Raw genomic sequence first — 144,179 nt, 5'->3', positions numbered from 1 at the left:
TAAAGGCGTATATAAAAGATGCTTTCCTCCATAAGCAGTACTGTATGACAGTATTCTTTGATCTAGAAAAAGCGTACGATACCGCGTGGCGGTATGGCATCCTAAGCGACCTCAAGTCCTTCGGCATGGCAGGTAACATGATGAACATACTTGCCAGCTACTTGTGTCAAGGAACCTTTCGTGTGCGAGTTGGAACTGCACTCTCTAGGGTTCATGTGAAGGAAAATGGAGTGCCGCAAGGTGGAGTTTTAAGTTCCACCCTTTTTATTGTGAAAATGAATTCCCTTAGGAAGGCGCTGCCACCGTCGATTTCCACTTCAATCTATGTAGACGACGTTCAGCTCTCCTTTAAATCCTGTAACTTGTCTGTCTGTGAGCGCCAGGTCCAGCTTGGTGTTAACAAGCTAGCTGGTTGGGCAGATAGCAATGTTTTTAAATTTATTCCAGGGAAGTGCACTTGTACTGTATCTTGTTTTTCAAGAGGCGTGGCATCCGACCGGATCCAGACATTCAATTTCACGGTGTCTCGATTCCTGCAAAAAAGGAACACAAGTTTTTAGGTACAATCTTTGACGAAAAGCTCACATTCATTCCACACATAAAACAACTAAAACATAAATGCTTAAAAACAACGAATATCCTGAAGGTTCTCTCGCACATCTCTTTTGGTGCTGACAAACAACTTCTGTTGCGTGTTTTTACCAGCTTGATGGGTTCACGATTCGACTATGGCAGCGTTGTCTATGGGTCAGCCACTAAAACATCCCTCAGAATGCTGGACCCTGTGCTTCATCTAGGGCTCCGCTTGACGTGTGGCGCCTTTCGGAGTAGTCCAGTCGAAAGCCTGTATGTAGAGTGCAACAAATGAAACCTACAACGTCAGCGAGCATACGCAGACCTCCTTTATGCTTTTAAAATTTCATCGATGCTTCACCATCATTTTAATTCAGTTTTTCATGATACCTTCATGACTGAACTCCTTTTAAATCGACCATGGTTATCTGCGCCCTTCTCTTACAGAGTTAGAGAGCTTGCTGTCTCCTTTTTAGACACCATCCAAAGTTCTGTAACAGATTTCATAGCACCATGGCATCTCCGCCCTGTCTCATGCGACACATCATTCACACATGTAGATAAAAAGCGAGCTCCCACATGTGCAATTCTGCAGCACTTCTTGTATTTGCAGCAGAAGTACCAATGTTCTGAATTTTATACGGACGCCTCTAAAACTTCCACCTCGGTGTCCTGCGCGGCACATGGGCCCGGTCTCAGTGTCACTAGAACTCTTTAACAGTAATACAAGTATCTTTTCGGCAGAGGCTTATAGTCTACTTCTGGTTGTTAATCATATCCTTCAAAGCCACACCCCACAATCCATTATATATACAGATTCTCTCAGTGTTGTGTGGGCGTTGTCGTCAACAAAGTATTCAAAAAATCACGTTATAAATTTAATAGTCAAGGGTATTATGTCTGTGTATGTCCACAAATTGGAACTAGTCCTTTGCTGGGTCCCTGGCCACTGAGGTATAGCTGGGAACGAAGCAGCGGATCGAATGGCTGCTGCTGCTACACTCTCGAATGCAGTAGACATAACCACATTACCCTACACCAACGTGAAACCACACATCAGACAACAACTTCGCAAAACGTGGCAAACACACTGGAGTAAACAGACAGACAACAAGTTACACGTAATAAGACCACACTTGGGACCATACACCACCGACACACGCAATACATACACTGAAGTCGCCTTGGCCAGATTACGGATAGGGCACACTCATGCAACGCACTCGCACCTTCTTACTGCATCTCCAAGACCTCTGTGCAGCAGGTGCGGAGACGCCCTATCCGTAGTGCACATACTAATCACATGCAAGGCAGTTCACACCACAGGACAGAAACACTTCAGAGAACTCTACAGACAACATATCCCACTACATTCATCACTGTTTCTAGGTGACGAAGCCATTGTTTCTGTGAAACGTGTGTTTGAGTATTTGTCAGACGTTAAGTTTTTAAACCTCATTTCCTAACACGCATAATCAAATCTGGCCCTATACACCAGCCATCACCATTATCTGTAACTGATTTTACTATGTTCGGTTGACACGTTTTTTTTGTGGTAACCACTTTACTTCATTAAATAAACTTTCCTCTGGCGCTCTTTGCCCTTAGTCAGCCTTGCGCCATTAAAAACCCAACCATCATCATCATCACGAGAAAAGAGATACAGCGACAAGAACAACACTGGCTTTCAGTGACAGAAGAATGGCTTTGCAGCGTGATCTTTAATCTCAAAATCCACGGAGGGGAAAAGAAGAGGTGAACAAGGTGTGATTGATGCCGGCTCTATAATCTGTGGTGCCCACCCGGCGGACGTTTAAAAGAATCTCGGTTGTCGTTGGGACCATTCGTGGTTAGGTTCGTTGCTGTAGACGCAATTAAAGGGACTGCCTAAGTGCTTCTAAAGGTATTGGTAGTCACTAAAACTACTTTCATATTACAAGTCATATCCCAAGAGGCATCGCATGGCGGCATTTCTTAGTCAAACTACAAAAGAGTGGCCATCAATAGTACTCATTCATCGTGGCAGTGTCTGTACAAGTCGATGGCGCATTCTAAAGTCATATGCCGCTGACAAGAATGTTGGGTTCCTTTCGTGTACGCATTATACGCGCACTCCTAGTTACAATGACATGCCTTGGTCGATGTTTACTCTTCTGCGGCATTTCCTGAAGCACTACTGTTTTCTAGAGCGTTCACGTCTCATTGTCTAGCAGTTGCGTCTACAAATTGTCAATCACTTTGTGTGGCATTTTTTCCTTGAGGGAAGTATTATTGTCTTTATAAAATGACGCTTTTGAGCAGCAGTGCTCCATGTCAGTTTCGGTTTTTATAGTAGCTAGTCCCCTGAAACTCTTCCAACCGAAGCAAAAAATCAGCATTGGTCAGCAAAAAATAAGTGGTGTAAGGTGGTGTTCTTACAGGGTTGCTCGTTTTGGCTTTGTAGGAGTACAAAAGTGTCTATTAGGCTGCTCATCTTCGCATACGCGTGGCAGCCTATTTTTATAAACAGGTAGTCCCAACCCTCCGCACGTGTATTAACTAAATTCACCTATGAGCAGCACAAATTGCACTCAAGTTCGCTAAATCCATGAGTTTAACGGTTGCAATATTCCTTAATGAGAGTTAGGGTTGATTGAAAAGACAAAAAGTAAAGTAACTTTGCAATATACTGTTTTCACTGCTTCATGAATGTTTTCAATTGCGCAGATTTTTAAAGTGGACCGGATAAGAAGAAAAAGGCCCAACCATTGCTGAGCCAAACTGCGTGACATAAGATGTAGTTTGGTGGAGCACTCTCTATTACAGATATCTATCATTCTTGCAGAGAACGCTAGCCTACTGGAATGGCCGGCCACGGTGCTGCAATTGCCTCAGATACAGTTCATCAGGTGTAGTTGTTTCTGCTGCGAAAGGTTTTATTTCAAACCGATTGTTATCTGCGGTTTTTTTCGAGAAGGACCGTTTAGGTTGACAAAATTAGGTCCGGCGTCAACCCAAAACCTCGTGTACACGTGAGCACCCGCCTCGCGGACAAGGCCTGACGTCCCCGGCGCGAGGCGCAGCAGACGTCCTTGTCGCAGTGGCGGTAGCATAAAAATAGCAAGCGCATATGTGCGCGTGCTTAAATGCGAACGTCGGACATCGTGCAAGCTTGGGCGGGGACTTACGCCACACGGGGAGCTTCTGCCATCGTTGTCGTCTCGTGTAGCGACCGATGCCCCAAGAGTGGGCAGCGGCAAACACGAACCAAAGAGAACCTTGTAAACCTTCTGTTGTAAATGTAAAAAATAAACCTTCTGTTTTAAGTACAATATTCACCGTTACAATTCTTTATATTTTTCTTGAAAGCTTTTTGAGCCCTTCATATAATTCTTCATGCTTATTTCCTTACCCTAAATTTTATTTCCAGACCCAGAAATAAAACTATAAAAAAACCTAATTTATTACAAAATAATCTTTTCCACTCAACGTGAAAACTGTCGGTAGTGCATACAGTGATTCGCCATAAAGTCCTGTAACGCCGTCATCCGATCACTGCTACCACCCAGACTAATTTGCCCGCTACCTGCCTGAAACTGCACCAGCGCGAGTTCTGCCTTTTTATGTTTCCTTCCCTACCGCACTTGCCGGCTTTGCACTGCCAGTTTTTTGCAGTTTTAAGCTAAATACATTAACGCGGGCACTGCCGGTTAATTACGTAAATTTTGCCTGAAATGCACCTCCAATTTTCTTTGCGGTATGAGTCTCGAAAACACAAACATACCCTTAAGAAAGATTAACTTCCGCCTACTCTGCCACACGAAGGGTATAGGCCTCTCTGCAAATCCTCTAATTCTTCTTAAACCTGGAGACATAGTGTTTACACAATTTGTATTTTACTTTTGATCTGATTTTACAAAGTTGTGTAGGTGACTTTGTATAGTTGCAGCAACAATTCTGAACATACTCGTAAGTATTATCTAACTTTGTGGTCCTATTCTTATGTTTATTTCATGCAATTATGTGCTGATTTCCTGCATAGCGCTTGGCATGTTTTATCAATTTGTACTATTCTCAAACCAGCGAGACTCAGACCTGAAAACGTCTACTGCAATATTCTTCAGAAAATTTGAGAGTCGCGAAGCAGGGTGTAGCAAATTTGTGTTTCTTAAACCATCTAAAAAACCACGTTTTGCAGAGAATTAAGGAAATCGCAACAATGTAGGTGTGCCGCCTAGGAAGCGTAGAATTTTGCGACGCATTTTGAAAGCCGTTGCTCATGGCGTCCTTAAAGAAGCAAGAAAGGCTGTGGGTGATCGGTTCTTCAAAAACAAATGACAAAATAAAAATATTCAGTGACTTTATACGAAGATGAATTATTGCACCGGATCAAAAATATTTGCCCGCAAGCTATTGCAAGCGTTTTTCTCGGGCCATTGAATTCTTCAACTCTGCACAAAGAGAGCACCCATAAATGCACGAAACAGGCATGTGAATTCTAGCACACCGTTATGTTTTGGATTCTGTATTGTGTGTAGCCTACGTTATCCCACGGAAAGCCGGGAAATGTAGGTGCCCAGTGTTGCTCAGGAGCAACAACTCAAAAAATATTTTTTCTTTCCCCCTTTGTGGTTTTTTTTTAAATTTAACACCACCTTGTGACAGACAGAGGTTTCTGGACCTTCAAAAATTAAAAAAAGAAGAGGGCAGCACGTATTTACGTGTGCTAAAAAAGTAGTGTTTACGCGTGTCAACTCAAATCGAGCCCCGGGGCTCAATAGGCTCGCGACAGTTAACCGAAATTGTGCTATTTTGTTGTTTTAACGAATGATAGCAAAACAAACTTTATGTAATAGATTTCACTTGAACCGTAAATTATGCTGATCAACATAGCTTTCTTTTTCAAGTGATTTATAGGCAGCCAGTCCTAGTGTTTCCCAGTGCCCAGTGTGTCCTGGTGTCCGTCCTAATGAACCTAGTTTTTTTCCGACTTCATATTTGTGATGTCAGAAGTCCTTTTCGATCATAAAAAGTTTTCACATGATTAAGCAACATATTAAACTTTTGGGCATCACAGGGTGAATGCTACGACTGTACAAAACGCCATAACAGGCCATTTGGCCATTGACTGCCGAGACTGTAAAGGCAGTCGCTTGTTCATTAAATGCTACATCTTAGCGAAGAACAGGTACCAGAAAACCAGATACATTATAGGGCTGAGGAAATCGCAAGTGCTGGCAATTGTTGCATGAGCAAACCTTCGTCTCACATAATTATAAGGGATGATATTTTGTAGAGGAATCTGGCGCTCTCTTAGAATAATGTAAACGTCATTACACGTGCCCGAAAGGTGTTGTAGCGCAAGATTGTCTGTATCTGGAATTGTGTATGTGTGTGTGGGCAGTACAAATGTGTTTTTTCTTTCAACAACGTCTATGTTGCGCTGTTTTATGTCGTCAATCTTCAGCCTTCGTCGTTGTCCCGCAAGCGAAGTATAGTATAAAATAGCAACTCGTCCAAACATTCAGGTGGCGGTCTACTTGCGTTGTCTTTCATTTCTTCCAGCTCTTGTTTCCGAAAAGAATGATCAACTCTTCCAAGAAACTACACTCCTATAAGCTGTAGTTAAATATAATGAAAGGGATCGTTCGCCAATGTTCTAAAGTCTGCTACGAAGGTTTTTTCTTTCTTATGCCGAATCATAGATGCTCGAAAGGAAAAATACTCGAGGGCCCGGAGGAGATGGAGACCGAGGAAACCGCAGCAGTTCCCACCTCTAACGCACCGCCTCTGCCAGCCGGGGCGCTCCTCACTCCCTTGGCGGTCGCGGCTAAACGGGGGGCACCGCAAAGGGTGCCAAGTTCGGGGGGTCCGGTACTCCGGGTACCCCTTCCAAATCTGGTGATGAGGTGGATGTGGTACCTTTCCTGTCTGCTTTGCAGCGGAAGGAGCGGGTCCCTCCATCTAAACCTCCAGAGAAGGTTAAAAAACCCCTTCCAAGTTACCAAGCCCCGAAAGACCCTACATAAATAGTCACACTCCAATAGCTCCAACACATCGTAATGAGAAGAGAAAATGTCGTTTAATGGGACAGTAGAGGTCTTTTTAAAACTTTTAACGATGTATACGAAATACTGCATGCTAATCAGGCAAGTGTAATGTGAGTTCAGGAAACACATTTGAATTCCAAGCACACAAATTTCTTCAATAGTTACATGGTCTTCTGAAAGGACAGGGATGGCTGCACACACTCTTCTGGTGTTCAGAAAAGGGGAAACCAGCGAGCAGAACGCAGGACAAAAGGAGGAGGCACACACACAACACCGCTGGTGCCTCCTGGTGCCTCCCGCTGGTGCCTCCTCCTCTTGTCCTGCGTGCTGCTCGCTGGTTTCCCCTTTTCTGAACATTATGAACCAACTAGCCCAGCAATTCACTCTCTTGAACTCTTCTTTTGGTGTGGCCATAATTGCCCGGAAATCCTTGGCCTGCCACCCTGTCACTCTGAACACTGTCGTTGAGGCTGCAGCAATGCGCACAATAATATTTAATAGGTTGATAACGGTATGCCCCATATTTATTCCTCCAGATGTTGCACTTTCGAGCTCTGACTTCAAGGCGCTGGTTGACCTGCTGCCCGAACCACACATCTTAACAGGCGACCTAAATGCTCACAATCCTCTATGGGGCTCTTCTCTTACGGATGCCCGGGTGGCCTGATAGAGCGGTTTCTTACATTCCTGGAGTATGCCTTCTCAACAATAAACAGCCTACATACCATCACATAGGACACAACACATACTCATATCTTGACTTGGCTATTGGCTCTGCAGTTCTCTTTCCTCTTCTCGAGTGGGGTGTGGGCACTGACCCATATGGCAGTGACCACTTCACCACCTCACTAACATACATAGGTAAAAGCCCATGCAGTCCATCTTCCCATAATAGGTTCAATGAAACACGAGCTAACTGGAACACATTTACAGAGACATCGAAACTACACAACACATTCATTGGACACCTACACGTTGAAAAAGCCACCCAACTCCTCACGGCGCACATCCGCGACGCCGCCGAAAATTCCATTCCTCACGCCTCTGGTGCCCCGCGAAACCAGCAGAGGCCGTGGTGGAATGATGACTGTAGGCGAGCGTGAGAGACCCAGAACAAGGTGTGGGGTATCCTCCGTTTGTACCCCACGTCGGGAACCCTCCTCGTGTTCGAACAGGCCAAGGCATTCGGTAAACGTGTGCGCCGTGAGGCAAAAAGAGATAGTTGGCGCTCGTTCATAACATCTATAAACTCATACACAAACACACGCAAGGTATTGACACGCATACGCAAACTCAAAGGACAACAGGCATACAGCGTGCCCCTGTTCTGTACAACAGGGTACACACTGGAAGACCAGGCTAACACACTGGCACATTTCCAACACGTGTCCAGCTCAGCACACGACACAAACACTTTCATGAAACACAAAACATATGTAGGAAAGAAGTCCCTGCGTGATAAAAAGTTGCACACTTCTTACCATTCTCCTCTTTCAATTCATGAGCTGAAGGCAGCCCTGACCACATGTAATCCTTCAGCGCCAGGTGCAGACAAAATCACATACACCATGATACAACACCTACACCCAGACAGTCGTCAGACACTCCTACACCTATACAACAAAATATGGCTTTCGGTGCACATTCCACACTCTTGGAGGGAGGCCATAGTAGTTGCTTTCCTGAAATAAGGAAAGGACCCTACGTCTCATGCAGTTACCGGCCCTTTGCTTTGAAAAGCTGCCTGTGCTAGCTCACCGAGAAGATGATGAACCGTAGGCTCGTGTACTTTCTTGAGTACAAGGGTCTTCTCGAGAGCTGCCAGCTAGCTTCCGGGCAGGGCGATCCGCAAACGATCAATTAGTTGCACTGGAATCTTTCTTTAGGATGCCTTTATACAGAAAGAGTACTGCATGACCGTATTTTTTGATATCGAGAAAGCTTATGATACGGCATGGCGTTATGGCATTCTTGCAGACTTAAATCCTATGGTGCAACAGGTAACATACTGAATACTCTTTCCAGTTACCTGTCTCAACAAACATTTTGTGTCAGAGCTGGATCGGCCCTTTCAAATGTTCACGTGCAGGAGGATGGCGTGCCTCAAGTGGGCGTATTGGGCTGCACCTTGTTTTTAGTTAAGATACACTCTCTTCGAAAGGCACTGGAGCCAACCATATCCTGCTTGATGTATGTAGATGACGTTCAAATATCTTTCAAATCATGAAACATATTCATTTGTGAGCGTCAGGTCCAGCTTGGGGTAAACAAACTTTCCCGCTGAGCAGATGAAAATAGATTTAAACTTAATCCCTCTAAAAGTACCCACGTTGTATTCTCAAAAAGACGGGGCATCCTGCCTGATCCCGATGTAAACTCTATGGTGAATCAGTCCAGTATAAAAGAACACACGTTTTTGGGTTTGGTGTTTGACGAGAATGTGAGTTTCTCGTCAAACACCACACCCAAAAACTTGTGTTGGTGTGGTGTTTGACGAGAAACTCACATTCACCCCTCAATTAAAATGACTCAAACGAAAATGCCTTAAAACAATGAATATTTTGAAAGTCTTATCTCACCAATCTTACGGTGCAAATAAACAACTTTTGCTCCGACTTTATGCCGCGTTGGTAGAGTCACGGTTGGACTACGGAAGTGTTTTGTATGGGTCAGCCACAAAAACAGCACTTAAAATGCACGACCCAGTGCTTCACTTGCGGCTTCGCCTCTCTTGTGGGGCATTCCGTACCAGTTCTGCGAACAGTCTTGATGCAGAGGGCGACAAATGGTGCTTGGCGTACCAGCAAATTTATGTTGATCTTCTAAATGACTCCAAAATCACATCAATGAAGAAACATCCCTTCAAACCGGTTTTTAATGTTACGTCCAATACTAAACTCTTTTTAAACCGCCCATCAGTTTCTGTTCCATTCTCGCAGAGAGCGAGGGACGAGGTGACTATTCACGAGGTCTCCTTCCTAGATACATTCCAATAATCTCACACTGTTCATGCAGCACCATGGCATCTCCGTCCTGTGTCATGTGATCTGTCTTTCATACGGTACAATAAGAAGAAGACACCAAGAACTGGGATTTTGCAGCATTTCATGTATCTGCAGGATAAATATAGGGCTTCAGAGTTTTTCAGTGATACACCTAAAACGTCCACTGTGGTGTCTTGTGCTGCGCATAGACCCAATTTTGAGGCATGTAGGACCACGAATGTTAACACAAGTATTTTTGCGGCAGAAGCATATGGCATTTTTCTGGTTGTAAGTCAGATCATTGAACATCATATTCCTAAATCTGTCATCTATACAGATTCGCTGACCATCGTCCGCGCATTGTCATCCGGAAAGTCATCGAAAAACCTTGTCCTAAAATCATTTATGCTGGCGTATTCTTCAAACTTTGACGTGACTGTGTGTTGGGTGCCAGGCCACTCTGGCATCGGCGTAAATGAACGGCTCATGAAATGGCCGCCAATGCTGCACTCCGAAACACAGTAAACATAGCAACACTACCTCACTCAGACCTCAAACCACGCATAAGACAGCAACAGCGTAAAACTTTGCAAGCAGACTGGCACGAACAGACCTACAACAAACTACCCGTAATAAAACCACACTTGGGACAATACGCTACTAACTCACACAACAGGCACATTGACGTTACCTTAGCTAGATTACGGATAGGCCATACACAAGTAACGCACTCGCACCTGGTCACGGGATCTCCAAGACCCCAGTGTAGCAGGTACGGGGAGGGCCTATCTGTGGTCCACATACTGAAACTATGCAAAGCACTTGATACAACACGACACAAACACTTCAGAGAACTCTACAGACAACATATTCCCCTACACCCATCGTTGTTTCTTGGTGACGATGCCAAGTTTTTCTTGAAACGTGTGTTTGAATATTTGTCGAACGTTAAGTTTTTAAACCTAATTTCCTATCACGCATAATAAAATATGGCCCTATATACCAGCCTTAACCATTTCTTTTATTTGATTTTAATATGTTCGGGTTACACGTTGTTATACCTACCTTTTTGTGGTAACCACTTCTCTTCATTAAATAACTTCTTATCTGGCGCTCTTTGACCTCTTTGGCCTTGCGCCAATAAATGCCAACCATCATCAAAACTACAGTAAAATTAGATGCGTTACACGTTCGGTGACGACAGTATTGCTCTTCCTACAACAAGGGATGCTGCTGCAGATAAGAGGGCCTTATGGACACACCGCTAATCTTTGTGCGCAGTTGGGTGTCAACATCTGCACCCCCTTTCGGGCACTTTGTCTATAGAGCCGCGTTTTTTGTGGCTATGACATCAAGGATGGTACGAGATGAAGCCAACAGGAAGGTCTCGTAACGGGAGCGTTTACATAAAATCGTTTTCAGGCACAAAGCACACTGAAAACTATCAACAAATGTGTGCATGAAATTCAAGAAATTTCTAAGAATTTTCCTATGAGAGTGATTTTGGAGGTGTTGCAAAGCAAGATGGTTTAAACTACTTTACGTCCCTTGACCACGGGCTCATAAAGTCTTTGGCAGCTGCAGCGTTGAACCTGGGTAGGCAAATTCACACCACGGCCTTAAAGCTCTCGCAATTATGCTGCTCTATTCTAGGGTATACTCATGTAAAGGAAAGCCTAAATATTTTTGCCATAGTGGTGGGTGAGTGCATGTCTCAGGCGCCAAAGTTTCAGACAGGATATCATGACACGAATGAGGGTATATAGTGGTTTACATGTGCAACTAATTTCTACCGCCTGCTAGGACTGACCCTGTGCAGAATACTGCAGAAGCATTTCGATTCTTTGAAAAGAAAAAGCATGCATGGCTGGAAAATTCTCTCATTGTAGTGTCCTATGAAACACGCTTCATTATTGCTTTACTTTGTTGCAACCTCCAGGTGCAGTGTGGAATGATGAGGCACATTTTAAAACACTGTAAGCCCTAAAATTATTATATTTTCAGGAAAAAAGTCACGAATTGATGAATTCTCGCGAGTGTATCTTGTTTGTTTCCGGAGGTGCAGAAACAAGGTGAGTGTGGAATTCAAGTTTAGCAGAAAACCTTTAGTTGTAACATTCCCTAATAATTCACGAAAATTTGCACGAGACTAAGGCAGCAGCGGAATCGCAATCACAACGGTATTTTTTTTACGTTTTACGTATTTGTTTTATGTATAGTATTTCATGGCTGACATAGTTACTGGCAGATAGTGGCGAAGTGTTAATATGTCGTTTCTGTCATATTAGTCTACATAAACAATGGTTGCCAGGGCAACCACAACAAAAACACAAAAAAATTCTCACAAGAAAAACAATGCCCCTTACCGTCCAGAAGTTAGACTTTTAAAACTTTGAAAAAAAACCAACACTTTCATTTCTTCCAACTTTTACCTTTTTACCTTAAAAATGCTACCGAGAAGACTTACTCAAATCGCCAAGCAGCTTTTACCGGCTAGGCTTCTAGCCTCCACTCGTGGCGATTTATCAGAGACGCGTTCTTCGCTGTAAGGAGGAGTTCAAGAACATGCCATTACTTCAGTGTTAATACCGAAAAAAAAACTCCCACCTCCCCTCGCGGGAACCCCTGTGTAGATGCGACGCATCGGCGGAGCGGCGAAGGGACCGCGTTTTATAGCGCGCATAACGTTGAGGCGACTGCGTAAGCCGGTCCCAGTCGATGACGACGTTGGCGTACTTGTAAAGCGGCGCGGACTCTAGGTGTTTGATCCAAGCGTGGATGTTGCTTCGCCGGAGAACGGCACACCTGTTATATGCGCAGCGCGCCGGAAGGAGAGGAAACCGCGAAAGAGAGAGTACTGCACATGCGCCGGCCCCAGCGCGTCTGGCGCGGCTATGACGCAACGTGCCGCGGCTATGACGCAATACAATCCAACACAATCCACTTTAATCCAATCCAATCCAATCCAAGCCAAGCCAATCCAATCCAATCCAATCCAATTCAATCAAATTCAATCCAATCCAATCCAATCGAATCCAATCCAATGCCCCTCGCTAAGGTGGCTCGCGAGAGACTGTTCGCTATCGGAGAGGAGAGGGGGTGAGCGGCGGAGAGCGCAGCTGGCGCGGCGAGGAGAATGGGGGAGGGGTGGACAACGCCGACAACGACGACGACGCCGGTGGGACAAGGCGAGTGAATCAGATGCTCTGCATCTCATACCACGTGCATCGGACCGTTGCAGCAGAACTGCAACTGTCATGTAAGATCTCTAAGAGTCTCGGTTCGTAATAATAGGCTATTTCTCAATATTCGCGAAGTGCTTGTGAAACCTGCCGATGCGTGATCTTTTCAAAGATCAGGCGTCGGCAGGTTGCTGGCAACGCAGCAACTTGCTGCCAACGCAAAAAAACGAAACATGTTCTCTAACTTATTTTCAGGGAACGATATGGTTCTATCTTCCGCGAAATTGTGCGGCATAAAAGACCCGTTTACGCATGTGACGAAAGCGAGCGAAATCAAAATGATTTCTTTTGGTGGTGGTTAATGTAGTTTGGTCAGGAACAATTTTTTCCACAGCAACAGAAATCGCGTGGCTTTGTCACAAGTGTTAACGGGCCTTAACGAGAGCAAAACACCGACGCCTTGTCGCTCTTCCCGCTGGAGCCAGATAGGCAGCCATCAAGGCTGCTGGTTTAGGGCATAAAAATTCCCATAAAAATCGGGCATTAAAAGGGACGCTGCAGTGATTTGTAAACAATGCGGGATTACGAGCGCAAATTGTAGTCCGGAGTCCCTAGGCCCTGTTTCGACCACTCTGAGCGCGTTTACGCGAATTTATTTAGTAGAAAAATCAATTCAAAAATGCTGTCCTCCTCTCTGCACTCTCGACCATTTTCTTTGGCGTTTTCGTGTGACGTCAGCAGGAGAGGAGCTGGCAATTGGCTGCGCTACTGCACGGCTCGCCGACCTTCCGCGACCGAGTCAGTCGGCCCAACGTTTAGTCCGCCGGCCGCTGACGGGTCACGGCAATTCGCTCGATCAGTTGAGACTAAGCCACAACACGTTTGCGAATGGAAGAATGTGCCTTTCTTTACTTCGTTAGTTTGTACTCTGTATCTAGCTCCAAATCAAGGTCGCTTCACACAAGCGTTGCACAAGCGCACATGTGACGCTTCGCTGACTGGTACGCCAGTAGGAAAATATAAGGCGTTTAAAGGAGTAGAGGAGTCAGCGAAGTCAGTATAGGTACTAAGGAAATACAATCAACTGATATTTTTACCTTACAGCGTAAACTATGGTGTGGGAAGCACTTTTTTGCGCTGGGCGAACAAGCACAGCGGTCAGCAGCACGACTACGCATCTGCGAACGCTTTTCCGTCTAAGAAATGCAATTGCTAGACGTGAGCTATTGTGGAAACTCGGGGGACGCTTACTGCACAAGCGCAATACAACAAATGGTCACCTAAGTTGCTTGAAATACTAAAGCTAAATAAAAGTGTAAACTGGTTATACATTATATACCTTATATTTCCATTGTCGGCAGCGCTCTCGCCCGTGGCAGTGTGGTCTGAAGCGCTAGGTATGTATATCAACGGAAGTGTTTTGCCCGTCACAGGTTCGAATCCCCATGGGTACAAGCTTTTTTTTTAAAGATAACTGTTTTGTTTTTCGCCGATGTTTTCTATACTGAGTTCACCTTTTTTGGGGCCGCAACATTTACTGTTCCACAAACTAGTCCGCAGAACTCGCGCAGCCTGGCACTGGCGGGCTAGCGAGTTCTCGTTGGCGTGCTGTTGCCATAAGCACCGACTGCTTGCGGGCAGTAGGCACAGCCCAGAATCAATAGACCCTTTGCCTGGCGCGAACACGCTTTTTATGATACAGGCATGAGTGAGGCAAGCTCCAAATATGGGGGAAAAGCGCATTCATTTGTGCGTCTGCGGGGACGCGGAGGGCGTTCATGCACTGCGTAGGCCTCGGCTAGTGAATGCTACGATTCCAAGCCGTCCTGGGAGGCTTATCTTATCAAAGAGAAGTTTATTTTTCGCCATATATACAACGAAAAAAAAGGTGGTCGGAGAAAAAAGCCGCACTTTCGCAGCTTGACGAAGCTCCATCCACCCGTACACAGCAGTGTTAGGTGCGAGAAAAATGTTATGCATTTTACAGCCGACAACATGGCAGAAGCGCAGTACTACGATTACTGGGATATCGAGAATCCCATCCAACGACGCCATCGAATGTCAAACATGTTGTTTTACAGAATCGAAACCGAAACTTGTTTGATTGCTAACCTTGGGCATCGTCCAATCACGGTGCCCTCTCCTCCCACGTCACAGCTTAGTTGGTGCTGCCGCCGCAAACTGCGCATGGTAGTTTTTCTTCTTTCACGCTTTGTAAAATAATTACCGATTTGTCAACCGGATAAACGATGAAAAGTGTGCTAACTTGAGCCAGTCTACGCAGTGCAAGCAAAAACGGGAGCTTGACAAATTCACTTAGGTGTATCTTTAATAAATGCTATGCCGATTTGTGCAACTCATGATACGGTAAGCCAATGCTACTTCTAGTTCCAGAGAGAGACCCTGTTTCATGCCCTGCAGGGGCACCGTGTACGTTCAAGCTGAAGGTAGTGGCGACGCCGCGAACCCCGAGCCCATGTGGGTTGGACACACCCACGCTTCGGGCTGAGCGTCACTTAGTCGTGTCCAGGGAAAAGAGGACACTGGTGGCTGAGCCGACACCGAGGTTGTTGTGGACCTTAGGGCCCATTGGAGGAGGCAACACGCCACTTTGGCCCTCGCTTCTTGTAGACGGCACCCCAGACTGACCCGGCCGAATGGGAATCAGCCACTCGCCCTTTCCTGTTCCTCTCTCCACTCTTTTGATTTCCTGTCTTCTTTCGCCATCTTTCCTGTCCTCTATTTTTTTTGCTTTCTGATTTCCTCTTCCAGGTGGTGAAGGTTAACCCTGTGTGAATGGCCACCCTAGGTTTCTTTATGCAGGGTTATAGTGACAACGTATGGCTAACGCAAGTATGCTTTCCCGTGTAGGGCTCCGAGGTGGGCGGCCAGCATGGCTGCTGAACGTTTATTTGTTAGTCTATGGCTACAAAACCTTGTAATGGTCGGGCTCTGAAACTAGTTCGCACAGCATTAAGCTACCCTGTATCAGGGGTAGCATTCCAACTAAAAGAACAAAGCTTTCCAAGATTTTTTGTTGTCGAATCCACCGACAGCCAGTGCCCCCTTCTGTTCCCAGTGCCCCATTCATAGCCAGTGCCCCATTCATAGTCGCTAAAGAACTCGAAGCTGTCCTCGGCGGTAAATGCAAACTACAAAGATGCCCTCTGGAGGTATCCTCAATGAATGCGAAAACAAAACCCAGCCTGATGCAGTGTTGGCAGTGCAAACGTTTGCAAACCTAACTATACATCTATCGGCTCACCGAAGCCTAAACTTATGCCATGGAGTGATTTCAGATCCTGACCTCCCAGAACTCACGAAGGATGAATTCCTAGAGGGCCTGCAAGAGGAAAATGTTGCTGCTGTCAGGCGTATCAAGATCCGACGTAACGGCATTGATATCCCCACTAATCATTTTGTCTTGACATTCAACTCCACCGAGCTTCCTGAATGCCTGAAACTTGGCTATGTAGTCCATCGAGTCCACCCATACATCCCAAACCCACGCGGGTGCTTTAAGTGCCACAGGTACGGTTACACACTGCAGAGCTATCGGGGCAAAGAGACGTGCGCCAAGTGCGCGAGTAGTCATGATCCCACGAACTCCTGCGCAGCACAGGAAGCAAAGTGTGTCAATTGTGAAGGGCCACCCCCGTGCGTACTCACAGAAATGCCAGAAATTCGAATATAAGAAAGAAACAATGCTATCAAGGTTAATGAAGGTCTGCCAATTAAAGAAGCGCGACGACGCTTCTCGTTTGTGCTAAAAGGCACCTTCGCCGAGGTGGCGCGCCGGGGGGCCGGGCCGCCTCGGGCACCGGTAGGGACGCAGGTTGGCTGTGCTGACCTTGCCCTTGCCCAGTCTCCCCCCGTGCAGCAGCCAGAACAGTCACAGCCTACTGCACGCGCTCGGGCCCCGGAGGCGGTGCAACCAACGGCCCTCTCAGCTCCGGCTGAGGAGGCCATAGAGGTTGTTGCCTCCACCTCGTCCCTTCCAGGTCCCCAAATGGGCACTGAAAGACACTCAACATCTCTCCTACCCGTGCCTTCTAAAGGCACTGGGAAGAACGCATCCAAAACCCCTTCAAGGATTGAACCTCCTGCAAGGAAAACACCTGACAAAAAGTTAAAAAAACGTTTAATTGTACCTCCTCCAAAAAACTAAAATGCCAGTTCCCTTCATGCACTGGAACTGTAGAAGTCTAATCCACAACATTGACGATACACATGCTAATACATGAATATTAAGCCCAAGTAGTGACGTTGCGGGAAACAAACTAAACAAAAAGGCATAATAAAATTCTATGCAGTTACCACCTCCTCAGAAAGTACACAGAAGAGATCACCCGCGCTTTAGGGGGTGTGGCTTTGGTTGTGGCACAGGGCGCAATTCTAAAGTCAATACAATTTCACACTACACTGGAGGCCGTTGCAGCGCAAGTTTATGTGAACAAGCTGGTCACTCTTGTCTCACTAAGTCTGCCACCATGTGATAATGTGTCATTACAGGAACTTAATGACCTTGTTGAGAAACTGCCTGCACCATTTGTCCTTTGGTTGATTTTAATGCCCGTCACTGCCTGTGGGGAGGTGACAAAATTGACAGCCGGGGAAAATAAATCGAACAGTGGTTGACGAATAAGTCTTTTTGTGTTCAATCCTAGAGACAACACATTTTTCTGCAGGTACGGGAAACTTTTCTGCACTAGACCTTTGTGTTGGATCGCCATAGCTAGAGGTGGACTTTGAGTGGAGTATGGTGAACAATCCACATGGAAGTGACTACTTTCCCGCCTTGTTGCGAGACGTGCATCCACTTCCAGCCCTGAAAAACTGCCCACCGCGATGGATGCTCGAAAGAGGAGATTGTGTAACATTTAAGGATCTGGTCAGTTTTGAGGGAGTTGACATGAGCAGTATGCTCATAGACGAAGCAAATGCCTATATTTTCGAAGAACTTGTCAAAGCTGCTAAAGTGGCCGTCCCACTAACATCTGGCCGAATCCCTGTCTGGCCGAATCTGGCCGAATCCCTGATGCCTGTCGCGAAGCCCGGAAAAAGCAAAACACGGGCTGGGGTGTGTTCAGACGGTACCCTACCATGGACAACTGCCTGAGCTTTAGGGCTGCCCGAGCTGCTGCCAGAAAAATCAGAAAAGAAGCAAAAAGGAACTCGTGGCAAAACTTTATAAGCACAATAAACACTGCCACTCCGGCAAAAAAAGTCTGGGACCATGTGCGCAAAGTCAAAGGCAGCTGCAGACCGTTTACGGTACCACTTTTTTCTACCGACGGTGGGAACGAATTGTTGCAAACGCAAGCGGATGTTTTAGGTGCCCACTTTTCAGATGTTTCTAGCGATACAAATTACACACAAAGGTTCATGGAACATAGGGCTAGTGCCGAAAAGCTCAGGATTAAAAATACTAGCAACCACACTTAAGACCATAACCAAGAATTTACATTGTACGAACTTAGGAGAGCACTAGCTGAGTGCAAGGCTTCTTCTGTTAGCCCTGTCCTTACTTACTACGCTTTTCTACAACACCGAAATGATAGCTGCTTAGAAATGCTTCTGAAGTTCTTCAATAAAATCTGGAAAACGGGTAGGCTGCCCCGAGTCAGTCGGGGCACGCCACCGCGAGGAACGCAGACCGGAGAGTGCCTTTCTTGACGCAGGTAGTCATGCTTGTGAACATCAGGTCGGGTCTGCAGATTTTCACCACCGCCCGCCTGGACCTACAGGGATGCCATGAGCAAACCCACCATACTCTGACTTGCGACATACCACCGCGCCGTCGAAACAACCGCCGGTCCCCATCGCAGCCTGTTCTTCCCTCCTGCCCCCGAGAAGAATCACCAACCCCGGCCTTCCTCCATGCCTACTTAGGAGCTCCCAGTCGGGGCAGGCCACCGTGAGGAACGCAGATATGAGACCGCCTTTCTTGACGCAGGTTAGTGACCCACACCACACTGCTTATTGCGTTTGTTCTCACCACTCTTTCTTTCTCGCGGTATCGTGCCCCCCCCCCCACCGACATGCTCTAGGCCTGGCGAAACGTTTTGTACCAGTTGTGCTCTGCCACTACAAAAGTTTACCTTGAATATTTTATGCCAGTACGCTCGGGTTACGTTGAATTGAACCCCGGACCCTCTCTAGTAACGCTTGAATCTATCGCGGAGGCCATCGCACGCTTAGAGAAATCCCAGAACATTAAAGAAATCCTAGAGACGCTTAGAGAAATCCTAGAGAGACGCTTAGAGAAATCCCAGAGAAATCCTTTCTTAACTTGCTTTCTGAACTTGCAGGCATCCAATCTGGGTACTTAACTTTGAACAATCCGTCTCCCACCATTCCGTCCGAGTGGTCCCACTTGAAAAAAATGCTAGCACTGACCTGCTGTGTGGGTGACTACCTATTTCTCCGAGTAACGGTGCTGTTGCTGCAGGAAATACTTTCACCGCACAATCAGCACAAACAGCAGCGCTGAAAGCATGCTCAGACTATGCAGAGAAGAGGCAGCGTAGAAATAATCTACTTTTTTGGTTTGCCTGATAGTACATGTGAGACATGGAGGGAGTCTGAGGAAGCCGTTGTCTCGTTCTGCAGTGATGAAGTTGGGGTCGCCCTTGATCCAGTTAACATCGACCGTGCCTGCAGACTCGGTTCTTTCAACGAAGAAAAAATTCGGCCTATCATAGTACGGTTTCTCAGGTGTTGACTTCAGGCGTCAAACTTAAAGATACCGAGTTTTCTGTGCGCGACGATTTTTCACGGACACTCCGTGCAGCGCGTGAAATGCTTCTTGAGTTTGGTAGAGCGCAGTCTTTGAAGTACTTCGACATGTATTACAAGTTACTTATTGATGGGCGTTGTTATTTTTATGATTTTGTCTCGGGGACTTTTCTGCAGTCAAAAAAGTAGTTCACACATCACGCCGGGGCCATCATCTTGCTACTGGGCATTCTGTGTCTTCAGTCAGTGTCCATGCCTCAAATACTGATGTTCTGCTTGTTAACGGCCGCACTGTTAAAAATAAGGCTGATGAGCTAGCGAGCTTGTTATCTTCTTTAAACACGAATATTTTATTGGGCTGTGAGTCGTGGCTTGATGAATCAATCTCCAACTCTGACGTATTCCCCCTTGAATATGAAGCATACCGTAAAGACCAAAATTCGCGTGGCGGAGGAGTCTTTATATTAGTATTAAACCATCCCGAGTTTCCCGATTGAATTTAGTAACGTAAGCTGTGAATCAGTATTGTTCAGGGTCGTGCTTCAGAATGACGAACACCTTAAGATGGCAGCATTTTATCGCCCGCACAGTGCCGGTAGTAATCAGCCTTTTCTTTCATTATCCTACCAGCTGCAAAAAGTGAAGACCGAATATATTTTAACCAGGGGAGATTTTAACATGCCTGAAGTTATCTAGGTAAATAAGATGCCTGTATTTTGCTCCAAAGCATCATTGACTACTGCGTTTGGAGACCTCATTGCCAGCCATGGCCTTTTTTCAATTGGTTGATATCCCTCGTCGGTGCTCTAGCGTTAATGCCAACACGCTTGATATACTCTTTTCGAACTGCCAATCCCTGATTCAATCCGTCTGCAATCCCTGGTATTAGTGATCACGTGGGAATAATCGCAGAGGTCTTATGTGACCACCCTCGTATACCCGCCGCCCAGCCTCGCAAGGTTTATCTCTATGATAGGGGCGATTATGAGAAAATTGCCTGAGAGGTAGATAATTATTGGCCTTCATTTGAATCTTACTGCGCTCCACTAGACATCACATATTTATGGTTGAATGTGAAGCAAAAATGTTCACCCTTATAGACCTATGCCTACCATTTAAGATACTTTCGAGAAAGCAAAGGTCAAACAAGCCATAGTTTACTAGAGAAAAAAAACACTCATAAATACGAGAAAACGAATGTTCAACAAGCATAGAGCACATCCCGAGCCGGATGTATTAGCCAGCCTCGAGCAGCTGGGGACCTAATAAAGTGGAAAATAAATCTGCAAAAAATACGTTCTTTCATTCTTTAGGGTCAAAAGTTTAAAATAACCCTAAAGAATTCTGGAAATTGATGAAGACCAACCGTTAAGATGATACAGGTATTCCGCCACTCACGTTTATTAGCAACTCAGTCCTTAATGATGTTGATAAAGCAAAATGCTTTAACAAGTATTCTGAATCTGTCTGTCCAAAATCTCAACCTAGCCCATTTCCAACTTGCGCATACCCACTACTTTAGCCTATGCCTCAAATTTTCGTTGATCATTACGGAGTACCCAAGCTTCTTCAAAACATAAATCAAAACTCAGCCCCAGGCCCTGATGGAATTCCGATTCTTGTCCCTACATCCTGCGCTTCTGTCACATCTATGTATTTAACGCTATTCTATAACATATCCGTTTAAAGTTCCAAACTACCGCAGGATTGGAAAATCGAAAATGTGGTGCCCATTTAGAAGACCGCAAATCGAGGGATGGTTCCAGTAATATTGACCTATCTCGTTGACTAGTGTTTGTTGCAAGACGCTTGAACTTTTAATATATACGGTCATCTTTAACCATCTCCAAAACAACAATTTTTTTGTCGATTACCAACATGTGTTTAGGTCAGACCGATCATGTACCACTCAACTAACGGAATTTTCGCACGATTTATTTAAATCTTTGGATAAAAGTGTACAAACAGACTGTGTACTGCTTGATTTTCAGAAAGCTTTCTACGAAGTTTCTCACAGCCTCCTCTTACACAAACTATATTTTCTTGGCGTACCAAACAATATTCTCTGCTGGCTTCAAAACTATCTTACTGGTCCACCCAAAAAGGTTGTAATTATGGTGTAGAATCAACAAACGTTCCTGTGTCATCTGGTGTACCGCAAGAGTCCCTACTTGGACCACTTTTATTTCTGATTCATATCAATAACATTGGTGCGAGCATAGCTTCAAGTATAAGGCTATACGCAGACGATTGCGTTCTGCACAGAGAAATCCTAGGTGATGATGTTCGGCTTGCGTTGAAAAACTGACTTAGAGAAAATCTGTTTTTGGTGCAGCCAGTGGCTGATGTCCCTAAACGTATCTAAATGCAAACGTATTCAATTTTCCCGGTGGCAAACCATTCCAAACACAATATAATAAGTGTGCCGAAGCTATCCCTAAGGTAACCCACGCTAAATATTATGCAGTCACACTTTCTTGCGACCTAACATGGAATCTACACGTAAAAATCAATAACCACACTGGCATCCCGCACGCTTAACTTCATTAGAAGAAATTTTGAGCAGGCTCCGCAGGCTGTAAGGGAACTTGCATATAGCACAAATATCCGTCCTATTCTCAAACACGGTTTTACGGTTTGGCACCCCTTCACGCAAAATCTGATAGATAGCCTCGTGGCCACACAGAACCGCGCTGCTCGTTTTGTTACGCAGAGTTATGCATTTTCAAGCAGCATTACTCGGATAAAAGATTCTCTTGACTGGCCTGCGCTTGCGTCGCGTCGGGCCTTTTTTCGTGCTGCCCCCATACGTCTCCCATTGGCTTGACCACACGCTGAAGATAGGAGAAATACCCGCTCGTACATCTGCTTTTATTAATTCCTTCTCACCCGCACTATAAAATCCTGGAACCGGCTTCCCCGGGACATCATCCTAGTTGCAAGCGACAATGAATCCCTGGAGGCTTTATGCAGTCATCTTGAATGCTAAAATTGGAACACTATTCTTCCCAGCATGGTTTTCTGTTTTTGCATACTTGTTTTCTTTTAATGCATACGTCCTGCATATTTGTGTTACTTTGATTGCTAGGCAGTGTTAATGTATATGCTACTTTTCATGCGGTCATTAGTTAATTTTTGTCTCCCTGTTGATTGTTATTTTTGGTATCTTTCATTTTGTTGGCGGATTTGGTGTCTGAAAATAGATTTTACCCCCCTCCTGTCTGCTACTTGTTTCCCTGTTCCTTGTTATTTTTTATAGCTTTCACATTGTTGGCGCATTTCGTGTGTGAAAACATGAGTTTTTACCCCTACTATCTTGTAATTGCGTCCCTGTTTCTCGGTTTTCTTTATACCTTTCACTTTGTTGGCGCATTTCTTGTGTGAAAATGCGTTCTTACCCCCCTACTCTAATGCCCTCAAGGCAAAATGTAGGTATGTAAATAAAATAAATAAAGTATGAAAAAAGGCTGTCGTAATTCCACCCGACAGTCCATCAAGCTACCGACCCATAACGTTGACCAGTTGTCTGTGCAAGACATTTAGCGGAAAGTGAATTTTAGATTGGTCTTTCTTCTCGAACGTTCAGGTTACCTGAATAGGTTTCAATGTGGTTTTCGGCAGTTTCAGTCTACAACCGACCGCCTTGTTCGGCTTGAAACAATGATACGAGATGAAATCGTTACCAATCAGTTTTGCCTTGCTTCCTATTTTGATATGGCTAAGGCTTATGATACCACTTGGCGGTATGGAATTCAGCAGGTTATGGCAGCAATGGGAATCAGAGGGTCAATGTTGTCATGTGTACAAGATTTGATTCAAGAACGAACCTGTATTGTGAGGCTGGGCAATGCAGCCTCCCGTTCTTTCAGCCAGGAAAATGAAGTACCTCAGGGCCGTGTGCTAAGTGTGACACTCTTCGCCATTAAAATAAATTCCTTGGCAAAGGCTATTCCTCGACCGGTTATGTACTGTCTTTACGAAGATGACCTGTAGATTGCCTTTTCGTCATGTACCCAATCAGTCTGTGAAAGACAATTCCAGACTACTGTCAATCGGTTGGGACAATGTGCAGATGAAAACAGTTTTCGATTTTCTCCTGGGAAGTGTGCATGCGTGTGTTTCACGCGGAAACAAGGTATTCATGCCAAACCTTAAACAAAAATCAGGGATATGCTCGTTCCAGTACACAGTGAGCACCAATTTTTGGGCATCAATTATGATTCCAAATCAACGTTCGGGGCTCACATTAAGACACTCAAAATGACCTGCATGAGGACACTTAAAATATTGAAAGTTTTCTCGCACAAGTCATGCGGGGCCGACCGTGCCTGTTTCCTCACAATTTGGCTCACCTGTACGGTCTCGTCTTGATTATGGCTGTATTTGTTTATGGGTCAGCTCGCCAATATGTTATCACCTCACGCGATCCAGTGCACGACTTGGGCCTCAGACTTGCCTCAGGCGCATATCGTACCTCCCCTGTTGATAGTCTTTACGTTGGGTGCAATGAGTGGCCTGTGCAGTACCGTGGAGCGTACCTAAGTGGACTATATGCAGCGAAAATAGCATGCATAAATGACCATCCTTGTGCCGGAGAATTGTTTGAAAATAAGTACAAGAAGCTCTATGAGAACAAACCAAGACTGGTCGGCCCTGGACTGGAGGAGCAGATGACTCTGTACTTGTTCGAGATATGCCCGCCAACTCTTCTGAGTTTCTCGGACGCTTTAGCAACTTGGGAGTCTAGTGCTGTCAAATGTCAACTGTCACTCTTAAAAACGACAAGAAAGCTTTTCCACCCCAGTGTTTGCGCCAAGAATTTCTTGCATTGAAGGATACATACAGTAGCTATAGCCACTACTTTACTGACTGTTCAAAAACTGCTGGTCACACTGGTTATGCTTTTGTAAACTCGTCGGCAGTTACTGCAGCTGAGTGGATAGCTGATGAGGGCAGTGTGTTCACTGCAGAGGGTTTTGGTATAACCTCATCTATTGAAGACGTAATAGCAAATGGACTACAAAAAGTGGCAATTTTTACAGATTCCTTTGGCGATATACGTGCTTTGACCTCCCTTGTCCCTTCAAAGAATGCGGCTGTAGGTATGCTAAAAAAACGACTGTGCAGGGCTTAGTGTCGTCTTTTGTTGGATATCAAGCCACATTGGCATTCCAGAAAATGAAACTGTCGATAGAGCAGCATACGATACTACGCACTGTGCAATAACGAAGTCCAAGGCTCTTTATCAGAACCTTCGGAACACCATAAGGAGGTCAATTACAAGAAACTGGCAAACTGAATGGGACAGATATACCGGAAATAGGTTACACCTTGTGGAACCATACCTATCTGAATGGAAAATTTGCAGACACAAAAATCACTTTTATCAGGGTATGTTATGCCTACTGCGAATGGGTCACATTGTGCACACACACGGCTTCCTGGTCCAGAAAGAACCGAAACCCGTGTGTGACCACTGTGGAGATCCTCCTACTGTACTTTATGTTTTAATAAGCTGCCCACACCTTGAAGCAGCACTCATCAGACATTTCAAAGCCTTATACACCTTTTGCATCCCTTTGCACCCTGCGCTTTTACTTAGTGATGAACCGTTCGTGGATTTTAGTAACGTTTTCAAATTTTTTGAGGACACCGGCCTTTTACACCGGTTTTAGCTACGTGCATCTTTGAGTCCTTTTAAAATGTTTTAAATTTTCCCAACACCTTGAATACATTGTTTAACCGTTCCGTAAGTATTTCTGCGTTTGGTGCATTATAACCGAAAGGTTGCTGTGCTAAAAAACCGCAACTTCTCTCGGTCTCTCTCTGTTCCGTGCCTAATGCACCTCCAACTACTTCCCGACTGCCCTGCACTTCTTTGTGAGGCGTATAGAAAAGGAAATAATGCAATTTACACCACGACAGCAGCATTTGACGATCGCAAAGCCATTGAATGACTCTTGTATCTCTAAGCTCATGAAAGGGTGCAGTGTGTATAAATAAATCATGCTGCATTTAGAGCTTCTTTTATAGGTTTTTTACTATTGCATCAAAGGAATCTTTTCGCGACAGCAACATTTGTTTCTCAGCCGTCAGCATCAATGTGCTTCTGTACAAGGAAACCCCCTTCCCCTCCTTTCCAAGATGGTTGTTGTAAGACCCATAGGACCGTTCACAGTTGCGGCTAAGCGATAGAAATTGCGTGATTCCTGTCGTTTAATTCGCTATGCAATGGCTTTTCTTGTTTGGTTTGGACCCATTTTAGTCTCGACGCAAGTGAAATTGGGTCACTTTGGTCGCGTCGCTTTTGTCGCACTTTGCCTCCCGCAAAGCCACAAAGTTAAAGAAAAACAGTAGGTGTTTATAACGACACGTTATTCATGGCACTTGTGTTTTGTTGCAAAGTACCAGACTGTAGAAAAACAACCTCGGTTCATCAGGTAATAATTTGAGTGGCGGTAACTAATGAAATGCTACAAAAAATAAAAATGCGCAATGCCGCTTGCATGTTTAACCTGTTAAGAAATTGCCTTTTTTTCTTAAAGTGACTGCCTAACTGGTCTTGTAAATTTTTCGTGCTTTTGACTTTAATACGAGTTACTCTCCTGTCAAACTTCATTGTTCTATGCAGATAAGAAGAAATAAATCTCGTTTACTACAAAGGCAACCTTGTTTTTAAAGGGAGGGTACAAGAATTGACAATAGGGCACATTACATACGGATAAGTATTTTGTGATCCCATCAAATCCCGTCTTAGACGCTCGGAAAATATTTGGTACTGAAGAAAATTTCAGCTGTACAACTGTTCAGAATGGATATGTCGAATGTTTGGAAAAATAAACAAACCTTCTTTAGCCGCACTTGCTGCACCCACGGCAGAAGCACTTGATATCGCGTGGTGTCATCAATAGTTCCCACAGACGCTGACCAGTTTCTCGGTTACAAGATATTGAGGCTAAATATCTTTTGCGCTTTCACGCTACCACATACTCTGTGATCATCACCCCGCCCACAGGGAGTGTTGCCTTGAGCTTCTAAGGGCGGAAAAAAGCTATTGGTCAAGGTGATGCTGCGATGATCCGTAGTGTAATGTTTACAGCTGCAAAGCTTACTTGTATGCGTGGGCTCTTCTGAAAAGGGGGAGGGTCGGGCTTTCAATGCAACACAAATTCTTCGTAGCGATGTTTGTAGTTGTGCAGGTTTACCCTTCACTTTTTTTCTTTTGCAGTTGCATGTTCGTGTACTGCGGCTCCAAAAGTTTGTCAATATTTTCTTTATATTCAAAGTGCCTGGGTTTCTTAAAATGCTATGTAAGCTTAGTTGCCAATTTGTCGTTCAGTTGAACTAAGGTATACGGTGTTAGCTCTTTTATTATAGTTCTTTTCCACAGTGAGCATACGTGTCAATATGTACATGCAGTGCGTTTAAACCACAAAAAGTAATTTTTATGCCCGTTCACTAAGCATTGAGCCATCTTGTCGTTAAGCACATAATAAAAACGGTCGACAAAACAGAAAAAAACGTGCTTATGTACTTACCCGATTGCATCACCCAAATGGGTTTTTCTCCCATCGTAAAAACGGTGCATGTGCATCCCTATTTCCAGAAGTCATGTTTCGCTCCAGAAGCCAAACCAGGACACAACGTGCTCTATTGTGTGTTTCAGCCCCTTTAAAAATATCTTTTAGCCCACACCCAACTTCCTCGGTATTATCTGAAATTTGGCACACGGAAGAAGTTCCTTTTCGGGATTACATTTAAAATTCGTCCGCACTCGAAATAGAGGGCTGTGATAGAGGAAATATTAGCGACAAGAGAAAAATGCCCGGGAGGTCGACAGTATGCTTATGTGTATTGTAGAGCAGTATTGAACCTGTTGGCCCCATGGAAGCTGTTTATTTTCTCGTGCCCTCCCGCTTATACTGGCTTGTTGGCAGCACTTTTAAAATAAAGCGGCTTTAAAGTAGGAAAAAAATTCAGCAAAGCTACACAAACACCAAGACCTGTACAATATTGTGACAACGGGAATCTTGTGAAATCGTACGCCTTCATAGCTTCTTGCGTGCTTTTCTCTAACTTTTATGGTGTCCCCCCTACAAACCCACAGAACAGCTTGGATTCTATATGGATTTTCATTTATGGGATTTTAGGCGTAAAAGCCAAACAAGGGCGTGCACCTGCAAAGAGCGTGCATAAAAGAATTTCGCAACTAAGGTATCGAGAAAACCTTTCTGTCGAATCAGTACATGTCTGGTGGCGTGATGCATTTTCACGGGGGGTAGAGCTTCAAAAGGGTCGTGCAGCACAGCTCACTGTTTTCGGAATCACTACATGCGGACAATGACACAAATATTGATTCTCACCATATTTTTTCCCTTCTGCAACTGGTGTTGATGAAGGCTATACGACAGAGAATGCATAGCTTTGCAACAGGAGTTATATAGCCTGAGAGAGAGAGAAAGCTATTTATTTTATGTTAAAGATGGGTTTTTAAGGGTGGACGACTCGGACCGTCTTCCTCCCTCCGCCGTCAGCCGGAATTTCATAGAGTCTCACGGCAGCTTCGGTCATCCGGACAGCTGGGAGTTGCGGCTCTAGTGTGGAGATGACAAAAAACTCTCTCCAATTGTTGACAGTCTTACTTCTTTACCTTGTAACTGTATGCGCACCCTACTTGTTTTTTTAGGCGCTCGTATTTTTTAGAGCTCATGGCGCGACCATATCATACGGTGTAGGTCTAGTCTGCTGTTGTGGAAAGTACAGATGATTGAGTAAAGATCTGGATAGCAGTTCTAGTTGAGGGGAACAGTGCTTAGAAAAGTATCTCTGCAAATATGGGGCCGCTTCGATCGCCAAAGAGAAAGGACGAGCTCACATCGGCTCCTACGTTTATGCTAATTATAGCAACGCTAATCAACAGTTACCGAGGTATAATCGGTACCAATGTGTCCGTGAACATATGGTGCGTCTATCGGTATCAGATTCGACCGAGTGGTACGTTGTTTTTACGATTTACGAGGCCTTTATTCCCGCTACGCCGGCGTCCCGCAGCTAAGCCTAATCGCGCGGCCGAGAAGTACGAAAGCTAATGCTAGGACGACTCGACATAACACCCGTGTGGCGATGGAGCAATACGACGTAGCCACAGAGATGGAGATGAATACGTCACAACCGCCAGAGCTACCGAACCCGGTTCCAGCAACAACAGCAGTATGTGCATTGAGGTACAAGGAGGGGAGGTTCCCTAAGAAGAACTCAACGAAAGCCACGGTTGGACACATGTGGGTCAACGACTGAAAGAACGTACAGGCGGAGATGCCGCCCCAGTCGAAACGTGCCAACCGAGACCTAAAACGAGGGAACACGCGGCCAGAAAGGCAAGGTCAGCGGCAACGAAAGCAGCGAGGAAGCCCAAGATACTCAGCAAAAACTAAAATCAAGGTGATCTTGAGGCCAAGAGAAGACCTAAACATCGCAAAAACTAAGTGTTTGATCGGCGCCTCCACCGCCACCCATTCTCGCCGGAGGGGGTTATGGACGCCTTCTGCGCGAACGTGCGGCAAAAAATCCTGGGGGTGAGCACCCCTGACGAGGGACAAACCATGTCCTACGCCAAGATCCGGGGCATAAATACCGAAGGCAATTCGCACCAGGCAGGAGCCTACCAGACGACGGCGGACGGCCTGTCAAAGGAGTGACAAGGGGCCTGCTGATCGGGGACACGCTGGAGGAAATCGACCAGAACATCGTAAACGCCAGAATTCCGCAGGCAAGAGGAGCACAGAGAATGCACAGCTTGGAAAAAGTCATCGTGGTTTTAAAAGGCCACAAGGCCCGGTGGGCACGAAATGCACACTATATCGCAAGCACTTCGACGTGTGCGAGCAGTACGGCTAGGTAGGCCAGGGAAGAGACGTTTACCCGACGCCGAACGCGAGTATGTGTTTCGACTGCGGGGCCAACAACACGGCGGAGGGCCACGAGCGAGTGCGTAAACCCAAGTACAAACTCTTCCGAGGGCAGCACTAAGCCGGCTGTAGAAGCTGCAAAAACAGGTACAAGATCCCGTACAGGGAAACCAAAAGGCATCGGGAGCACAAGATGGCGCAGTAGTAGGAGCAGTACCAGCAAGCGCGCGGCGAGATTCCGCCACCACCGGCGCAGCCGGCCGCAGCCGTTTTTGCGAGGTACGCCCGCGAAGCCACAACAGGAACCGAAACCACATCTCAATCCACCTATGCCACGGCCGCTCGCCATCTAGAGACCGCGTCAGATGAACTGACGCGACACAGTCGGGAGCCGCCAAGAAAGTGAAGCCGCACTTGCTGCAGTTGCCCCAACAATGACCGCAACAGCACACAGTGACAACGCCAAAGCAAATCGGCGTGCAATCCCAGGAAGAAAGCGATTCGATGATGGCGCTAAGAGAGGTGGCCGAGCCACTCGGGCGGAGTAACACCGAACTGGAGGCAACGGTCGACAGAATCAGCACGGAAGTGGAAGAAATCAAGAAGATGATGGCGGCCATAATGCAGTGGCTACAGACGCAGCCACAGCAACAACAGCAGACAATGCAACCGGAAACAAACAAACTAGATGGCGGCGGTAGCGGGTTCGTTGCCCAAGGGAAGGGTAATGGAGAAGCAAATTGAGCATTAACTATGGGATTGGATGGACAACCTCGATGACAGGCCCGGCCAGATGGAGAAGAGCCTCGATAACGTCGAAGAGTACGTCCGAAAGACGTTCATCAAGTCGATAGACGATCGGCTTAATTATTCGAGAGAACATGCCACCAGCTGGCTATGACAGTACAGAATATAGTGACCCAACCTCCAGGAAGCATGGACGGGACCCTCTGAGCAAGCACTGCCGCAGCAGTAACGACGAGGGGCCTCCTGGCCCGGCACTGCAAGTGCAACCGCTTCTCCGCAAACAAGGTGGTACTAAAGAAACACCTACAAGTACCGACAAAGGCAGACGTAATGATATTTCAAGAGACCGCAGCGAAGAGGCCACACTACACTGATATAGGACCCACGCCAGCACGCCTAGTCAGAAAAATGTGGCCGGTAGGCAGAGCCACGGGGTATGAAGTCTGGTCCGGAAGGGCATCGCGTACGTTGAGGAAAAACTACTAAACAAGAACAAGATACACACCACGGTAGAGGTACTCACGGGGAAGAAAAAGAAGAGGGAGAGCACATTCCTGACGAAGGTCTACAACAGCCTGTTACACGGCAGACAGAAATTCAAGGCGCAACTACACACGGCGAGAAAAACGGCAGGGCCCTACTGTGGGTTGGTGATCTGCCGGGACTTCAACACGCAGAACCGGTCCTGGGGCTACCCCAGAACACCGGAAAATGGCAGATATATAATAGAAGGCTCCAGAGACCTGACACAGAGCTTTTCCCTGGAGAACTGGCAACTTGGTCGCCCAGGACACCACGCCAGATCTCACATTCGAAAGGGGCAAGAGCGGAGAAACGGTAGAGTTTTGGTGGTGGAATACCGGACGTTAGATTCGCAGCGACCATTATATCGTGGAGGTCACCGTGACACTCGGTGACAACTAAGAGATCGGCAGAGATCCGCGAAAACACCATTTCCTGGACTGAGACATCTTGCGTGGACTGCTTCCCGAAGATCGTAGGCGAAATCACAGACATCGGGGAGTGGGCCAACGAGATGGTGCAGAAGACGAGGAAGGCCACGAGGGATACGAAATGTACGCCCGCGCCGACAGAGGCGACATCCCCCAGGCCTGCCTAATTGAGGCTTAGTAGTCAATGACGGCGAGATGGAAGACACAACGAACGAACAGACGATTGCGGAACATAACCGCAAGACCATCGCGGAACTTGACCGCGTGATCGAATTGCACAGCAGCAATCTAACGAAGTCTGAAGCGCGGTGGATGGATAAATGCACTGTGGCAAGACGTGAAACTTGCTGACAACCTGGGCAAGAAAGTCCACAGTGTACTGGCCGAGCAGAGAGAGGCCGAGGTGAAGAAGCGCCTCCACAACAAGTACCTGGCGGCCACCCCCACCGACGCTACACAGGGACACAAAAGTGTGAGAGGTGAGAAGGGCCCTACACGACCTGAACACCAAGTCAACCACCGCACCCGACAGGGTGACGAACAGAGCACTGAAGAATCTGAACAAGAGAGCGATCGAGAACCTCACGGCGTACAAGAGGAGCTGGGTAGCCGGGAAGCTGCCGAAGCAGTGGAAGCTGGTCAAGCAATGCTGATCCCAAAGCCGGGCAAACCCCCAAACATCCAGAACCGCCGAGCCATCTCTCTCAATCTAGCGTGGGCAAGGCGCTGGAGCACCTGTTAAGGACTCGATGGAAAAGGTACCTGGAGGAAGCGGAGATCTACTCGAACACCGTGATCTGGTTTCGGAGCAAGCTCAAGACGCTGCACCGCATGGTATAGCTGAAAAACGAGATCTTGAATGACGCCACCAACACGCGACACAACCGGGCTATCCTGGGCTTGGACCTGCACAGCGCATTCGACAAAGTGAGGCCCTCGGCGATCCTGGCACAGGTGTGACGAAGGAACATGGGAGAGAGAACGTACAAGTACACCGGTGACTATCTGATGGCGTGGACCACAGAGATAACGCCCGTGACCTGAAGATCCCGGAGAAGAAGCTTGACAATGTCGGGCCCCCCACGGCAAGGTCATCACACCCTGCTCTCCAACCTAGTGATGATCGTCGTCGACGAACGATTCCCGCGCGTGGCAGGGTGTGACACACATCTACGCCGACAACAGAACGATGTGGGTACCGCGAGAAAACAGCGGACACATAGAAAGCACGTTGCAAGAAGCAGTAGATGCTATGGGGGAGCAACTGGAGGGGTCGGGACTCGTATTCTCACTTAAGAATTGCGACCTCTTTGAGAACCCACTGTAGATAACGGCCAGGAAAAGGTAAGCGGCGAAGAGTCACTCAAAGATTAGGAGAACACCAAAGTTAGAACGAGCAGCGGCCACACGATCCCAGAGGTCCAGAGTATCCGTGTGGTCGGCTTGTTGAGAGAGCGCAACCGCGTGAACGCTGAGAGGGTGATCCGCCTCGCCGCTTAAGTAACCGCAGCAACAAGGCTCATCAGGAGGTTGTCAAAAAGAAAGACACGCACGAAGAAAGAGACCCCCACCTGACTGGTGCAGTCTTTCGCAATAAGCCACATGACGTATGTCGTGGTGTTCCCCAACTGGAGGCGGTGTGACCGAATTAAGATCAACGCGCTCACACGGGAGGCGTACAGGGCGGCACACGGACTCCTGGACTGCACGAGCACCGAGAATATTCTCAGAGAGATCGCAGGAGATCGCAGAGGCGCAGAGGACCGCCCTGATCTCAACGCTATCGGAAACAAGAACAGGCCTACGAACTTCACGACCTGTGTCTTACACCGAGAGAGGAGGGAGACGAGAACGAACAGGTACCCGTGCCGGACGCCAGAGGCAGACGTTTACGGTTTTCCCCGCTACCGAAAATTACGTATCCTGAGTTCAACAAAACCGAAGTACGGCCAGGGCCAATGCGCTCGTGGATCTCCACACCAGATACGAAGGAGGCGTGTACGTTAATGCGGTGGAGTGCCATAAAACCGAGGAGGCCTACGCCGCGGTGGTCGTCAGGGTGTCGACTAGCGAAACGATAATGCCGGCGAGCGTAAGTACCCAGTAGGCTCACCGGGAAGAGGAGGTAGCCATGGCTCTGGCCATCGCCGACCCCGCGTGCACGACGGAGCTGCGCGACTCAAGATCGGCGGTGAGAAACTACGCCACAGCGAGAGTGTGCAGGGAGGCCGTGGAAGAACCTCGACAGCGATAGGAGCTGCGTGAATATCCGCTGGTTCCCGGAACATATGGGCAGCGATAGGTCGAATCCGGGCAACCCCAACCATAACGAGAAGGCAAACGCGGCGGTTCTAGGACTATTTACCCGTGCCACCGCGGCTGAAGCCGACCCGTCGCAGTGCTGGAGGGAGACCAAGGACCGTATTACCACCTACAATGAGATCGTGAAATTATGCAGAATGAGTAGACGAAAGGTACCGCCATTCCACCTGAGCCTGACCCGAGAGGTAGCTGTGGTACGCCGTCAACTGCAGACGGGGTCACCTCTCTCCCCCTGCTAATGAGGCACGTGTGTCCGAGCGTGTACAAAAGTGACTTGTGCCGAGTATGCCTAAAGGAAAGAGATACCGTGGCTCGCATCCTCTTGAACTGTGCCAAAAACCCGCGCGGAGCGTCGACAAAGACCATGATCCCTCCGCATATCGAAGCCGCAGCAGGAAGCTACGACCACGAAGAGCACACCTAAGCAATCCAGGTGATCAGGGTAGCCCTCGCAAGGCAACGACCGAGAGAAACCGACGAAACTTTACTGCCAACACAAAGGGGGCAGGCGAAGCGGGCCAAAGGGAGTAATGAGGCCGGAACCGAAGTGGAGTGACGAGAAGACGCGAAGACGTTAGGACTGTACTGTAGAAAAACCCACATGCAAGGGGGATCTAACCGAGCTGCTTCAAAGAAGTTGTTCTCTTCTCGCTCTCTCTCTCTGCAACCACCGCCACGTGACTGCCTTCTTCCAGAAAGGGTGTGGTGGTCGGAAGGAGATTTGCATTACATACCTGCGGTGATTTATTATAGCAATGTGGTTTAATAGCCTTTATTTGTCTTCTCTTATAATGTGTGCTGGTTCTTGGCCTTCATGTGCTGTCTGGAGGGGGATGACGGTGGTTTTGGTAGCGACGCAATTACCACTGCTCGGTTAGCAAGATCTCGAGCGGTTGCGTGGGCAAGTTCATTTTGCTGTAGACATCAGTTGGCCAGCGCTAAAACCAAACAAATTCTGTGGTTGGTAGTCTTCACTAACAGGCAGGCTGCTGTAGAGGACGTCCGGCCTTTCGCTACGTTGGTACGGTGGACATTGTGTCGCTTATGATTGTGGTGGCTCAGGTGAATTTAGAGCAAAGCCTATGGCAAATTGTTCACCTTCTATGGGAACGAACCACTTTATGAGTAAGTGACACGTGTGGCGATATAAATCTGTTTTTGCTTGCACTCATTTCAGGGATGGGTCTCGTGAAGAAGCATAATGATGCACACGCCAAAAGTTTCATCGGATGACTCAAACCATCGTGTCTTTCAGCAAGTGCAATAATTTTGCTTTCCGGAATTATTTGCTTTTTCTCTTATTACAGGACTGTTTTATGACACAAACAGCTTAATTATTTTTGGATTAGCTTCCAGAACACTTCAATTGGCCTGCAGTTATTTTGGGTATGTGTCAATAATTTCAAATCACATTTGTTATTTTGTACAACAGAGGCATAAGCTGCTCCTACATCGGACTGGACAAAATAGGATTTAAAACGTTGATGCAATTACTGACTGCATTATTGAGTTTACCACACAAAAAAGGTGTATCTATGTTGTTTCACTTCTAAGGCAGTAATGAATCACTTCGGTATACACATCTTTGGTAGTCGTACTTTTATTGCGCTCTCACTTACGATATGTATAACTGTCTTTTCCTGTAGATTTGAAAATGATTTATCTAAATTTTTAGTGCTATTTTGCTGCATTTAGAAGAAGTGTCATATTTTCGTATGTTAAGTTGCACTTTACATGTAAAATTTGAAAAAATTCTCCTATGGCTATGTCCCGCACGAGGCACCTTGAGCAATATGGGTGACGGTATTGGCGATACTGTCGACCCCCAGCCCCCAAGCATAAGCTAGAACCAACCGTGGCGATGTGTTGTATGGTCAAGAATAAAAATCTCAAACGGTGGCGGTGGGAGCCCAGGTCAAGCTCCCGCAGATGGGCTCCATGTCCTCTATACCAGGGAGGGAGCTTCGGGACCTCTTCAGCTATCACGGTAAGGCTGACAAAGAAAGTACCCCTGTTTCCCTTCTTTTATACCATTGTGTATGGTATTATCTAAACCCCCCAAACGGGTCCGGCCCCCGAAACGGGCCCGAACCAAAGTTTCCTACCCAACTCTTTCAACAACAGTCTTTTCAACAAGCGTGAACAACAGCTCTCCTTTTCTTGTGATTGATTCAGCTGACCCAGCAAGACCTGTTGCTTCGCTGTCCGTATTCTCGGTCTCGAAATTTCTGCAAAGAACAAAAGGTGGAAAGTATCAAGCTCAAAAGTTCAGGACGGAATAAATCCCTGATCGAAGAAACAACACGCCCGCAATCCTCTTCCGCAAACCCGCATCTATGATCTGGACATCAGGGTAACACCTACCGGAGCCTAAACAGCTCCCAGGGTGTGAATTCTGAGACAGGTCTCCTTGTGGACACAGATGCCGACATTTCGAAAGTTTAAGGATCAGGGCGTCACAGTTGGGCGACGCATCACGATGCGTAGAGACGATAAGATAATCCCCGCCAAACACAATATCCTTAACTTTGACCGCTTGGTGCTTCCACAATATATAAATGCAGGCGTCATCCGAGGTTCCATTCGCTTTTAGATACCGATCCCGCGCCGCTACTTCAAGGGCCAGCGTTTCGGGCACAGTACTACCTGTTGCCGCGGCGGAACAACCTGTGGTAAATGCGCCGCAAAGGATCATCCAAGCGACAATTCCAAGTCTGGCAACCTTACATGTGCAAACTGCTGGGGCCAACATGCGGCGTACTCCAGGAAATGAGAGAAGTTTCAGCAATAGAAACGAATAATCAACTTGAAGGTCACAGATAACATCACCTTCACATAGGCGCAGAAGAGGTTCGCCTCTTTCCCCCTGAGGAGCTACGGCGACGCAGCTCGCCGGGGCGCGGAGCGGCGTCTTGTTTTCACAGAGACGCAGTTCAGCGGGTCTGACTTGGACCATCCCGAAACGCTCACTGCGGTGCCTCTGCCAGCCCAATACGTCACCACACCGCTTTCTTAGACAGCAGGGTTGTGCTGCCAAGCGCTCCTGTCGGGACCGGTGCCGCTCCCACCTCTTCATTCCCCTCCTCCAGTGCGTTGGAGGGTGCTGAGGAGATGGGCACCAGGCGCCGGCATCGGCTCCTACCGCAACCGAACCGCCCGTTGCACCTCTGGTGCCTCCGATGCCCTCGGTGGTGGCGGCTCAAACGAAGGGTTCCCGAAGGGGAGCCCATCAGGGGGGCCCGGCCCGTCGGGCACCTCTTTGACAGCTGACGAGGAGATATATGTCGGGCCTTTCCTACCTGCAACGCAACGCAAGGAGCAGCCTCCAATTTCCAAGCCTACAGAAAGACCCAACGTGCCCAATCCCAGATTAACAGCCCCGAAATCAACACATGAACACACACACACTCCATTCATTCTAAATGTGTGCAATGGAAACCCAGAAACATAATTCAATAGAAGTGCAGAGGCCTCCTTAAAATTCCTGACAATCTGTATAAGATGCTGCTTGTCATTCACCCAAGTGTCATGTGTCTCCAAGAAACACACATAAATTACAAACACAGAAATTTCTTAAAAAGGTACATGACATTCAGAAATGAGAGTTGGTAGCACAGACTTTTGGGGTAGTGCGGCCAATATGGCGCGGAAATCATCAGCATGCCACCCTCTCTCTTGAAACACTGTCCTGGAGGCTAACACGATAATATTTAATAGGTTGATAACGGTGTGCTCCATTTAGAATACTCCTGATCTTGCAATTCGTGCTTTCACTTCGAGGCGCTGGCTGACCAGCTACCCGAAACATACATCCTCACACGCGAGCTTATTGCGCACAACTCACTTTGGGGCGCCGCCAGAACGGATGCCCGAGTTTGCCTGGTAAAAAAGGTTCCTACATCCTCGAGAGCATGCCGTTTCAACAAAAAACAGCCTACATACCATAACAATAGTACACAATGCCTACTCACTTCTTGACTTGGGTACTGGTTCTGCGATTCTCTTTTCACATCTCGGGTGGAGTGTGGGCAAGGACGCTTATGGTAGTGAGCACTTCCTCACTTCAGTAACGTGTGTAGGGAGAGGCCCAAGCAGCGCATATTCAAACAACAGGTTTAATGAATAAAAAGCGAACTGGAGTACATTCACAAAAACATCTAAACTACACCACAAATGCATAAAACACATTCACCTGGAGAAAGCCGCTCAACCCATAACGGCGCACATCCTCGACGCTGCAGGGAAGTTCATTCCCCAGATCTCTAGTGCATCCTGCAACCCAATGAGGCCCCGGTGGAACGAGGACTGTAGGCGGGCTCGAGAGGCCCAGAAGGCATGGGGTATCCTTCGCCGGTACCCCACGTCAGATCATCTAATTTTCCTTAAACGGGCGAAGGATTTTCCGCATCGTGTACGTCGTGATGCGAAAAGGGAGACATGGCGGGCTTTTCTCACTTTCATCAACTCATACACCGACACTCACAAAGTCTGGAAACCAATACGCAAACTAAAAGGACAACAGACCCACAGCCTGCCCCTCGTTAGCACAACAGGGACATACTCCAAGACAAGGCGAACACGCTTGCACAACACTTTGAACACGTGCCCAGTTCAGCACACTACATAAACACTTTCATAAAACACAAAACATCTGCCTAAAAGAAGTCCCTGCGTCGGTTATGCGTGATAAAGTCCCTGCGTGATAAAAAGTCGCACACTTCCTGCCATTATCGTTTTTGAATTCATGAGCTAAATGCCGCTCAGACCGCATGTAAGCCTTCAGCCCCAGGAGCAGACAAAATCAAATACACCACAATACAACACCTACACCCAGACACTCTTGAAACACTCCTACATCTATACAACACCATAAGGCTTTGGGGGACATTCCAAACTCTTGGAGGGAGGCCATAGTAGTTGCATTCCTGAGGGAAGAGAATGACCCTTCCTCCCCGCCAGATATCGTCTCTTCGCCCTCGAGATGATGAAGTTGAAGTTTTGAAGTTGAATTTCATTTTTTTTCTTTCCGAATATAGGGCGAAATGATGGAAAGACCGGGGGAAAAGCAAAAGGCTAGAAGCCTGACAGAGGCTTTTCCCCCGATGGCAGTTTTGCAAGACTATGCATTTGCAAGAAGAACATATTAGGAAAAGTTACACAGCACTCATCTTTGATGTACCCCAAAACACATTTTCAGAATTGCACACATGTACAAAAAAGCACAGTCCCTGAAAAGCACACATCTCGTAATGATTTAAAACGTACAATGTTAGCATGATACAAGAAGGCAAAACAAAAAATACAAATTTTTCCCGAAAGTGAAGCAGATGGAAAAGAAACACAAGATCGAGAATGCTGTTTACATACACAATCTGAAACATTACAACAATTATATGTCACTTTTTTATAAGTAGTGTTTTATATTTCTTCTCTCATCTTATATTACTAAGGTCGATGAGGTGGCCAACTTTATTTAGAACGGTAGGAACTTAGAAGTTTACGTGTTGCTTGCCATTGTTAGTTCTAGTGAGTGGTCTCTTTAAATGCGGTTCACGAAAAGTGTAATGAGGACTTAGTGCGCAAGTGTGCGCTAACGTGTAATTTGTTGCTACTGATGTAATGTAATAACTTGACATAGTAAACTTGGGCTGCTCGCAATAAATTGCCGCGAACCATGCAATGGGTTCGTTTATTTGTGTTTTGCTTTTACCGCGTGGCTGCGCCGGTCTGTGTTTTCTGTGTGCCAAGGGAGCGCGTATTCCATTCTTTCTTTCTGTGCCCCATGTGTTATCTGTTCTGATAGGGAGAGCATTCCGATCTAACGTGACCAGCCCGGAATAATCTTCTTGGATCTACAATGTTCTCGATGCGAGTCGACGGTTCGAGAACCAAGCGCACCGAAAGATAAAAAGCCTTCAGAGCTGACGCCGGGTTATTAGATTCTGCGACGCTCGCCGACGGAAGTCACTTTCTTGACCACTGCTTCACCGCCTCTGTATTCTCTTGAATGTAGGTAGGTAGAAAAAAAACCGCAACGGTGGCTCAGAGGTACAGCACTTGCTTCGTATGCGGAAGATACTGGGTTCGAATCCTGGTACCGCGGGGCACCCACCGGTTCTTTTAACGGGTACAGGCGTGCGTGGTCGAGTCCGGACCCTTGAAAGTGGAATCAACGCCTGGAAAGCTGCCTTTACCCTATCGAGGGGCTCCTGACCCTTGTGCATCTGGCGCGGCCCCCGGCCATCATGACGCGTTGCGCTATTGCCGTGGGTGAAATAATCTGGTGGGATGTCCTGCCACAGGCGGTTGCGTGTTGAGCATCCATCGTGGCTGTCGAAGGCACCATGTGAATTCGTGTTCCTTCGTGGCGCCGGGCACCTACCGGTAAAATAGGTACACGCGACTCCCCGGCCTGGCGCTCGGCCCTTGAGTGGTATAACAACGTTTGGGAAGTTCACCCGGCTTGCACGGGAAATCGCCTCTATGGTAAGGGGCGGCTGCAAAAACGCAGGAACTTTTAAACCACAGTGATGGCTCAGAGCTACAGCACTCGCCTTGTATGGGGAAGGTACTGGGTTCGAATCCTGGTACTTCCGGGCACCCACCGGTTTCTTTAATGTATACAGGCGTCCCTGGTCGACTGCGGACCCTTGAAAAGGGAATTCATACCTGGAAATCTGCCTTGACCCTATTCATTACCCTTTACCCTGACCCTTGTCCATCTGGCGTGGCCCCCGGCCATCATGCCGCATTGCGCTATTTCCGGGGCTGAAAGAGCATGGTGGCGTGTCGTGCCACAGGTGGTTGCGAGTTGAGCGTCCGTCGTGGCTGTGGAAGGCACCATGTGAATTCGTGTTCCCTGGTGGCGCCGGGCATCATCATGATCATCATCTTCAGCCTATCACGCCCACTGCAGGGAAAAGGCCTCTCCCATTATTATCCAATTACCTCGGTCCTGTGCCAACTGTGACCAGTTTATCCCCGGAAATTTCTGAATCTCATCTGCCGATCTAACTTTCTGCCGCCCCCTGCAACGCTTCCCTTCTCTAGGGATCCCCTCTGTTACAATTATGACAAGCGGTTATCTTGCCTTCGCATTACAGGCCCTGCCCACGTCCATTTCTTCTTAATCTCTTCTAATATGCCCTTAACACGTGTTTGTTCCCTGACCCACTCCGCTCTCTTTTTGTCCCTTAATGTTACACCTATCATTTTCCGCGCCATTGCCTGCTGAGTCGTTCTCAATTTAGGTTGAACCCTCTTAGTGAGCCTCCAAGGTTCTGCCCCGTATTTGAGTACCGGTAAGATGCAGCCGTCATACACTTTCTTCTTCAGGGACAATTTTGGGCTGCTATTCATTATCTGAGAATGCCTGCCATATGCACCCCACACCATTCTGATCCTTCTAATTATCTCTGCCTCATGGTTGGGATCTGGGGTCACAACTTGGCCTAAGTAGATATTGTCACGAAGACAAGGACGACGCAGTTGTCTTGAAGGAGAAACAAGTTTATTAAAGCGAACTTGTGCTCCCCTAACAAATCAAAAGAATACAGAGGCGGCGAAGCAGCGGTCAACAAAGTGACTTGCGTCGGCGAGCGTCGCAGAATCGAATGCCGCGGCGTCTGCTGTGCAGGCTTTTATCTTTAGGCGCGAGAGTTTCTGGAACCATCGATTAACACCGAGAACATTGTATATCACAAAAGATTATTGTATTGTATTGTAAAGAGTATTGTAAAAGTATATCACAAAAGATCACCCACATGGGTTTTTCTCCCATCGTAAAAACGGTGCATGTGCATCCCAATTTCCAGAAGTCATGTTTCGCTCCAGAAGCCAAACCAGGACACAACGTGCTCTATTGTGTGTTTCAGCCCCTTTAAAAATATCATCTTTTAGCCCACACCCAACTTCCTTGGTATTACCTGAAATTTGGCACGCGGAAAAAGTTCCTTTTCGGGATTACATTTAAAATTCGTCCGCACTCGAAATAGAGGGCTGCAATAGAGGAAATATTAGCGACAAGAGAAAAATGCCCGGGAGGTCGACAGTATGCTTATGTGTATTGTAGAGCAGTATTGAACCTGTTGGCCCCATGGAAGCTGTTTATTTTCTCGTGCCCTCCCGCTTATACTAGCTTGTTGGCAGCACTTTTAAAATAAAGCGGCTTTAAAGTAGGAACAAAATTCAGCAAAGCTACACAAACACCAAGACCTGTACAATATTGTGACAATGGGAATCTGGTGAAATCGTACGGCTTCATAGCTTCTTGCGTGCTTTTCTCTAACTTTTATGGTGTCCCCCCTACAAACCCACAGAACAGCTTGGATTCTATATGGATTTTCATTTATGGGATTTTAGGCGTAAAAGCCAAACAAGGGCGTGCACCTGCAAAGAGCGTGCATAAAAGAATTTGGCAACTAGGGTATCAAGAAAAACTTTCTGTCGAATCAGTACATGTCTGATGGCGTAATGCATTTTCACGGGGGTAGAGCTTCAAAAGGGTCGTGCAGCACAGCTCACTGTTTTCGGCATCACTACATACGGACAATGACACAAGTATTGATTCTCACCATATTTTATCCCTTCTGCAACTGGTGTTGATGAAGGCTCTACGACAGAGGATGCATAGCTTTGCAACAGGAGTTATATAGCCTGAGAGAGAGAGAAAGCTATTTATTTTATGTTAAAGATGGGTTTTTAAGGGTGGACGACTCGGACCGTCTTCCTCCCTCAGCCGTCAGCCGGAATTTCTTAGAGTCTCACGGCAGCTTCGGTCATCCGGACAGCTGGGAGTTGCGGCTCTAGTGTGGAGATGACAAAAAACTCTCTCCAATTCTTGACAGTCTTACTTCTTTATCTTGTAACTGTATGCGCACCGTAGTTGTTTTTTTAGGCGCTCGTATTTTTTAGAGCTCATGGCGCGACCATATCATACGGTGTAGGTCTACTCTGCTGTTGTGGAAAGTGCAGATGATTGTGTAAAGATCTGGATAGCAGTTCTAGTTGAGGGGAACAGTGCTTAGAAAAGTATCTCTGCAAATGTGGGGCCGCTGCGATCGCCAAAGATAAAGGACGAGCTCACATCGGCTCCTACTTTTATGCTAATTATAGCAACGCTAATCAACAGTTACCGAGGTATAATCGGTACCAATGTGTCCGTGAACATATGGAGCGTCTATCGGTATCAGATTCGACCGAGTGGTACGTTGTTTTTACGATTTACGAGGCCTTTATTCCCGCGACGCCGGCGCCCCGCAGCTAAGCCTAATCGCGCGGCCGAGAAGTACGAAAGCTAATGCTAGGACGACTAGACCTAACACCCGTGTGGCGATGGAGCAAGACGACGTAGCCACAGAGATGGAGATGAATACGTCACAACCGCCAGAGCTACCGAACCCGGTTCCAGCAACAACAGCAGTGGCAGTATGTGCATTAAGGTACAAGGAGGGGAGGTTCCCTAAGGAGAACTCAACGAAAGCCACGGTTGGACACATGTGGGTAAAAGACTGAAAGAACCGACAAGCGGAGATGCCGCCCCAGTCGAAACGTGCCAACCGAGACCTAAAACGAGGGAACACGCGGCCAGAAAGGCAAGGTCAGCGGCAACGAAAGCAGCGAGGAAGCCCAAGATACTCAGCAAAAACTAAAATCAAGGTGATCTTGAGGCCAAGAGAAGACCTAAACATCGCAAAAACTAAGTGTTTGATCGGCGCCTCCACCGCCACCCATTCTCGCCGGAGGGGGTTATGGACGCCTTCTGCGCGAACGTGCGGCAAAAAATCGTGGGGGTGAGCACCCCTGACGAGAGACAAACCATGTCCTACGCCAAGATCCAAGCATAAATACCGAAGGCAATTCGCACCAGGCAGGAGCCTACCAGACGACGGCGGACGGCCAGGTCAAAGGAGTGACCAGGGGCCTGCTGATCGGGGACACGCCGGGGGAAATCGACCAGAACATCGTAAACGCCAGAATTCCGCAGGCAAGAAGAGCACAGAGAATGCGCAGCTTGGAAACAGTCATCGTTGTATTAAAAGGCCACAAGGCCCGGTGGGCACGAAATGCACGCTATATCGCAAGCACTTCGACGTGTGCAAGCAGTACGGCTAGGTAGGCCAGGGAAGAGATGTTTACCTGACGCCGAACGCGAGTATGTGCTTCGACTGCGGGGCCAACAACATGGCGGAGGGCCACGAGCGAGTGCGTAAACCTAAGTACAAACTCTGTCGAGGGCAGCACTAAGCCGGCTGTAGAAGCTGCAAAAACAGGTACAAGATCCCGTACAGGGAAACCAAAAGGCGTCGGGAGCACAAGATTGCGCAGTAGTAGGAGCAGTACCAGCTAGCGCGCGGCGAGATTCCGCCACCACCGGCGCAGCCGGCCGCAGCCGTTTTTGCGAGGTACGCCCGCGAAGCCACAACAGGAACTGAAACCACAGCTCAATCCACCTATGCCACGGCCGCTCGCCATCTAGAGACCGCGTCAGATGAACTGACGCGACATAGTCGGGAGCCGCCAAGAAAGTGAAGCCGCACTTGCTGCAGTTGCCCCAACAATGACCGCAACAGCACACAGTGACAACGCCAAAGCAAATCGGCGTGCAATCCCAGGAAGAAAGCGATTCGATGATGGCGCTAAGAGAGGTGGCCGAGCCACTCGGGCGGAGTAACACCGAACTGGAGGCAACGGTCGACAGAATCAGCACGGAAGTGGAAGAGATCAAGAAGATGATGGCGGCCATAATGCAGTGGCTACAGACGCAGCCACAGCAACAACAGCAGACAATGCAACCGGAAACATACGAACTAGATGGCGGCGGTAGCGGGCTCGGTGCCCAAGGGAAGGGTAATGAAGAAGCAAATTGAGCATAAACTCTGGGATTGGATGTACAACCTCGATGACAGGCCCGACCAGATGGAGAAGAGCCTCGATAACGTCAAAGAGTACGTCTGAAAGGCGTTCATCAAGTCGATAGACGATCGGCTCAATTATTCGAGAGAACATGCCACCAGCTGGCTATGACAGTACAGAATATAGTGACCCAACCTCCAGGAAGCATGGACAGGACCCTCTGAGCAAGCACAGCCGCAGCAGTAACGACGAGGGGCCTCCTGGCCCGGCACTGCAAGTGCAACCGCTTGTCCGCAAACAAGGTGGTACTAAAGAAACACCTACAAGTACCGAGAAAGGCAGACGTAATGATATTTCAAGAGACCGCAGCGAAGAGGCCACACTACACTGATATAGGACCCTCGCCAGCACGCCTAGTCAGGAAAATGTGGCCGGTAGGCACAGCCACGGGGTATGAAATCTGGTCCGGAAGGGCATCGCGTACGTTGAGGATAAACTACTAAACAAGAACAAGATACATACCACGGTAGAGGTACTCACGGGGAAGAAAAAGAAGAGGGAGAGCACATTCCGGACGAAGGTATACAACAGCCTGTTACACGGCAGACAGAAATTCAAGGCGCAACTACACATGGCGAGAAAAACGGCAGGACCCTACAGTGGGTTGGTGATCTGCCGGGACTTCAACACGCAGAACCGGTCCTGGGGCTACCCCGGAACACCGGAAAATGGCAGATATATAATAGAAGGCTCCAGGGACCTGACACAGAGCGTTTCCCTCGAGAACGGGCAACTCGGTCGCCCAGGACACCATGCCAGATCTCACGTTCGAAAGGAGCAAGAGCGGAGACACGGTAGAGTTTTGGTGGTGGAATACGGGACGTTAGCTTCGCAGCGACCATTATATCGTGGAGGTCACCGTGACACTCGGTGACAACTAAGAGATCGGCAGAGATCCGCGAAAAGACCATTTCCTGGACTGAGACATCTTGCGTGGACTGCTTCCTGAAGATCGTAGGCGAAATCACAGACATCGGGGAGTGGGCCAACGAGATGGTGCAGAAGACGAGGAAGGCCACCAGGGATACGAAATGTACGCCCGCGCCGACAGAGGCGACATCCGCCAGGCCTGCCTAATTGAAGCTTAGCAGTCGATGACGGCGAGATGGAAGACACAACGAACGAACAGACGATTGCAGAACATAACCGCAAGATCATCGCGGAACTTGACCGCGTGATCGATTGTATAGCAGCAATTTAACGAAGTCTGAAGCGCGGTGGATGGATAAATGCACTGTGGCAAGACGTGAAACTTGCTAAGACTCATACTTAACGAGACCAAGGACCAAGTCTTACCTCCCTGACAACCTGGGCAAGAAAGTCCACAGTGTACTGGCCGAGCAGGGAGAGGCCGAGGTGAAGAAGCGCCTCCACAACAAGTACCTGGCGGCCACCCCCACCGACGCTACACAGGGACACAAAAGTGTGGGAGATGAGAATGGCCCAACACGACCTGAACGCCAAGTCAACCACCGCACCCGACAGGGCGACGAACAGAGAACTGAAGAATCTGAACAAGAGAGCGATCGAGAACCTCACGGCGTACAAGAGGAGCTGGGTAGCCAGGAAGTTCCCGAAGCAGTGGAAGCTGGTCAAGACAATGCTGATCCCAAAGCCGGGCAAACCCCCAAACATCCAGAACCGCCGAGCCATCTCTCTCAATCTAGCGTGGGCAAGGCGCTGGAGCACCTGTTAAGTACTCGATGGAAAAGGTACCTGGAGGAAGCGGAGATTTACCCGAACACCGTGATCTGGTTTCGGAGCAAGCTCAAGACGCTGTACCGCATGGTTAAGCTGAAAAACGAGATCGTGAACGATGCCACCAACACGCGACACAACCGGGCTATCCTGGGCTTGGACTTGCAAAGCGCATTCGACAAAGTGAGGCCCTCGGCAATCCTGGCACAGGTGTGACGAAGGAACATGGGAGAGAGAACGTACGAGTACACCGGTGACTGTCTGATGGCGTGGACCACAGAGATAACGCCCGTGACCTGAAGATCCCGGAGAAGAAGCTTGACAATGTCGGGCCCCCCACGGCAAGGTCATCTCACCCTGCTCTCCAACCTAGTGATGATGATGACACACATCTACGCCGACAACATAACGATGTGGGTACCTCGAGAAAACAGTGGACACATAGAAAGCACGTTGCAAGAAGCAGTAGATGCTATGGGGGAGCAACTGGAGGGGTCGGGACTCGTATTCTCACTAAAGAATTGCGACCTCTTTGAGAACCCACTGTAGAAAACGGCCAGGAAAAGGTAAGCGGCGAAGAGTCACTCAAAGATTAGGAGAACACCAATGTTAGAACGAGCAGCGGCCACACGATCCCAGAGGTCCAGAGTATCCGTGTGGTCGGGATGCTGAGAGAGCGCAACCGCGTGAACGCTGAGAGGGTGATCCGCCTCGCTGCTGAAGTAACCGCAGCAACAAGGCTCATCAGGAGGTTGTCAAAAAGAAAGACACGCACGAAGAAAGAGACCCTAACCTGACTGGTGCAGTCTTTCGCAATAAGCCACATGACGTACGTCGTGGCGTTCTCCAACTGGAGGCGGTGTGACCGAATTAAGATCAACGCGCTCACACGGGAGGCGTACAGGGCGGCACACGGACTCCTGGACTGCACGAGCACCGAGAAGATTCTCAGAGAGATCGCAGGAGATCGCAGAGGCGCAGAGGACCGCCCTGATCTCAACGCTATCGGAAACAAGAACAGGCCTACGATCTTCACGACCTGTGTCTTACACCGAGAGAGGAGGGAGACGAGAACGAACAGGTACTCGTGCCGGACGCCACAGGCAGACGTTTACGGTTTTCCCCGCTACCGAAAATTACGTACCCTGAGTTCAACAAGACCGAAGGACGGCCAGGGCCAATGCGCTCGTGGATCTCCACACCAGATACGAAGGAGGCGTGTACGTTAATGCGGCGGAGTGCCATAAAACCGAGGAGGCCTACGCCGCGCTCCTCGTCAGGGCATCGACTAGCGATACGATAATGCCGGCGAGCGAAAGTACCCAGTAGGCTCACCGGGAAGAGGAGGTAGCCATGGCTCTGGCCATCGCCGACCCCGCGTGCACGACGGTGCTGTGCGACACAAGATCGGCGGTGAGAAACTACGCCACAGGGAGAGTGTGCCGGGAGGCCGTGGAAGAACCTCGACAGCGATAGGAGGTGCGTGAATATCCGCTGGTTCCCGGAACATATGGGCAGCGATAGGTCGAATCCGGGCAACCCCAAACATAACGAGAAAGCAAACGCAGCGGTTCTAGGACTATTTACCCGTGCCACCGCGGCTGAAGCCGACCCGTCGCTGTGGTGGAGGGAGACCAAGGACCGTATGACCACCTACAATGAGATCGTGAAATTGTGGAGAATGAGTAGACGAAAGGTACCGCCACTCAGCCTGAGCCTGACCCGAGAGGTAGCTGTGGTACGCCGTCAACTGCAGACGGGGTCACTCCGCTCCCCCTGCTAATGAGGCACGTGTGTCCGAGCGTGTACAAAAGTGACTTGTGCCGAGTATGCCTAAAGGAAAGAGATACCATGGCTCGCATCCTCTTGAACTGTGTCAAAAACCCGCGCGGAGTGTCGACAGAGACCATGATCCCTCGGCATATCGAAGCCGCAGCAGGAAGCTACGACCACGAAGAGCACACCTAGGCAATCCAGATGATCAGGGTAGCCCTCGAAAGGCAACGACCGAGAGAAACCGACGAAACTTTACTGCCCCAACAAAGGGGGCAGGCGAAGCGGGCCAAAGGGAGTAATTAGGCCGGAACCGAAGTGGAGTGACCAGAGGTCGCGAAGACGTTAGGACTGTACTGTAGAAAAACCCACATGCGAGGGGGGTCTAACCAAGCTGCTTCAAAGAAGTTGTTCTCTTCTCGCTCTCTCTCTCTCTGCAACCACCGCCACGTGACTGCCTTCTTCTAGAAAGGGTGTGGTGGTCGGAAGGAGATTTGCATTACATACCTGCGGTGATTTATAATAGCAATGTGGTTTATTAGCCTTTATTTGTCTGCTCTAATAATGTGTGCTGGTTCTTGGCCTTCGTGTGCTGTCTGGAGGAGGATGACGATGGTTTTGGTAGCGACGCAATTACCACCGCTCGGTTAGCAAGATCTCGAGCGGTTGCGTGGGCAAGTTCATTTCGCTGTAGACATCAGTTGGCCAGCGCTAAAACCAAACAAATTCTGCTGAGGACATCCGGCCTTTCTGAGGACATCCGGCCTTTCGCTACGTTGGTATGGTGGGCATTGTGTCGCTTATGATTGTGGTGGCTCAGGTGAATTTAGAGCAAAGCCTATGGCCAATTTTTCACCTTCCATGGGAACGAACCACTTTATGAGTAAGTGACACGTGTGGCGATATAAATCTGTTTTTGCTTGCACTCATTTCAGGGATGGGTCTCGTGAAGAAGCATAATGATGCACGCGCCAAAAGTTTCATCGGATGACTCAAACCATCGTGCCTTTCAGCAAGTGCAATAGTTTTGCTTTCCGGAATTATTTGCTTTTTCTCTTCTTACAGGACTGTTTTATGATACAAACAGCTTTATTATTTTTGGATTAGCTTCCAGAACACTTCAATTGGCCTGCAGTTATTTTCCGTGTGTGTCAATGATTTCAAATCACATTCGTTATTTTGTACAACAGAGGCATAAGCTGCTCCTACATCGGGCTGGACAAAATAGGATTTCAAACGTTGATGCAATTACTGACTGCATTATTGAGTTTACTAAACAAAAAAGGTGTATCTATGTTTTTTCACTTCAAGGCAGTAATGTTTCAAGGCAGTAATGAATCACTTCGGTATACAGATCTTTGGTAGTCGTACTTTTATTGCGCTCTCATTTACGATATGTATAACTGTCTTTTCCAGTAGATTGGAAAATGTTTTATGGACATTTTTAGTGCTATTTTGCTGCATTTAGAAGAAGTGTCATATTTTTGTATGTTAAGTTGCACTTTACATGTAAAATTTGAATAAAATTATCCTATAGCTATGTTCCGCACGGGGCACCTTGAGCAATATGGGTGACGGTATTGGCGATACTGTGGACCTCCAGCCCCCAAGCATAAGCTAGAACCAACCGTGGCGATGTGTTGTATGGTCAAGAATAAAAATCTCAAACGGTGGCGGTCGGAGCCCAAGTCAAGCTCCCGCAGATGGGTTCCATGTCCTCTATACCAGGGAGGGAGCTTCGGGACCTCTTCAGCTATCACGGTAAGGCTGACAAAGAAAGTACCCCTGTTTCCCTTCTTTTATACTATTGTGTATGGTATTATCTAAACCCCCCAAACGGGTCCGGCCCCCCAAACGGGCCCGCACCAAAGTTTCCTACCCAACTCTTTCAACAACTGTCTTTTCAACAAGCGTGAACAACAGCTCTCCTTTTCTTGTGATTGATTCAGCTGACCCAGCAAGACCTGTTGCTTCACTGTCCGTATTCTAGGTCTCGAAATTTCTGCAAAGAACAATAGGTGGAAAGTATCAAGCTAAAAAGCTCAGGACGGAATAAATCCCTGATCGAAGAAACAACGCGCCCGCAATCCTCTTCCGCAAACCCGCATCTATGATCTGGACATCAGGGTAACACCTACCGGGGCCTAAACAGCTTCCAGGGTGTGAATTCTGAGACAGGTCTCCTTGTGGAAACAGATGCCAACATTTCGAACGTTTAAGGATCAGGGCGTCACAGTTGGGCGACGCATCACGATGCGTTGAGACGATAAGATAATGCCCGCCAAACACAATATCCTGACCTTTGACCGCTTGGTTCTTCCACAATATATCAATGCAGGAGTCATCCGAGGTTCCGTTTGCCTTTAGATACCGATCCCGCGCCGCTGCTTCAAGTGCCAGCGTTTCGGGCACAGTACAACCTGTTGCCGCGGCGGAACAACCTGTGGTAAATGCGCCGCAAAGGATCATCCAAGCGACAATTCCAAGTCTGGCAACCTTACATGTGCAAACTGCTGGGGCCAACATGCGGCGTACTCCAGGAAATGAGAGAAGTTTCAGCAATAGAAACGAATAATCAACTTGAAGGTCACAGAGAACATCACCTTCACATAGGCGCATAAGAGGTTCGCCTCTTTCCCCCTGAGGAGCTACGGCGACGCAGCTCGCCGGGGGGCGGAGCGGCGTCTTGTCTTTACAGAGACCCAGTTCAGCGAGTCTGACTTGGACCATCCCGAAACGCTCACTGCGGTGCCTCTGCCAGCCCAATACGTCACCACACCGCTTTCTTAGACAGCAGGGTTGTGCTGCCAAGCGCTCCTGTCGGGACCGGTGCCGCTCCCACCTCTGCATTCCCCTCCTCCAGTGCGTTGGAGGGTGCCGAGGAGATGGGCACCAGGCGCCGGCATCGGCTACTACCGCAACCGAACCGCCCGTGCCACCTCTGGTGCCTCCGATGCCCTCGGTGGTGGTGGCTCAAACGAAGGGTTCCCGAAGTGGAGCCCATCAGGGGGGCCCGGCCCGTCGGGCACCTCTTTGACAGCTGACGAGGAGATATATGTCGGGTCTTTCGTACCTGCAACGCAACGCAATAAGCAGCCTCCAATTTCCAAGCCTACAGAAAGACCCAACGTGCCCAATCCCAGATTAGCAGCCCCGAAATCAACACATGAACACACACACACTCCATTCATTCTAAATGTGTGTAATGGCAACCCAGAAACATAATTCAATAGAAGTTCAGAGGCCTCCTTAAAATTCTCGACGATCTGTATAAGATGCTGCTTGTCATTCACCCAAGTGTCATGTGTCTCCAAGAAACACACCTAAATTACAAACACAGAAATTTCTTAAAAAGGTACATGACATTCACAAAGGAGAGTTGGCAGCACAGACGTTTGGGGTAGTGCGGTCATTATGGCCCGGAGATCATCAGCATGCCATCCTCTCTCTTGAAACACTGTCCGGGAGGCTGTAGCCATCCGCACGATAATATTTAATACGTTGATAACGGTGTGCTCCATTTAGAATACTCCTGATCTTGCAATTCGTGCTTTGACTTCGAGGCGCTGGCTGACCAGATACCCGAAACATACATCCTCACACGCGAGCTTATTGCGCACAACTCACTTTGGGGCGCCGCCGGAACGGATGCCCGAGTTTCCCTGGTAAAAAAGGTTCCTACATCCTCGAGAGCATGCCGTTTCAACAAAAAACAGCCTACATACCATAACAATAGTACACAATGCCTACTCACTTCTTGACTTGGGTACTGGTTCTGCGATTCTCTTTTCACATCTCGGGTGGAGTGTGGGCAAGGACGCATATGGTAGTGAGCACTTCCTCACTTCAGTAACGTGTGTAGGGAGAGGCCCAAGCAGCGCATATTCAAACAACAGGTTTAATGAATAAAAAGCGAACTGGAGTACATTCACAAAAACATCTAAACTACACCACAAATGCATAAAACACATTCACCTGCAGAAAGCCACTCAACCCATAACGGCGCACATCCTCGACGCTGCAGGGAAGTTCATTCCCCAGATCTCTAGTGCATCCTGCAACCCAATGAGGCCCCGGTGGAACGAGGACTGTAGGGGGGATCGAGAGGCCAAGAAGGCATGGGGTATCCTTCGCGGGTACCCCACGTCAGATCATCTAATTTTCCTTAAACGGGCGAAGGATTTTCCGAATCGTGTACGTCGTGATGCGAAAAGGGAGACATGGCGGGCTTTTCTCACTTTCGTCAACTCATACACCGACACTCACAAAGTCTGGAAACGAATACGCAAACTAAAAGGACAACAGACCCACAGCCTGCCCCTCGTTAGCACAACAGGGACATACTCCAAGACAAGGCGAACACGCTTGCACAACACTTTGAACACGTGCCCAGTTCAGCACACTACATAAACACTTTCATAAAACACAAAACATCTGCCTAAAAGAAGTGCCTGCGTCGGTTATGCGTGATAAAGTCCCTGCGTGATAAAAAGTCGCACACTTCCTGCCATTATCGTTTTTGAATTCATGAGCTGAATGCCGCTCCGACCGCATGTAAGCCTTCAGCCCCAGGTGCAGACAAAATCAAATACACCACAATACAACACCTACACCCAGACACTCTTGAAACACTCCTACATCTATACAACACCATAAGGCTTTGGGGGACATTCCAAACTCTTGGAGGGAGGCCATAGTAGTTGCATTTCTGAGGGAAGAGAATGACCCTTCCTCTCCCGCCAGATATCGTCCCTTCGCCCTCGAGATGATAAAGTTGAAGTTTTGAAGTTTAATTTTATTTTTTTTCTTTCCGAATACAGGGTGAAATGATAGAAAGACCGGGGGAAAAGCAAAAGGCTAGAAGCCTGACAGAGGCTTTTCCCCCGATGGCAGTTTTGCAAGACTATGCATTTGCAAGAAGAACATATTAGGAAAAGTTACACAGCACTCATATTTGATGTACCGCAAAACACAATTTCAGAATTGCGCACATGTACAAAAAAGCACAGTCCCTAAAAAGCACACATCTCGTAATTATTTAAAACGTACAATGTTAGCATGATACAAAAAGGCAAAACAAAAAATACAAATTTTTCCCGAAAGTGAAGCAGGTGGAAAAAAAACACAAGATCGAGAATGCTGTTTACATACACAATCTGAAACATTACTACAATTTTATGTCACTTTTTTATAAGTAGTGTTTTATATTTCTTCTCTTAGCTTATAATACTAAGGTCGATGAGGTGGCCAACTTTATTTAGAACGGTAGGAACTTAGAACTTTACGTGTTGCTTGCCATTGTTAGTTCTAGTGAGTGGTCTCTTTAAATGCGGTTCACGAAAAGTGTAATGAGGACTTAGAGCGCAAGTGTGCGCTAACGTGTAATTTGTTGCTACTGATGTAATGTAATAACTTGACATAGTAAACTTGGGCTGCTCGCAATAAATTGCAGCGAACCATGCAATGGGTTCGTTTATTTGTGTTTTCCTTTTACCGCACGGCTGCGCCGGTCTGTGTTTTCTCTGTGCCAAGGGAAGCGCGTATTCCATTCTTTCTTTCTGTGCCCCATGTGTTATCTGTTCTGATAGGGTGAGCATTCCGATCTAACGTGACCAGTCCGGAATAATCTTCTTGGATCTACAATGTTCTCGATGCGAGTCGACGGTTCGAGAACCAAGCGCACCGAAAGATAAAAAGCCTTCAGAGCTGACGCCGGGTTATTAGATTCTGCGACGCTCGCCGACGCAAGTCACTTTCTTAACCACTGCTTCACCGCCTCTGTATTCTCTTGAATGTAGGTAGGTAGAAAAAAAACCGCAACGGTGGCTCAGAGCTACAGCACTTGCATCGTATGCGGAATATACTGGGTTCGAATCCTGGTACCGCCGGGCACCCACCGGTTCTTTTAACGGGTAAAGGCGTGCGTGGTCGAGTCCGGACCCTTGAAAGTGGAATCCACGCCTGGAAAGCTGCCTTTACCCTATCGAGGGGCCCCTGACCCTTCTGCATCTGGCGCGGCCCCCGGCCATTACGACGCGTTGCGCTATTGCCGTAGGTGAAATAATCTGGTGGAATGTCCTGCCACAGGCGGTTGCGTGTTGAGCATCCATCGTGGCTGTCGAAGGCACCATGTGAATTCGTGTTCCTTCGTGGCGCCGGGCACCTACCGGTTAAATAGGTACACGCGACTCCCCGGCCTGGCGCTCGGCCCTTGAGTGGGATAACAACGTTTGGGAAGTTCACCCGGCTTGCACGGGAAATCGCCCCTATGGTAAGGGGCGGCTGCAAAAACGCAGGAACTTTTAAACCGCAGTGATGGCTCAGAGCTACAGCACTCGCCTTGTATGGGGAAGGTACTGGGTTCGAATCCTGGTACTTCCGGGCACCCACCGGTTTCTTTAATGTATACAGGCGTCCCTGGTCGAGTGCGGACCCTTGAAAGGGGAATTCATACCTGGAAAGCGGCCTTTACCCTATTTATTATCCTCTTCCTGACCCTTGTCCATCTGGCGTGGCCCCGGCCATTATGCCGCATTGCGCCATTTCCGGGGCTGAAAGAGCATGGTGGCGTGTCGTGCCACAGGTGGTTGCGAGTTGAGCGTCCGTCGTGGCTGTGGAAGGCACCTTGTGAATTCGTGTTCCCTGGTGGCGCCGGGCATCATCATGATCATCATCTTCAGCATATCTACGCCCACTGCAGTGAAAAGGCCTCTCCCATTATTCTCCAATTACCTCGGTCCTGTGCCAACTGTGACCAGTTTATCCCCGGAAATTTCTGAATCTCATCTGCCGATCTAACTTTCTGCCGCCCCCTGCAACGCTTCCCTTCTCTAGGGATCCCCTCTGTTACAATTATGACAAGCGGTTATCTTGCCTTCGCATTACAGGCCCTGCCCACGTCTATTTCTTCTTAATCTCTTCTAATATGCCCTTAACACGTGTTTGTTCCCTGACCCACTCCGCTCTCTTCTTGTCCCTTAATGTTACACCTACCATTTTCCGCGCCATTGCCTGCTGAGTCGTTCTCAATTTAGGTTGAACCCTCTTAGTGAGCCTCCAAGTTTCTGCCCCGTATGTGAGTACCGGTAAGATGCAGCCGTCATACACTTTCTTCTTCAGAGACAATTTTGGGCTGCTATTCATTATCTGAGAATGCCTGCCATATGCACCCCACCCCATTCTGATCCTTCTAATTATCTCTGCCTCATGGTTGGGATCTGGGGTCACAACTTGGCCTAAGTAGATATTGTCACGAAGAAAAGGACGACGCAGTTGTCTTGAAGGAGAAACAAGTTTATTGGAGCGAACTTGTGCTCCCCTAACAACTCAAAAGAATACAGAGGCGGCGAAGCAGCGGTCAACAAAGGGACTAGCGTCGGCGAGCGTCGCAGAATCGAAAAGCCTGCTGTGCAGGCTTTTATCTTTCGGCGCGAGAGTTTCTGGAACCGTCGATTCACATCCAGAACATTGTATATCACAAAAGATTATTCTGGGCTAGCGCCGTTAGGGCGAAACACTCTGCTTATCTGAATGAGATAGCCGTGCGGCATAAAAATAAAGAATAGAGCACGCGCTTCCCATGGCACACATATAACAGAGCCGGGCGCGGCTGAGTATTAAAAACAAACAACAAATAAACAAACTCGTACATGGTTCGCGGCATTATCCCCCCTCTAAGAGTGCATCGACCCGATGCTAAAATAAAACAACAGCCCGAACAAATAGCCACAACAAAACAACAACAAAAAGAGTTCGTCATCTTGCGAAGTACGGTTTGAGGCGAACCACGTGGACGACTTCGGGTCGCGTGCGTCGTCGTGACGTGCCGGAATCACCACTGGGATCGCTTCGTAGGTTAATTGGCCAACACGTCGTAGAATCTGGTAGGGTCCGAAATACCGTCGCAGAAGCTTCTCACTTAGTGCGCGTCGTCGAATGGGAGTCCGAACCCTGGTTGGTACTCAGCGTCTTGGCGTTGGAGGTTGTAGTGGCCGGCATCCACCAGCTGCTGGTCCGTTATACGAACTCGAGCGAGTTGGCGGGCCTCCTCCGCACGTTGAAGGTATCCTTGGACGTCGGCGTTGAGGTCGTCGTCTTCTACATGCGGAAGCATGGCGTCGAGCATCGTAGTCGGCCGTCTTCCGTAGGCAAGCTCGAACAGTGTCATCTGCGTAGTTTCCTGCGTCGCTGTATTGTACGCAAACGTGACATACGTGACAAGACTTCGTCCCAAGTCTTATGTTCAACGTCGACGTACATGGACAGCATACCCGCAATCGTCTTGTTCAGACGTTCCGTTACTCTGTTCGTTCGGGGGTGGTACGCCGTCGTTCTTCGGTGATTTGTGTTGCTCTAGCGTACGATTCCTTGCATCAACTCCGCGGTAAAGGCCGTTCCGCGGTCCGTGATTAGGACTTCAGGGGCTCCATGTCGCAGCACAACCTGGTTTATAAAGAACTTGGCGACTTCTTGTGCTGTCCCCCTCGGAAGAGCGGCGGTCTCTGCGTAGCGGGTCATGTAGTCTGTCGCTACGACAATCCACTTGTTCTCTGATTGTGACGTTGGGAACGGGCCTAGAAGGTCCATTCCAGCCTATTGAAAGGGCCTCGACGGGACGGCGATCGGTTGCAGAAGTCCGGTGGGTCTTGTCGGCGGCGTTTTTCGTCGCTGGCAGTCACGGCAACTCCGAACGTAGTGGTTGACGTCAGATGTAAGGCGGGGCCAGAAGTACGTCGCCTTAATTTTTGCAATAGTGCGAGCTGTGCCGAGATGTCTGGAAGACGGGTCGTCATGGGATCCTTCCAAAATTTCGTCACAAAGGTCTGCGGAGATGACAAGTAGATAATTCGTTCTCGTGCCGGGCTCAAATTCTTCTTCACGAGGACGGAGTTTTTGAGACTGAATGCTGATTAGTTCCGCTTGAAAGCTCTAGGCACGGCGACATTTCGTCCTTCGAGGTAGTCGATCATTACGCGCAAGTCGGGGTCGGCACGCTGCTGGGCGGCAAGGTCGCTCTCCGTAACAACTCCGAAGAACGCGCTGTCTTCATCGGAGTCTTGTGGTGGTGGGTCGACAGGGGCGTGGGGCAAGCAGTCGGCATCGGAGTGTTTCCTGCCGGATTTGTAACGTCGAACTCTTGCAGGCGCAAACTCCACCGCCCAAGACGGCCCGAGGGGTCCTTCAAATTGGCGAGCCAACACAGCGCATGCTGGTCTGCGACAACCTTGAATGGTCTACAATACACGTATGGGCAAAATTTTGAAATGGCCCAAATGATTGCCAGGCACTCTTTTTCGGAGGCAGAGTAGTTTTTCTCCTCCTTCGACAGACCACGGCTTGCATAGGCGATTACCTTTCCGCACCCGCTTTGCTTTTGGACGAGCACGGCCCCCAAACCTATATCGCTGGCGTCCGTGTGCATTTCTGTTTCGGCATTTTCGTCGAAATGAGCGAGCACGGGCGGGTTTTGCAGGCGTTGTTTCAGCTCGCAGAATGCTTTTAAGTGCGAATGCACTTTATAAGCGACCCTAAACCTTCCACCGCCGGCGGCGGCGGCGGAGGCGGGGACGGCGTCCGCAGTCCCCTCTCCCTTGCAACGGCGTGGAGCGGAGAGGAGCGTCGGTAGCAACGGCGCGGTGACGTCACTTCAACACGTGACCGCGCTCGCTCCGCCTCCTCGCCGTGGCTGCGCGGGTGCGCGCCGCTCCCCGCACCGCTCCTCGCGCCGTGGCGTCATGGTATGACGTCACAGCGCGCCTCCTCTCCCCAGCAGCTGCCGCGCGCCTCTCTCTCCACCGTGACGTCACACTCTCTCCTCTCCCCCTCGCTCGGCTGCAGCTGCCGTGCGCCGCTGTCCCTCTCCCCTTGCGCTCGCCTCCTCTCTCAGCCACCTGGCTCGGCGCGCTCGGCGTGCTCGGCGCGGCGTACCCCCCTATATATGCAGCGATAAACTGCCAGACCTCCGTGGGTCGGCTCGCGCGCGCTCACGGGCGATTGCCAACGGATTTTAACTTTACTCCCCCTCATAGCATCACCCCGTGCATTCGCACTTAACCATGTTCACCCTCGGGGAAATGCTTGGGAGTTTTTCTTGTGCGTTTTCCCAGGCGAAAGGGGTGCTATCTTTTGTCAGGCGCGTGAGTGGCTCTGCGATGCTTGCGAAGCTTGCGACGAAGCGCCGGTAGTATGCGCACAGTCCGAGAAATCTTCGCACTCTCTTTTTGTCTTTCGGTCTTGGGAAGTTCGCTATGGCTGATGTTTTCGCCGGGTCAGGCAGGACTCCCGCGGCGTTGACGACGCGTCCCAAAAACTTGAGTTCCTCGTAAGCGAAGCGGCACTTTTCGGGCTTCAGCGCTAACCCCGACGTACGGATGGCCTCCAGTATAGATTCCAACCTTGCAAGGTGTTCGTCGAAAGTCCGGGCTTATACAACAACGTCGTCGAGTATACTAGGCAGGTGTGCCACTTCAGGTCAGCTAGCACAGTGTCCATGACTTTTCTAAACGTTGCTGGCGCCGTGCACAGCCCAAACGGCATCACCTTGAACTCGTATAGGCCATCCGGGGTTATAAATGCCGTCTTCTCTCGGTCTCTCTCGTCCACCTCAATTTGCCAGTAGCCGGTCTTCAGATCCATCGATGAGAAGTACTTCGCATGGCAGAGGTGGTCGAGGGCGTCGTCGATTCGTGGCAGGGGGTATACGTCCTTTTTGGTGACTTGGTTCTGTCGCCGGTAGTCAACGCAAAACCTTAATGTGCCGGCTTTTTTCTTCACCAGTACAACCGGCGCAGCCGAGGGGCTTTTCGATGGCTGTACAATGTCGTCGCTGAGCACGTCGTCGACTTGAGTCCGGATGGCTTCCCGCTCGTGGGAAGAGACGCGGTACGGTGACTGTCGGGTAGGTCGGGCTCCATCTTCGGTTATTATTCGGTGCTTCGCTAGAGGTGTCTGACGTAGTTTTGAGTTCGACGAAAAACACTCCCGGTAGCGACTCAGCAAAGTCAATAATTTGTTTCGTTTTGCTTGCGGTAACGTCGGATTCACGTCGAAGGGATTCGGAAGCTCGAAGGTATCTTCGGGTGCGCGTTCAAATTCGGCAACCGCGATCACGTCACTTGCTTGTTGCATTTCTTCGGGGAACGCAATTGAAGCGCCCTTGTTTAAATGCTGGTACTCCTCAGTGAAACTGGTAACCAAAACGTGGGATTCGCGCTGCTTAAACCGCGCAATGCCTCTTGCGACATGCACACCGCGGTCGAGTAGCCACCTTCGGTCACTCTCCACGATAGCGTCAACGTCAGGAGCAGCACCTTCACAGTAGACGGTGATCATCAAACTTGCGCGGGGTGGCAGGGTGACACGATGATCGGCTATCCTTAAAGCTGCACGGTGTTCGGGGTTCAGTTCCGGCGTAATGGAGTAACCGGAGGAAAAAGTTATCGACTTGGCCTGCAGATCAATTATTGCGCCGTTGTCCGTCAAAAAGTCCATTCCGAGAATTACGTCGCAGGAGCAGTTAGGCAAGATGACGAACGCGGCAGGGTACGTCGTGCCGTCTATGGTGACGTGGGATGTGCACGTTCCACTTGGCGTAACGAGGTGTCCTCCAGCTGTGCGTATCTGCGGACCGTCCCATCTGGTCATAACTTTCTTCAGCTTAGACGCAAATGGTCCGCTCATTACTGAGTAGTCGACTCCCGTGTCTACGAGGGCGACTACGTCAGAGCCGTACATGGACACCTTGACGTCGGATGCCGCCTTCGTCGAGTTTCGGTTTCGTCGGAGCGTCGCATCTCGGCTTGTGTGTGTTGAGGGTCGGGCACTGTGCGTAGTCGTTGTCGTCGTCTTCTCAGCAGACGTCTCGGTCAGGTCGGGTATGCGTCGCGCCGTGTAGCTGTCGTCGTGTTCGGTAGTCTCGTCAGGGTTAGGTCGGGTGCTCGGGATGTTGGCATGTCGTGAATCACTGTCTTCCGTAAGTCATTGCGTCGTTGGAGGGTTTTCATTTTTCCGCGATCGTGCAACTTTACCTCCAGAAGTTGCTGCTTTTAGTTTCCCCCGCGTGGGCGCGGGGACCTTCCACATGCGAAATCAGCACTGCTACGGTGGTTGGGCTACTGGTATGGGTAACGCGATGGCGATCGTTTGAAGCGGGTTGGGCCTCGGTTAGTGTTGGACAGGTATTCGTCGATCTCAGTAGGGCGCTGGCCTGGTCGGGGGCATGGGGCGTCGACGGAGAAACCACGCAGTCCGAGTCTCCTGTACGGGCAGCGACGGTAGGTGTGATCGGCCTCTCCGCAGTGGTAGCACAGCGGACGATTATCGGCGGTTCGCCATACGTCCGTCTTCCTCGGCGCCTGGTTTTGGCGTGCAGGGGGTCGGGCGGGCGACAGTGAATGGCGGTACGGCGGGACTTCTTGAAGACGGGTTGGAGCAGGGCGGGGTCGTCGAACAGCCGCGGAGTAGGTCATAGCTTGAGGCTCACGTGCTACCTCGGTAGGCGTAAAAGTCCACAAAGCGAGTTGAATTTCTTCCCGAATCACGTCGCTCATAGAGGTGACTTGGGGTTTCGGCGTGGTTGGGAAGAGTTTCCGCAGTGTGTCAGAGCTAGGAGCCCCGGTATCGATCGTTTCCGCAACTAGCGCAGTGATGGGACGGTCGTACTGCCTCGTGCGCATTTCCAACGTCTTCTTCATGGCGCCGCCTCGGATGCGAATTCGGCCACCGATTTGGGGAGGTTGCGGACAAGGCAAGCAAAAAGTTCTTGGTTTACTTCTCGCATCAGAAAACTGAGTTTCTTTTCTTCCGTCATATCCAGGTCCGCGCGACGAAATAAGCGCTTCATTTCCTCAACGAAGATTACGACTCCTTCGGTCGGGTGTTGCGTTCGAGTTTCCAGTAAAAGCGCAGCTCGCTCTTTTTTCACCACGGTCGTGAAGGTCCTAGGGAACTCACTTTTGAAGTGCGTCCAGTCGGTCAAGGCGCTCTGGTGGTTCTCGAACGAAGTTCGAGCTGCATCCTCCAAGTAAAATAAAACATGCCGGAAGGTTTCTTCATCGTTCCAACTGTTGAAGGTGCGCACGCGCTCCAGCTTCTCCAACCATTCCTCGGGGTCTTCAGCGGGGGCTCCCAGGAACGATGGCGGTTAACGGGGCTGCTGCAGGACGATTGGCGACGTTGTTTCTTGCACCATGGTGTTGGTTGCAGCGTTTCTTCTCTTGGGCGACCGAACTCGGGTAGCAATCCTTGCATTCGGCGGCTTTCTCTGGTTGGACTGGCTTGGCGGCTTCCAGATGTCGTAGGGAGCATAAAGGGTGAGTACCCAGCACCTCTACCAGATGTCACGAAGACAAGGACGACGCAGTTGTCTTGAAGGAGAAACAAGTTTATTGGAGCCAACTTGTGCTCCCCTAACAACTCAAAAGAATACATAGGCGGTGAAGCAGCGGTCAACAAAGTGACTTGTGTAGGCAAGCGTCCCAGAATCGAATGCCGCGGCGTCTGCTGCGCAGGCTTTTATCTTTCGGCGCGAGAGTTTCTGGAACCGTCGATTCACATCCAGAACATTGTAGATCACAGAAGATTGTTCTGGGCTAGCGGCGTTAGGGCAAAACACTCTGCTTATCTGAATGAGATAGCCGTGCGACATAAAAATAAAGAATGGAACACGCACTTCACATGGCACACAGATAGCAGAACCGGGCGTGGCCGGGCATTAAAAACAAACAACAAATAAACAAACCTGTACATGGTTCGCGGCAATATGTTCGCATACCACTTCCACTGCCTCGCCACCTATCTCTAACCGCTGTGCTGGCCGAAGGTTATTGATCATTACTTTAGTTTTCAGCATAATAAATTACAGGCCCACAGTTCAACACTGTTCGTCGAGGGCGGAAAGCATGCTTTGCAAATCGTCCCCCGAGTTACTTAGCAAGGCAATTCCCACCGGATTTTTAAAAAATCCGCGTATTCGTGGAATTGCACAAAGGCTCTTGGGGTGCGGCCTGACCCCGGCGACCATTTCCGGTAATACACTCCCTCACCAGAGCAGGATTGGCCACCCTGGTGTAGTAACGGCGACAACCTCTCATGAATACGCCAATTACCTCAGGCGCCGGTCACCTACCGGCAAAATAGGTACAAGCGACTCCCCGGCCTGGCGCTCGGCCCTTGTGTGGGAATACAACGCTTGGGAAGTTCACCCGGCTCGCATGGGACATCGCCCCTATAAAAAGTGGCGGCTGCAAAAACGGAGGAACTTTTTATACCGCAGCGATGGCTCAGGGTAACAGCACTCGCCTCGTATGCGGAAGGTACTGGGTTCGATTCCTGGTACCACCGGGCACCCACCGGTTTCTTTAACGGGTACAGGCGTTCCTGGTCGAGTGCGGACCCTTGAAAGGGGAATCCACGCCTGGAAAGCTGCCTTTACCCTATCGAGGGTCTCCTGACCCTTGTAAATATGGCGGGGCGCCCGGCGATCATGTCGCATTGCGCCATTCTCGGGGTGAAAGAGTCTGGCGGCATGTCCTGCCACAGGTGGTTGCGAGTTGAGCGTCCACCGTGGCTGTGGAAGGCACCATGTGAATTCGTGTTCCTTGGTGGCGCCGGGCACCTACCGGTAAGAAGGTACAAGCGACTCCCCGGCCTTGCGCTCGACTCTTGTTTGTGACTACAACGCTTGGGAAGCTCACCCAGCTTGCACGGGAAATCGTCCCTATGGAAAGGGGCGGCTTCAAAAACGCAGGAACTTTTTAGGGGAGCACAAGTTTGCTCCAATAAACTTGTTTCTTTTCCAAAAAAGGTGCGTCGTCCTGACCCCGTGACTTCTGGTGGACGTGCTGGGTACGCACCCTTCATGCCCAATACAGTCAAATCTCGGTACAACGAACACCACATTAACCATCTTTTCAGATTAACGAGCATTTAAGAAATCCCACGCCGACTGCTTATAGTTTTATTGTAAAATTATTTCACTACTACGTACTTCAGAATAGCGAACTTTTCAAAATAAGGATCGCTTTATTTAGTTATGTCATGTTAACAACGCCTCAGTACTACGAACTCATATTTTCAAGGCCGGAGATTCTTGTATTTTCGTTAAACAATCGCGGAAACCGGAGCCGTATGCTGAAGAGGACATCTTACAGAAGAGGACATCTTGCAACTTGCTCCGCGGAATGCACGGGTCGATGCGAGAGAGAGACAAAATAAGGTGAGGAGAAGGGGTAAAAATGAAGCATGGGTGGCCTCCTTTGCGCAGAAAGCCGAGGCCGCGCAATTCGCGCCCCACCTCGAGTTTTTCTATGTTCCCCTGCTGCTCGGGTTGCTCACTGGATCTTCACGGACATCAGCGGAGCTGACCACACAGGACAATCTTCAGAGCATCAGATGATAAAGAAGGCAGCGAGGACGGCATGAACGACGATGCCTCTGAGGGTGCCGCGGCAGCACTCGAAGACTGCTACCAGCACGTGACGACTGCGGATCTGCTTGACAGCGTACTAAAATCGCACATTTCCGACGAAAACCACGCGGCCACGGAGTCAGTCCACAGGAATATGGAAGAGTTGAAGTCCTTCCTGCTAGGAAGCTCGTGCTGCACGCACCAAGAGAAAATTGCCAACTACTTTAAACAAACGTACATTGTTTCATGATCACTTGTGCATTTTTCCTGAAAAATGATTTCAAGGATGCACAGCTCTACAGGTAGGTCATTTTAGGGATTTAAATTTTATTTGTTGTCTTAAATTTTGCGATTTTCGCTACAACGACCTTTCAGAATAACGAGCAATTTTCCGCGGTCCCCTGAAGTTCGTTATATCGAGATTTCACTGTACAACCTCTGGAAGCCACGAAGCTAGTCCAACAAGAGCCTTCCTCCACCTGCAAGATTTACCACCCGAGTTCGGTCTACTACTCGAGAAAGTGAAGAACAAAGACGTCGCAACCACCACCATGGTCAAACAAGCCAATCCTCCCGTCGTTCTGCAGCAGCCACGGGAACCACCATCATTCCGAGGAGCCTACGCAGAATTCCCAGAAGAAAGGTTGGAGAAACTGTAGCGCGTCCGGAAAATCAGCAGGTGGGACGACGCATAAACGTTCCGGCATGTTTTCTTTTATTCCGAAGATTCCGCTCGCACTTGGTTTGAGAAGCACAAGACTTCCTTGACAAACTGGGCTCAGTTCAAAATCGAGTGCACTAGGACCTTTACTACCATGGTCAGAAAATAACGCGCAGCGCTTTTGCTTGAAACTCAAACGCAGCATCCCAACGAAGGGGTCATAACCTTAATCGAGGAGATGAAACAACTTTTTCGCCGTGCGGACCCAGAAATTACAGAGGAAATGAAACTAAGGTTTCGGACGTGAGGCGTAAAGCAAGAACTCTTTGCTTGCCTTTTCCGCACCCTCCCTAAAACGGTGGCCGAATTCGCTTCTGATGCTGCCGCGATTGAGAACACCTTAGAATATCGAACGAGGTAGTACGACCGCCCTGTCAACACGCTGTTCTCGGAGACCATCGGTGCCGCAACTGGATGCTCCGATACATTGCGTGAGACCATCCGAGCAGCAGTCAGGGAGGAGCTTCGGAAGCTTTTTCCAACCACGCCGCCACCTCAAGTGGCTTACCTGACCGACGTAATCCGAGAAGTCCAAAACGCACTGGGAACTTCTACGCCATCGGAAGCACTCCGCGAACCACAAGCGATGACCTAATCCGCGACTGTTCTTCGAACCCGCCACGATCCAACATGGCGTTAAGAGGCCCCGCCCGACCGCCGCCCACTGTCGCCCGCCCAACCCCCTGTAGTACGAAACCAGACGCCAAGGAAGGCTGACGTTTAACGAACACCGAGTAATCCTCCACTGCGGAGAGGCCGACCACATCTACCGTCACTGCCCATATTAGAGACTCGGACTGCGTGGTTTCTCCTTCGACGCACCACGCCCCCAACCCGCCAGCGCCAAGCTGACTTTGAAGAATACCTGTCCAACACCGGCCGTGACCAGCTCGTTCCAACCATTCGCTGTCGCCCTACCCGTACCAGCCGCCCGACCACCGTACCAGTGCTGACTTCGCACGTGGAATGTCCCCCAGCCCACGCAGCTGAAACAAAAGGTGGCAATTTCTGGAGGTGAAGTTGCACAACAGCGGAAAAACGAAAACCCTCCAACGACGCAACGATTCGCCGAAGACTGCGACTTACGAAATGCCCTCATCTCGACGACCCGACCTAACCCTGACGTGACTCCTGAACACGACAACCACACGGCGCATCGCGTACTTGTCATGACCGAACCTGCCACTGACACTACGACAACGACGATGCAACGTGCTCGACCGTCAGCACGCACAAGCCAAGATGCGACGCCCCGATGAACCCGGAACTCGAGGAACGCAGCGTCGAACGTCCAGTTGTCCATCGGCGGATTTGACGTAGTCGCCCTCATCTTCACGTGAACCGACTACTCGGTGATGAGCAGGTCATTCACGTCTAAGCTGTAGAAAGTTAAGACAAGATGGGACGGTCCGTATATACGCACAGCACGAGGCCATCTCGTAACGCAAAGTGGAGAGTGCACATTCCGCGTCACCATAGAAGACATCATGTACCCTGCTGCTTTTGTAATTTTACTGACTGCTCCCGCGACGTAATACTCGGAATGGACTTTTCAACGGACAACGGCGCAGTGATTGATCTGCAGCCCAAGTCGATAACTTTTTCCTCTGATCACTGCACGACGCCACTACTGAACCCCGATCACCCTGCTGATGTAAGGATCATCGACGATCGCGTCACCCTGCCACCCGCGCAAGCCTGGTGATCGCTGTCTACCGTGAGGATGCTGGTCCTGACATCGACGCTATCGTAGAGGGTGACCAAAGGTTGCTTCTCAACCGCGGTGTGTCTTTCGCAAGAGGCATTGCGCGGTTTAACCAAAGCAAATCCACTGTTTTGGCCACTAATTTCACCGCGGAGTACCAGCATCTAAACAAGGGAGCTGCAAATGCGTTCCTCGAAGAAACGCAAGACGCAAGCCAAGTGACCGCGGTCGCTAAGTGACCAAGCCAAGTGACCGCGGTCGCTAACTTTGAATGAGCACGCGCAGATGCTTCGAAGCCACCGCAACCTTTCGACGTGAACCCGGCGCTGCCGCAAAAAAATCTGCACAGATTACTGGATTTGCTCCGTCGTTACAGCGAGTGTTTTTCGGCAAACTCTAAATTACGTAGACACCCCTAGCGAAGCACCGAATTATAACCGAAGATGGAGCCCGATGTACCCAACAGTCAGCGTACCGCGTCTCTTCACACGAGCTGGAAGCCATTCGGACTCAACTCGACGGCATGCTCAGTGACGACATAATAGAGCCATCGAAAAGACCGTTGGCTGCGCCGGTCGTACTCGTGTACAAAAAATACGACATAATAAGGTTCTGCCTTGACTTCCGGCGACTAAACAAAATCACCAAAAAAGGACGTGTACCCCCTGCCAGGAGTCGGCGATGCCCTAGACCACCTCTGCCATGCGAAGTACTTCTCATCAATGGATCTGAAGACCGGCTTCTGCCAAATTGAAGTGGACAAGAGATACCGAGAGAAGACTGCATTTTTAACCCCGCATGGCATATAAGAGTTCAAGGTGATGCCTTTCGGGCTCTGCACGGCGCCAGCAACTTTTCAAAGAGTCATATACACTGTGCTAGCTGGCCTGAAGTGGCACACTTGCCTCGTACCCTCGACGACGTTGTATTCGCCCGGACTTTCGACGAACACCTCGCAAGGTTGGAGTGTGTAGTCGGGCTTAACGTGTACGTCGGGCTTAACGCTGAAGCCTGAAAAGTACCATTTCGAGTACAACAAACTCAATCTAGTGGGACATGTCGTCAATGACGCGGAAGTCTTACCTGACCCAGCAAAAACTTCAGCCGTTGCGAGCTTCACAATGCAGAAAGACAAGAAGGGCGTGCGAAGATTTCTCGGACTGTGCGCATACTACCGGCGCTTCGTCGCAAATTTCACACGCCTTGCAGAGCCGCGCACGCGCTTGACGAAAAATAGCACCCCTTTCAGCTCGGAAAATGACAAAGAAAAAGCATTCTGCGAGCTGCAAAAACGACTGCAAAGCCCGGCCGTGCTCGCTCATTTCGATGAAAACGCGGAAACGGAAATACACACGGACGCCAGTGATATAGGCTATGGTGCCGTCCTCGTCCTAAAACAAAGCGGGTGTGAAAAGGTAATCGCCCAGGCCAGCCGTGGTTTGTCGATGGAGGAGAAAAACTACTCTGCCTCAGAGAAAGAGTACCTGGCAATTTCAAAATTTAGCCCATATTTAGCGATTTAAAAATTAAGCCCATACGTGTATGAAAGACCATTCAAGGTTGTGAGAGACCACCACGCGCTTTGTTGGCTCACCAATTTGAAGGACCCCTCTGGCCGTCTTCGGCGGTGGAGCTTGCGCCTACAGGAGTTCGATGTTACCGTCGTCTATAAATCCGGCCGGAAACACTTCGACGCCGACTGCCTGTCCCGCGCCCACGTCGACCCATCAGCACAAGACTCTGATGATGACAGCGGGTTCTTCGGAATCGTGACGGAGAGTTTCTTAGCCGTCCAGCAGCGTGCCGACCCCGACTTAGTCGTCATAATCGACCACCTCGAAGGGTGCAACGTCGACGTACCCAGGACCTTCAAATGCACCTTACCAGCCTTCCGCCTGAGAAACTCCGTCCTCGTGAAGAAGATTTCAGCACTGGAACGAGAACGAATTACCTTCTTGTCATCCCCGCAAACCTTCGTGACGAAATTTTGGAAGCGTGCCACGACGACCCGTCTTCCGGACATCTCGGCACAGCCCGGAGAATTGGAAAAATCAAGGCGAAGTACACGTCACCCACTACGTCCGGAGCTGCCGCGACTTTCAGCGACGAAAAACGCCACCGGCGAGACCCGCCTGACTTCTGCAGCCGATCGCCGTCCCAACGAGGCCCTTCCAACAAATTCGAATGCACCTTCTCGAGCCGTTCCCTACGTCACGATCCGACAACAAGTGGATTGTCGTAGCGACAGACTATATGATGCGCTACGGAGAGACCGCCGCTCTTTTAAGTGCGAATGCACTTTATAAGCGACCCCAAACCTTCCACCGCCGGCGGCGGCGGCGGTGGTGGCGGCGGCGGCGGCATCCGCAGTCCTCCTCTCCCTAGCAACGGCGTGGAGCGGAGAGGAGCGTCGGTAGCAACGGCACGGTGACGTCACTTCACCACGTGCCCGCGCTCGCTCCGCCTCCTCGCCGTGGCTTCGCGGGTGCGCGCTGCTCCCCGCACCGCTCCTCGCGCCGTGACGTCATGGTATGACGTCACAGCGCGCCTCCTCTCCCCAGCAGCGGCCGCGCGCCTCTCTCTCCACCGTGACGTCACACTCTCTCCTCTCCCCCTCGCTCGGCTGCAGCTTCCGTGCGGCGCTGTCCCTCTCCCCTTGTGCTCGCCTCCTCTCTCAGCCACCTTGCTCGGCGCGCACGGCGCGGCGTACCCCCCTATATATGCAGCGATAAACTTCCAGACCTCCGTGGGTCGGCTCGCGCGCGCTCACGGCGAATGCCAACGGATTTTATCTTTACTCCCCCTCATACCATCACCCCGTGCATTCGCACTTAACCATGTTCACTATCGGGGAAATGCTTGGGAGTTTTATAGGTGGACTGCACAACAAGTCGCCAAATTTTTTATTAACCCAGTTGTGCTGCGACATGTAGCCCCTGAAGTCCTAATCACGGACCGCGGAACGGCCTTCGCTGCGGAGCTTATGCAAGGAATTTTATGCTACAGCAACACGGATCACAGAAGAACGACGGCGTACCACCCGGAAACGACTGGACTTAAGGAACGTCTGAGCAAGACGATCGCGGATATGCTGTCTATGTACGTCGACGTTGAACATAAGACTACGGACGAAATCCTCACGTATGTCACGTTTGCGTACGACACAGCGACCCAGGCGGCTACGCAGATGACACCGTTGGAGCTTGTCGACGGAAGACGGCCGACTACGATGCTCGACGCCATGCTTCCGCACGTACAAGACGGCGACCTCAACGCCGAAGTCCAAGAATATCTTCAACGTGCGGAGGAGGCCCGCCAGCTCGCTCGAGTTTGTATAACGGACCAGCAGCTGGTGGATGCTGGGCGCTACAATCTCCTTCGCCGAGACGCTGAGTACCATCCTGGGGATTGTGTTTCGGTTTGGACTCTCATCCGACGACGCGGACTGAGTGAGAAACTTGTGCGACGGCATTACGGACCATACCAGATTCTACTACGTGTTGGCCAACTTACCTACGAGGTGATCCCCGATGGTGACTCCGAGACATCACAATGACGTGCGCGGCCCGAAGTCGTCCACATGGTTAGCTTAAAACCTTTCTACGGACGATGACGAAGTTCTATTTTTATTTTAGGACTGTCGCTTATGTTAGCATCGGGTCGATGCACTCTTAGAGGGGGTGTAATGCCGCGAACCATGCATTGGATTGTTTATTTGTGTATTGGTTTTACCGCCCGGCTGCGCCGGTCTGTGTTATCTCTGTGCCAAGGGAAGCGCGTGTTCCATTATTTCTTTCTGTGCCGCATGTATTATCTGTTCTGATAGGGAGAGCATTCCGATTTAACGGGAACAGCCCGGAATAATCTTGGATCTACAAGGTTCTCAATGCGAAGAGACGGTTCGAGAACGACGCGCGCCAAAAGATAAAAGTCTGCAGAGCAGACACCTGGTAACCGATTCTGCGACGCTCGCCGTCGCACGTCACTTTGTTGACCACTGCTTTGCCGCCTCTGTATTCTTTCGAGTTGTTAGGGGAGCACAAGTTAGCTCCAATAAACTAGTTTTTTTCCAAAACAACTGCGTCGTCCTGTCTTCGTGACAATATCATGTTTTTTAAACAGTGGGCTGGTATTAAGAAGTCGAGGTGGGCCTGTACAGCCTTCGAAAAACCCTAAAATCTTTTTCTGAAGTATAGGTAGTTTGTTGTAGTTTCTACAGGTCGTGATGCCGAATACTAGCGTGCAGTAAGTTAACTTAGAATAGAACAACGTGTAATACAGAACTTGCTCTAACTATGAAGGAATAAGTCGTGACAATTTGTATAAGCAACCAATCGATTTGCTAAGTTGTACAGCTAGTTTATCGACATGAGTGTTCCAACTCAAGTTTTCCTGGAACCACAAGCCTAAGAATTTTTCCGTTTTTACACGCTCAAGCTTAGCTCCACGAAAGACAATATCAATGTTTTTTTCGAGTGATTTGTTAATAGGTGCAAATAGTATGTATTTGGTTTTTTTCGCGTTCAGCTGTAACTTATTTATGTGAAGCCATAGAGGTAATTATTTGAGATAAGCATTCACTATCTTTTGGAGTTGAGTAAGCGAAGTTGCTGTAAAAAATAGATTGGTGTCATCGGCATACGTGACAAATTTGGGGAGTCAGGAATATGGCACAGATCATTTATATATATGATGAACAGCAGTGGCCCAAGTATGTATCCCTGGTGTACACCATTTTTTATGCTTAAGACTTATGACGACGCTTGATTCACTTTCACAAATTGGTCGCGGTTAGCTAAGTAGCTTTCAAATAGTTTTGGCACAACGCCTCGTACACCGTATTTTCGTAATTTAGTCAAGGAAACACCGTGGCACACAGAATCAAATGCTTTGCGTAGGTTAACGAATAGTCCTGGAGTGTACAGTCTACTCTCAAAATTAAGTATAATGTCATGTTTGATACTTAGCAGCGCTTGTTTTGTTGATTTCCTTATCTGAAAACCATACTGCATATTGCTAATTACCTTATGTTTATTGGAAAAAATTCTCTAATCTGTTTTTATGGCACCTTCAAATACTTTCTACGATAGAGTTAAGATAAAAACCGGTAGAGAGTTTGATAATTTCTTTACGTTCCACCTTCATGCACAGGAGATATTCTGGATATTTTAAGACGGTCGACGAAAACTTAAGTTTCAAAAGTTGCACTTATGATGACGGTTAAAGTTGGAGATATGATGTCGGACACATATTCAATTGGAATTGCTTTTATCTCGTCGAAACCGGCGGCAACATTATTCTTAATGTCGTTGATGCTTGTTTCAATTTCCGACAGTGTGACAGGTGTTAGGGCTACTGAATTCATAAGCACAAAATAGGTCAAGCAGATTGCTTTACATCGACATCAGTAAGAGGCGTTGTCATAATTAGCACTATTTACAAATTATGTGTTCATTTCTTAAGCAGCATTGTCACCGGTCAACACTCCAGTGGGTGTTTTTACACTAAGCTTAGGGCTACTATGCTTTTTTGAAGTGAGATTTTTTATCTCATTGCGCACTTTTTTCGGGTCATCACTAATTTTGGAAAATATGTTTTCGTAGTACCCTGTTTTGTTTTTTTATCTCAGCGTTTAACTGATTCGGAAATTTTTATAAGAGTTGGACTTATTTCTATCGCCAGTTTTTACGAAATAATGATACATGTTATTCTTCCTTTTAGTTTTTTTCAACAAATCTGCTCTAATCCAGGGCTTTCGTGTTTTACTAAGGCCTGCTTTACCTCGCTTGAGAAAAATGCTGTCACAACATGCAAAAAGCTTTTCAAAGAACTTGTTGTACCCAGTATTTGGGTTTTTCTCAGTGAGTATACACCTCCAATCTGTTTTTCATACAAATAACGAAATCGGTTCAAACTGTGTTCATCAATCCTACGCGTCAACTCATGTTATTTATTTTCACTTTTTCGTGATACCAGAAACAAGCAAAAAATAGGCAAGTGATCGCTTATGTCAAGTGATAAGAGACCTGCAGCAATATCAGGTGGATGCACATTTGAAATGCACAAGTGCAACAGCGTTGCGGTTTTCCCAGTAAGTCGTGTTGCCTTAGTAGTAAGGCTTGTGCAAGCGAAGGAATTAATAAGTTCAGTAAGCTGTAGGAATAGACCATCATCTACCAGCATATTTATATTTAAATCACCCATATTTACAAAGGACCTGCGGTTAATGCAAAGGCGGCAAAAGAGGTCTTCTAGAAATTCAAAAAAAATGAAGTTTGTTCCCCGTGGGTGGGCGGTAAATAACAACTGTACAGATACCCATATTCACTGTTAAGCATTTGACGTCAGGGTTGATAAAAGAAAATTGTGCTACTATTTCATGAGGTATTGTTTGCTGAACATAAATGCCAACGCCCCCACCCCTGCCTTGTGAATGCGTCAGCCCGTTATATACGTAATTGGGGACACTTGGGGCTTTTTCATCACACCACCATGTATCCGTAAAGAACAAGACATCAAAAGTGAAGGAAATAGATTGGAAAAGACTGCACAATTCATCTTTTTTGTAGCTGAGGCTGCGCGCGTTTAAATGAAACACAGAAAACTGCTTAGGGCGATCCTTAAACAAATTATTTAGAGCACACACATCATGATAATCACTTGCTTCAGAAACTGCAATTTGCGAACGAACACTGTAATGGACACGTCATGTCAACGAAGACCATTTACCCCAGCACCGAGGTCATCTTGTCCAGGTCTGCCATGCTAGCAATACGCAAGGCGGGAGCCTGTTGGTCTCTCCGCGTGTACACCCTCCCTCCAGCGGTCCACACAAATTTCCAATTCAGCTGTTTTTTTTTCTTCCTAACCGCAGCACCAAGGAGCAGTTTGCTCTGTCTCGCTAAGTGCTCGTTAACGTAGACAGGGAAAGATAACTCGAAACCGAGGTCCATGGTAGTCCTTCTCAGCTTTCTAGCCTTTGCGACTACATCGTTCCTTTTTGTCCGCTGGACAAAGCGGACGATGATGTTTGACTGATCATGCCATGCAGTGGGCACTCTATGGCATACATCGATGCCGGCCTTCGTTTTTTTCTACCTTCCCTAATGCGCCAATTTTTTTAGCACGGTGATGGGTTCCCCGTCGAGGGGGACGCCTTTTATTTCCAAGTTATTAAGCCACTGGTATTGCTCCATTTCCTCAAATCTACAGGACAACTTAGAATTTTCATCCTGCTGTTCCTGGTTGTCTTTCACGGTATTCTGTATCAGCTCTCTCCGCTTATTTATCTCAGCCAATTTCCCGCACGGGGCACCTTGAGCAATCTTGGCAACGGTACTAGAGATACCGCGGACCTCGAGCCCCCATACTCTTGCTGTAATCTACCGTGGCTACGAATTTTAAGGTGAAGGGCAGAAACTACAAACTGTGGCCGTCGGAGCCCAGGTCAAGCTCCGGCGGATGGGCTCCATGTCTGTTTACCAGACAGGGAGCTCCGGGACCTCTCTCGGTATCAGGGTAACCCGAGCGAAGGAAGTACCCCCGTCCCCTGCTTTTATACATGCTGTATGGTTTTTATTCAAAAACTTGCCAAACCCAATGATCGGCCCCCTAAAAAGGGCCCCACCGTAGTATCCTATCCACCCCTTCCGACCATGACAATCAGAAAACCTGATAAAAGCCCCCATTTTTTGGTAATTGAATCTCTTCAAGAAGCCAGGCCTATTGCTTCACAGTCCGTGTTTTTGATTTAGAAATTTCTGGAAAGTGTTGTAGGTGAATCCTATCAAGCTAAGAAACAGAGAACCGGTGAAGTATTGGTCGAGGTTCATAGTAAGCAGCAGGCCACAAAATTCTTGAAGCAGACCCGTAGTGCCGATCTTGACATCAAAATCACGCCCCACCGCAGCACCAACAGCTTGCAGGGGGTGATCTCGGAGCCAGATCTTGCAAATGAGACAGAGGCCGATCTTCTTGAAGGCCTGAGAAGTCAAGGTGTGGCGGCTGTCAGCCGCATAACAATAAGGAGAGACGATAAGGTATTACCCACAAAAAATATCCTGACGTTTGATGGTTCTGTACTTCCAGACCATATTATTGCTGGTTTCATCCGGTGCTCCGTCCGAGCGTACATCCCGAACCCGCGGCGCTGTTTTAAGTGCCAGCGGTTCGGGCATGGTACAAATCGTGTCGGGGCCAACTAACATGCGCCAAGTGTGCGCAATAAGGTTATTCCTCTGATAACTGTAGTTCAGAACGACTCCTCTGCATTAACTGTCAGGGCCCACACACGGCGTACTCCAGAAAATGGGAGAAGTTCCATCTAGCGAGGAAAACAATAAACATCAAGGTCACAGAGAGCATAACCTTCCCGGAGGTGCGAAAGTGGTTCGCCTCTTTCCCCCTGGGGAGTTTCGCCGACGCTGATCACCGGGGGTCGGAGCGGCGTCTAGTTTTGGCGGGGACCCAGTACAACGAGTCCGATCTGGTCCCGCTCTGCCCCCCCCCCCCAGGGTTGCCTCAGGCAGCCCAACCCATCTCCGCGCCACTTGCTGGGTCAGCAGCGGCTGTGGTGGCATCCACGTCCGTTGGCGATGCTGCTGCACCCTCTGTTTCCTCCTCTCCACCGGCCCAAAGCAGACGCGAGGGCCCGGAGGAGATGGAGATGGAGAAATGCACAGCAGTTCCCTCCTCTGCCGCACCGCCTGTGCCACCCGGGGCGCTCCCGTCGCCCTCGGTGGTCGCGGTCAAAACAAAGGGCACCAGAAAAAGTGCAAAGTTCGGGGGTGTGGTACGCCGGGTACCCCGTCCAAATCTGATGATGAGGAGGATGTGTCACCTTTCTTGTCTACTTTGCAGCGGAAGGAGCGGGTCCCTCCATGTAAACCTCCAGAGAAGGTTAAAAAACCCCTTCCAAGAGTCCATGCCCCCAAAGACCCTACATAAATAGTCACACTCCAGTAGCTCTAACACATCGTAATGGGAAGAGAGAGAGAGAGGAGCTCTTTATTAGAAAACAGAGTGTTTTGCCGGCGTACAAAATCGCCTTCATACTACTCTGTTAGGGGAGGGGGAAAAGGAAGAAAGGCCCAAGAGAGAGGAGGGCAGAAAAGAGATGCACGCTGAGAGAGGGACCAACGAAACTTGGTGGTCTCCAGAACATTACGGTTTGGGGGTCTGCCTACAAGGACTCTAGATCAACTTTGCTACAGAACATTGCACGCATAGGGTATACGCAAGGACCAGTGACCCTAAAAACAATTTTAGGGCCCTGGCCGTAATGGGAAGAGAAAACATAGTTCAATGGAACTGCAGAGGCCTTCTGAATAATCTTTACTACGTGCATGAGAATCTGCAGGCTTATCTGCCAAGTGTAATGTGTGTCCAGGAAACACATCTGAATTCCAAACAGACAAATTTCTTGAATAGTTACCTGGTATGTGAAAGGACAGGGATGGCTGCACACACTCTTCTGGTGGTGTGGCCATAATCGCCTGCAAATCCTTATCATGCCACCCTGTCACCTTGAATTCCATTCTTGAGGCTGTAGCCATCCGCACAATAATATCTAATAGGCTGATAACGGTAACCTCCATATACATTCCTCCTGATGTTGCACTTACGAGCTCTGACTTCGAGGCGCTGGTTGACCAGCTGCCCGTACCATACATCCACAGGCGACCTTAATGCTCACAACTCTCTTTGGGTCTCTTTTCGAACGGATGCCCGAGGTAGCCTGATTGAGAAATCCCTACATCTTCAGGAGCATGCCTTAAACTGCATGAGATTAACTGTAAAGGCTGTCCCTCTATCTGTTAGGACGACCTGCGTGGCCCCATGCCGTAAAACGACGCTGTTCATAAAGAACTCCGCAACCTCAACTCCGCGCCCTACAGACGCTGTCTCCGCACAGCGCGTAAGCTAGTCTGTTGCTACCACTATACATGTATTTTGCTTTGTTGGCGTCGGAAATGGGCCAGGGAGGTCCATACCGACTTGCTGGAATGGTGTTGCAGGCGGTTTTATCGGCTGAAGAAGCCCTGCCGGTTTCAAAGGGGGAGTCGTCCTTCTTTGGCACTCACGGCAGCTCCTGACGTACTGCTGGACCGTTTGCAAAAGTTTCGGCCAGCAGTACTTTTGCCGAACTCTGGATACTGTACGGCTGACACCCAAATGGCTGGCTCAAGGTTCGTCGTGACAGGCATACAAGATTTCCGCCAGCATGGCCGTCGGCACAACGAGTAGAAACGCCTCCTGTGTGTTTCCAAAATTGCGTTTGTAAAGCACGCTGTTCCGGAGCCTCAAGGAGATGTTACGGATAAAAGCTGGCGGTATGCGAACTTCACGACCTTCCAGATGCTGGATAATGAGTAGCAGCTCTGGGTCAGCTCGCTGCAGTTGGGCCATTTCAGACATGCTGACCGCTCCAAGAAGCGCTATATCCTCCTCTATTTTTTGGCCTGGTGAGTCGACAGGCGTTCGGGACAAGCAGTTGGCATCGTTATGAATGCGTCCGGACTTGTAGACGACCTTCATGTCGTACTCCTGCAGCTGAAGGCTCCATCTAGCAAGGCGCCCAGATGGGGCCTTTAACCGCGCCAAGACCGACATTACTGGCGTCTGTGTGTACTTCGGTATCCGCATGTTCGTCAAAATGAGCAAGATCCGGAGCTGTTTGTAGCCGGTTTCTTAGGTCGTTGAAAGTGACTTCTTGCTCTTCTTGCCACACAAATGGTTCATCATCTTTTGTCAGGCGTGTCAAGGGTTCGGAAATGTCTGAAAAATTCTCAGCAAAGCGTCTGTAATAAGCCGAAAGTCCCAGGAAACGCCGAACAGCTTTTTTGTCAGCTGGTTTTGGGAAGCCTGGTACAGCCGCCGACTTCTCAGGGTCTGGGGCAACTCCTTCCGCGCTGATAACGTGGCTAAGAAAACGGAGCTGTTTGTACCCAAAGTGGCACTTTTCCGGCTTTATAGTTAAACCGGCCGAATCAATAGCCTCCAGGACCAGGCGCAGTCTATGTAGGTGTTCTTCGAAGGATGTGGAGAAAACAACAACATCTTCGAGGAACACCAGGCATGACTGCCATTTTAACCCGGCTAAGACCGTATCCATTATTCGCTGTGATGTCGCGGGTGCTGAGCAAAGGCCGAAGGGGAGCACTTTGAAATACTTACAGTCCGTCAGGTGTGACGAACGCCATTTTCTCCTGGTCTCGCTCATCGACCTCAATTTGCCAGTATCCGCTTTTGAGGTCTAATGACAAGAAATACCTTTCGTTGCGCAGCCGATCCAGCGCGTCGTCTATGCGCGGAAGAGGGCACACGTCTCGTTTTGTCACGCTGTTTAACTTCCTGTAATCCACACAAAAGCGCAAGGTATTGTCCTTCTTTTCTACCTGCACCACAGGCGACGCCCACGGACTTTTGGACGGTTGAATTGCGTCGTCTTGAAGCATTTCCTTTACATGGCTGCGGATGGCTTCCCTTTCTTTGTAGGACACGCGATATGGGTGCTGGTGCATGGGCTTTGTGGTTTCATCCACAATGATGGGATGTTTCGCGACGCGTGTTTGTCGGACCTTTGACGACGTGGAGAAACAATCGCAGATGTTCGCCTGGAGATCTGTTAGCTGCTGCTTGTAGGTCGGTGGCAAATCTGGACAGATGTGCGCTAACTCCAAAACGGCCTTGGGATCCAAAGCTTCAGGTCCCTCCGTCGCCACGGTGCACAGATCTGCCAACTGATCAAACTCATGTAGGGAAGCAATGGCAGTTCCTTTTGCAACGTGTTGGACCTCGTTTCCGAAGTTTGTCCGTAGGACGTGTGCGCAACCATCACGCTGGTGTACGAGGCCTCTTGCTACGCCAATTTTTTTCCAACAGCGAATTGGTGTTCCCTTCGGCTAGGCGCTCACAGTTTTCAGATGCGTCTCCCCTTACGAAGACCACGACACTACTTCGCGGCAATACAGTGACATCGTCGTCAACCACCCGGAGGGCACAGACTTCTGCAGCGTCATTCGTGGCGATGGCGCCTGTCGTCGAGAACGTCACAGTGGATGACTGCAGGTCGATGACAGCTTCGTTCGCTCGCAGGAAGTTCATACCCAGTATAACATCTCTTGAACATTGTGGAAGTACGAGGAATTCGCCGACGTAACAGTAGCCCCGTATGCCAACCCTAGCTGTGCAGCTGCCTGTTGGAGCAACCCAATTCCCTCCCGCTGAGCGAACGTGAGGCCCTGTCCACTGCGTCAGTGCTTTCTTGAGCTCCTGCGTCAGGTTGCTCCTAATGGCTGAGTAGTCCACCCCTGTATCAATAAGCGCAGTAACGTCGTAGTCGTCGATCGTCACAGCCATGTCGGAGGTGGCTGCTTGTTCAGAAGTGGCCGGTGGTGTCTGTTCAGCGGAATGTCGTCGACAGCAGGTTGGGGGATCTTCACTCGAAGCCCGTTCAGCGACCGCACCTCTAGAGGTGGGTGATTTTAGTTTTCCCGTCGCGGGCTGGGCGAGCGACGCCCAGGTGAGCTGGATAGGCGACGAGGGCTTGGAGACCGGTAATGGAATTACGACGCTGATCCGACGTCCTGACGGTTGGAGAAAGGGGAAGGCTGCCGCCTGAAGAGATACTCTCTGATTTCGCTGGGACGCTCACCGCTCCTGGGGCAAGGAGCATCAGGATGAAAACCGCGAAGGCCGGCACGCCGATACGGGCACACCCTGTAGAGATTGCCGGCCTGTCCACAGTGGTAACACAGTGGAGTGCGATCCGGCGCACGCCATACATCCGTCTTGCGAAGTGTGCCCTGGTACGGAAGTTGAGGGCGCCGGAATCTAGGCTGACGGGGACCAACGGCGCCATTTACGTGCGCATAAGGCGGGGTGGACACGGGAGGGGCGGCACTCGCAGCAGCACACGTGCTGGGTTGTTGCAGAGCTTGAGCGTATGTACCGGTGTAGAGCGGAGGCGGGTGCAGATTCAGATCAATGGGTTCTCCTACAGCTTGCTTTACTTTCTTCCTCTCTAACCACTTGAGAGAGAGAGGCACACGCTGGCGAAGCCGTAGGCACATGGGACATACGGAGCTCTTCCCGCACAACAGAACGAATAAGCTCCGTAGGGCATCCTGGCTGGTGGCCAATGCAGCAGACAGCACATCCGCTGGCGTGCAGCTGAGATTACGTTCATACTGTCTGGCACGCTGCTCCAGTGTCCTCTCCATTGCCGTGGCTTGTGCCATAAATTCTGCGACGGTGTTCGGAGGAAAGCGTACAAGCCCGGCAAAGAGCTCCTGTTTCACACCTCGCATGACGTGTCGAAGCTTGTTGTCTTCAGCCATTGTAGGATCGGCGCGTGTGAAAAGGTGGCACATGTCCTCGCAGTACATTGCGACGCTATCATTGGGATGCTGATTTCTGGTGTGTAGCGCAGCTTCGGCCGTTTCCCTGCGGTCGCCTCTTGCAGAGGCAGCCAGAAACCTACTGCGAAATACGTCCCAGGTTGGGAACTACCTTTCGTGGTTCTTGCAGCCTTGCGTGGTGGTCGAGCGAGAAATACACTTGTCGCTGTTTCAGCACTGCATCCCATTCATTAAAGATCGCGACGTGCCCATAGAGGTCAAGCCAGACCTCAGCGTCCTCAAAGAAATCGCCGTTGAATATTGGCGGCGTTCTCGGCTGATGAATGACGAACTGACCTGGGATGGCATAGTCGGTCTGCGTCGTAGATGAGGTCATGATGTGTGTTTTCGCTGCCCTAGTTGTCGCTGGCAGCAGTTCGATTTAGGGTGAAGCACCTTGAAGTCGACGACTGGTGCGTTGGTGAACAGGCGTCAGCTCCGTGCGAGGCGCTTCGTCTCCAGCAACGCTATCTTCTTGACGCATACGGGGTCACAACCCGCACCCTCCATCAAAAATGTAGCGTGTGGATAAACAAGGGGGCACTTTTAATTACTCAGCACACAGAGAGTCAAAATGGCGAACCAGCTGGAGCAAGAGCACCGGCAAGAGGCCTTCGTCCTTCTCTTTATCCAGTCCAGTCTCGCACTACCATTAGTGGGATTGACCGCGTCGTCACTGTAACAATAGACACTGCTGCAATATGGACCCAGACATTACTCTTAATGGCGTGTTGCATCCTTTGAACAAGGAGCACAAGTTTTTAGGTGTGGTGTTCGACCACAAACTCACATTCATCCCACATATCAAAAAATTAAGCATAAATGTCTGAAAATAATGAATATTCTGACGGATCTCTCCCACCAATCGTATGGGGCTGACAAAGAACTCCTACTACGGCTCTATACTGCTTTGGTTGGTTCTCGTTTAAACTATGGGAGTGTGGCATATGGGTCGGCGACTAAAACAGCGTTGCGAATGCTCGACCCAGTGCTGCACTTGGGCCTACGGCTTACGTCGGGTGCTTTTCGCACTTGCTTTGTCGAGAGTCTGTATGTCGAGTGTAATAAGTGGATCCTTGAGAACCAACGGACGTACATGAACTTGGTTTATGCTTTTAAAATTTCATCACTGAATGACCATCCTTTTTATCCTGTCTTCAAGGATACATCAACATATCTGCTCTTTGTAAATCGCCCATTCGTTCCTCTGCCCTTTTCACTTAGAGTCAGAGAGCGAGCCCCGGACCTCAGTGCTTCGTTTTTAGATGTGTACCGATCATTCTTTTCAAATATTTTACCGCCTTGGCAAGTGCGCCCTGTGTCGTGCGACCTCTCTTTCGGGTACCACGGGTACCACGAGCTGCAATACTGCAGCACATTCTGTCTTTGCAGTTTAAATACACATGTGCAGAATTTTATAGTGATGCTTCTATGGTATCGTGCGCTGCTCCTGGTCCAAATTTCAATGCAGCCAGAACAATGAGCTTGCACCCAACAATTTTTTCAGCAGAAGCGTATTGAATTTTACTGATTCTACGGCACATTCTTGAAAATCAAATTCCCAATTCCATCATCTATACAGATTTTTGAGTGCTGTTCGCGTACTGTCATTGCATAAGCCCTCCAAAAACCACATAGTTAATATTGTATTCAACACTACCATGTCCGTGTACGCACAAAAGCATGAGCTGCTCCACTGCTGCGTCCCAGGACACGCAGGGATCGCTGGGAACGAGTTGGCAGACGAGTGCACCCATGCAACGCACTCTCATCTTCTGACGGGATCTTCTAGACCCCAGTGCAGAAGGTGCGGAAAGGCCCTATCCGTAGTGCACATACTAATCACATGCAAGGCACTTCACACAACACGCCACAAACTCTTCAGAGAACTCTACAGACAACATATCCCCCTACATCCATCGCTGTTTCTAGGTGACGATGCCATGATTTCCGTGAAACGTGTGTTTGAGTATTTGTCTGACGTTAGGTTTTGAAACCTCATTTCGTATCACGCATAATCAAATCTGGCCCTATACACCGGCCATCACCATTATGTTTAGTTGATTTTACTATGTTCGGTTTACACGGTTTTATTCCTACCTTTTTGTGGTAATCACTCCTCTACTTCTCTGGCGCTCTTTGCCATCGGCGGCCTTGCGCCATTAAACACCAACCATCATCATCATATCTCAGCCAATTCGTCATTTACAGCATGGAGATCCGCTCGAATGTCCCGCCGGAGATCATCAATTGCCTTCATAGCATCGTCCTTTGTCATGACTACAGCGAACAATGATCAGTCGTGTGCAGTAAAAAACAAAAAATGGCAAAGGGAACAGGTGCGTTTGGCAGCGGTGCAAACAACACATAGGAATATTCCAAAACGGAATGCCTCACCTGCAAAAGTATATGCAGTTGAAACACGCAGTCGATGTGGAGCGCTGCCGAACTGCAGAGAGCTGGCGTGTTGCAGCTTCTTTTCAGACAGCGTAAACAGCTCGCTGGCCTCTGGTGGGCGTAGATCGCAGCCTCCTGATTGCAGACCATTCCCGAGTAAGTCGAAGCTCTTAGTTTTGTGGGCCCGCAGGTTCCCCGGTTACTGGTCCCCGAGACGAACTGCAAAAGCAGATGCAATTGAAAGACGCAGTCGATGAGCACCGCTGCCGAACTGCCGAAATGCCGAAATGATAAGCAAGAGACTCGTGTACATTCTTGAGGACAATGGTCTTCTCGAGGGCTGCCAGGCAGGCTTCAGGGCGTGGCGATCAACAAAAGACCAACGTCTTGAATCATACCTCAAAGACGCTTTCATTCACAAAGAGTTTTGCGCAACGGTATTTTTTGACATTGAGAAGGCCAACGACACCGCTTGGTGTTACGGGATCCACAGTGGCCTGAAGTCTTTCGGTGTTTCAGGCAATATTCTCAATACTCTTGCTAGTTATTTGCCTGAAAGAATGTTTTCCGTAAGAGGTGGTAATGTACAGTCAAGGATTCATGTGTAAGAAGACGGCGCGGGCAAAGGTGGAGTTTTAATTTGTATTTTTTAAAATTAAAATGAACTCTCTTGAAAAGGCAGTGCCACCTACCATTTCGTACTCTATGAATGTAGACGACGTACAGATATCGCCTAAATCTTGTAATATATCAATTTTTAAACGTGAGGTCCTGCTTGGTGTTAAAAAACTTGTCAGCTGGGCAGACAAGAATGGTATTAAACTCAATACAGAAGAAGGTCTTGTGGTGTGTTCTCCAGGAAGCGTGGAATCCTCCCGGACTCAGATTCGCATTATGATCCCTGTTAAGATTGAGCACAAGTTTTTCCGCATTTGAAATATCTTAAGCAAAGATGCCTAAAAACTATGTATATTCCTCATGTTCTCTCCCACCAGTCGGATTGTGCACACAAGCAACTCCTTCTGCACGTTTATAGCGCCCCTTGGGATCCCGCGTTGAATACAGCAGTTTCGTATATGGGTGCACAACCAGAACAGTATTAAAATGCTACAACCGGTGCTGCATTTATGGCTACGCCTTGCATGTTGGGCTTTTCGCAATAGCCCTGTTCAAAGTCTGTGTGTAGAATGCAATAAATGGTCCATAGATTACCAGAAGGATTACCTAGACATTATATATGCCTCAAAAATGATGTCTATGACAAATCATCATTTTACTCGAACCACAATGATGCATACTCACAAAAACGCTTTTTAAATGATCCATCAATCTTCATGCGCTCCCTCTAAGAGTGCGAGAAGAAGCTTCCATGCTAGAAATCTCCTTTGCAGGCATCCAAAAGACACCCATCATTGACTCCATTCCACCATCACATCTCCACCCTGTTTCATGTGACCTGTCATTCATGCAATTTAACAAGAACCAAGAATTGTGATTCTGCAGCATTTCTTGTTTGTGCAGGATAAGTACCGTTTTGGAGAGTTTTACAGTGACGCGTCCAAGACTGCAACTGGTGTGGCTTGTGCTGCCTATGGGCCAAACTTTCACATCAGTAAAACAACGAACCTTTGTAGCAGTATATTCACAGCCGAAGCATGCGTTATTTCATGGTACTAGATCATATTGTTCAACATCAAATTTTGAAATCCATCGTGTACACGTGCCCTCTTAGTGTTGTACAAGCACTTGCATCAGGAAAGCATTCTAAAACTTTGTCTTCAATCATTCTTTATGGCTATCAGTTCTACATATGCGTCAAACCTTCAAATAATTTAGTGTTGCATTCCAGGGCACTCTGGAATTTCCGGCTACAGAACTGCAGATCGAATGTCTATTGCTGCTACGCTCTTGAATACAATGGACATAGCAACAGTGTCATATACAGATATGAAGCCACATATCAGAGACTTACTTCGCGAAAGATGGCACAGACACTGAAGTGCAAAGCAAATAAGACGTTACACGTTATAAAACCACGCTTGGGACCCTACACCACTCACACACCCAACAGATACACAGAAGTTGCCTTGCCAGGTTACGGATAGGGTACACACATGTCGCACACTCGTATCTTTTTATGGGGTCTTCTAGACCACTGTGTGGCAGGGGTAGAGAGGCCCTATTCGTAGTTCACATACTCATTCAATTCAAAGCACTTCACGAAACACGACGCAAACACTTCCCGCAGCTACACAGGCTACACGACCCACTATACCCAGCATTGTTCCTGTCTGACAATCTCATGTTTTCTATTAGGTGCGCTTTCAAATATTTAGAATAATTTCCTTATTTCCTACCACGCGTGACCACTTCTTCGCCCTATACACCAGCAATACTCGTTGTCGTTTTCTGATTTTACTTCTGGTTTTGCTAACTTATCTTAGCGTTTACTGTTTTACCTTTCATATACAGTCAAACCCTGTTATAACGAACCCGGATAGAGCGAATTATGGTGTATATCGAACAAAAATAATTCAGTTACGGAAATACATGGGAAACATATTCCTTATAACGAAGTTCACATCCGATATATCGAACTCTGGGGGCCTAGAATGGCCGCCGAAATGTATGATCTCGGAGCAGCGATTGAGATGTGGATTGGCCGTGACCACGAAGCAAGAGCCGCGACCACGGAGCTCTGTGGCCGCGACTGAGACATTGCGCCTCGCGCGGAGCGACGTGACACCCAATACCCGTAATTGTTTCCGACGCGTGGGGCTCGTGACGGAACCCGCCTTGTCAGCGAGTCCGGACCACGAACCCGCCTTGTCAGCGAGTCCGGACTAAGACAGCAGCATCGGTGAACTGTGGGAAGAGCTCGCCTGCGTTCCCGATGATGTCGCGAGTGAAATCTGTCCGACGCATTTATTGAAGCGCTTTCGGCCGTCCATCTCCTCCGCCAATGCTTCTTAGATTTTTGAGGACACGGACTGGAACTGGTGCAAACAATGTTTCTTGTAGAGAATGCTATGCTTGTTGAAGACGCCAATACGAAAGTGAAAACGAAAATCGCCGCTTTTTTTGCAACGTCGGAAGTTAAGGCGGAAAGTAGCTTTGTTATACTTGCAATAAATGGATTATTTTGGTATGGTAATGGCTACTGTACTGTGTTCGTTTCTGCATACGCGGATGTCTGAGTTGGTGAAGGCGGGAGGCGGCGCGGGGGGGCTCCCGCGGATTGCGAACTCGTAACAATAAGCTCATTATAGGCGGGTTCGGCTATATAAAACTATTTGATATATCGAACTAATCGCGGTGCATATTGCAGTTTGCTATAAACGGGTTTGACTGTATAACCATTGTTTTGGTGCTGTTTGCCCCGGTTGGCCTTGCGCCACTAACATCCAACCATAAGCGTATGGCTAAGTCGCCGTAGTTTTATTTGTGCGTTTTGATATGCCAACACCAAACTATTTTACTTGAACTCGCGTGTTGTGTTTTCTTTGAAATCTTGTCATGTTGTTTATATGAAGAAGTGCCAGATATGTTTAAAGATGTTTTCATTACCATAGGTGCCGGAGGAGCACAGTCCTCTTTCCTGGATCAATGTCTTGGGGAGCAATTATGCTGTTGAGGCGGCACTTCAATCAAGGGCCTAAGAGCTGGTCAATGCAGTTATCGTATTACTTACTGGCGCCTATTTCTTATCTGACGTTTTCATTTTGACACATGCTTCCTTTCATCTGTAAGTGCGTGTTGTGGTCTGCTTAACTTTATGAGCTAATTAAGCGGCAACCACAAACACAAGCTTGCCCTATTTAAACCGCATACTAATGTACAACACACTTATGAACCCACGCGTTGTAAAGCTTACAAGATGGGTTATAGAAAGCAAACGCACTGAGGTGCTTGACCATGCGCTACCTGCACTTGATAGGTCCACTTAGTCGAAATGACCCCACTCCTAGAATGGCCTGTAGATTTACAATGTTGAACACCCCAATGTAACACTAGAAGTCCACATTTACCTCCTACTGCAAAATACCCTGCAAAAATTCTCACGAAGCCAAAGACGTCGCAGTTGACTTCAAGGAAAACACGTTTATTAGAGCGAACTTGTGCTCCCCTAACAACTAAAAGATTACACAGGCGGCGAAGTGGAGGTCAACAAATTGACGTCCCCAGACGAGCGTCGGCAAGTCGATTGCGGCGGCGTCTGCTTTACGGTAATTTATCTCTCGGAGCGAGAGCTTCGAAAAAGACGCAAAATAGAGAACCAAAAGAAGATACCATGGAGACAAACCCCCAGTATGTCACCAGAGAAACATTATATGCCAGCCTTGGTGATGTTAGAGCCCGGATACTAACCCAACTCCAAGCCATCGCCTTCCAACCTAATCAGCTTTCGGCGCAGGTACAGAATACTAAACATAGAGTGGAGAGTATCGAAACACAGACTACAACCCTCCCTGGCCGTCTTGCGCGCAGAGAGAAGCCATATCATCGCCCGGTAATAAATGACACAACTATTGATTGCCATATCAACCATAAGGCCCACTAGTGCAAAATATAATGCGTGCTGCCCCACTGCCATTTGGCAGTGGAATTGCAGGGGATTCAAAAATAAGAAAGGTGACCTTCAACAGCATATTGCTCATCAACAAGAACCCCTCGACCTAATAGCGATTCAAGAATCAACGGTGGTTGCCAATCTCCCGAGCTATATTACACAGACACTGCAAGAAGACAGAGACGTGTGCACTTTAATTAAGAAAAACATTACTGCCATCCACCACCAGCTATCTAGTAACCCCCACGATTGCGTCCTGACAGAGCTGGTTTCGCAGAAACTAAATGTACGAGCAGTCCGTTCATCCTTGACATATATTGTCGCCCCAAAAACAAAGTGCCGGGATTGGCAGACATGATCCGACAAGCAAAGTGCTTTACGGGTTCCAATCCATTCATCGTTGTGGGTGACTTTAATGCTGCTCACTCTGAATGGGGATACACGTACGTCACCAAAAGGGGCGAATAACTGTCGAAAATAATAGATGAGGAAAACCTCACCCTCCTCACGGAGCCAAGTGCCCCAACTCGTATAGGCACGAGCAGAGCCCAGGATACTAGCCCTGACCTTACGGTCGTTGCACACGCCCCAAATGCCGCCTGAAGCAATACGGAGAACAACCTCAGTAGTCATCATATGATACTACAGACGAAAACCCTGGGCCTCAGTTCTGTAGGGTCATCCTGGTAGCAAAACCTACTGATTGGCAAGCACTACGCTACCAGAAGAAGAGGTACAACAGAAGAAAAGATAGAAGACATCCGTCACTGGGCGAAGGCATTCGTGGAAAAAATCACGCACTACACGAAGAAACTAAGTCACTCCGACGACATTCTAGCGGTCGACCCACACCTGATTCATTCATGGGAGCCAAGGCGCAGCCTTCTTCGCAGATGGAAGGTGCAAAGGCACAACAAGAGACTCCGAAAACGAATAGCTTTGCTCAACAAGGAGGGGTCAGCGTGCGCGGCCGAGCTCTGTAGGCAGAACTGGCTTCAGATATGCGATGCTCTTCAAGGAAGACTAAGTACATCCTCCGCTACCAAATCGACCGTACTAAAAGTCGGAGTGAAACAAGTAGGGCCATGGCAGCCATAATTCACCAATTTCCTGGCACGCAACAAGACCTCTTACGGGAGCTAAGGCAAGATATTTTCCGCCCACACTAAGGTGGCAGTTGCCAGAATACGGGGGACGCCCCAATGCAGATCTCGATAGCCCAATAACATCAGCGGAAGTGAGGGCGGCTTTGCTGATGATCCGCCGGAACACGTCCCCTGGCATGGACCGCGTGTCGAACAAGGCCCTAACAATCCTGGATGAAGGCTCTGTGGAGGCTTTGACTACTTACATGAACGAGTGTTGGGAGAAGGGGGTGGTGCCATCGGCCTGGAAAGAAGCAGATATTCTTCTCCTTCTAAAATCTGGAAAAACACCTTGCAGGGATATTCTTCGCCCCATCTCCCACACATCGTGCATCGGAAAGCCTAAGGAACACGTCATTCTTAACCGTGTACAAAGGTTTCTTGAAACGTCGGACAAAATGCCTCACTTGATGATCGGGTTCCGCCCGCACCTGTCAGCTCAGGGATTACTACTGCAGCTCAAGAAGGACATATTTGTGGCAGCTAGTCGCACCACGCCCAAAGCGATCCTGACTTTAGGCTTGAAGGGTGCTTTCGGCATTGTAACGCACGAAGCAGTCCTGAGAAATCTTAGCAAACTGGGTTGCGTGGAAAAGACTTACTCCTTCATCAAGAATTTTCTGTCCGATAGGACTGCGATTATTAAGATTGGCGACATTCAGTCGTCCCCCATAAAGGGTGGCAGCCGTGGTACACCACAAGGGGCAGTGACATCGCCTTTACGTTTCTACATAGCAATGATTGTTAAAGAACCGAGGCGAAGACCTCGGAACGTGAGCGAATCTTTAATGGCGGATGGAACTCTACAATGATGGTGATACTATACAGCAGCTGCCAGTGGCCACCTCTTCTTCCTTTGAAATATTTTCAGCATCCTCCCGGCCACGCGATTTGCACAGGAAGCTGTTGAACATGATGGGAAGAATTAACCGTGTTTAGCGGTAATCTCTCATAGCTCTCTTCGATGTACCCATCAGTCCAAGTTAAAAAGTATTATACAGTCCGTAGCACAAATCGATGTCACGTCCGTGGTAGCCGCACCGGGTTAGTCCATGCTTTCGTTTCCACCGATGTTTCCTGCGTCTGTGAAACCTGTGCATAGCGGAATCTGAACAGGTTAATCGACTAGTTTGGACCGTCGTTCGTCCTGGATGACGACCTTGCAGTATTCGCACAAACATCATGCTGCATGGGCATCGGGTTGACTGTCGGGTCCTAGAGAAATTCAGGTACCGGACGAGTATCTTGAGGTGTATACAGGTCCTTCTACGTGTGACTTTGTCTTGCCTTTTTGTTTTTCCTCTCACTGTGTACTTGATCGTGCGTATCCGTTGAGTGGTATTTGTTCTACCTCTACATGCTTGTCGTAGAGTCGTCCAGCTTCGCCGTGGTCGGTTTGGCATAGGGGTTATAAAATGTGCACGTTTTGCCGTACTCAATAAAATCCCCTTTGGAGTCGTGTTTTCGGGAGTGCGACATATATTTGAACGCTCGATGGGTAAGCCTGAAACTGGGTCAATCTGTGGATGCTTCTGCTCTGTTCTTTGGTTCCTCTTTGGTGTTCCCTGAAGTCGCTCGTTGTACGCTGAGCACGTTTTATTCTCTTCAAAATCTTCCGCAGAAGACGACGCATCTTTAGGTATCTCCACTGTGGTGCCGTCGCTTTTATCACTCGTTATACTCATTGAAGGTAATGAAGCCGGTTCATTGTTTGCAGCGTCAACTGTGGAAAAAGCTCTGGTCAGTTCGTCTGGACGAACATCAGGACAGGCTGCCTGCACTTTGTCGGTTGCGGCATTAGGTTCGTCTTTGAAGGTACCAGCTCGTTTGGTGACATGGCGCTCCTCACGATCGTTTTTCGAAGGTGCCGCCAAATTGGTGTTTTTCTTAGTACGTCCACTGCTCTTTAGTGCTGACTCTTTGTTCCTAATGGTGCTATTGTCATGTTCGGAGGCTATTGCTACAGTGTCATTGCTAGGATATTTTTGTAACTCCGGAAACAATCTGTTCATTCTAAATTTGGTTAACAGGATGGAATCTTCGAATTCTATTCCGATTTCATATTCCTCGGTTAAATGGTTCAAATCAACACAAACTGTTCAATACTGCTGTCAAACTTCTTTAGAATATCATGTGTTTCGAGTAGGCGGTTCTTTAAGAAAATGAGCTTACAGATTGATGGTGACTCGGCGCTCATCTCAGTTTTGATGTCGTCAATCAGTGTGGTTACCTTCTTTCGGACGAGGCTCCGTCTTTGGCAAAGGGCTTCCAGGTCCATTCTCGACGTCGTTTATGTCTGCGTGGTCGTCAGGAAGGATCACATTTGGTGGAAGGTCGAAGCCGTTGTCGTTGACTTTCAGTGTCCGCGAGTCGTCCGCGAAGAATCGGTAAAAGTTGTTGAGGGCGTGGTATCCGGTACACGTTTGGTGCGTCCTTAATTCCTTGGGTTTTCTTCGCAGACGCTTGCGGTTGATGGTCAGGAGCAGCAGTGTTGTCCCATTGTTGCGGTCACTCACGTCATTGTTGTGGGGCGGTCCGCACTCAGGTTTTCAACTGTGTTATTCTTTGGTCCTGGTCACGGCACCATTTTGTAAAGAACCGAGGCGAGGACCACGGGACGTGAGCGAATCTTTAATGGCGGATGGAACTCTACAATGATGGCGATACTAGACAGACTCTGCGAGTGGCCACCTCTTCTTCCTTTGAAATATTTTCAACAATGATAGGCCTTCCCCGACAATTAGAAAAATCTCCAACATTAGCATGCCCTGCATGCGGACAATAAAACGATCTGGATTTCCAAAGGCTCTCCCGGCTTTATTCAAGACAGCCTACAAACGGTAGCGGTCGTCGTCCGCACCTACGCCAGCCGACGTGGTTTAACTTGTGCCCCGCAGAAGTCAGAACTTATAATAGTACAAAAATACCACAGCGACATTTCAGACAACATCAAAATGTGCTTCGAGGGTATACTCATCAAACAGAAACGTTCAATCAAGATATTAGGGTTGACGGACCAGGAAAACTGCAAAAACACCCTGCTTCTCAACAGGCTCCAAGAAACCACGGCTCAAATTGTTCGGATGCTGCGTAGGGTAGCGAACAAAGCCATGGACTAAACGAAAACGACATGGTACGTCTGGTGCAGGCCTTCGTCGTCTCCAGAACCGTTTACGTGGCTCCTTATGCGGTTTTGGGGACATCGGAGTGCAAAAGGCTAGACGTCCTTCTTAGAAAGGCATATAAACAAGCCTTGGCACTTTCTCCAAGCCCCTATACGGTACGACGCACGGCTTTGGGACTGCACAAAACCATCGAAGAGCTCATAGAGGCCCACCTTACGTAGCAGAAAGTAAGACTCGGAGCAATCCCAAGGGGTAGGGAAACCTAGCTACGCTTCATTACACGACGCTGCACATCGCGAAAAACGCAGTGGACATCCCGCCTGAACTAACTACCAGAATTGTTGTCCGCCCAATACCCCGGAACATTTCTCCTCAACATCGTGAGGGAAGACGCACAGCACGAGCAACTGCGCTAGAAAAACAGTACACAGGACAAGACCACGTCGTATATACACACCCGGCGGAATACGCGAGGTACGGGGTAAGATCGGCGGCCGTTACCTCCACAACCGACGTCATTTCCAGTCTGACGCTTCGGACTGAAGAGACGGCTGAAGAGGCACCCAGCGGGCTGAAGAGACGGCTATCGCCCTTGCCCTCTCCCAGACAAAGGCAAAAGTAATTATTACGGACAGCCAAGCCGCCTTCCGAGCATACCAAGCAGGTACATACGCCTATCATCACCCAACATTATCGACTAGCGAGACAACTCTATCCACCAGTCACCGATCCTGCCACGAAAGAACAGGAAGTCAACCGGAGACAACTACAGACTAGTACCTATCCCCGCCCAGCACGACTACATACCATTCACCCTAGTCTTTACGATACCCTATGTACTAAACTTCCAAGCAGCAGGGACGCTGTACCATATTGTCTGGGAATGTCAACTGAACCCAGACCTCCCCCACATCACCAACTCCTTACGCGAGCAGTTGGAGGGTACGCTGGCCAGCTCTTGTCCTGAAACGCAGCTTTTGCTTATGGAAAGGGCGAAGACAGCCGGCCGTACCAATGGAATCTTGGACTGACGACCCCGACAACAAATATGCTCACTTCATCTGCGAATAAAGTTTCTCTCTCTTTCTCTCCATCGAAGGTCGAATTGAATCCAGAACAGTGTAGATCATGAATAATATTCAAGGGTGGAGGCGTTAGACCACGACATCTCTCAAACAGACGAGATAACACGTTGGGCATAAAGAATAGAACATGCACTTCACTGGGCAGACAGATAACACAGATAACATAGTCTGGCGCAGCCAGTCGGCACAAACGCAATTCATGGCTCCCGGCAACATTAAAATTGCACTGGAATGCGGCAGCGTCGACACATTCATATGCTCACGGAAAAAGAAACTGAGTCTGTCTCCCGCTGACGGGGTTTGATTATGTGCATATTTTATTCCTCAATATCGTCTGTTCCAGCTGCGGCATTTCAGAATGCATATCCTGATAGTCTATTAAGCTTACCCACAAAAACACTGGCTTTTCGCGATAAAGAGCAAATTCAACAGCTGTAGAGCTGCTTGCTTTGGAAATTGGTTGTTTGCTCCGGGGCGAATCCTCGATACGCTGCATTAGGGATGCAACGAACGTTTGTGGGGCAGTGGCTGTGATTGGTACAGGAATATGAGCGTCTTCCGATGCCCACCCAATTATCTCGAATTGTCATACCTTCGAAAACACAATTCAACTCGTTCCTTGTATCCCGTCCTCGCCATGTTGTACACGGTTATTGAGTGCATGAAGGCAGCGCACAAACGTGGGTGGTTACCGCTTAACACAGCAGCACACCTTGAAGGAATTTAGGCTAATTACTGTAAAAATTAATTTCCAAGTTATAGCAACCAATGCAAATGAACCGGCTTTGTAATATTTTAATTTTAACACCCAGGCACAATGGTAGCCTTGTCAATGTAACTGGCGCAAGTTCTAAGTAACCTATATTTAAAGAATACGGCTCACTTCCAGCGATACCATATTAATGTAGACTAAACGTAGATTCAATAAACTTCATTTTGTTCTAAGGACATAAAATGATGTGCTCTTAGTTATAAAGTACAGGGTGGTATTGACTTCACCGACGTTATCATTGTTTATTTTGCACATTCGATAGGGGCAACCACTCGTTAGTCTGGTTCTTTTTTTTGAGAAAAATTTAACTTTGGTCTTCCATTATTATTCTGCACTCAGATTGTTTAGGGTTGACCTTTGCCTATAAAATTCAGAATGATTTGTAAATGTTTATGTTTCTGCATAGTGATTAGCATAAACAAATCTGAGCACATATAGAAACGTATGCAGGGTTACATGTTTTAATAACTTACTATTCTGCAAAAATTTTGCATCATGAATTAAAGAAAAACACACAGCATGATCATTGCAAAAATAAAAACTTACAATATTACAGTTATAAGAGTAATAATAAAGTATATTATACACTGATAATAAAAATGATTCTAATAAAACTTTCAAACTTTCGTATTAATATAATGAGACTGTTTATCACGCAATTTCTTAGAAGCCTTTCACCATTTTCAGGTTTATGAAGTGGAGACTTAGATGAGCCTATGATTACCACAAATGTCACAACTATCAAATCGCCTTATCAAATCAATAAATATCAAGGTGTGGTGAAGGTATAATCAGCTTAGGTGATTAAATGTCAAAAACCGTGTTTGCCAAGCTGCTGTATTGAAGTTCGCCACTAGAATATATTCCTAGCAAAACGTGCGAATGGAAGGCGAAGCAAACTGGAGAAGTTATTTATAAAATATTACAACGTTTGTAGCAGAAATGACGCTATAATGTTCTACCTCGTGTTATAAATTCAGAAACAGCAACTTACGTAAATTGCCTGTAAAAGACAAGAACTCTACGTATTATTACTTCAGAAACACCAACGCAGAGACAAATGTATAGGAAAGAGCGTTGAATGCCGCGAATTCATAAAGGGTCATTGAAAAGAATGTTTAGCGTGCTCAGCAATGTAACTATACTTTCTCTGACAATGATAATGAATGAGCATGGGTGAAGTTAAATAAAAAAGAATCGCTTCCCGTGACCGGAATCAAACGTGGGTACGTCTGGATAAATAGATCAGAGTATAGCCAATTGCTCCATGTCGACATGGTGGATCGCCAAAGCAGCAGGAACCGATTAGCCTCGTACATCTGAAACCCAAACCATAGGCGTATGGAGTGGGCAGCCGAAAGTTTCTGTGGATATTCTATAAAAAGGGTGCGTACTTCTAGAGGAGAGTGTATTCGCAGTGGCATATTGGCTGCCTAAACATCGATCACGAGTAAGCTTTGCGTCCACGCATCAGCTTTGTTAGATGGAGGTGTGCATAAAGTTTTGTCCCCAGGTTCTCTGTTCAGTCTTACCAAAGGCACTCTTATTACTCGCGTCCAGCATCTACAGGAAAAATACCACACAACAGGACAAAGCAAAGATACGGGAACGGAGGAAAAGAAAAAGGGAGACATGAGAAATTGCACGCGGTACCTTGGGGCCTGTTTTGCAATTGCAAGCTATGAAAAACAATTGCAAAACTCGAGAAATGAAGATAAATGCTTACTTTATATGTTATTGGATAGGAGAAAATAGATTACCAGTTGGCCTTTCTGCTTTACAAGGCCCATACCACGTATCCAACAGTGCTTTTGTTTTATTAGTTATAATATACCTTGTCGGAGTAATTGCGTAGTTATACTTAAGCAAATCTTTAGCATCACTGGTGCCTTTGTACTCCAATACGCCCATCAGGAAAGCCACTTTATCTGAGGACTGACCCGAATGATCGTAGCTGATCTGAAAAAAAAAACACCTATTGTGTCAGGAATCGAATCTACAACTAACACGAATGATCGTAGCTGATCTAAAAAAACACTTACCGTGTCAGGAATCGAATCTGCTTCCCTTACGTTATGAAGCAGGCGTCTGGAGTATTGCTGCAGTTTGACATGGTGGAAGTGGTTTTGAAAACTCACACGATAACAAAACGATCCGTCAGGAGAAGAATGGAATTCATTTTCGTACAGTAAAGCTGTTAACCACATCACATTACTCTAAACTTCCCATTCAAAAGTTTGGGACGTTATACCAAACGCTATATCTTGACGTTTAACACCTCACACCGGCACCCACTCAAAAAATTTGTCACTGAGTGGCAAGGTGCATGTTCTGATTCACGCCGCACACTGAAAACCCCAACGTTAGACTTTCGGAGTGCACCACCGAGGGTTGCTGTGGGTATTTTTGTGAAGTTGTGCGTACCTGAAGGGTAGAACATGCACGCAATGTGGGACTGGGAAACGAAAGAACCAGTCACGGGAAATCTTCGCGTTCACTCATTATCTTCTTAACGTCCCTTCCGGCACACACAATTATAAATATACATTGCTGGGAATTTGAAGCCATCGACAGAGTCATTTCCACAAACCGCAATATCGACCTGCCTTTTCCGATGTTCCCAATCATTCAACAGCCTTTTAATAAAAGTTTAATTTTGGCTGGCATTTTCTCTGTGTCTTTTGCCGCAAGCTTCAGAGCTGGTATTGACGTTTTTGTCATCCAAATGCCAGCTTCTTATTTACCCCCAGTATCGGTAGAAAAACCTAGTAGAACGGCCCATTCCATAACCTAAGCCTATCTTCTATACTGTAAATGTGCAGGCCTCCTCGCTTGCTGGTATCAAAGCTGCTGCTTTTCTCCTTGTCACAACCATATTACCCAAATTCCTTTCAGTAGCCTGTCCTTCTGCCGCCGGATATTTAAGGCAGCTAGAATTTTGGCCCACGTCACATCGAAGATTTTTTTATTTTTATATATTACCGAACTCGGCACCTCACCAAACGTAACGATTTATTTTCCAGACATTATCAATAGGCAAAATTTCTCAACTAGTAATTCCGTTAACAGTGTGCGTACTTGTAAACATTCCTCATCAAAACAAATGCATTAGGCGCCGGCATAACACATAAACAAAAGTAGCACTTGCAATATTCTTTCAATAAAACACAATTCGGCATGAATTGTGCGAAAGTATATTAAAAGGACACACGGGGAGCAATGTTTTGAAGGAAAATAAAAAGCGCTATGTGGTGACTTTAAAAGAAGTTAAAATGTACGAAAATTGTTGTGCATGACGTGCGATCAGTTAAAGCAGTTAACGCAGCAAACGTCCATCGTGTTTATTGCCGAAGGAGCGAGACTGGAGGAGAACACTGTCACAGGCGGGTTCAAGGAAAAGACAGGTGGAGACATTCCTGGGGCGGCAGAAGGTAATCATCTTTCTCAACGTTTTAACAAAAGTGAGCAGACAAGCGCTGCATTGTTCCACCTACATTGAACCTTAGGTTCTGCTCAAAACCCCCAACCCGTCCTTACCCTCGTTCGCTTCTTACCTCTTCTCGGCTGACCAGGTACGTGTCCATATCACTTCATAATGCCGCGATGTTCACAATTTCTTATCACTTCATACTTCCGCTTTTTATACGCTGTATATTGGACGCAATTACATTATCCTCGGTGCTTTGCCATAATCTCTGGAGTAGAACTTTCTATATTCAGAATTGTGCCGTAGCCTGTAAAGTACTTTCACACCAGCTGAATTTTATCTTTCAACTGCTGATGGCACCACTCCGTTCTTTGCGGGCTCCTGTACTGCCTATTGAGCATCCAAAAGAGAACGCCGACCCAGACAACCGTTCTCGTAAGACGATGGAATATACTCTGAGCGAGGCAGTGGGCGCAGCTTCGTCTTCTTCTTTTCCCCCAGCTATCGCCCTGTGCCTGCGCCCATCTCATTTATTTACAACACACTCCCCACCGGCCAGAAAGCCAAGGACTGGCCTTCAAGCTGACCCTTCGTACGGGGCGACTGAATATTGTCCCAGGGATCAGGATGATGTCGGACTGTTGGTGCGGGCGGTGCTTGAAGCGATTATTCTCATCTGACGCGGCGTCCCCAAGTTACGGTGGCTACTTGTGCAACAGGATCACGCGCTTCGCACCACAGTGCTTGGAGTAGCCGCCGGGGTCGTGAGGGAATCCGATAAGTTTGGGTATCTTTATGCGATTCTTGATAACGAGCCCGTTCCAGAAGTTACACTGCTTGGTCGGCGGGCAAACGACTGTAGCTGCGGCAAACAGAAGAAGTCTAGCATAATTCATGGTGTTCGTATGACTGTCACCTCCGGTTCTCAAGCTGTCTAGTTGATGTGACGGTGATTCTGCGCTGTGCTGTATTCGACACGGTCGGGGGAGGCGCCAGGTTCGGTAGCGGGATGCTGGCCGGAGCTTCAAAACTTGCGAAGGAGACGATTTGGGCAGGCATCTCTAGACTCGGTGAAATGTCCGGCGTCTAGCTGGGCTGTGGTTGCGGTTATCCACGACGTGACGCAAGGCGTGGCTACTCATTTTCCTTCGGGTTGGTGGGCGTCGGTTCGCTTCCTCCCATCGTGACTCCAAAGGGGTGGTTTCCTGACCTCTAGGAGCGTCATCTAAGTGCGTGCTGAGGGTCGTGTCACCAGGCGACGATATCTTGTGCTGGCAAGGAAGCCCGCTGTGCTTGCTGTCACCAGAATCACTGAACTCCTTGCTCTGTTGCGGGCGCGGATATGCCTTGCGAGAAGGGGTAAGGGCATGGTTGTCGGTTCCCGAAGGGGACAGCAGGAACGCGTCTGCCTTATCGTCACCCTGCGTCTCATTCCTGTCTTTCGAAAGCAGCATGCTCTCACTCTCGGGGAAAACGGCGAGGCTGGTACTTTGAGGGCAGATCGGGACAGTCAGTTCGCACTGGGTGAGGTCCTCTTCTTCCATTGTGCACGGTTTCGTTACCAGAGACTCACCGTGAGTGGCGTTGACAGGAGAGTCACCAGGCGCCATCCAAATGGCCGAACTTATGTTGGCTGCGTGTTCGTCGTGCATGGTGGGCTCGAGTTGCTGTTGGCGCGTCTCTGGCTGAACCGTCGAAAGAGAGACAAAGTGGGTGTTTTGCGGCTCGATGGAAACACCCATGGCGTCTCGATTGAAACTCCTCCAGGTGGTTCGGACGTAGCCACCGGCGGCTGAATTCACAGCGGCTTTGCCAAACGGGTGGAGCAGCACCCGCGTTTGACACGAGCGCATTTTGTCGTCGAAATTGTGGGATACGGCAACGTCTTCCTTCAGCTTGGCGCCGGTCAGTTTTCTTTGAATTGCAGCGTCGAAGGCCCGTATCTCGCTCGGCGTGTCGTGGAAGTGGTAAATGTTGGCGGCGGTCAGATCGGTCACGTGCGGAGCCGGGTCCTGGAGAAGGGCGTCGATTGCCGTAATGAGCCCTGAGATTTTCTCTCGCAGGAGCCTGCAGCGTAGATTCAGGCGTTCCAATGGAAGGGGTGGCGTAGAAAAAACGAGGGTCGGCTTTACCACGAGCCATGATGGGCAGCGGCCCAGGGCAAGGCCTCCCGGAACAAGTGGCGCGAAGGTTCCAGGCCTCGCGAGCCTCGCAGCCGCTGCGCCTCCAAAGTCAGGTCCACTCGTGCCTCGAATCCCGGGTTTCACGGCACCAGCGTATTGAGGATCCAAAAGAGAAGGCCGACCCAGACACCCGTTCTCGTAAGACGATGGAACATACTCTGAGCGAGGCAGTGGGCGCAGCTTCGTCTTCTTCTTTTCCCCCAGCTATCGCCCTCTGCCTGCGCCCATCTCATTTATTTACAACACTGCCCACGCTATGAATTGTGGCGGTCATTCTACAGTATTACTCAGTGTCATAAATGTCTTTGCTCGTTAGCTAATACGGGCCAGTGATTTTTCAATGTGCACTGTGCCTTTACAACCACCCCACCGTTCAATTCCAAACGGCATGTTTTTCCTGTGCCACTTACGAGACAGAACCCTGGGTTCACCATCGGAGTATGTTTTTGTTTATTTGCTGAAGTGTATTTACGACAAAATAGCACCAAGACGGAATTTAATGGCGCTTCAATATCATGTTCGTGCGTAAATAAGGTATGACATGAGCTTCACATTACCGAAAAAACTGTATATATGGGTGGAAAGAGTCGGTATTCTAAAATATTAAGGTGTTATTAATGGCGGAAGAAGGGCACTATGGTTGAGAAGTCACAGCTTCTGGAGCCAATAAGGGTGCTGTGCTAGAGGGTCTCCTTGTTCACACAAAATAATAGACAGGGCCTAATTTAAAAATGAGATGGTCCGAGGCCAGGCACTGTACGATATCAGTTTTAAAAAATGATACCCGGAAGAGAAGTTAAAACACGTTTCTAAGTGAACATTGGATCATATCGGGAAAAGGAGTGAAGGATGTTGTAGAATTTCATTTGTAGGTTTTATGGTAGTGTTTTATAGCGGCATTGGAAGATGTGCACAGTGTAAACTCGTTAAAAACGGAGAGCCGTTCTCCACATTGTCACAAACCGGTGGTAGTGTGCCAGTAAAATTACCTGCAGGTCAGGCATGTGTGGCCTATTCAAAATCTGCAAATAGATACATGTGTGCACCTACCTTGTTCGTCACTAAGGTATTTAGGTGAGTATGATTTTATTGTGTGCGGTCTTTTATGTTATTTATTGTTCCATTCCTGCTGCCACCGGTTGCAGACTCTCTCTCGTGCAGCAGGTTTTATATCTAAATACGGCACCTGAAGTTCATCTATACCAGTGCGAAAAGCTGCCGCCGCAGCACAAGGCGTCGGCGATCTATTTTCCCCGAATTCTGCGGTTCCGCAACCCCCACCCCACTATTATCATCATAAGTGACTCGTTAGACAATACTGTCTTTTTAATAAAATGGTTGAAGACAATTTTTACTTTGATTTTCTAAGTGTCATATTATGACACTGAGAGAATCTCTAACTATAGAAGACTGTCGCATGGTCTTTTTCATAGTCGGTTCTACCATACCTAAAATTTTGTGCGCTTGTGCTTTAAAAATCTTCAAGTTTGGGACAGTGTTTAGGTACTTGTGAAGTTCGGGCAATGTGCAATACTGTCACGCGTCTCGACCGGTAGAGAAGAAGGAAATGGGTACAGGCTTCAGAAAAACCATTTATCACAAGCACAGCAGACAAAACCATTCACACACGAAAAAGAAGAGCAAATGACAAAAAATAGAGCTAAGTCCCTAGGGCGATTCAGTAGTCTCCTACTATAATGTACACGGTCCCACACAGAGTCCAGAAACAGGCCTACCTAACGTCTGACGCTGCAGTGGAACGTTGCGTGGCTTTGAATATGTAATTACGAGGTAGATGTCTTGAAGAGGTAGCGTTGCCATCGTGATCTTGCGGCTTGATTCTCAGCGTCGCCGTTGTGGGGTCCCGTCGTGTCGTAGGACGACGGGTCGATGCCGCTGACCGAGAACACGAACCCGTCGCTGCTGGAACCGCCAAGGCGTGGGTTGACGTAGCGTTGGGAGACCGCAGCCGAAGCGTCGTCGGCCCGCTCCCGCCCAGGCTTGTGTGGCGACTTCAGTGCCTTGAGTCGCGTCACCCCAGGATTCGCGCTTCGTGAGCCGGGTCTCTTCCTCCGCCGCTGCCTCGATCTCTCTTCTCCCACCTCCTCTTCCGTCATTCCCTTCGGCGTCGTCGCGGGGATTGTCCTTGACCCATGACAAATACATGAGTCAGCAAAGAGGGCTTTAGGCGTCTGTTTTAAAGGTGGTGTACCCGTACGTGTGTTTGAAGTGTAGAAGATGCTGTAGCATACGTTCTGTCGGTGTGTTTTTGTTGAATAGTTTAAACGTACCTCACAGGCTCCCCGAAAAGAGCCACGACGTCGGTGGGAGCTTTTTTGTAAAATTCGATCACAGTAATACCAAGTTTCTTTACCTGTGCGACCATTCGCGAAGGCAATGGCGTCATGATGGTCCAATGGTTGAGAAAGAGATTTGACATGCCCGTGATGATAAAGCTACATTGATGGTTAGTCAATCACGCCACCTTGAGAGCATTCGTTGTAGTTGTTTACAAGAATTGGTCCTCTGGACGCCACTGGTAACATTCAATGTAAAACCTTTAAACGCGGTTGTCCTAAATGCTCCGGTCGCAAGGCGGAGCCCTAAGTGCAGCATTTGGTAAAAGCTGTTTTAGTGTCCGATCCCTTTACGATGCTGCCATAACCAAGGCACAACCTCAACAGATTCTTGTACAGAATCAGATGGCACATTTTATCTGCTGTATCGGGCCTATGATTTAAAACTTTTAGTACATTCATTGTCAAGATGCATTTATTATTTTGTTTTATTATGTGGAAGAAACTTTAGCTTACCGTAGACCACAACACCGAGGAAGTTATGCACTTTTTAACAGGAAAGGCCACTCCACTCAAAGTATCAAGATCTGGCCTGATGCCAACCAGCCTGGAGAACAAAACACCGCTGTGCTTTTGAGGATTCAGCCTAAAGCCGTTCTTATCCACCCACAAGGCTTGTTTGTTCATATCCAGTAACCAGCCACTCACACACCAAGAGGTTAAAACACTTTTAACTACGAATATCATCTACATATACAGAGTATGAAATTGTTGGCACTGCTTTTGAAAGTTATTGTCGGTTGTCACTACTCTTGTCGGTTTAAAGTGCAAAGCTGAGTACCCCGTCCTGCAGAACCCCGACTTCGTGTGTGCGTATTTCGGAAAGCACCGCACATATGCTTGGTCAAACAGCACGCTCAGACCGATAGCTTTCTAGTGAGTTCCAGGTGTCTTCCAACAAGTCATAGCGTTTTTGGTCGAGCATTATACCGTAAAGCCAAAAACTGTCGTACAACTTTTCTGAATCAAAAAATACATATGCAGTAGAACCTGCAAAAAAAGGCATATTTTCCTTATGGCTCTAAACCCAGCAACTGGTCCACTCTGGATCGTTTTGATCATAATACTGTCTGGAAGCTATCAAAGATTCATTTGTATTCCAACACATAGGTCATCTAATTATAATCTTTTCAAGCAACTTGCTTAGCTTGTTCGGGCAATGTTGCGGTAACTCGAAGGAGAAAAAATATATTTGTGTTCGTTCACAATTCTCACGAAAATGACCTTTGGACGCCCGTTGAAGGAGTCCAAACTGCCATATTTTAATAAACAAGTAGATGAGAGTGTTCATTCTCTGTGAGTTGAGATGTCGGATCATTTTCTGAGTAATGTGGTCCGCGCCAGGTAGACTGTTCTTACATGCGGGAAGAACAACATCAATGTCCTGGAGGGACAATGAAAAAGGGCAACATTCCCGTGATGGCTGGTTGTCCCGCTTTGGCTTGCGCTTAGCAGGCGTAAAATACTGCATATATGCACTTGCGTATTTTGACTAACTTGATACGAGTTCAAAGTGTTTTGAAGGTGTATATGCCTGGTTCTCAAGTGGGTTGCCATTGGTGCTGACAAAGGGTAGAATATTTGTGTGGCATTGTTTCAGTCCTCCTATTCCACTCGGATGTTCGTTTGTCTGTTTAGGAAATATTAAAAAATATACAAAATGCGCCTTCCGATGGCTGTGGACGAGTGAAAAGCTATGAATAACCCAGCATGGTCAGTTTGAATTTGTCCAGCCTGCCTACATTCTTCCTTCTCCACGAAAGCCTTCCATTAAAGCGGATGACACCAAATGTTAGTGGTAGGGACTTTTCAGAAGCACTTTACATATATATATATATATATATATATATATATATATATATATATATATATATATATATATATATATATATATATATATTTATATATATACTTTGATTGCCAGAAGGGATGTCTTTGGTTGCCGTAGCAAATAGTAGAAAATGGGTATAGCTTCTAACAAAACTGTTTATTGGTCGACGTTTCGATCGGATGCCGATCTTTCTCAAGACAACATTTCGTATTTCTGTGCACGTATTTATAAGCTCGTCGTCCAACGACGCCGAAAAAAGAGAGAGGGGGGATTGGGGGGGAGAGGTAGCAACAAACACGCTCTCGGCGAGGTGAGGTGAAGGTTTGCAAAAAAGAGAGAGAAAAAAAAGAAAATAGAGATAACGCAAAACAAAAACAAACCTAAACATGCAGAAAAGAGAGAGGAGTACACATCTCTTTCAAAAACACTGTTCTCCATCGTTCGTCAGCTTGTAGAACGAGTGACAGGTAGCGCCCGCTTCAGAGGGGGGCCGCTCTGCTTAAGAAACGAAAGCGCAAAGCAGTAACAGGGACGCTCTCACACCATCACTGGGAGGCACAGAATTCTAATGGTCACTGACCTTACGGGAAGAGTTTACAGGAAGCGGTCGCAGCCGCAAACATATCTCAGTGACGCCAACCCTACAAAACAAACAGGCAGGCTCGTTAAGAGTGTAGGTACGATCTCCGCACTGTGGCTCAAAGCATGCAAGATTCTGCCTACCGGCAGGACGGGCGAGTGCCATTCATCATTCTTAGCTCTATTCTTCTGCCCTGCCCGGGCAGCCGACAGGGTCGTCCGTGACCATGAACCAGGGAGAAGGAGCTTAACTAATCCTCTAACCGCACGCGGGAGTCGCGCGGGTCCTTTGTTGGAGTAAACGGCGGCGGGCGCCTCGATGTTGTTTGTGGCATATGCCGCCTGTGCGGACACCCCAGGAAGGAAATAAATAAAATAAGAATAGCTTGATTACTTGTTTAAACAACACAGAGACTTCATTTAGATACGGGATTATTCTGCAGCCAGATTATCAACAGCGTGTATAGACGACCTAATGCCCGGGCTAACATTCATTCCTGCCTTTACGGTGTTGAATTTGTAAATCATGTAAGATTCACGTTGTTCGCGTTCTCTTGTAGTAGAAAATCTACTGTGTAAAAGTGTGACCCTGATGGAGTCGAACGGGTGGTTTTCGGAGGTAATATGTCGTGATAAGGGTAGATCCGAGAGTCAACGAACATGTGCGCGATGGTTGTTGAAGCGCATGCGGAATACCGTGTCCGTCTGGCCAATGTATTGGGTGCCACAAACACCGCACTCCAGAAGGTACACCACATTTGAAGAGTCGCAGTCGAGTGTCGCGTGAATTAGATGCTTGAAATTTGAGTTGGTGCTTTCTGCCACCGTGGTTGTCTGCATGTGTTTACATACGCGGCACCGTGCCTTTCCGCATGGTCGACACCCACCCTTGGGTGCCCTCTCAGTTTTGGCGTGTACGAGGTAATCTTTAATATTTTTGGGGTGCCTGTATACGACCAGAGGAAGGGTGGGGAAGATTTTCGAAAGCCGTTCACTCTGTTGTAGCATGTTGAAGTGCTTTTTCAAGATTCTGTTTATGTTTGGGGAGTTGCCCCCGAACGTCAAAACTAGGTTGCCTCTCCCCTTCTGGTTTAGTTCCTTTTCATGGTGCAGCAACTCTTGGCGATCAAGGTTGACCGCTTTGCAAATAGCGTCGTTGACTATGGGTGGTGGGTATTGTTGCTTCGCGAGTACATTGCGCAAGTTTTCTGCGTTTGCCTCGAAGTCCTCGGTGCGGGAAAAAATTCTCCTAAATCGGTGGGCCTGCGAGTATGGGATACTCGTTTTGCAGTGGCGCGGATGACAACTGTCGAAGTGCAGATAGTGCTGCCTATCGGTAGGTTTTTTGTACACGGTAGCGATCAGTTCTCCTTTGTCTGTATATATATGCACGTCAAGGAAATTGATTTCCGTGGTTGAATAGGTATAACTGAATGCGATGCTTGGATGGGCCTTGTTGAAACACTCGATGAAGTCGATTAAGTCATCCTCCGTACCGGTCCAAATAAGGAATACATCGTCCAGAAAGCGTTTGTAAAAGAATGGCTTAATTTCACGGGTTGATAGAAATTTTGTTTCGAGATCGTTCATGAATATATTAGCGTAGTTGGGTGCCATTCGAGTACCCATCGCAGTGCCGTTTATTTGTAGGTAATACTGATTGTGGAATTCAAAGCTATTTAATTCCAGCACTAGCTTGGTCAAAGTTTCAATGACTTGTGGGCTTGGCGACTCAGGGTCCCGATGTATGCTATAGGATTCAACCAGGGCTTCAATCCCATCTCGGTGAGGTATATTTGTGTAGAGAGAAGTTACATCTAGAGTTACAAGGAAGGCGCCATCAGGAATTTTTATGTTGTCGATTTCCCGTAGGAAGTGGTTAGTATCCCGAAGATACGACGAATGGGTAGCGGGTATTTGCTTAATCAGGGAGTCTATGTAGCTTGATATTGGTTCGGTGAGAGTGCCTCTTCCCGACATTTTTGGTCTACCAGGGTTCCCTTCTTTATGAACTTTAGGCAGCATGTAAAACCTTCCTGGCGTTGCGTGTGCTGCTGTGAGTGCTTTACAGTGGCGTGGCTCTATTTCCCCAATTTTGACAAGATTATTTAGTGTTGTTGTTATTATTTCCTGATGTTCAACAGTTGGATCCGCGTCACGTTTTTAGTAGAAAAATTCGTTATTTAACTGACGCTGGCCTTCTTGAATGTAGTCTGGTTTACTAAGTATTACAATACCTCCACCTTTATCGGCCGGTTTTATGACAATGTCTGTTCGATCACCCAGTGCCTTAAGTGCCTCGCGCTCCTCTTTAGAAACGTTCTGGGCCCCTGGTTTGCGAGCGTTATAAGCCCGCAGGACGGCTCTTTGAACGGCCTCAATGTACGAGTCCAAGTGTTTTTCCCGCTCTGATTTCGGTGTCCACTGCCGCCCTACAATGACGGAGGTTGGGGCAGTGCGCTCCTTGTCAGGCTTATCGAAAAAATATTCTTCTAGGCGTAAATTTCGTGAAAAATTGTCCAGATCTATCAGCAAGCTAAACTCATTGTATCGGCCGGTACTTGGGCAAAATTTCAACCCGCGCGAGATTAACGACCGCTCATGAATAGTAAGCTGTACCCCGGAGAGGTTAATTATGTTTTCATCTATGTTCTTTTGAGTTTTTAACATTTCTTTCGACTTGCAGGGTGGAATTGGGGGTGTAATTTTGGAATTTCCAATGTCTGTGTGGTGCGGAGCTGAATTGATTTGAGAAAACTCGTTTGAGTATGGAACAGAAAACTCGTTTGAGTATGGAACTTTATCCCTTGACAATTTTTAAATTTTGATTCTCATTATTTCGTCGGTCTTCTTTTTCTCGAACAGTTCCAGTTCGCTGGCCTCCAGCGCAGAAAGGACAATATTATTCCTAGCACGAAGCTCCTCCGCCCTCAGAGACGCGAGTGTATTATCACAATGATCCACTACGATTTTAGTTAGCTCAAGTGATGCGGATTTAAGAGTTTCGTTCCAATTTTGTGTTTCACGTTTGTTAAACGTATGCATCGATGGTGTTAATGATAGAAGAAGGCCCCGGGGGGCGATCCCAGCCTTTAGGTATATTTTGAGTTTACGCACATGTAGATCATGGCGTACCCGCTTGTCACTTGTTTTCCTTATCTTAAAAAAATTAGGCGTCAGCAGCTGATCACGCGTGTCATCTGAGGGAGAGGAGGTCGGAACATTTGCGCGGCCAGTATCTCAATTCATGCAAATGCGACGTGCAGAGCCACAGTGTTTTCGGAGATCGTACCTTTTGACGGCGGGGGTGGCAGGGCTTTTCTCGTTTTCTGGACTGTATTCCAGAATCTCGCAGTCTCTCGCGCTCGGCTGGGGGTCAGAAGGTTGTGGGCTCGTTGAAGTCCGTGGGTTGAGTTCTGATTTCCCGGGCTTGGGCTCGATCGTCTGCAGGTTTTCCGACGGAGATGCGCTTGTGGCTGAGAGCCCTTGGTCCGGGCCTTGGGGTTGTTCAGGTGGTGCGCTGTTTGATCTGGCGATGGGTTTGGCTGGTTGTGTTGCTTTACGAGGCTTTTGGGGTTTTTTGTTGATAGCCCCAGAAAGAACGCTGCAAGGTGTTTCGCTGGGTTTCCACGTGGAGTCCGCAGACGCTGCGTCACCTTTCTGGGGGGTCACAGTTGTACGCGCACTCCCAGCTGTAAGCCTTTGGTGAACGTTCGGACGAGCGACCGGGCTGGGCGCCGGGTCTCTACTGTGTGTAGAGTAATCAAGCTATTCTTCAAGTAATCAAGCTATTCTTATTTTATTTATTCCCTTCCTGGGGTGTCCGCACAGGCGGCATATGCCACAAACAACATCGAGGCGCCCGCCGCACTTTACTCCAACAAAGGACCCGCGCGACTCCCGCGTGCGGTTAGAGGATTAGTTAAGCTCCTTCTCCCCGGTTCATGGTCAGGCACGACCCTGTCGGCTGCCCGGGCAGGGCAGAAGAATAGAGCTAAGAATGATGAATGGCACTCGCCCGTCCTGCCGGTAGGTAGAATCGTGCATGCTTTGGGCCACAGTGCGGAGATCGTACCTACACTCTTAACGAGCCTGCCTGTTTGTTTTGTAGGGTTGGCGTCACTGAGATATGTGTGCGGCTGCGACCGCTTCCTGTAAACTCTTCCCGTAAGGTCAGTGACCATTAGAATTCTGTGAGTCCCAGTGATAGTGTGAGAGCGTCCCTGTTACTGCTTTGCGCTTTCGTTTGTTAAGCAGAGCGGCCCACCTCTGAGGCGGGCGCTACCTGTCACTCGTTCCACAAGCTGACGAACAATGGTGTTTTTGAAATAGTTGTGTACTCCTCTCTCTTTTCTGCATGTTTAGGTTTGTTTTTGTTTTGCGTTTTCTTTCATTTCTTTTTTTTTCTCTCTTTTTTTGCAAACCATCACCTCACCTCGCTGAGAGCATGTTTGTTGCTACCTCTCTCCCCAAATCCCCCCTCTCTCTTTTTTCGGTGTTGTTGGACGACGAGCTTATAAATACGTGCACAGAAATACGAAATGTTGCGTGAGAAAGATCGGCATGCGATCGAAACGTCGACCAATAAACAGTTTTGTTAGAAGCCATACCCATTTTTTACTATATATATATATATATATATATATATATATATTTATATATATATATATATATATATATATACAGAAAGATAGGTCAGGAGTCTACAACGCCAAAGGAGGCATAGAAGTGTGGTTAGGCTCTTTTCTTTTTCACTACGGTTAATGAAGTAAACATTTTTTTAAATATACAGAAGAAAGAAAGAAAGAAAAACACGCGCCCGGAGTGGGGACCGAACCCACGCCTTTCGATTACATGTCGAATGCCTTACCAATTCGGCTATGTGGGCAACTGTGTTTTTCTTCACTTTCTGGGCTATTTATATATACTAGAAGTGTATCTAACGCTTGAGGGTGGTAGCCAGCGCCACTCTGACTACACGGGGAGAAGGGGACCTTCTTTGCAACCCCCAGGGCGTGACTCGAACGTCTACAGCCTGTCATGAGCGGGTAACTGGCGGGAAGCCCTCTTATGCTACCTAGGCATCAAGGCTGCCAGAACCGAGAGCCTCGCTAGGCTTTCGCAGAATAATATAGTAAGGAAATGAGGGGCTCGTTGAGGAAAATACAGAAAGATAGGTCAGCAGTCTACAACGCCAAAGGAGGCATAGGGGTGTGGTTAGGCTCTTTTCTTTTTCACTACGGTTAATGAAGTAAACATTTTTTAAATATACAGAAGAAAGAAAAAAAAAACACGCGCCCAGAGTTGGGACCGAACCCACGCCTTTCGATTACATGTCGAATGCCTTACCAATTCGGCTATCTGGGCGACTGTGTTCTCCTTCACTTTCTGGGCTATTTATATTTACTAGAAGTGTATCTAACGCTTGAGGGTGGTAGCCAGCGCCACTCTGACTACACGGGGAGAAGGGGACCTTCTTTTCAACCCCCGGGGCGTGACTCGAACGTCTACAGCCTGTCATGAGCGGGTAACTGGCGGGAAGCCCTCTTATGCTACCTAGGCATCAAGGCTGCCAGAACCGAGACCCTCGCTAGGCTTTCACAGAATAATATAGTAAGGAAAGGAGGGGCTCGTTGAGGAAAATACAGAAAGATAGGTCAGCAGTCTACAACGCCAAAGGAGGCATAGGGGTGTGGTTAGGCTCTTTTCTTTTTCACTACAGTTAATGAAGTAAACTTTTTTTATATATACAGAAGAAAGAAAGAAAGAAAAACACGCGCCCAGAGTGGGCACCGAACCCACGCCTTTCGATTACATGTCGAATGCCTCACCAATTCGGCTATCTGGGCGACTGTGTTCTTCTTCACTTTCTGGGCTATATAAATTTACTAGAAGTGTATCTAACGCTTGAGAGTGGTAGCCAGCGCCACTCTGACTACACAGGGAGAAGGGGACCTTCTTTTCAACCCCCGGGGCATGACTCGAACGTCTACAGCCTGTCCTGAGCGGGTAACTGGCGGGAAGCCCTCTTATGCTACCTAGGCATCAAGGCTGCCAGAACCGAGACCCTCGCTAGGCTTTCACAGAATAATATAGTAAGGAAATGAGGGGCTCGTTGAGGAAAATACAGAAAGATAGGTCAGCAGTCTACAACGCCAAAGGAGGCATAGGGGTGTGGTTAGGCTCTTTTCTTTTTCACTACGGTTAATGAAGTAAACATTTTTTAAATATACAGAAGAAAGAATGAAAGAAAAACACGCTCCCAGAGTGGGGACCGAACCCACGCCTTTTGATTACATGTCGAATGCCTTACCAATTCGGCTATCTGGGCGACTGTGTTCTCCTTCACTTTCTGGGCTATTTCTATTTACTAGAAGTGTATCTAACGCTTGAGGGTGGTAGCCAGCGCCACTCTGACTACACGGGGAGAAGGGGACCTTGTTTTCAACCCCCGGGGCGTGACTCGAACGTCTACAGCCTGTCATGAGCAGGTAACTGGCGGGAAGCCCTCTTATGCTACCTAAGCATCAAGCATTCAAGGCATTCGACATGTAATCGAAAGGCGTGGGTTCGGTCCCCACTCTGGGCGCGTGTTTTTCTTTCTTTCTTTCTTCTGTATATATAAAAAAATGTTTACTTCATTAACCGTAGTGAAAAAGAAAAGAGCCTAACCACACCCCTATGCCTCCTTTGGCGTTGTAGACTCTGACCTATCTTTCTGTATTTTCCTAACGAGCCCCTCATTTCCTTACTGTATTAATCTGCGAAAGCCTAGCGAGGGTCTCGATTCTGGCAGCCTTGATGCCTAGGTAGCATAAGAGGGCTTCCCGCCAGTTACCCCACTCATGATAGGCTGTAGACGTTCGAGTCACGCCCCGGGGGTTGAAAAGAAGGTCCCCTTCTCCCCGTGTAGTCAGAGTGGCGCTGGCTACCATTCTCAAGCGTTAGATAAACTTCTAGTAAATATAAACAGCCCAGAAAGTGAAGGAGAACACAGTCGCCCAGATAGCCGAATTGGTAAGGCATTCGACATGTAATCGATAGGCGTGGGTTCGGTCCCCACTCTGGGCGCGTCTTTTTCTTTCTTTCTTTCTTCTGTATATTTAAAAAAATGTTTACTTCATTAACCGTAGTGAAAAAGAAAAGAGCCTAACCACACCTTTATGCCTCCTTTGGCGTTGTAGACTGCTGACCTATCTTTCTGTATTTTCCTCAACGAGCCCCTCATTTCCTCTCTCTCTCTCTATATATATATATATATATATATATTAGTGTCGGTCCCCACTCTGGTTCGGTTCGGTTCGGTCCCCACTCTGGGCGCGTGTTTTTCTTTCTTTCTCACGTAATTAATAATAATAATAATAAAAAAATGTAACGTCAATAACGATAAAAAAATATTCGAACCATTCCCCTATGCCTTCTTTGGCGTGGTAGACTGCCGGCGTTTCTTTCTGTATTTCCTAACGAGCCCCTCATTTCCAAACCCTATATATATATATATATATATATATATATAAGAGAAGAAAAACTTCGAACAAGCACGATTGTGGTCTACGTTTCAGCAAAGAGAACTTGCTTTCCTCAGGGCAATCTCTCGCCTGGCAGGCAGGGTTTATATAGGGGTAGGACCCCAGGTGAAAGGAGAGGGAAAGATGGAAGGGAAATTGAGCAAGCTGATTGGTTTCGGAGTGTGTCGGGGGAGAGATGGAGGGGCCAAGAAGATTGTCTAGTTTAAGCCGCGAAGTAGGTCACACGGAAGTCAGCTGGTGGTTGATATTCGTGGAATTTTTGGACAGAAAGGATGAGAGGGTGCTTATTGACCCGCCGCGGGGTATAGGGAAAGGATCTCAGAACCACCGGAAGCAGACCAGGCGGTGAGGGTGGGGTCCTTATCAGAAACTATCGCAAGCCTCAGGTCAAAAGAAAAGATAGAGGCGGAGGAAAGCTAACTAGGTCAAGGAAAAAAGAAAAAAAAGGAGAAAAAAACAGGGAAGGAAACCACATAAACCCACACACTAAAGAAAAAGCAATGACGCGGCAACTGAAATGGCACGTGTCACCCACGGCAAAATTCCTGGAACAGGCCTGTCCTGAAACTCAAAAACGAAAAGATAAAGTTAGTGTGACGTACGGGGCACAAGACCACGCGGAGTAAAAAAAGGAGAAATTAAATAAATAAAATTGAATTCCAAAACCAAAAGTGGGAGGCATGAGGGCGAGTATTAAGCTAGGCGGTAAGGAATAAAAAAAAGGAAAAAAAAATTAGGTGACAAGGTACAGAGCAGAGTGAACGGTCATAGTCTTTGGATGAGGTATATGCACGAAAATGCCTAATGCTGTATTCACGGTGAATATCGCAAGGATTCCAAGTTGCCCTTAGACGCATTAATTCCCGCAGGTTCCATGGAGTTGAATTTGTGAATTAAGTAGGATTCTCGGTATTTCCTGTTCCTAGGAGACTTAGAATTTGACTGAAGTATATATAACTTAAGGTCATCAAAATTGTGGCCTGGTTGGTTGAAATGCTGCGCTACAGCTATGGAGGATTTGCTAAGAGTATCTGCCCGGTGACCATTAAGCCGTAGGCTCATAGGCTGGCTCGTTTCGCCTATATACTGTTTGTGGCACATTGAGCATTCCAACATATACACAATGTTGGATGAAGTGCAAGTAAAACTTGAATTATTCTTGTGGACATAATTACTGGTTGTGCTTTTTATAACGCAGTCTGTTTGCAGGTGCCTACAAGTCTTGCATCTGGGGCGGGAGCAGCTGGGTATGACTGGTTGCCTTGAAGGCCCTGTTTTAGCATGCACTAAAATATCTTTTAGATTCCTGTTTATCCGGTAGGTAACCGTTGGTGCTTCCGGTGAAGTCTTTTTAAGTCGGTCGTTACTGGCTAAAATGGGGTAGTACTTCTGCAGTATATTGTTTACGTTTGGGAGGGCGTTTGAAAATTTAGTTATTAGGGCAGGTGGCCTGGCGCTTTCGTTTTGCCGCTGTTTCTTGAGAACGTCATCCCTTTTGAGATTAGACACACGTTGGTACGCCTGATCGAGCGAGCTTTTGGGGTGGTTCCTGTTCATAAGGGTGGCCTTGAGTTCGTCTAGGTGCTCTACGTAGTCACTGTCATCACTGCATACACTTCTAAGCCTGGTGGCTTGTCCTACAAAGATCCCTTGTTTGCAGTGTCTGGGGCGATGGCTTTTATCTAGGTACTGCTGCCTGTCTGTCGGCTTTCTAAAAAGCGTGGTTTTAAGTTTACTGTTGTCTAGAATGACGGTAGTATCTAGGAAGTTGACTTCTTTTTCAGAATACTGGCAGGAGAATTTAGTAGTCGGATGCGAAGAATTGAGATGGGATATAAACGTTTCTAGAGTCGCGCGACCGTGTTCCCAAATCATAAAGATGTCGTCGATGTAGCGGAGGTAAACCTGAGGTTTATGCGGAAAAGAGCTTAATAGGGTAGCTTCAAGTTGCCCCATGAAAATGTTGGCATAGGTCGGTGCGAATGGAGTACCCATGCTAGTTCCAAAAACTTGCAAAAAGTAAGAGTCAAATTCAAAATAATTGAGAGTTAGAACTAATTTTAACAAAGGTATGTACACTTCTGGTGCATGTTGGTGCGGGTTCACTGATAAAGATTTTGAAATCGCTTCAATTCCTTCGGCGAACGGAATGTTTGTATACAATGAAGCAACGTCAAGAGTAACAAGGAGGGTTCCACTGGGTAGGCGATGGCCAAATTTATCTCTTCTATTATGTGGAGGAAGTGGGGGGTGTACTGAACGAATGAAGGAAGAAGAGCGGGAATGTCGGATAGGTGATGATTCAGAAACAGAGATAGTGCTTCGGTTGGGGTATTGTTATTCGAAACTATGGGTCTGCCAGGAATGTCGGCAGTGAACAATAATTCTACGGGGACTTTATGAACTTTTGGGAGGAGGTAAAACCGTCCTGCATGCTTATTATTCGGTTTCATGAAATTTAAGTCAGTAGTCGTTATTAATTCTCTAGATCGTAGATCTGTGAGTGTCTAAAGGATTTTTAGGCTGTATTCCTGGCTCGGATCGTTATCTAACGGCTTGTAGTGGCAAGGGTTATTGAGCTGCCTGTAAGCTTCATCTTTGTATTTTCCCATAGGTAAAACAACTACACTACCACCTTTGTCGGCTGGCTTTATGACTATGTCGGTTCTGGCTGATAGGCAATTCAGGGTAACTTCTTCCGACGGAGTTAGGTTCTTGCGCTTGTTTGATCGCTTAGTTGTTGCCAAAATTTCTCTTGATACTGGTTTTAGGTACAGATCCAATTGTGGAGATTGATCTACATCTGGAGTCCAAGTGCTAGGAGGGTGGAGGGTGCATTCGTTAATGTCACGTTGGTCATGCTTCTCCGAAAAAAACTCGCTTAGTCTCATTCTCCGAGAAAATTCAGTGAGATCTTTGTGTGATATATATATATATATAATGACTGGGCGCGGTGGCACCGCAACAACGTGGTCACGCAGTCCATTCTTGCTTTTTCCGCAGATATGGCCGATATTGCTCCTTCCTATCGCCAACGCATCAGCCAACTTCTCTGGCCACGCCAATACTTCCGGAAGTGTCACGGACACCCAAGCGCCGCGACTGCGGAATCTGCATTGGATTCGGGACTCAGGACCGGCGACAGCATACGGCGCTGACTGTGCACGTGCAAGCGCTTCACCGCCACCAGGGGCTTCGCCGATATACGGCACATCTTGGAGCAGCTCCTTCACTGGGCGCGGCGGCACCGCAACAATGTGGTCACGCAGTCCATTCTTGCTTTTTCCGCAGATATGGCCGATATTGCTCCTTCCTATCGCCAACACATCAGCCAACTTCTCTGGCCACGCCAATGCTTCTGGAAGTGTCACGGACAGCCAAGCGCCGCGACTGCGGAATCTGCCTTGGATTCGGGACTCAGGACCGGCGACAGCATGCGGCGCTGAATGTGCACGTGTAAGCGCTTCACCGCCACCAGGGGATTCGCCATTATACGACACATCTTGGAGCAGCTCCACCACTGGGCGCGGCGGCACCGCAACAATGTGGTCACGCAGTCCATTCTTGCTTTTTCCGCAGATATGGCCGATATTGCTCCTTCCTATCGCCAACGCATCAGCGAACTTCTCTGGCCACGCCAATGCTTCCGGAAGTGTCACGGACAGCCAAGGGCCGCGACTGCGGAATCTGCCTTGGATTCGGGACTCAGGGCCGGCGACAGCATGCGGCGCTGACTGTGCACGTGCAAGCGCTTCAACGCCACCAGGGGCTTCGCCGATATACGGCACATCTTGGAGCAGCTGCTTCACTGGGCGCGGCGGCACCGCAACAATGTGGTCACGCAGTCCATTCTTGCTTTTTCCGCAGATATGGCCGATATTGCTCCTTCCTATCACCAACGCATCAGCCAACTTCTCTGGCCACACCAATGCTTCCGGAAGTGTCACGGACAGCCAAGCGCCGCGACTACGGTATCTGCCTTGGATTCGGGACTCAGGACCGGCGACACCATGCGGCGCTGACTGTGCACGTGCAAGCGCTTCACCGCCACCAGGGGCTTCGCCGATATACGGCACATCTTGGAGCAGCTCCTTCACTGGGCGCGGCGGCACCGCAACAATGTGGTCACACAGTCCATTCTTGCTTTTTCCGCAGATATGGCCGATATTGCTCCTTCCTATCGCCAACGCATCAGCCAAATTCTCTGGCCACGCCAATGCTTCCGGAAGTGTCACGGACAGCCAAGCGCCGCGACTGCTGAATCTGCCTTGGATTCGAGACTCAGGACCGGCGACAGCATGCGGCGCTGACTGTGCACGTGCAAGCGCTTCACCGCCACCAGGGGCTTCGCCGATATACGGCACATCTTGGAGCAGCTCCTCCACTGGGCGCGGCGGCACCGCAACAATGTGGTCACGCAGTCCATTCTTGCTTTTTCCGCAGATATGGCCGATATTGCTCCTTCCTATCGCCAACGCATCAGCGAACTTCTCTGGCCACGCCAATGCTTCCGGAAGTGTCACGGACAGCCAAGGGCCGCGACTGCGGAATCTGCCTTGGATTCGGGACTCAGGGCCGGCGACAGCATGCGGCGCTGACTGTGCACGTGCAAGCGCTTCACCGCCACCAGGGGCTTCGCCGATATACGGCACATCTTGGAGCAGCTGCTTCACTGGGCGCGGCGGCACCGCAACAATGTGGTCACGCAGTCCATTCTTGCTTTTTCCGCAGATATGGCCGATATTGCTCCTTCCAATCACCAACGCATCAGCCAACTTCTCTGGCCACACCAATGCTTCCGGAAGTGTCACGGACAGCCAAGCGCCGCGACTACGGTATCTGCCTTGGATTCGGGACTCAGGACCGGCGACACCATGCGGCGCTGACTGTGCACCTGCAAGCGCTTCACCGCCACCAGGGGCTTCGCCGATATACGGCACATCTTGGAGCAGCTCCTTCACTGGGCGCGGCGGCACCGCAACAATGTGGTCACGCAGTCCATTCTTGCTTTTTCCGCAGATATGGCCGATATTGCTCCTTCCTATCGCCAACGCATCAGCCAAATTCTCTGGCCACGCAAATGCTTCCGGAAGTGTCACGGACAGCCAAGCGCCGCGACTGCTGAATCTGCCTTGGATTCGAGACTCAGGACCGGCGACAGCATGCGGCGCTGACTGTGCACGTGCAAGCGTTTCACCGCCACCAGGGGCTTCGCCGATATACGGCACATCTTGGAGCAGCTCCTCCACTGGGCGCGGCGGAACCGCAACAATGTGGTCACGCAGTCCATTCTTGCTTTTTCCGCAGATATGGCCGATATTGCTCCTTCCTATCGCCAGTGCATCAGCCAACTTCTCTGGCCACGCCAATGCTTTCGGAAGTGTCACGGACAGCCAAGAGCCGCGACTGCGGAATCTGCCTTGGATTCGGGACTCAGGACCGGCGACAGCATGCGGCGCTGACTGTGCACGTGCAAGCGCTACACCGCCACCAGGGGCTTCGCCGATATACGGCACATCTTGGAGCAGCTCATCCACTGGGCGCGGCGGCACCGCTACAATGTGGTCATGCAGTCCATTCTTGCTTTTTCCGCAGATATGGCCGATATTGCTCCTACCTATCGCCAACGCATCAGCCAACTTCTCTGGCCACGCCAATGCTTCCGGAAGTGTCACGGACAGCCAAGCGCCGCGACTGCGGAATCTGCTTTGGATTCGGGACTCAGGACCGGCGACAGTATGCGGCGCTGACTGTGCACGTGCAAGCGCTTCAACGCCACCAGGGGCTTCGCCGATATACGGCACATCTTGGAGCAGCTCCTTCACTGGGCGCGGCGGCACCGCAACAATGTGGTCACGCAGTCCATTCTTACTTTTTCCGCAGATATAGCCGATATTGCTCCTTCCTATCGCCAACGCATCAGCCAACTTCTCTGGCCACGCCAATGCTTCCGGAAGTGTCACGGACAGCCAAGCGCCGCGACTGCTGAATCTGCCTTGGATTCGAGACTCAGGACCGGCGACAGCATGCGGCGCTGACTGTGCACGTGCAAGCGCTTCACCGCCACCAGGGGCTTCGCCGATATACGGCACATCTTGGAGCAGCTCCTCCACTGGGCGCGGCGGAACCGCAACAATGTGGTCACGCAGTCCATTCTTGCTTTTTCCGCAGATATGGCCGATATTGCTCCTTCCTATCGCCTGCGCATCAGCCAACTTCTCTGGCCACGCCAATGCTTCCGGAAGTGTCACGGACAGCCAAGAGCCGCGACTGCGGAATCTGCCTTGGATTCGGGACTCAGGACCGGCGACAGCATGCGGCGCTGACTGTGCACGTGCAAGCGCTACACCGAAACCAGGGGCTTCGCCGATATACGGCACATCTTGGAGCAGCTCATCCACTGGGCGCGGCGGCACCGCTACAATGTGGTCATGCAGTCCATTCTTCCTTTTTCCGCAGATATGGCCGATATTGCTCCTTCCTATCGCCAACGCATCAGCCAACTTCTCTGGCCACGCCAATGCTTCCGGAAGTGTCACGGACAGCCAAGCGCCGCGACTGCGGAATCTGCCTTGGATTCGGGACTCAGGACCGGCGACAGCCTGCGGCGCTGACTGTGCACGTGCAAGCGCTTCACCGCCACCAGGGGCTTCGCCGATACACGGCACATCTTGGAGCAGCTCCTTCACTGGGCGCGGCGGCACCGCAACAATGTGGTCACGCAGTCCATTCTTACTTTTTCCGCAGATATGGCCGATATTGCTCCTTCCTATCGCCAACGCATTAGCCAACTTCTCTGGCCACGCCAATGCTTCCGGAAGTGTCACGGACTGCCAAGCGCCGCGACTGCGGAATCTGCCTTGGATTCGGGACTCAGGACCGGCGACAGCATGCGGCGCTGACTGTGCACGTGCAAGCGCTTCACCGCCACCAGGGGCTTCGCCGATATACGGCACATCTTGGAGCAGCTCCTTCACTGGGCGCGGCGGCACCGCAACAATGTGGTCACGCAGTCCATTCTTACTTTTTCCGCAGATATAGCCGATATTGCTCCTTCCTATCGCCAACGCATCAGCCAACTTCTCTGGCCACGCCAATGCTTCCGGAAGTGTCACGGACACCCAAGCGCCGCGACTGCGGAATCTGCCTTGGATTCGGGACTCAGGACCGGCGACAGCCTGCGGCGCTGACTGTGCACGTGCAAGCGCTTCACCGCCACCAGGGGCTTCGCCGATACAAGGCACATCTTGGAGCAGCTCCTTCACTGGGCGCGGCGGCACCGCAACAATGTGGTCACGCAGTCCATTCTTACTTTTTCCGCAGATATGGCCGATATTGCTCCTTCCTATCGCCAACGCATTAGCCAACTTCTCTGGCCACGCCAATGCTTCCGGAAGTGTCACGGACAGCCAAGCGCCGCGACTGCGGAATCTGCCTTGGATTCGGGACACAGGACCGGCGACAGCATGCGGCGCTGACTGTGCACGTGCAAGCGCTTCACCGCCACCAGGGGCTTCGCCGATATACGGCACATCTTGGAGCAGCTCCTTCACTGGGCGCGGCGGCACCGCAACAATGTGGTCACGCAGTCCATTCTTACTTTTTCCGCAGATATAGCCGATATTGCTCCTTCCTATCGCCAACGCATCAGCCAACTTCTCTGGCCACGCCAATGCTTCCGGAAGTGTCACGGACACCCAAGCGCCGCGACTGCGGAATCTGCCTTGGATTCGGGACTCAGGACCGGCGACAGCATACGGCGCTGACTGTGCACGTGCAAGCGCTTCACCGCCACCAGGGGCTTCGCCGATATACGGCACATCTTGGAGCAGCTCCTTCACTGGGCGCGGCGGCACCGCAACAATGTGGTCACGCAGTCCATTCTTGCTTTTTCCGCAGATATGGCCGATATTGCTCCTTCCTGTCGCCAACACATCAGCCAACTTCTCTGGCCACGCCAATGCTTCTGGAAGTGTCACGGACAGCCAAGCGCCGCGACTGCGGAATCTGCCTTGGATTCGGGACTCAGGACCGGCGACAGCATGCGGCGCTGAATGTGCACGTGTAAGCGCTTCACCGCCACCAGGGGATTCGCCATTATACGACACATCTTGGAGCAGCTCCACCACTGGGCGCGGCGGCACCGCAACAATGTGGTCACGCAGTCCATTCTTGCTTTTTCCGCAGATATGGCCGATATTGCTCCTTCCTATCGCCAACGCATCAGCGAACTTCTCTGGCCACGCCAATGCTTCCGGAAGTGTCACGGACAGCCAAGGGCCGCGACTGCGGAATCTGCCTTGGATTCGGGACTCAGGGCCGGCGACAGCATGCGGCGCTGACTGTGCACGTGCAAGCGCTTCACCGCCACCAGGGGCTTCGCCGATATACGGCACATCTTGGAGCAGCTGCTTCACTGGGCGCGGCGGCACCGCAACAATGTGGTCACGCAGTCCATTCTTGCTTTTTCCGCAGATGTGGCCGATATTGCTCCTTCCTATCACCAACGCATCAGCCAACTTCTCTGGCCACACCAATGCTTCCGGAAGTGTCACGGACAGCCAAGCGCCGCGACTACGGTATCTGCCTTGGATTCGGGACTCAGGACCGGCGACACCATGCGGCGCTGACTGTGCACGTGCAAGCGCTTCACCGCCACCAGGGGCTTCGCCGATATACGACACATCTTGGAGCAGCTCCTTCACTGGGCGCGGCGGCACCGCAACAATGTGGTCACGCAGTCCATTCTTGCTTTTTCCGCAGATATGGCCGATATTGCTCCTTCCTATCGCCAACGCATCAGCCAAATTCTCTGGCCACGCCAATGCTTCCGGAAGTGTCACGGACAGCCAAGCGCCGCGACTGCTGAATCTGCCTTAGATTCGAGACTCAGGACCGGCGACAGCATGCGGCGCTGACTGTGCATGTGCAAGCGCTTCACCGCCACCAGGGGCTTCGCCGATATACGGCACATCTTGGAGCAGCTCCTCCACTGGGCGCGGCGGCACCGCAACAATGTGGTCACGCAGTCCATTCTTGCTTTTTCCGCAGATATGGCCGATATTGCTCCTTCCTATCGCCAGCGCATCAGCCAACTTCTCTGGCCACGCCAATGCTTCCGGAAGTGTCACGGACAGCCAAGAGCCGCGACTGCGGAATCTGCCTTGGATTCGGGACTCAGGACCGGCGACAGCATGCGGCGCTGACTGTGCACGTGCAAGCGCTTCACCGCCACCAGGGGCTTCGCCGATACACGGCACATCTTGGAGCAGCTCCTTCACTGGGCGCGGCGGCACCGCAACAATGTGGTCACGCAGTCCATTCTTACTTTTTCCGCAGATATGGCCATAATTGCTCCTTCCTATCGCCAACGCATCAGCCAACTTCTCTGGCCACGCCAATGCTTCCGGAAGTGTCACGGACAGCCAAGCGCCGCGACTGCGGAATCTGCCTTGGATTCGGGACTCAGGACCGGCGACAGCATGCGGCGCTAACTGTGCACGTGCAAGCGCTTCACCGCCACCAGGGGCTTCGCCGATATACGGCACATCTTGGAGCAGCTCCTTCACTGGGCGCGGCGGCACCGCAACAATGTGGTCACGCAGTCCATTCTTACTTTTTCCGCAGATATAGCCGATATTGCTCCTTCCTATCGCCAACGCATCAGCCAACTTCTCTGGCCACGCCAATGCTTCCGGAAGTGTCACGGACAGCCAAGCGCCGCGACTGCGGAATCTGCCTTGGATTCGGGACTCAGGACCGGCGACAGCCTGCGGCGCTGACTGTGCACGTGCAAGCGCTTCACCGCCACCAGGGGCTTCGCCGATACACGGCACATCTTGGAGCAGCTCCTTCACTGGGCGCGGCGGCACCGCAACAATGTGGTCACGCAGTCCATTCTTACTTTTTCCGCAGATATGGCCGATATTGCTCCTTCCTATCGCCAACGCATTAGCCAACTTCTCTGGCCACGCCAATGCTTCCGGAAGTGTCACGGACAGCCAAGCGCCGCGACTGCGGAATCTGCCTTGGATTCGGGAGTCAGGACCGGCGACAGCATGCGGCGCTGACTGTGCACGTGCAAGCGCTTCACCGCCACCAGGGGCTTCGCCGATATACGGCACATCTTGGAGCAGCTCCTTCACTGGGCGCGGCGGCACCGCAACAATGTGGTCACGCAGTCCGTTCTTACTTTTTCCGCAGATATAGCCGATATTGCTCCTTCCTATCGCCAACGCATCAGCCAACTTCTCTGGCCACGCCAATGCTTCCGGAAGTGTCAAGGACACCCAAGCGCCGCGACTGCGGAATCTGCCTTGGATTCGGGACTCAGGACCGGCGACAGCCTGCGGCACTGACTGTGCACGTGCAAGCGCTTCACCGCCACCAGGGGCTTCGCCGATACACGGCACATCTTGGAGCAGCTCCTTCACTGGGCGCGGCGGCACCGCAACAATGTGGTCACGCAGTCCATTCTTACTTTTTCCGCAGATATGGCCGATATTGCTCCTTCCTATCGCCAACACATTAGCCAACTTCTCTGGCCACGCCAATGCTTCCGGAAGTGTCACGGACAGCCAAGCGCCGCGACTGCGGAATCTGCCTTGGATTCGGGACTCAGGACCGGCGAGAGCATGCGGCGCTGACTGTGCACGTGCAAGCGCTTCACCGCCACCAGGGGCTTCGCCGATATACGGCACATCTTGGAGCAGCTCCTTCACTGGGCGCGGCGGCACCGCAACAATGTGGTCACGCAGTCCATTCTTACTTTTTCCGCAGATATAGCCGATATTGCTCCTTCCTATCGCCAACGCATCAGCCAACTTCTCTGGCCACGCCAATGCTTCCGGAAGTGTCACGGACACCCAAGCGCCGCGATGCGGAATCTGCCTTGGATTCGGGACTCAGGACCGGCGACAGCATACGGCGCTGACTGTGCACGTGCAAGCGCTTCACCGCCACCAGGGGCTTCGCCGATATACGGCACATCTTGGAGCAGCTCCTTCACTGGGCTGGGCGGCACCGCAACAATGTGGTCACGCAGTCCATTCTTGCTTTTTCCGCAGATATGGCCGATATTGCTCCTTCCTATCGCCAACACATCAGCCAACTTCTCTGGCCACGCCAATGCTTCTGGAAGTGTCACGGACAGCCAAGCGCCGCGACTGCGGAATCTGCCTTGGATTCGGGACTCAGGACCGGCGACAGCATGCGGCGCTGAATGTGCACGTGTAAGCGCTTCACCGCCACCAGGGGATTCGCCATTATACGACACATCTTGGAGCAGCTCCACCACTGGGCGCGGCGGCACCGCAACAATGTGGTCACGCAGTCCATTCTTGCTTTTTCCGCAGATATGGCCGATATTGCTCCTTCCTATCGCCAACGCATCAGCGAACTTCTCTGACCACGCCAATGCTTCCGGAAGTGTCACGGACAGCCAAGGGCCGCGACTGCGGAATCTGCCTTGGATTCGGGACTCAGGGCCGGCGACAGCATGCGGCGCTGACTGTGCACGTGCAAGCGCTTCACCGCCACCAGAGGCTTCGCCGATATACGGCACATCTTGGAGCAGCTGCTTCACTGGGCGCGGCGGCACCGCAACAATGTGGTCACGCAGTCCATTCTTGCTTTTTCCGTAGATATGGCCGATATTGCTCCTTCCTATCACCAACGCATCAGCCAACTTCTCTGGCCACACCAATGCTTCCGGAAGTGTCACGGACAGCCAAGCGCCGCGACTACGGTATCTGCCTTGGATTCGGGACTCAGGACCGGCGACACCATGCGGCGCTGACTGTGCACGTGCAAGCGCTTCACCGCCACCAGGGGCTTCGCCGATATACGGCACATCTTGGAGCAGCTCCTTCACTGGGCGCGGCGGCACCGCAACAATGTGGTCACGCAGTCCATTCTTGCTTTTTCCGCAGATATGGCCGATATTGCTCCTTCCTATCGCCAACGCATCAGCCAAATTCTCTGGCCACGCCAATGCTTCCGGAAGTGTCACGGACAGCCAAGCGCCGCGACTGCTGAATCTGCCTTGGATTCGAGACTCAGGACCGGCGACAGCATGCGGCGCTGACTGTGCATGTGCAAGCGCTTCACCGCCACCAGGGGCTTCGCCGATATACGACACATCTTGGAGCAGCTCCTCCACTGGGCGTGGCGGCACCGCAACAATGTGGTCACGCAGTCCATTCTTGCTTTTTCCGCAGATATGGCCGATATTGCTCCTTCCTATCGCCAGCGCATCAGCCAACTTCTCTGGCCACGCCAATGCTTCCGGAAGTGTCACGGACAGCCGAGAGCCGCGACTGCGGAATCTGCCTTGGATTCGGGACTCAGGACCGGCAACAGCATGCGGCGCTGACTGTGCACGTGCAAGCGCTACACCGCCACCAGGGGCTTCGCCGATATACGGCACATCTTGGAGCAGCTCATCCACTGGGCGCGGCGGCACCGCTACAATGTGGTCATGCAGTCCATTCTTGCTTTTTCCGCAGATATGGCCGATATTGCTCCTTCCTATCGCCAACGCATCAGCCAACTTCTCTGGCCACGCCAATGCTTCCGGAAGTGTCACGGACAGCCAAGCGCCGCGACTGCGGAATCTGCCTTGGATTCGGGACTCAGGACCGGCGACAGCATGCGGCGCTGACTGTGCACGTGCAAGCGCTTCAACGCCACCAGGGGGTTCGCCGATATACGGCACATCTTGGAGCAGCTCCTTCACTGGGCGCGGCGGCACCGCAACAATGTGGTCACGCAGTCCATTCTTACTTTTTCCGCAGATATAGCCGATATTGCTCCTTCCTATCGCCAACGCATCAGCCAACTTCTCTGGCCACGCCAATGCTTCCGGAAGTGTCACGGACAGCCAAGCGCCGCGACTGCGGAATCTGCCTTGGATTCGGGACTCAGGACCGGCGACAGCCTGCGGCGCTGACTGTGCACGTGCAAGCGCTTCACCGCCACCAGGGGCTTCGCCGATACACGGCACATCTTGGAGCAGCTCCTTTACTGGGCGCGGCGGCACCGCAACAATGTGGTCACGCAGTCCATTCTTACTTTTTCCGCAGATATGGCCGTAATTGCTCCTTCCTATCGCCAACGCATCAGCCAACTTCTCTGGCCACGCCAATGCTTCCGGAAGTGTCACGGAAAGCCAAGCGCCGCGACTGCGGAATCTGCCTTGGATTCGGGACTCAGGACCGGCGACAGCATGCGGCGCTAACTCTGCACGTGCAAGAGCTTCACCGCCACCAGGGGCTTCGCCGATATACGGCACATCTTGGAGCAGCTCCTTCACTGGGCGCGGCGGCACCGCAACAATGTGGTCACGCAGTCCATTCTTACTTTTTCCGCAGATATAGCCGATATTGCTCCTTCCTATCGCCAACGCATCAGCCAACTTCTCTGGCCACGCCAATGCTTCCGGGAGTGTCACGGACAGCCAAGCGCCGCGACTGCGGAATCTGCCTTGGATTCGGGACTCAGGACCGGCGACAGCCTGCGGCGCTGACTGTGCACGTGCAAGCGCTTCACCGCCACCAGGGGCTTCGCCGATACACGGCACATCTTGGAGCAGCTCCTTCACTGGGCGCGGCGGCACCGCAACAATGTGGTCACGCAGTCCATTCTTACTTTTTCCGCAGATATGGCCGATATTGCTCCTTCCTATCGCCAACGCATTAGCCAACTTCTCTGGCCACGCCAATGCTTCCGCAAGTGTCACGGACAGCCAAGCGCCGCGACTGCGGAATCTGCCTTGGATTCGGGACTCAGGACCGGCGACAGCATGCGGCGCTGACTGTGCACGTGCAAGCGCTTCACCGCCACCAGGGGCTTCGCCGATATACGGCACATCTTGGAGCAGCTCCTTCACTGGGCGCGGCGGCCCCGCAACAATGTGGTCACGCAGTCCATTCTTACTTTTTCCGCAGATATAGCAGATATTGCTCCTTCCTATCGCCAACGCATCAGCCAACTTCTCTGGCCACGCCAATGCTTCCGGAAGTGTCACGGACAGCCAAGCGCCGCGACTGCGGAATCTGCCTTGGATTCGGGACTCAGGACCGGCGACAGACTGCGGCGCTGACTGTGCACGTGCAAGCGCTTCACCGCCACCAGGGGCTTCGCCTATATACAGCACATCTTGGAGCAGCTCCTTCACTGGGCGCGGCGGCACCGCAACAATGTGGTCACGCAGTCCATTCTTGCTTTTTCCGCAGATATGGCCGATATTGCTCCTTCCTATCGCCAACGCATCAGCCAACTTTTCTGGCCACGCCAATGCTTCCGGAAGTGTCACGGACAGCCAAGCGCTGCGACTGCGGAATTTGCCTTGTTTTCGGGACTCAGGACAGGCGACAGCATGCGGCGCTAACTCTGCACGTGCAAGCGCTTCACCGCCACCAGGGGCTTCGCCGATATACGGCACATCTCGGAGCAGCTCCTTCACTGGGCGCGGCGGCACCGGAACAATGTGATCACGCAGTCCATTGTTGCTTTTTCCGCAGATATGGCCGATATTGCTCCTTCCTATCGCCAGCGCATCAGCCAACTTCTCTGGCCACGCCAATGCTTCCGGAAGTGTCCCGGACAACCAAGCGCCGCGACTGGGGAATCTGCCTTGGATTCGGGACTCAGGACCGGCGACAGCATGCGGCGCTGACTGTGCACGTGCAAGCGCTTCACCGCCACCAGGGGCTTCGCCGATATACGGTACATCTTGGAGCAGCTCCTCCACTGGGCGAGGCGGAACCGCTACAATGTGGTCATGCAGTCCATTCTTGCTTTTTCCGCAGATATGGCCGATATTGCTCCTTCCTATCGCCAACGCATCAGCCATCTTCTCTGGCCACGCCAACGCTTCCGGAAGTGTCACGGACAGCCAAGCGCCGCGACTGCGGAATCTGCCTTGGATTCGGGACTCAGGACCGGCGACAGCATGCGGCGCTAACTGTGCACGTGCAAGCGCTTCACCGCCACCAGGGGCTTCGCCGATATACGGCACATCTTGGAGCAGCTCTTTCACTGGGCGCGGCGGCACCGCAACAATGTGGTCACGCAGTCCATTCTTACTTTTTCCGCAGATATGGCCGTAATTGCTCCTTCCTATCGCCAACGCATCAGCCAACTTCTCTGGCCACGCCAATGCTTCCGGAAGTGTCACGGAAAGCCAAGCGCCGCGACTGCGGAATCTGCCTTGGATTCGGGACTCAGGACCGGCGACAGCATGCGGCGCTAACTCTGCACGTGCAAGAGCTTCACCGCCACCAGGGGCTTCGCCGATATACGGCACATCTTGGAGCAGCTCCTTCACTGGGCGCGGCGGCACCGCAACAATGTGGTCACGCAGTCCATTCTTACTTTTTCCGCAGATATAGCCGATATTGCTCCTTCCTATCGCCAACGCATCAGCCAACTTCTCTGGCCACGCCAATGCTTCCGGGAGTGTCACGGACAGCCAAGCGCCGCGACTGCGGAATCTGCCTTGGATTCGGGACTCAGGACCGGCGACAGCCTGCGGCGCTGACTGTGCACGTGCAAGCGCTTCACCGCCACCAGGGGCTTCGCCGATACACGGCACATCTTGGAGCAGCTCCTTCACTGGGCGCGGCGGCACCGCAACAATGTGGTCACGCAGTCCATTCTTACTTTTTCCGCAGATATGGCCGATATTGCTCCTTCCTATCGCCAACGCATTAGCCAACTTCTCTGGCCACGCCAATGCTTCCGCAAGTGTCACGGACAGCCAAGCGCCGCGACTGCGGAATCTGCCTTGGATTCGGGACTCAGGACCGGCGACAGCATGCGGCGCTGACTGTGCACGTGCAAGCGCTTCACCGCCACCAGGGGCTTCGCCGATATACGGCACATCTTGGAGCAGCTCCTTCACTGGGCGCGGCGGCCCCGCAACAATGTGGTCACGCAGTCCATTCTTACTTTTTCCGCAGATATAGCAGATATTGCTCCTTCCTATCGCCAACGCATCAGCCAACTTCTCTGGCCACGCCAATGCTTCCGGAAGTGTCACGGACAGCCAAGCGCCGCGACTGCGGAATCTGCCTTGGATTCGGGACTCAGGACCGGCGACAGACTGCGGCGCTGACTGTGCACGTGCAAGCGCTTCACCGCCACCAGGGGCTTCGCCTATATACAGCACATCTTGGAGCAGCTCCTTCACTGGGCGCGGCGGCACCGCAACAATGTGGTCACGCAGTCCATTCTTGCTTTTTCCGCAGATATGGCCGATATTGCTCCTTCCTATCGCCAACGCATCAGCCAACTTTTCTGGCCACGCCAATGCTTCCGGAAGTGTCACGGACAGCCAAGCGCTGCGACTGCGGAATTTGCCTTGTTTTCGGGACTCAGGACAGGCGACAGCATGCGGCGCTAACTCTGCACGTGCAAGCGCTTCACCGCCACCAGGGGCTTCGCCGATATACGGCACATCTCGGAGCAGCTCCTTCACTGGGCGCGGCGGCACCGGAACAATGTGATCACGCAGTCCATTGTTGCTTTTTCCGCAGATATGGCCGATATTGCTCCTTCCTATCGCCAGCGCATCAGCCAACTTCTCTGGCCACGCCAATGCTTCCGGAAGTGTCCCGGACAACCAAGCGCCGCGACTGGGGAATCTGCCTTGGATTCGGGACTCAGGACCGGCGACAGCATGCGGCGCTGACTGTGCACGTGCAAGCGCTTCACCGCCACCAGGGGCTTCGCCGATATACGGTACATCTTGGAGCAGCTCCTCCACTGGGCGAGGCGGAACCGCTACAATGTGGTCATGCAGTCCATTCTTGCTTTTTCCGCAGATATGGCCGATATTGCTCCTTCCTATCGCCAACGCATCAGCCATCTTCTCTGGCCACGCCAACGCTTCCGGAAGTGTCACGGACAGCCAAGCGCCGCGACTGCGGAATCTGCCTTGGATTCGGGACTCAGGACCGGCGACAGCATGCGGCGCTAACTGTGCACGTGCAAGCGCTTCACCGCCACCAGGGGCTTCGCCGATATACGGCACATCTTGGAGCAGCTCTTTCACTGGGCGCGGCGGCACCGCAACAATGTGGTCACGCAGTCCATTCTTGCTTTTTCCGCAGATATGGCCGATATTGCTCCTTCCTATCGCCAACGCATCAGCCAACTTCTCTGGCCACGCCAATGCTTCCGGAAGTGTCAGGGACAGCCAAGCGGCGCGACTGCGGAATCTGCCTTGGATTCGGGGCACAGGACCGGCGACAGCATGCGGCGCTGACTGTGCACGTGCAAGCGCTTCACCGCCACCAGGGGCTTCGCCGATATACGGCACATCTTGGAGCAGCTCCTTCACTGGGCGCGGCGGCACCGCAACAATGTGGTCACGCAGTCCGTTCTTACTTTTTCCGCAGATATAGCCGATATTGCTCCTTCCTATCGCCAACGCATCAGCCAACTTCTCTGGCCACGCCAATGCTTCCGGAAGTGTCACGGACACCCAAGCGCCGCGACTGCGGAATCTGCCTTGGATTCGGGACTCAGGACCGGCGACAGCCTGCGGCACTGACTGTGCACGTGCAAGCGCTTCACCGCCACCAGGGGCTTCGCCGATACACGGCACATCTTGGAGCAGCTCCTTCACTGGGCGCGGCGGCACCGCAACAATGTGGTCACGCAGTCCATTCTTACTTTTTCCGCAGATATGGCCGATATTGCTCCTTCCTATCGCCAACACATTAGCCAACTTCTCTGGCCACGCCAATGCTTCCGGAAGTGTCACGGACAGCCAAGCGCCGCGACTGCGGAATCTGCCTTGGATTCGGGACTCAGGACCGGCGAGAGCATGCGGCGCTGACTGTGCACGTGCAAGCGCTTCACCGCCACCAGGGGCTTCGCCGATATACGGCACATCTTGGAGCAGCTCCTTCACTGGGCGCGGCGGCACCGCAACAATGTGGTCACGCAGTCCATTCTTACTTTTTCCGCAGATATAGCCGATATTGCTCCTTCCTATCGCCAACGCATCAGCCAACTTCTCTGGCCACGCCAATGCTTCCGGAAGTGTCACGGACACCCAAGCGCCGCGATGCGGAATCTGCCTTGGATTCGGGACTCAGGACCGGCGACAGCATACGGCGCTGACTGTGCACGTGCAAGCGCTTCACCGCCACCAGGGGCTTCGCCGATATACGGCACATCTTGGAGCAGCTCCTTCACTGGGCGCGGCGGCACCGCAACAATGTGGTCACGCAGTCCATTCTTGCTTTTTCCGCAGATATGGCCGATATTGCTCCTTCCTATCGCCAACACATCAGCCAACTTCTCTGGCCACGCCAATGCTTCTGGAAGTGTCACGGACAGCCAAGCGCCGCGACTGCGGAATCTGCCTTGGATTCGGGACTCAGGACCGGCGACAGCATGCGGCGCTGAATGTGCACGTGTAAGCGCTTCACCGCCACCAGGGGATTCGCCATTATACGACACATCTTGGAGCAGCTCCACCACTGGGCGCGGCGGCACCGCAACAATGTGGTCACGCAGTCCATTCTTGCTTTTTCCGCAGATATGGCCGATATTGCTCCTTCCTATCGCCAACGCATCAGCGAACTTCTCTGGCCACGCCAATGCTTCCGGAAGTGTCACGGACAGCCAAGGGCCGCGACTGCGGAATCTGCCTTGGATTCGGGACTCAGGGCCGGCGACAGCATTCGGCGCTGACTGTGCACGTGCAAGCGCTTCACCGCCACCAGGGGCTTCGCCGATATACGGCACATCTTGGAGCAGCTGCTTCACTGGGCGCGGCGGCACCGCAACAATGTGGTCACGCAGTCCATTCTTGCTTTTTCCGTAGATATGGCCGATATTGCTCCTTCCTATCACCAACGCATCAGCCAACTTCTCTGGCCACACCAATGCTTCCGGAAGTGTCACGGACAGCCAAGCGCCGCGACTACGGTATCTGCCTTGGATTCGGGACTCAGGACCGGCGACACCATGCGGCGCTGACTGTGCACGTGCAAGCGCTTCACCGCCACCAGGGGCTTCGCCGATATACGGCACTTCTTGGAGCAGCTCCTTCACTGGGCGCGGCGGCACCGCAACAATGTGGTCACGCAGTCCATTCTTGCTTTTTCCGCAGATATGGCCGATATTGCTCCTTCCTATCGCCAACGCATCAGCCAAATTCTCTGGCCACGCCAATGCTCCCGGAAGTGTCACGGACAGCCAATCGCCGCGACTGCTGAATCTGCCTTGGATTCGAGACTCAGGACCGGCGACAGCATGCGGCGCTGACTGTGCATGTGCAAGCGCTTCACCGCCACCAGGGGCTTCGCCGATATACGGCACATCTTGGAGCAGCTCCTCCACTGGGCGCGGCGGCACCGCAACAATGTGGTCACGCAGTCCATTCTTGCTTTTTCCGCAGATATGGCCGATATTGCTCCTTCCTATCGCCAGCGCATCAGCCAACTTCTCTGGCCACGCCAATGCTTCCGGAAGTGTCACGGACAGCCGAGAGCCGCGACTGCGGAATCTGCCTTGGATTCGGGACTCAGGACCGGCGACAGCATGCGGCGCTGACTGTGCACGTGCAAGCGCTACACCGCCACCAGGGGCTTCGCCGATATACGGCACATCTTGGAGCAGCTCATCCACTGGGCGCGGCGGCACCGCTACAATGTGGTCATGCAGTCCATTCTTGCTTTTTCCGCAGATATGGCCGATATTGCTCCTTCCTATCGCCAACGCATCAGCCAACTTCTCTGGCCACGCCAATGCTTCCGGAAGTGTCACGGACAGCCAAGCGCCGCGACTGCGGAATCTGCCTTGGATACGGGACTCAGGACCGGCGACAGCATGCGGCGCTGACTGTGCACGTGCAAGCGCTTCAACGCCACCAGGGGCTTCGCCGATATACGGCACATCTTGGAGCAGCTCCTTCACTGGGCGCGGCGGCACCGCAACAATGTGGTCACGCAGTCCATTCTTACTTTTTCCGCAGATATAGCCGATATTGCTCCTTCCTATCGCCAACGCATCAGCCAACTTCTCTGGCCACGCCAATGCTTCCGGAAGTGTCACGGACAGCCAAGCGCCGCGACTGCGGAATCTGCCTTGGATTCGGGACTCAGGACCGGCGACAGCCTGCGGCGCTGACTGTGCACGTGCAAGCGCTTCACCGCCACCAGGGGCTTCGCCGATACACGGCACATCTTGGAGCAGCTCCTTTACTGGGCGCGGCGGCACCGCAACAATGTGGTCACGCAGTCCATTCTTACTTTTTCCGCAGATATGGCCGTAATTGCTCCTTCCTATCGCCAACGCATCAGCCAACTTGTCTGGCCACGCCAATGCTTCCGGAAGTGTCACGGACAGCCAAGCGCCGCGACTGCGGAATCTGCCTTGGATTCGGGACTCAGGACCGGCGACAGCATGCGGCGCTAACTCTGCACGTGCAAGAGCTTCACCGCCACCAGGGGCTTCGCCGATATACGGCACATCTTGGAGCAGCTCCTTCACTGGGCGCGGCGGCACCGCAACAATGTGGTCACGCAGTCCATTCTTACTTTTTCCGCAGATATAGCCGATATTGCTCCTTCCTATCGCCAACGCATCAGCCAACTTCTCTGGCCACGCCAATGCTTCCGGGAGTGTCACGGACAGCCAAGCGCCGCGACTGCGGAATCTGCCTTAGATTCGGGACTCAGGACCGGCGACAGCCTGCGGCGCTGACTGTGCACGTGCAAGCGCTTCACCGCCACCAGGGGCTTCGCCGATACACGGCACATCTTGGAGCAGCTCCTTCACTGGGCGCGGCGGCACCGCAACAATGTGGTCACGCAGTCCATTCTTGCTTTTTCCGCAGATATGGCCGATATTGCTCCTTCCTATCGCCAGCGCATCAGCCAACTTCTCTGGCCACGCCAATGCTTCCGGAAGTGTCACGGACAGCCGAGAGCCGCGACTGCGGAATCTGCCTTGCATTCGGGACTCAGGACCGGCGACAGCATGCGGCGCTGACTGTGCACGTGCAAGCGCTACACCGCCACCAGGGGCTTCGCCGATATACGGCACATCTTGGAGCAGCTCATCCACTGGGCGCGGCTGCACCGCTACAATGTGGTGATGCAGTCCATTCTTGCTTTTTCCGCAGATATGGCCGATATTGCTCCTTCCTATCGCCAACGCATCAGCCAACTTCTCTGGCCACGCCAATGCTTCCGGAAGTGTCACGGACAGCCAAGCGCCGCGACTGCGGAATCTGCCTTGGATTCGGGACTCAGGACCGGCGACAGCATACGGCGCTGACTGTGCACGTGCAAGCGCTTCACCGCCACCAGGGGCTTCGCCGATATACGGCACATCTTGGAGCAGCTCCTTCACTGGGCGCGGCGGCACCGCAACAATGTGGTCACGCAGTCCATTCTTGCTTTTTCCGCAGATATGGCCGATATTGCTCCTTCCTATCGCCAACACATCAGCCAACTTCTCTGGCCACGCCAATGCTTCTGGAAGTGTCACGGACAGCCAAGCGCCGCGACTGCGGAATCTGCCTTGGATTCGGGACTCAGGACCGGCGACAGCATGCGGCGCTGAATGTGCACGTGTAAGCGCTTCACCGCCACCAGGGGATTCGCCATTATACGACACATCTTGGAGCAGCTCCACCACTGGGCGCGGCGGCACCGCAACAATGTGGTCACGCAGTCCATTCTTGCTTTTTCCGCAGATATGGCCGATATTGCTCCTTCCTATCGCCAACGCATCAGCGAACTTCTCTGGCCACGCCAATGCTTCCGGAAGTGTCACGGACAGCCAAGGGCCGCGACTGCGGAATCTGCCTTGGATTCGGGACTCAGGGCCGGCGACAGCATTCGGCGCTGACTGTGCACGTGCAAGCGCTTCACCGCCACCAGGGGCTTCGCCGATATACGGCACATCTTGGAGCAGCTGCTTCACTGGGCGCGGCGGCACCGCAACAATGTGGTCACGCAGTCCATTCTTGCTTTTTCCGTAGATATGGCCGATATTGCTCCTTCCTATCACCAACGCATCAGCCAACTTCTCTGGCCACACCAATGCTTCCGGAAGTGTCACGGACAGCCAAGCGCCGCGACTACGGTATCTGCCTTGGATTCGGGACTCAGGACCGGCGACACCATGCGGCGCTGACTGTGCACGTGCAAGCGCTTCACCGCCACCAGGGGCTTCGCCGATATACGGCACTTCTTGGAGCAGCTCCTTCACTGGGCGCGGCGGCACCGCAACAATGTGGTCACGCAGTCCATTCTTGCTTTTTCCGCAGATATGGCCGATATTGCTCCTTCCTATCGCCAACGCATCAGCCAAATTCTCTGGCCACGCCAATGCTCCCGGAAGTGTCACGGACAGCCAATCGCCGCGACTGCTGAATCTGCCTTGGATTCGAGACTCAGGACCGGCGACAGCATGCGGCGCTGACTGTGCATGTGCAAGCGCTTCACCGCCACCAGGGGCTTCGCCGATATACGGCACATCTTGGAGCAGCTCCTCCACTGGGCGCGGCGGCACCGCAACAATGTGGTCACGCAGTCCATTCTTGCTTTTTCCGCAGATATGGCCGATATTGCTCCTTCCTATCGCCAGCGCATCAGCCAACTTCTCTGGCCACGCCAATGCTTCCGGAAGTGTCACGGACAGCCGAGAGCCGCGACTGCGGAATCTGCCTTGGATTCGGGACTCAGGACCGGCGACAGCATGCGGCGCTGACTGTGCACGTGCAAGCGCTACACCGCCACCAGGGGCTTCGCCGATATACGGCACATCTTGGAGCAGCTCATCCACTGGGCGCGGCGGCACCGCTACAATGTGGTCATGCAGTCCATTCTTGCTTTTTCCGCAGATATGGCCGATATTGCTCCTTCCTATCGCCAACGCATCAGCCAACTTCTCTGGCCACGCCAATGCTTCCGGAAGTGTCACGGACAGCCAAGCGCCGCGACTGCGGAATCTGCCTTGGATACGGGACTCAGGACCGGCGACAGCATGCGGCGCTGACTGTGCACGTGCAAGCGCTTCAACGCCACCAGGGGCTTCGCCGATATACGGCACATCTTGGAGCAGCTCCTTCACTGGGCGCGGCGGCACCGCAACAATGTGGTCACGCAGTCCATTCTTACTTTTTCCGCAGATATAGCCGATATTGCTCCTTCCTATCGCCAACGCATCAGCCAACTTCTCTGGCCACGCCAATGCTTCCGGAAGTGTCACGGACAGCCAAGCGCCGCGACTGCGGAATCTGCCTTGGATTCGGGACTCAGGACCGGCGACAGCCTGCGGCGCTGACTGTGCACGTGCAAGCGCTTCACCGCCACCAGGGGCTTCGCCGATACACGGCACATCTTGGAGCAGCTCCTTTACTGGGCGCGGCGGCACCGCAACAATGTGGTCACGCAGTCCATTCTTACTTTTTCCGCAGATATGGCCGTAATTGCTCCTTCCTATCGCCAACGCATCAGCCAACTTGTCTGGCCACGCCAATGCTTCCGGAAGTGTCACGGACAGCCAAGCGCCGCGACTGCGGAATCTGCCTTGGATTCGGGACTCAGGACCGGCGACAGCATGCGGCGCTAACTCTGCACGTGCAAGAGCTTCACCGCCACCAGGGGCTTCGCCGATATACGGCACATCTTGGAGCAGCTCCTTCACTGGGCGCGGCGGCACCGCAACAATGTGGTCACGCAGTCCATTCTTACTTTTTCCGCAGATATAGCCGATATTGCTCCTTCCTATCGCCAACGCATCAGCCAACTTCTCTGGCCACGCCAATGCTTCCGGGAGTGTCACGGACAGCCAAGCGCCGCGACTGCGGAATCTGCCTTAGATTCGGGACTCAGGACCGGCGACAGCCTGCGGCGCTGACTGTGCACGTGCAAGCGCTTCACCGCCACCAGGGGCTTCGCCGATACACGGCACATCTTGGAGCAGCTCCTTCACTGGGCGCGGCGGCACCGCAACAATGTGGTCACGCAGTCCATTCTTGCTTTTTCCGCAGATATGGCCGATATTGCTCCTTCCTATCGCCAGCGCATCAGCCAACTTCTCTGGCCACGCCAATGCTTCCGGAAGTGTCACGGACAGCCGAGAGCCGCGACTGCGGAATCTGCCTTGCATTCGGGACTCAGGACCGGCGACAGCATGCGGCGCTGACTGTGCACGTGCAAGCGCTACACCGCCACCAGGGGCTTCGCCGATATACGGCACATCTTGGAGCAGCTCATCCACTGGGCGCGGCTGCACCGCTACAATGTGGTGATGCAGTCCATTCTTGCTTTTTCCGCAGATATGGCCGATATTGCTCCTTCCTATCGCCAACGCATCAGCCAACTTCTCTGGCCACGCCAATGCTTCCGGAAGTGTCACGGACAGCCAAGCGCCGCGACTGCGGAATCTGCCTTGGATTCGGGACTCAGGACCGGCGACAGCATGCGGCGCTGACTGTGCACGTGCAAGCGCTTCAACGCCACCAGGGGCTTCGCCGATATACGGCACATCTTGGAGCAGCTCCTTCACTGGGCGCGGCGGCACCGCAACAATGTGGTCACGCAGTCCATTCTTACTTTTTCCGCAGATATAGCCGATATTGCTCCTTCCTATCGCCAACGCATCAGCCAACTTCTCTGGCCACGCCAATGCTTCCGGAAGTGTCACGGACAGCCAAGCGCCGCGACTGCGGAATCTGCCTTGGATTCGGGACTCAGGACCGGCGACAGCCTGCGGCGCTGACTGTGCACGTGCAAGCGCTTCACCGCCACCAGGGGCTTCGCCGATACACGGCACATCTTGGAGCAGCTCCTTTACTGGGCGCGGCGGCACCGCAACAATGTGGTCACGCAGTCCATTCTTACTTTTTCCGCAGATATGGCCGTAATTGCTCCTTCCTATCGCCAACGCATCAGCCAACTTCTCTGGCCACGCCAATGCTTCCGGAAGTGTCACGGACAGCCAAGCGCCGCGACTGCGGAATCTGCCTTGGATTCGGGACTCAGGACCGGCGACAGCATGCGGCGCTAACTCTGCACGTGCAAGAGCTTCACCGCCACCAGGGGCTTCGCCGATATACGGCACATCTTGGAGCAGCTCCTTCACTGGGCGCGGCGGCACCGCAACAATGTGGTCACGCAGTCCATTCTTACTTTTTCCGCAGATATAGCCGATATTGCTCCTTCCTATCGCCAACGCATCAGCCAACTTCTCTGGCCACGCCAATGCTTCCGGGAGTGTCACGGACAGCCAAGCGCCGCGACTGCGGAATCTGCCTTGGATTCGGGACTCAGGACCGGCGACAGCCTGCGGCGCTGACTGTGCACGTGCAAGCGCTTCACCGCCACCAGGGGCTTCGCCGATACACGGCACATCTTGGAGCAGCTCCTTCACTGGGCGCGGCGGCACCGCAACAATGTGGTCACGCAGTCCATTCTTACTTTTTCCGCAGATATGGCCGATATTGCTCCTTCCTATCGCCAACGCATTAGCCAACTTCTCTGGCCACGCCAATGCTTCCGCAAGTGTCACGGACAGCCAAGCGCCGCGACTGCGGAATCTGCCTTGGATTCGGGACTCAGGACCGGCGACAGCATGCGGCGCTGACTGTGCACGTGCAAGCGCTTCACCGCCACCAGGGGCTTCGCCGATATACGGCACATCTTGGAGCAGCTCCTTCACTGGGCGCGGCGGCCCCGCAACAATGTGGTCACGCAGTCCATTCTTACTTTTTCCGCAGATATAGCAGATATTGCTCCTTCCTATCGCCAACGCATCAGCCAACTTCTCTGGCCACGCCAATGCTTCCGGAAGTGTCACGGACAGCCAAGCGCCGCGACTGCCGAATCTGCCTTGGATTCGGGACTCAGGACCGGCGACAGCCTGCGGCGCTGACTGTGCACGTGCAAGCGCTTCACCGCCACCAGGGGCTTCGCCTCTATACAGCACATCTTGGAGCAGCTCCTTCACTGGGCGCGGCGGCACCGCAACAATGTGGTCACGCAGTCCATTCTTGCTTTTTCCGCAGATATGGCCGATATTGCTCCTTCCTATCGCCAACGCATCAGCCAACTTCTCTGGCCACGCCAATGCTTCCGGAAGTGTCACGGACAGCCAAGCGCTGCGACTGCGGAATTTGCCTTGTTTTCGGGACTCAGGACCGGCGACAGCATGCGGCGCTAACTCTGCACGTGCAAGCGCTTCACCGCCACCAGGGGCTTCGCCGATATACGGCACATCTCGGAGCAGCTCCTTCACTGGGCGCGGCGGCACCGCAACAATGTGATCACGCAGTCCATTGTTGCTTTTTCCGCAGATATGGCCGATATTGCTCCTTCCTATCGCCAGCGCATCAGCCAACTTCTCTGGCCACGCCAATGCTTCCGGAAGTGTCCCGGACAACCAAGCGCCGCGACTGGGGAATCTGCCTTGGATTCGGGACTCAGGACCGGCGACAGCATGCGGCGCTGACTGTGCACGTGCAAGCGCTTCACCGCCACCAGGGGCTTCGCCGATATACGGTACATCTTGGAGCAGCTCCTCCACTGGGCGAGGCGGAACCGCTACAATGTGGTCATGCAGTCCATTTTTGTTTTTTCCGCAGATATGGCCGATATTGCTCCTTCCTATCGCCAACGCATCAGCCATCTTCTCTGGCCACGCCAATGCTTCCGGAAGTGTCACGGACAGCCAAGCGCCGCGACTGCGGAATCTGCCTTGGATTCGGGACTCAGGACCGGCGACAGCATGCGGCGCTAACTGTGCACGTGCAAGCGCTTCACCGCCACCAGGGGCTTCGCCGATATACGGCACATCTTGGAGCAGCTCTTTCACTGGGCGCGGCGGCACCGCAACAATGTGGTCACGCAGTCCATTCTTGCTTTTTCCGCAGATATGGCCGATATTGCTCCTTCCTATCGCCAACGCATCAGCCAACTTCTCTGGCCACGCCAATGCTTCCGGAAGTGTCAGGGACAGCCAAGCGGCGCGACTGCGGAATCTGCCTTGGATTCGGGGCACAGGACCGGCGACAGCATGCGGCGCTGACTGTGCACGTGCAAGCGCTTCACCGCCACCAGGGTCTTCGCCGATATACGGCACATCTTGGAGCAGCTCCTTCACTGGGCGCGGCGGCACCGCAACAATGTGGTCACGCAGTCCATTCTTACTTTTTCCGCAGATATGGCCGATATTGCTCCTTCCTATCGCCAACGCATCAGCCAACTTCTCTGGCCACGCCAATGCTTCCAGAAGTGTCACGGACAGCCAAGCGCCGCGACTGCGGAATCTGCCTTGGATTCGGGACTCAGGACCGGCGACAGAATGCGGCGCTGACTGTGCACGTGCAAGCGCTTCACCGCCACCAGGAGCTTCGCCGATATACGGCACATCTTGGAGCAGCTCCTTCACTGTGCGCGGCGGCACCGCAACAATGTGGTCACGCAGTCCATTCTTGCTTTTTCCGCAGATATGGCCGATATTGCTCCTTCCTATCGCCAACGCATCAGCCAACTTCTCTGGCCACGCCAATGCTTCCGGAAGTGTCCCGGACAACCAAGCGCCGCGACTGGGGAATCTGCCTTGGATTCGGGACTCAGGACCGGCGACAGCATGCGGCGCTGACTGTGCACGTGCAAGCGCTTCACCGCCACCAGGGGCTTCGCCGATATACGGCACATCTTGGAGCAGCTCCTCCACTGGGCGCGGCGGCACCGCTACAATGTGGTCATGCAGTCCATTCTTGCTTTTTCCGCAGATATGGCCGATATTGCTCCTTGGTATCGCCAACGCATCAGCCATCTTCTCTGGCCACGCCAATGCTTCCGGAAGTGTCACGGACAGCCAAGCGCCGCGACTGCGGAATCTGCCTTGGATTCGGGACTCAGGACCGGTGACAGCATGCGGCGCTAACTGTGCACGTGCAAGCGCTTCACCGCCACCAGGGGCTTCGCCGATATACGGCACATCTTGGAGCAGCTCCTTCACTGGGCGCGGCGGCACCGCAACAATGTGGTCACGCAGTTCATTCTTGCTTTTTCCGCTGATATGGCCGATATTGCTCCTTCCTATCGCCAACGCATCAGCCAACTTCTTTGGCCACGCCAATGCTTCCGGAATTGTCAGGGACAGCCAAGCGCCGCGACTGCGGAATCTGCCTTGGATTCGGGGCTCAGGACCGGCGATAGCATGCGGCGCTGACAGTGCACGTGCAAGCGCTTCACCGCCACCAGGGGCTTCGCCGATATACGGCACATCTTGGAGCAGCTCCTTCACTGGGCGCGGCGGCACCGCAACAATGTGGTCACGCAGTCCATTCTTACTTTTTCCGCAGATATGGCCGATATTTCTCCTCCCTATCGCCAGCGCATCAGCGAACTTCTCTGGCGACGCCAATGCTTCCGGAAGTGTCACGGACAGCCAAGCGCTGCGACTGCGGAATCGGCCTTGGATTGGGGACTCAGGAACGGCGACAGCATGCGGCGCTGACTGTGCACGTGCAAGCGCTTCACTGCCACCAGGGGCTTCGCCGATATACGGCACATCTTGGAGCAGCTCCTCCACTGGGCGCGGCGGCACCGCAACAATGTGGTCACGCAGTCCATTCTTGCTTTTTCCGCAGATATGGCCGATATTGCTCCTTCCTATCGCCAACGCAGCAGCCAACTTCTCTGGCCACGCCAATGCTTCCGGAAGTGTCACGGACAGCCAAGCGCCGCGACTGCGGAATCTGCATTGGATTCGGGACTCAGGACGGGCGACAGCATGCGGCGCTGACTCTGCACGTGCAAGCGCTTCACCGCCACCAGGGGCTTCTCCTATATACGGCACATCTTGGAGCAGCTCCTTCACTGGGCGCGGCGGCACCGCAACAATTTGGTCCCGCAGTCCATTCTTGCTTTTTCCGCAGATATGGCCGATATTGCTCCTTCCTATCGCCAACGCATCAGCCAACTTCTCTGGCTACGCCAATGCTTCCGGAAGTGTCACGGACAGCCAAGCGCCGCGACTGCGGAATCTGCCTTGGATTCGGGACTCAGGACAGGCGACAGCATGCGGCGCTGACTGTGCACGTGCAAGCGCTTCACCGCCACCAGGGGCTTCGCCGATATACGGCACATCTTGGAGCACCTTCTCCACTGGGCGCGGCGGCACCGCAACAATGTGGTCATGCAGTCCATTCTTGCTTTTTCCGCAGATATGGCCGATATTGCTCCTTCCTATCGCCAACGCATCAGCCAACTTCTCTGGCCACGCCAATGCTTCCGGAAGTGTCACGGACAGCCAAGCGCCGCGACTGCGGAATCTGCCTTGGATTCCGGACTCAGGACCGCGACAGCATGCGGCGCTGACTGTGCACGTGCAAGCGCTTCACCACCACCAGGGGCTTCGCCTATATACGGCACATCTTGGAGCAGTCCTTCACCTGGCGCGGCGGCACCGCAACAATGTGGTCCGCAGTCCATTCTTGCTTTTTCCGCAGATATGGCCGATATTGCTCCTTCCTATCGCCAACACATCAGCCAACTTCTCTGGCCACGCCAATGCTTCCGGAAGTGTCACGGACAGCCATGCGCCGCTACTGTGGAATCTGCCTTGGATTCGGGACTCAGGACCGGCGACAGCATGCGGCGCTGTCTGTGCACGTGCAAGCGCTTCACCGCCACCAGGGGCTTCGCCGATATACGGCACATCTTGGAGCAGCTGCTCCACTGGGCGCGGCGGCACCGCAACAATGTGGTCACGCAGTCCATTTTTGCTTTTTCCGCAGATATGGTCGATATTGCTCCTTCCTATCGCCAACGCATCAGCCAACTTCTCTGGCCACGCCAATGCATCCGGTAGTGTCACGGACAGCCAAGCGGCGCGACTGCGGAATCTGCCTTGGATTCGGGACTCAGGACCGGCGACCGCATGTGGCGCTGACTGTGCACGTGCAAGCGCTTCACCGCCACCAGGGGCTTCGCCTATATCCGGCACATCTTGGAGCAGCTCCTTCACTGGGCGCGGCGGCACCGCAACAATGTGGTCACGCAGTCTATTCTTGCTTTTTCCGCAGATATGGCCGATATTGCTCCTTCCTATCGCCAACGCATCAGCCAACTTCTCTGGCCACGCCAATGCTTCCGGAAGTGTCACGGACAGCTAAGCGCCGCTACTGCGGAATCTGCCTTGGATTCGGGAGTAAGGACCGGCGACCGCATGTGGCGCTGACTGTGCACGTGCAAGCGCTTCACCGCCACCAGGGGCTTCGCCTATATCCGGCACATCTTGGAGCAGCTCCTTCACTGGGCGCGGCGGCACCGCAACAATGTGGTCACGCAGTCCATTCTTGCTTTTTCCGCAGATATGGCCGATATTGCTCCTTCCTATCGCCAACGCATCAGCCAACTTCTCTGGCCACGCCAATGCTTCTGGAAGTGTCACGGACAGCCAAGCACCGCGACTGCGGAATCTGTCTTGGATTCGGGACTCAGGACCGGCGACAGCATGCGGCGCTGATTGTGCACGTGCAAGCGCTTCACCGCCACCAGGGGCTTGGCCTATATACGGCACATCTTGGAGCAGCTCCTTCACTGGGCGCGGCGGCACCGCAACAATGTGGTCACGCAGTCCAATCTTGCTTTTTCCGCAGATATGGCCGATATTGCTCCTTCCTATCGCCAATGCATCAGCCAAATTCTCTGGCCACGCCAATGCTTCCGGAAGTGTCACGGACAGCCAAGCGCCGCGACTGCGGAATCTGCCTTCGATTCGGGACTCAGGAGCGGCGACAGCATACGGTGCTGACTGTGCACGTGCAAGCGCTTCACCGACACCAGGGGCTTCGCCTATATACGGCACATCTTGGAGCAGCTCCTTCACTTGGCGCGGCGGCACCGCAACAATGTGGTCACGCAGTCCATTCTTGCTTTTTCCGCAGATATGGCCGATATTGCTCCTTCCTATCTCCAACGCATCAGCCAACTTCTCTGGCCACGCCAATGCTTCCGGAAGTGTCACGGACAGCCAAGCGCCGCGACTGCGGAATCTGCCTTGGATTCGGGACTCAGTACCGGCGACAGCATACGGCGCTGACTGTGCACGTGCAAGTGCTTCACCGCCACCAGGGGCTTCGCCTATATACGGCACATCTTGGAGCAGCTCCTTCACTGGGCGCGGCGGCACCGCAACAATGTGGTCACGCAGTCCATTCTTGCTTTTTCCGCAGATATGGCCGATATTGCTCCTTCCTATCGCCAACGCATCAGCCAACTTCTCTGGCCACGCCAATGCTTCCGGAAGTGTCACGGACACCCAAGCGCCGCGACTGCGGAATCTGCCTTGGATTCGGGACTCAGGACCGGCGACAGCATGCGGCGCTGAATGTGCACGTGCAAGCGCTTCACCGCCACCAGGGGCTTGGCCTATATACGGCACATCTTGGAGCAGCTCCTTCACTGGGCGCGGCGGCACCGACACAATGTGGTCACGCAGTTCATTCTTGCTTTTTCCGCAGATATGGCCGATATTGCTCCTTCCTATTGCCAACGCATCAGCCAACTTCTCTGGCCACGCCAATGCTTCTGGAAGTGTCACGGACCGCCAAGCGCCGCGACTGCGGAATCTGCCTTGGATTCGGGACTCAGGACCGGCGACAGCATGCGGCGCTGAATGTGCACGTGCAAGCGCTTCACCGCCACCAGGGGCTTGGCCTATATACGGCACATCTTGGAGCAGCTCCTTCACTGGGCGCGGCGGCACCGCAACAATGTGGTCACGCAGTCCATTCTTGCTTTTTCCGCAGATATGGCCGATATTGCTCCTTCCTATCGCCAATGCATCAGCCAACTTCTCTGGCCACGCCAATGCTTCCGGAAGTGTCACGGACAGCCAAGCGCCGCGACTGCGGAATCTGCCTTGGATTCGGGACTCAGGACCGGCAACAGCATGCGGCGCTGACTGTGCACGTGCAAGCGCTTCACCGCCACCAGGGGCTTCGCCGATATACGGCACATCTTGGAGCAGCTGCTCCACTGGGCGCGGCGGCACCGCAACAATGTGGTCACACAGTCCATTCTTGCTTTTTCCGCAGATATGGCCGATATTGCTCCTTCCTATCGCCAACGCATCAGCCAACTTTTCTGGCCACGCCAATGCTTCCGGAAGCGTCACGGACAGCCAAGCGCTGCGACTGCGGAATCTGCCTTGGATTCGGGACTCAGGACCGGCGACAGCATGCGGCGCTGAATGTGCACGTGCAAGCGCTTCACCGCCACCAGGGGCTTCGCCTATATACGGCACATCTTGGAGCAGCTCCTTCACTGGGCGCGGCGGCACCGCAACAATGTGGTCACGCAGTCCATTCTTGCTTTTTCCGCAGATATGGCCGATATTGCTGATTCCTATCGCCAACGCATCAGCCAACTTCTCTGGCCAACGCAATGCTTCCGGAAGTGTCACGGACACCCAAGCGCCGCGACTGCGGAATCTGCCTTGGATTCGGGACTCAGGACCGGCGACAGCATGCGGCGCTGACTGTGCACGTGCAAGCGCTTCACCGCCATCAGGGGCTTCGCCTATATACGGCACATCTTGGAGCAGCTCCTTCACTGGGCGCGGCGGCACCGCAACAATGTGGTCACGCAGTCCATTCTTGCTTTTTCCGCAGATATGGCCGATATTGCTCCTTCCTATCGCCAACGCATCAGCCAACTTCTCTGGCCACGCCAATGCTTCCGGAAGTGTCAGGACACCCAAGCGCCGCGACTGCGGAATCTGCCTTGGATTCGGGACTCAGGACCGGCGACAGCATACGGCGCTGACTGTGCACGTGCAAGCGCTTCACCGCCACCAGGGGCTTCGCCGATATACGGCACATCTTGGAGCAGCTCCTTCACTGGGCGCGGCGGCACCGCAACAATGTGGTCACGCTGTCCATTCTTGCTTTTTCCGCAGATATGGCCGATATTGCTCCTTCCTATCGCCAACGCATCAGCCAACTTCTCTGGCCACGCCAATGCTTCTGGAAGTGTCACGGACAGCCAAGCGCCGCGACTGCGGAATCTGCCTTGGATTCGGGACTCAGGACCGGCGACACCATGCGGCGCTGACTGTGCACGTGCAAGCGCTTCACCGCCACCAGGGGCTTCGCCGATATACGGCACATCTTGGAGCAGCTCCTTCACTGGGCGCGGCGGCACCGCAACAATGTGGTCACGCAGTCCATTCTTGCTTTTTCCGCTGATATGGCCGATATTGCTCCTTCCTATCGCCAACGCATCAGCCAACTTCTTTGGCCACGCCAATGCTTCCGGAATTGTCAGGGACAGCCAAGCGCCGCGACTGCGGAATCTGCCTTGGATTCGGGGCTCAGGACCGGCGACAGCATGCGGCGCTGATTGTGCACGTGCAAGCGCTTCACCGCCACCAGGGGCTTCGCCGATATACGGCACATCTTGGAGGAGCTCCTTCACTGGGCGCGGCGGCACCGCAACAATGTGGTCACGCAGTCCATTCTTACTTTTTCCACAGATATGGCCAATATTTCTCCTCCCTATCGCCAACGCATCAGCGAACTTCTCTGGCGACGCCAATGCTTCCGGAAGTGTCACGGACAGCCAAGCGCTGCGACTGCGGAATCGGCCTTGGATTGGGGACTCAGGAACGGCGACAGCATGCGGCGCTGACTGTGCACGTGCAAGCGTTTCACTGCCACCAGGGGCTTCGCCGATATACGGCACATCTTGGAGCAGCTCCTCCACTGGGCGCGGCGGCACCGCAACAACGTGGTCACGCAGTCCATTCTTGCTTTTTCCGCAGATATGGCCGATATTGCTCTTTCCTATCGCCAACGCAGCAGCCAACTTCTCTGGCCACGCCAATGCTTCCGGAAGTGTCACGGACAGCCAAGCGCCGCGACTGCGGAATCTGCATTGGATTCGGGACTCAGGACGGGCGACAGCATGCGGCGCTGACTGTGCACGTGCAAGCGCTTCACCGCCACCAGGGGCTTCTCCTATATACGGCACATCTTGGAGCAGCTCCTTCACTGTGCGCGGCGGCACCACAACAATGTGGTCCCGCAGTCCATTCTTGCTTTTTCCGCAGATATGGCCGATATTGCTCCTTCCTA

Source organism: Haemaphysalis longicornis, unplaced genomic scaffold, assembly GCF_048455015.1.
Source record: "Haemaphysalis longicornis isolate Haplotype H1 unplaced genomic scaffold, Haemaphysalis longicornis Haplotype H1 scaffold_4, whole genome shotgun sequence".
NCBI classification, from domain to species: Eukaryota; Metazoa; Arthropoda; class Arachnida; order Ixodida; family Ixodidae; genus Haemaphysalis; species Haemaphysalis longicornis.
This window is presented reverse-complemented; position numbering follows the sequence as displayed.